The sequence below is a fragment of the Lepisma saccharinum genome, chromosome 4, assembly GCF_977018435.1.
Source record: "Lepisma saccharinum chromosome 4, izLepSacc3.1, whole genome shotgun sequence".
NCBI lineage: Eukaryota > Metazoa > Arthropoda > Insecta > Zygentoma > Lepismatidae > Lepisma > Lepisma saccharinum.
Window position 1 is genome coordinate 100,640,870 of NC_139232.1, and position 134,219 is coordinate 100,775,088.

The window sequence follows — 134,219 nt, forward strand, 5'->3', positions numbered from 1 at the left end:
CTATGCCATCGGCATTGTATATCAGCAAATTGATATGTTGAAGCAAATTATGTCTACTAAAAACAGCCATCAGATTGCATTTCCATCAGTATTTGTATTATGATTGGTATTATAGACATTCCCGAGGTTGCTTGGGAGATCTTTTGTAGTCCTCGGGATACATATTGCCATATCTTGGTAAAGTTCCATGTATTAGCCAGATCCAGGAGTATTTGCAGACCTTGGCCAGCTTGCCCAGTATTTGTTGTTGGTTGGTGACGTTGTCCCATTCGAGACTGTGGGTCAGCTCTGTAGGCATAAGATGTATAACGTGCTGCTTCAGTGGGCCTGATAGATGTTGAAGCTGGAGCTGAAGCTGTAGTGGTGGTTCTGACAGGTTGACTGGCAGTTATCATCGGAGGTTTTCTCTGTTGTTGATCTATTACAGTGAAGATCCGACAGCCTCTAAAGTTTGCGGAATGTTCTCCCCCACAGTTCGCACACGTGGGGGGAACATCCCTCTTCTTCTGACATTTATATGCTTCATGTGGTTTACCACATTTAACACAGCGTGGTATGGTAAAACATTGTTGCTGGGTGTGGCCTAGACGTTGGCATTTATGGCATTGTATGACTGTTGGGGGCAGATATTCTACGACCTCAATCCTATAGATGTTAATACTTTCCAAATCGTAGATCGTTGATGCTGTTGGTGATCTCTTGATAGTAATCAGGAATAGTGGTATGTTCTTCCTTCCGGGACCTTTTGGGTTACGCTGGCTCATTTGGTGAACAGTCATAACTTCAAATCCATACTCAATAAGCTCCGACATGATGAACTTAAAGTCCATTTTTCTACTACAAAGTGGATGTAAACAAAAGCACGTGTTCTAGAGAAAGCCAGTGCAGCCCTATTGGTGGATTCTGGCAGTAGTCCCTCCGCAGACCTTTTGCACCCTGATAGATAGTCCATTCAATGCCGTCTTGAAACTAGAGTAATACAGCATTGTATGCTGTTGAAAGCATTTACTAGCCTTATCCTTGCTTATGAATTCATAACCATTCTTTAGTAAAGCACCTACGGTGACATTCACTCATTTAAATTAACGAAATTCCCGCTACTTGTCCGTCACTCTGTGTTGTGCAGTGTTGCAAATTCGCAATATTAAGTAAAGTCTATAATCTTGAAACATCGGACTAGACAGAATCAGAAAACATGATTTAGACTGACAGTGACTGACATGGGAATCTCTAGATTACACACGTGTTGATGTATATACCACAAACACGCACACACTACTTTCAACTTCATGCGTTTTATCTAGAATGGTAAAATCAACACACTGCAAAAGATTGTAGCGAAACCTTTGAGAAAGCCAAAGTGCTTGGTGCAAATACAACCAGTGATGCTTAAAATCGTACGGAATGTTACTTTAGCATTTATTAAATGATTCACCTACGCTTCCTTTCCTTTACTTCCCACATAAAACATGCTCAGATTTCAGGAACCCGAATTCCCCCAGCTTGTCAAAGAAAAATGCCAGATGCATACACTGGCAACTGCTTCCAAGAAGGAATTTGTAGAGGGCGGGGACACAAGCTCTTGGCGTTACAGATGGGCAAACTGTGCCATTCAGTGTTGCTATCCGACCTTTATAGAAACATCGTTACAATTCGGTAATATTCCAAAGCTGTTATCGTATCTAATTGCTATATAGCCAACTTCGCAACTACAAAGTTTTATTAATGTTCCAACACGGGTGTACGTAATAAGCACTTCACATTTCTTGTATCTAATTCATAAGGGAAAAAATAACATAGTTGGAGACACTACTTCTCGTGGTCAAGAATCTTCCGAAACCCTGTTACCCTCAAGCACACAGCTATTTATAGCTTTCCTCCCCTCGACCCTGCAAAACCTGCCCTCCTCTCCGTTGCCGTGTGGTGGTTCTCTATCTCGAGATTTTGCTTAGTGTTTATAGGTTGTAAGTATCATTGAATGTTGATGTGGCTTCAACAGCAAGTGTTACAAAACATCTACATTTGAAACCTTGAACAAGTGGCGATACCAAAATTGCGGTGAATCCAGAGTATTGTGTTGAATCGTTGACCTCAACGCGGATGGCACATTTTAGCCGATTTTGGACTTGCAGCCGTCAGCAGGAAAGTGTTTTTTTTTTTTCATGGATATGAGTTTGTCTACGCTGGTTAAATTATTGCATGATTCATTTGGTTTATTTTACTTCGCATTTCTGCCCCTCTTGGCTAATCGCGAGGATGAGGATGAGTGATGATATGGTGAAATTGATGAAATAACACTCACAAAGAACATCCATGCCCAGGCCAAGATTCAAACTCGGGACTCCTGGCGTCGTAGCGCACAGTGATAACCACTCCGCTACAACGGCCAGCTGTGTGAATTCTTCTTACATGGTATATTACCATTGACGAGAACTGACATCGTTGGTAAGTGTTTACCTCTATTTCATTATATTTTCTTCATCTCTCGTATTTACAACAGTGTTCATTTTAAAAACTAATATTTGCACATTTTTAAAAGTCACTCTAGTTTCGAAACGTTGTGGAAAATACTAACACTCAAGCTAACACGTGCGCTGGGAGGGAGGGGCAAGTGCTAGCGAATAGAAAGTGGGCACTGTGCGCATTAATACAAATTTCGGTAACTTATTGGCCACACCTACTTCGTTTTAAACCTGGAAACAGAATAGTATCTAGATCTATAGTAAGATGTCGAATGACAACCCAAAGTGGTCGATTTTGACGATTCGGAGCTATGGCGAATCTTTGTCTGTTTGTTTGAAGATATGTTTTCAATTTGTTGAAATCATTTGATGAAGTACATTGGAAACGTATACTATCCATTGTGTAACGCACCCTTGGGTTAATCTTGGTAGTTTCGATAGTTTTCATGACAAAATTATGAGGTGCCGGTTGATGATAGACATAGATCAACGGCTCTCTGGCAGGTTTTGGTGTGGAAACGGAAGGTAATTCATTTTCAACCTCTGTTTGAATCTGCATATTTTCAGGTGGTAATTCCGGTTGGTCTGATGTGAACGCATCATATCTATTTGATGTTTCAATTATTGATGGTGGATCAGCAGTCGCAGTACTGGCCGGAACTTTCTTTCTTGGAGGTACGAGTTGATACCCATCGGGATCAACGGTCTTGGCTTGTGTGGATTGCATATAACGTTCTCTTCTATCTGTTGGCTTCATAAATAACTTTTCGGAAGATCTGGAATATACTCGTCGTGGTGGGCGCATTTTCCCTCCTTGCGATTTGGAGATGGCTCCCGTGTGAGCGGATACTCTTCTCTCTTCATTTACAACAGAATCTGATGTGTAACCGTACTCCGATGCAATGCCCTGAGGTTTCCGGTTATCGATATTGTGCATTTCAGAATCGCTAAGGCGTTCTGCATCAATCATTGGTTGCCTCGATAGCCTATCAGAGGGAGGAAGTGGGAACACGAATTGTCCCCCCTGAATGGTTGAGCTCGTTGTCCTATCGGATGATTGGGTTGTTGGACGTCTTCCATTATTTCCCTGGACGGGGTCAGGTAGGTTGAGGTTCTTCACTGACATCGCGCGGCGATCTCGACGTTCGATGATCTGGAGCTTCGTTGGGCACCGTGAGATTTCCACTCCAGGTCCCTTCGGCATCTTGTTGTCACTAGTCATTTACAGGTATCTTATTATACAATTTATTTACAATAATATAAGTTTTACAATCACCATATACAATAGTCCTCTGCATCTGTCGCAAGAGGTGGAATACATAAAGGAACAAAACAATACAACACATTGTGCCTTACGGCACCATTTCATCGGCGAGTTGGGTAATTACCCGACGTCGAGTCGAAGAGTCCGGAGCTTCCCGGATTTTCTCTAGTCCCTGGAGTAATCGTAGCAGTCCTGGGATCACGTCGGTTGCGCCAGTTGTTGGAGCAGATACAACAATGACGCTTGATGTGAAGCCGAAGGTGCAGCAGGGCGAGGGGCCTGTCGAGGTGCGTAGGACGACGGTCTCTCTGGCTTCCATCGGGTTTCTGATTGGTCGAGCTAGGTGCAGTTTTCGGACGATGTTCCCGGGCGGGTGTCTTCACGGGAACATCCTGTCGAATGGGCCATGGTGCAACTAGGCGTTTTTGGTTCGATTGGGTCCGACGTTTTTCTTTTACCTTCTTGAATAGGGAGCATCCCCTATAACTAGCATAATGTTGAAGGCTGCAATTAGCACACCTGGGTTGTGTGTCCAGGTCCTTCTCTGGGCAGTCAGCAAATCTGTGTGGCCCCGCACACTTTACGCAACGGCGTGTAGCGAAGCAATGCCTCTGACCGTGCCCGACTCGCTGGCACGCGTGGCACTGAAGAATCATAGAGGAGCGATATTTCTCCCCTTGTATCTGGTAGCTTTTAATACGTTCAAGTTTGTAGATCTGGTGCGATTCCGGAATGTTAGGCAGGACAACCATTATGAGGGGTAATGGCTGCCTGGTCGGAGTGGGTCCTTGTGACTCTGTAGTTGTGTTCTTCTGACGTCGGACTGTAGTATTTAATCGGTGGACACTATGGATTATAAATTCATATTTCTCTGTCAAAATTTCGTGGAGTGCATCTAGATCGACATTTATCGGGAGGTAACGTATAATTACCTTTAGTTTATCAGCTGCAGATGAGCCGTAAGCGAAGCCAATGTTTTTCTTCTTGAGGTAATCACATACAGTCGTGAAGGCCCCCTGGTCTAATGGAGTGACTCGGCAATTTCCTTTAGTGTATCGATAAAATACTCTTTTGCCAACAAGATCGCCTATCTTGATAGCCGTCTTGTTGGTTGTAGTGTCATATATCGTTATGCAGGATGGCCTGCGTGTCTTCGTTGGTGGTGAGGTAACTGGCTTGTTGCCTCGTGTCTGACTGCTAGGCTGCGACGCGGGATACTTGTCGCTGTCGTACTCGCTTATGGTAGATGCCTCATCATCTTCTTCCTTTCTAGGTCGTTTCTTGCGGATCCTCTTCTTTGGTTTCCCCTTGTCCATGGTCGGGGTTTCCGGGATCGGGCGTGTTTCCTCTCTACCTCTGCTGGGCTGAACGGACGAGGTTCTACGGCCTCGTGCCTGTCATTTCTGCAGTGCACGTACGTGGATTCGAAAGATGAGAATGTGTGAAATCCGGTTTTTTTTTTTTTTTTTTTTTTTTTTTTTTTTTTTTTTTTGATTTGACGTCAGGATTTGTGTATCCCAGCATATTGTTTATTTAACATTAACTGGAATCGACAATAATTTACAATACTGTTACAATAATTACTTTTCTTTACATCAATATATTACAAAAACTAACGCAACTGTCGCGTTAGTACAATTTACAATGTTCCCAGAAAATCCCCAAAATCTACTCACTACTACATATATATGAACATTCACAATCACAATCATTAAATTAACTTGATTGTCATTTCATTTATCTGGTTTATATAAACAGTCATGGACGGGGAAGTGAAACCCTCTCTACGCTGGGTTTTATCTGACCTATAGCTTGCACTAATGGGTCACATGGTACCTTACGGTGCCAAAGCATCGACTAACTGGGTAATCACCCGTCGTCGTGTCGACCGGTCCGGCGCTTCCCGGATTGTTTGTAGTCCCTGGAGGAGCTGTATCAGGCCTGGGAGTATGTCGGGCTGCGCCAGTTGACGGAGTAAATCCAACAAGGACGCATGATCTGGTGTCGAAGGAGCTGCTTGGCGAGAAGGCTGTCGAGCTGTGGGAGGGCGTCGGTCTCTCCTACTGGGTGCTGGCTTCTGATTAGTCTGACTGGTTGTAGTTCTGGGACGGTAATCTCTGGCTGGCGTCTTCACCGGTACGTCCTGTCGAATGGGTCGTGGTATGACCTGGCGTTTTGGGTCCGATTGGGCCCGTCGTTCTTTCTTTACGTTTTGAAACAGGGAGCACCCCCTGTAACTGGCGTAGTGAGATAATCCGCAATTTGCGCATCTTGGCAAGATAGCTTGGTCCTTGTTCGGGCAGTCGGAGAATTTATGTGGCCCCGCGCACTTCACGCAGCGAGGCGTAGCAAAACAGTGACGCTGGCCATGCCCGACCCTCTGGCAGGCATGGCATTGAAGAATCTGCTGGGAGTGGTATTTTTCCACTCTAATCGTGTAAGGTCCTAGATGATCAAGCTGGTATATTTGTTGTGACTTCTCAGTTCGAGGCAGTACAACCATTATCAAAGGTAGCGGGCGTCTGGTCGAAGCGGGTCCGTGGGAGCCCTGGACTGCAGTTGGTGTTGTCGTCTGACGTCGAATTGGGGCAGTTAGGCGACTGATACTGTGGATGGTGAATCCATATCGCCCTGTCAGGAAGGTTTGAATATCTTGTAGATTTACATCTATCGGAAGGAATCGGAAGATTACTTTAAGTTTGTCGGCAGCTGACGAGCCGTACGCGTGTCCAATGTTACTTTTCGTGAGGAATTCACGGATAGCTGTGAAGTCCTTTTCATCGCATGCCTGTACTCTACAGCAGCCTCTGCTGTAGATAAAACTAGCGTTAGGAGCAATATGGTCGTGAATGTCGAGTGATATCTTCTGAGTTGTCGTGTTGTAGATGGTTATGCATGGTGGCCTGCGAGTCTTCACTGGGTCACCGGTCGGCTGCGACTCTGGTCTGCTGTCATCGTCTGACTCGCTGGTGGTATCTGCATCCCCCTCTTTTTCTGGTCGGACTCTCTTCTTCCGTCTCCCCTTTTCCATGGCTGGGGTGGTCGGGATCGAGCAGTTTCCGTGCTACCACGGCGAAGGAAAACTTCCGAGGTGCTTCGCCTTCGGCATCTCGGTGAAGGATGTGTGTGGAAATCCGGTCTCGCTGCGCTGGGTTTTATACACGAGGTGGCGCATGGGCGGTGAAAATTCTAACTAAAAGTACGCGTTGCCAACTAATTTTTTTTATATATTGCAAACTCCGTACTGAGAATTATCGTGATTTAACATTGAGAAAACACTAGTGGAAAAATCACTAGAGGCACGTGCTACCATAACTAAAACTGTGTGCATCCAGACAATACAGTTAATAATGAGTCACGCAGGACTCTGCAATACTAAACAGTTTAAATGACAATAATTGATAACTTTTACAGAATACAGGGACCACGCAGGGTCAAATAATAAGTGAAGCTAATAACCTTAGAGGTGGATCCGTTAAGGTCTACAGAATACCTTTAAACTAAAAGCGCACGCCTCGCAGGGACATTCCGCTTAACTCTTAAAAAGAATATAGCGACCACGCAAGATCTAATAATAATTGAATGGCGACCACGCAGGGTCGTTACACGAGAAACTGCTACCACATGGATAGAGTGGGGCCTGACAACTGTGCATTAGTTGAAGCTTCTTGAACATTCGAGATTTAATTTTTAAGATTAACAAAAATAAGTATTTTGAGAAGTTAGCCAAGCATTTACTTTATAACTAGGAACATAGTCCTTCCTTGGATTACACAGGGCAACAATTTTTTTTGATGTGCTGTTGCATGAGATTTTTCAACTGTTTCTGAATACTTTTTCAATGCTGATTTCAAATCTGAAATTAGTTTTCTGCTGCATGCTCTAGTTTTCATGCAGTTTGGAATTTATGAATTTTCGCCAAAATGGAACACCCATTGTAACATACAGTATGGGTAGCTGGAGAAGTAGGCTTACATCTGCCCTAACAGTACACTAATGAGGCCAATTTATATTTATTGTTGAGTTTATAATACCTGATTTACTTTGCTTCAGATATGATCATGGCTTCGTCAAGTAGGCATCCATGCGTAAATATACCTGATGCATTCTGTTATGTATGTGGCTGCTACACACTTCTTCGTCAAAGGTGCAATATAACTTCATTTGTTCGGCGTGCCTATAAAGCCTATTTTGAAGTTCCCCTTGGTGACCAAGACAAGAAATGGGCTCCACATATGGTGTGTCATACTTGTGAGGAAATGCTTCGTGACTGGACAAAAGGAAAACGACGTGGTCTGCCTTTTGGAGTTCCCATGGTGTGGCGAGAACCCAAAGACCACATAACTGACTGTTATTTTTTCCTGGTAAACACAAATGGTGTCGGTAAGAAAAACAGGCATAAGATCTCCTATCCCAATATTCCCTCAGCAATTCGACCTTCTCCGCACTCTTCAGAACTCCCAGTTCCAGTTTTTTATGGTTTTGACTCATCTGAAGATGAAGGCAGTCAATATGATCAGCAAGAGCATGAGGGTAGTGATAACGAGATTCAAAATATGGTTGCAGACTCTGACGACTCTGATACTAAACAGCCATCATTATCAGCTGTTTAACCATATCAGAATTGAATGATTTAGTGTGTGACTTAGGGCTTTCCAAGAAAGCGGCTGAGGTATTAGCCTCCAGACTGCTGGAAAAGAACCTCCTTGGCCGTTCTGTAAAAGTTTCTTATTTTCGAAAGCGGGGCCAGATTTTTGTGCAATTTTTTTCAGAATACAAGCAGTTTGTTTATTGCAACGATATTCCAGGTCTTCTCAAACAATTAGTATAACTTCGTATTGTCCAACAGAATGGCGTTTATTTGTGGACAGCTCAAAGCGCAGTCTCAAGTGTGTTCTCTTGCACAATGGCAATGGATATGGAGCGGTGCCAATTGGTCATTCAGTACATTTGCGAGAATAACATATTGACATCAAAGTGATAATTAACTTACTCAGATATCATGAGCACAACTGGATCGTTTCCGTGAACTTGAAAATGGTGAACTTTCTCCTGGGTCAACAGAGAGGCTTCACGAAATTTCCATGCTATCTCTGCATGTGGGACAGTCGTGCTCGGGAGAAACACTGGGTACAGAAGGAGTGGCCCATCCGTCAAACTCTAGAAGCAGGCATGCCCAATATTGTGAATGATCCAATTGTCAGTAGAGAAAATTGTTTTCCTCCCACTCCACATCAAGCTCGGCTTGATGAAACAGTTCGTGAAGGCGTTAAATCCCGATGGTGATTGTTTTCAACACATAGTTTCTGCTTTTCCTACTTTGTCCTTTGAGAAGATCAAAGCTGGTGTGTTCGATGGACCTAACATTCGTGCCCTTGTACGTGATGAAGTATTTGTCAGGAAGATGAACAACAGGGAGAAGGCAGCATGGCTGTCTTTTGTGGCAGTTATTGAAAACTTTCTTGGTAACAAAAAGGCAGATAACTATGAGTTTCTTGTTAGCAGAATACTGTTGGTATTTCGTGATCTTTGGTGCAACATGAGCGTGAAGCTCCATTTCCTGAATAGTTACCTTGATCAATTCCCCAACAACCTAGGTGCTATTTGTGATGAACAGGGTGAGCGCTTCCATCCATTACCTTCTCAATATGAAAGCCTGATGGCTTGCTCCGGTCACGTGACTAAACGTCATCAACTGGAGGCGAGATAGCTGCCATGTTTGATTTGCTTCTTCGGAATCAATGTTGGACCTTTTAGTGAATATAGAATTGTAATGCAAATTTAAGAACTGTATTCGAGTTTACATGACGTGTAAATATGCTTAAATGTGGAAGAGGTATGGTGTACAAGTCTTGTGTACTCAATTGCAGAGGCAATTACAATGAAAAAGGTAAGAGTAACATTCACATTTCTTCAAGAAGTTGTTAAAAATGAGAAATTTTTAGGGCAATTCCATGTGATTCAGTCACTACGAAAATATGCAAGTAACAAATGTATTATACTAAAAAATAAATAATAATAATAGTTCATGATGTAAACATTTCATGTGTCCGAAATAGGCATCAAATATACTCGTAAATGTGGACAACATGTCAACATTTTTTTTAGAATTATCAAATAATTTACCCTGAATTACAAACGTTGGTTAATATTACGTCTACCAAAGCAATTTGTTAGTGTAAATTTTATGCAAGCATTCGATAAATTATTCATATTATTTACACAAATTTTCAGTTTCAAAATGTGCTTAATGAAAGAAAGCTATACAACGGGGCAAAGTTGATGCATGTGTACATTTATTCTTATTTTATCCCGCTTTATGCTTCTTTATGCTAATCGGAGGCTAATGGAAGATATGCAGTGTTGCCAAGTTGGTCCTTTTGGGGCCAGAACTGGCCCTTTTGAGTACGTACTCAGCCCCAAAATTCAGAAAAAGCCCCAAGGGGCTTTTTAGCCCTACAGATAGAAATCTTGCTACAAATCTAGCCCTTTCAGTAATGAAATGCTTTTTGGTATTTTAGTAAACTGCAAAGAAGAATTCACTTAACCGACCGTCCTCTGCACCTGCAAGCTCGTCCTGCGACCCCTCCTGGGGAGCAGGTAGCAAGTGCACATTGTCACTTTTTCCCCTTGTTTCTGGTTTTGGTATGCTGTGTAGCCCGAGGTGAATTACGGATAACGTCGATTCCAGAAAATTCGAATCTTTGTTCAGTTGCATTGCATCTGGTCCTTGAAAGTTCACAGAAGTGCGGTGCGGAATCGACGAATCGTTCATAACAGTGAGGCTCGCCCAGAGACTAGTTCGTGCGTGCGGCCGTGTGTGTGTGTGTGTGTGTGAGTATACGTGTGCATGTATATATGAAGAAGGAATATGCCGAAAATGTGTAATGCTTTTGTGTAATCTACTGCACCACAATTTACGGGGGAAATAAATTATTTAAGTTAAGAAAATTTAATTTAGTTGAGCGTATGCCCCTCATCTTGACAGTTGAAGAGTTGTGGTTCTTGAGTTTCAGAAATTTTGCACCAAAACACCCAAGAATTAAGAACCAGATCTTTTTTTCAGTGCGCAGCCGCACCTTTGTAAATCTAGCCCCTTGGATGTGAATTTTAGCTCCATTTTGGGTGCGATTTAGCCCGTTTTTTTCTCGTGCTGTTGGCAACACTGAAGATATGTTGTACATTTAAATACAAAGGTGCGATGTGTAACAAGAACGTCGATGAAAAATTCGTGTGTAAAACTATCCAAGAATATATATATTACTTATGTTTCAAATACAAATGTTTTCACACAGAAAGCATTTTGTTACCTAGCTATGTTAATATGAACTACAAATGTATTAAATTTTTAAAACTGTTTCATATGAACTGCTTTTTATTTTTTGTCTTTGTGAAGCTTCAATGTTCGTAACTTTGATTATTAAATCAGTGTTAATGTTTATTGTTTCATAATTTATTAACATTTTTCACGATTTTTCTAACGGAATGTAAAAAACAGTGTAAGGAAATATTCCAAATGTTTATTTCCCAAGTGAACGTTAAAATGGAAATATTATTCTGCTTTTTTTCTCAATGAAACTCTTAAGTTATTGTCACAAATCTTACTAACTACAATGAAAAGATTCAATTTGTTTATTATCTTTAGTCCAATAAAGTCAATAGGATCGAAATTGCAATGTGACAAATTATTTACGTTTAGTCTTTATACACAGAAATGTAACATTGCCCTTGTACCAATTTCTTTCGCTTTTACTGCAAGAATATAGAAACTAAGGTTTTGTATTGAGATTGTATAGCTACACAGAATACCTGCATTATCTGGTTGATTAATTTTGGGTAAACTTAAAGACAATTTAATTGATTAGGTAACTTGGAAAGTTTACTATCAACCTAACATGTTTTTTATTTAATCAATTGATTTTACATACAAAAGTTCATACAAAAGCGGTTACGAGTTTTTCTGTAGCTGACCAATATTCCAGATAATATTTTTCAAAGATATACAATGTTTAAATATTTCCGACAGGAAGTTTCTAACGGTTTTCAACTCTTTCTTTGTGCTATGGTAGGAATTTTTGTGGTGGCCATAGTGACTTCCTGAATGAAAATTTTGGTGTAAATATTCAATATTATACATTTTTCTTCTAACTATATTCGTCGGGAGGGCAAATGTCAAAATTTAACTTCATAAGAGAAATAAATATACCTTAATTATCTACGGTAAAATTACGTCAAGGAGTTTACAGCGTTAAGACGATCGCCTCCAGATGATGACGTCTTGACTGAGCGCTGTGGTCTGAACCTCAAGATGGTCTTGTCTGTGGTCTTGTTCCATCGAGACCTCATGACGATGGAACAGAGATATCAAGGGTGATGGAATAAACATATATTGGCAGACTACTGCAGGAGCATCAAACGAGATTGCTCTGAAGACATCCACAAACGCCATAGCTACAAGCGAAAATTCCTGCCTGATTAGAACAAATTTGAACTTTGCCTCATAATAGATGTTACATGTTAATCTACAGTGACAAACATTAGTTCATAGTTATATTTGATTATAATAGAAAAATGTTCAAAATTCGACTATTAGAAATACTGGTTGTACACCACAAAAGTGATTTTGTACACTTACATGTTTTTGTGAATACATCTTTGCAAATACAATTCGCGATTAAAATTAACCGATATGCCATCTGGTGGGATTTTCAGGAAGTACTCTAAGTAGGATACGTTGTGTTGAAGTCGTTTAAAGCATGGGGAATATGCGAGAGACTAAGGTCTACTGTTCAGGTCTTTTTTTGCTCTAAATAGTTTTATGGGCCAGAACAAATTAAAAGTTTTCATGTGTTTCCACCCCATGGAATCAACAAAATGAAATTTGTAAATAAATCAGGGAAAACGTAATTGACAGAAGATTGGTATGGGGGATATAACATTGTAATCTGGCAAGGAAATTACGAAGAATGCACGAGTCTGATTACTTTATTTTTCGAGAGATAAATATATATTACCATGAAAGTAAAGTTCTAAATTGTACTTTATAATTAAAGCTTTTTTTCGAAAAATCATGAAGCGTCTTACCCAATGTGTCCATGTATTACGTATGTGTGAAATTTGAAACAGGTGCAAGTCGATTAAGAGAGAAGATGAAAATAGTTTGAGAATGAATTAATGTCAAATGTAACCAGAAAAAAAAGTGGACATGCTAATGTTAGTGTGGACATGTTAGTGTTTCATTTAGTACGATGTCCTTTTTCAGTGAGTATAGCCTGGTGGTGAAATCGTGAATATTATTATTAAACCAGCCTTTCTCTTTAGAGAAAGAACTGCAATGATATGTTCTCAATTTTCTCCTGTCCCAGCTTTTCAAGTACAGGTCAATTTCAATTCCTTTATTTTCAAATAATTTCCGAGAACCCCAGTTACAACATGTACATGACGTGCAGATGATACAGCACTGCTTTGGACAACCAGTGCGTATACATAGTTTCGTCTGCATTTTCCGTGTTATTTTTGCCTATCATAATTAAATGCTTCGTTCTCATTACAGCTTCTCTTTTGTTAGAGTACCTGGAATTCACATCGCATTCGCAATATTTAAAAATAATGGGTAATTTAAACGTTTTCTACCATACCAGTCGTGACAACACGCTGCTATTTTGTACTACTGCTGAATGTAAACAAAGATTTATCCTACTTAGAGCGGCCATATTGGAAGCGACACTAGCGCTCAGGTGGTAATTTTAATCGCGAAATAATTTTACGACAGGGTGGCCATAAGTTCCACAGACATACCATATCATCATGCGTGAGGCGTCAAAATTTCGCAAAAAAGGAAAATGTTGAATTACAAAAAATCTGTAGCTTACAGGGAAAAACAACTTCAGATTTGAATTCAGCACACTCAAATTAGATAAGAACAAGTGCTGGTATCAATGCAACAAAAATTTTGTTGCCCAGTGTTATTAACAGATTCCTTATTAATCATTATTCTTAGAAAATAAGTCTTATTGGTAGGTGTGTGCGGGACAGAATTTTCTGGGTCGGCACGGGAAACTTTTTAAATCCCGATTTTCGAGACGGAAAATGTTCGAAATTTCCGAAGCTCCGAAAATCTCGAATTCTACATGTCATTTTCACTTTAAGTGATTGTTTTTGCATTTATGGAATAAAAACTAACAATTTCCGATAAGTACCAGAAATTTACCATGCAGAAAACCTAGAGAATTAACGACTTTTAGAATGACCTTTCGGTATTTCCCGACTCCTATAGATCCCGAAAAGTCCGGAAGTCATATCCCGAAGGTGGGATCGGGACGGGAAATTTTTATCCCGTTCCCGGCCCCTACTTTTCGGGTCCCGCACACCCCTACTTATTGGCTTATGTTTTAAATGTTTTATTTGTTTAAAACATGTTTTATTCTGTTCTTGTTTAAAACATTAAAAACATGTTTAAAACAAAAAAAAGTTTTTTTGTTGTTTTTTCGAAAAAAAAAACAACAAATTTTACCAACCCTGAGAATAATACCATATATGTAATACTGTACTTTTATTTTTATAGTTGTTATTAATAACTGACATTTTTTTACGTGATAACATACTTTTCCTCGTGGCTAGTAAATATTGTTATCTATTTTATACATGCACATTTATCGAGTAGAACGGTTATTTATTACAAAAAGTATTTTATATTCTGATTCATGTCTTGCAACGTCTAGGGTTTTCTTCAAATGTCAAAACAAAAAGAACGAAAATACGAGGAGGGAATATCGGATAGTGCATAGTGTGTCATGCGCTTATCCACTTAATACATTTTTTAAAATAATATGGTGAGTTTTTCCGATTCCAACTCTCGCAGTTGTATTACACATAATCGCAAGTCGCAACAAGAAAATACTTAAAAAAGCGTAGTGTAAAAATCTATTGTTTTGTATTATAGACCAATGGTAGCTAGGGACGACCAAAATTAAGTGAAGTTTAGTGCTCTTTGTGCATAAACATACTACATTTAGCCCGTCTGAACCATGTCTGAACTATCCTTCCGTTGCGCTTTGATATATTAATTCTTAGGTTCAGGAGAATGTAATTTTCGGAATCTTCTGACTTGCTACATAATCTTCAAGATTTGCCAAACTCGTTTTTGTTATCGATTTAGACGAGAAATTCTTATCTTCGTTGAAAATATCGTTTGAATAGCCATCCTATCGCGCTCTAATGTAAAGCTTAGGGCAACGAGACGACGAACGAAATTCTTTAGGGACACAACAGGGGTGACGCCTCTGGCGGAAAAGTTTGGCAATGAACAGTGGTAAAAGAGCTGCTCTTTGTTATCAGCAACACACTCGAATGTGTAGAAAATATTCTGTGAACTGAACTTGACGGAAATTTGGATATTTTAGTGAATAAACTGTGCTGTATTTGATGTGTGTTTTGTGTGGTAGTGAATTCTGTTGAAACGTATGATCTCGTTTTTAGAAATTCGAAAATATGCTGCACGACTAAAAGAATTAACAAATACTTCTAATCTGGTAAGTGTTTATTGAAATAGAAAGTTAAAGTATGTCAATTGCATGGAGTTCGAGCTACGCCCTAATGTTGGCGGCCAAACCCACTAACAAGTGAATACAAGATTTTGGAACTAAAATTGAAATTCATAAAACAACTATACGTGTGGAAAATAATTTTATTGAGGCGTAGAAAATTGCATTAATTCTCACAAACAATGTAAAATAGAGGACTTGTTTCAAGAAATTTATTCATTAAGGGGAGATCATTCATGAGTAACATTTGAACACTAAAGTGAAATTTTAATACAAATTGAGGAGAAATTAACAATATTATTTGTTAAGTTGCATATATTATGTCCTTGACTTTAAATGGTCGTAGTAACTTGGTCATTGCAGAAAGTCCTCCGTTTGTATTCTTTTACATTCTAGCTTCTTGCCTTGTGTAGGGATTACAGTGCATTAAGTTTGTAATGGTCGGATTGATCATTACTGGTTTTGGGTAACAGTTTCATACATCGCAGACAGATTTCTTCAATTTTACACAAGAAACTACGGAACGAGTTTTAATACCAGACCACTCTCCAATTTCTATGAAATTTCGCCTACTCGCTAATTGCTAACTCTGCGTTCAAGGAAGTGGCGAGGGTGTAAGCAATAGGTGCGCAATTTTGTTCATTTAGAGTTTTGTTAATTTGGTCTATGCAAGATACACATGGAAACGCTATGTAAATATGTATATATAATAATAACGTAAAATAAACCAATATAATCCTACTAGAAATGTTATGAATTGCTGAATTAACTCAAAGAACTACAGTACTGTTAATTTTTAAACCAAATGTTTAGGGACTAAAAAATTTAAATGCTATGTGAACCCCCCCCCCCCCTTTTTGTAATTCTGGTGAAAATATATAGTCTGCTACCTTGGCACCCAGGGTGAGGTGGAAGTTGAGATTGAAACGATAATACAAGGGTAGTAATCCAAAGGGCCTCAATTAAACAAGGGACAGGGGGGGGGGGGACTTTTCACAGGTTGTGATGTTCATGAACTAGATATACATTTGTAATTGATATGCACAAAGCAGTATGATTAGGGTAACATTATAGTATAAGGGAAACGGATTTCTTCAAATTTACAGGAGAAAGTACGGTATAATTTAACAATACAGGAAATTTATCCAATTTGTTTGATATTTGGGATACTTACTAATTTGGGCCTCGTAATCACGAATCTGCACTTAAAATTTGGCGCTCACGTATAAATTTGGCGCTTATTTGGGGGCAGGTGAATCAGGCCAATTTCTAATATGTCTTTAACAGGGATTCTATAGAGAAAGCCGGGGTGCTGGAGTGGAGGCGGGGCCGGGTTAGCGGTTGGGGGCGGTAGGTCAATTACCCCAGAGGCGGAGCCCGGAATCGGTGGGAAATTTGGAAATCGAGGGTGTAGAAATAACAACTTAATTTAGATTATTTTGCTATTTCCACTTGTGAGCGCCAAATTTTGACTGCAGATTCGTGATTAGGGGGCCAAAATTAGTGAGTATGCCGAATTTCAAACAAAATGGAGAAATTCCTGGTATTGTAAAATCGCTTCGAAAGTACGTACGGAAATCATTTTCTGTAGCGTTGTGGAAGTTCGTGAATGTAGTTTTGATCCATTTTAATTGCGAAAACATGTCGTTTTCTGCGAAAATCTCTGTCCGACACGCTGTTTCTGCTGCCACCATTTGCTTTCTGCACGAGAATACAATGTTCCGTGTGTTAAGATGACGCAACCCCATAGTCAGTGTTTCAGCCTCGCCGTGTTTTCACTAGAACATGACTTGTCGAGTATTTTTAATTTTTTTTTAACTATGCTTGCCTAACTTAACCTAACCTTACGGAAAATGGTTTTTGGGTCTAACGTCAATGGTTTTCGGAGCTAACGTCAATGGTTTGTGGGGCTAACATCAATGGTTTGTGGGGCTAACATCAATGGTTTGCGACGTATTAGCATAATTTTAAATCCGGGCACGAAAGTAGGTATTTTCCGGTGCACGAGGTTGCAACACTGCCTAAATCGACAAAACACTCTCACAACGCACCCTGAACCAGTACGCTATCACCCGCCATAGTGTGTTACAGAATTGAAATAACAAGTAACAGTAAGTACTCGTAAATGTAAGAAATAGACATTATCTTACAGCGCAGAAGGAATAACTTGGCAGTGGCATCATCTCCCACCTTCCCCTCTCCTTCCAGAAGCGAAGGCTCATTCGCTAAAGCGGACGACAAGGTGACGTTCAAACCAATCGTAATCATTCCGAGATGGATGATGCAGGCGTGCAAACCCCCACAATGGTACATTAGTCTTTCGAAACAAACCGCAGCTACGAGCGAGTGATTTCCAGGCTATTTTGTTTCTTTGTTAGTGAGGTTTATTTTGCTGGTTTTGTCATTGTTGTACAAATGAGCACTGGCGTAAAGAAAGGTAAGCCCTTGCACAGCAATGCAAGATAAATAGTTTTCAAAGTATATAAGTACTTTGATTGCGATGAAAACAAAACCACAGCTGTTCACAGAATGTCTGTGGCGACAGGTGTCAGTGAAAGATATGTGTGGAGAATTTTGAAGGACAAAGACAAATGTGTTACGAGTGCGAGCGTGATACCCTTTTCAACACTGGGCAAAAACCGACCGAACACCCAGCAACGTGTCACAAATCTGGATTATTTTGATGAAGCAGTCGTGCTCCGAACAATCCATGATTTATAGACGAAAGGCATTGTTGTCACCGTACATAAACTGACGAAGAGAATATTAATTTTAAGGGTTTGCGTTGGTCGTTGCGTATGATCAAAAGAAGATTAGGGTTCAGATTTAAAAAACACAGCGTAAGCTACTCCTTGAACGAAACAAAATCGTTGCATTGCGGCAACCATTTTTGCGTTAAGTTAAAGAACTGCGCAGAGAGCAACCCCAACGGTCTTTCATTTACATGGATGAAAGTTTCGTGAACACACACCACACTGTCCCCAAAGTTTGTCTGGATTCCAAAGATTCTGAGGGGAGGGGGGTTAAGTGCCAACAGGAAAGGGTCCCAGGTTTATTATTGTGCATGCCGGTGGTGAAAGTGGATTTGTGGAGGGGGTGAAGTTAGTTTTCCTTTCAAAAACAACTACTGAGAACTATAATGGGGAGATGAACACTAACAATTTTATGTTGTGGTTCAAAGAACAGCTTTCCCAATCAGCCCCAAATTCTGTTATTGTGTGTGACAATGCTCCATACCACAACAAGTTAATGGAAAATATTCCAACATCAAACAGCAGGATGGATGAAATGAAGTCGTGGCTGTCATCTCACAATATTCCACATGCAGAAGGTTTGCTGAAAGCCAAATTATATGAAATAATTAAAATAAACATCTAGCAGTGCTAACATTAAATTGAAGATTGGTAGTTTGCACCGCGATCTTTAATCCTCGTACTCTTACTTGTGCCATGATTTCCTTCATAGTAGTTGGTAACGCTGATTTAGCAGAGAGTGACGTCTCTGCCAGGTTATTCCTTCCCGGCTGTAGTTAGAAATGCATTATTTCACCTTAGGAAATGTTCCGCATTCCAAAATAGTACGTTAGCAATGTAAAAAGTGTGAAATATATGATTTATAGGTGTTTCCCTTATACTCTAATAGTACCATGATTAGATATAAGTATAACAAACAGTCTTGTTTCACCTACATCATATGTAGTGGTAACGTCGTGTTGTATTCAAGGGGTCCCGGGTTTGAGACCTGGGATAGGGGGGAGCTGAAGCACCCAAAAAAAATGACCTTGTAACCCCCCCCCCCCCCCCCCGATTTTTATAGTATGGTAGATGCATTTCGACTGAAAATAAGAAGAACTAGAAGTTACCTTTCTTAATATTTTCCATTTGGCCAATCATGTATCGCCAAACTTGACATGATACCATTCTGCTTGCCTGGTAGGTGGATTATTCAAGGGCTGTGAGATTGTTATTTGGTTGGAGATTCAAACGGTGACAAAGAATATGCACATTTTCAGCTAAATGTGTATAATTGCTAGGAATAAAATGAATTTTTGGTACTAGTTTACTATCCTTTGGACAGATTTCTTCATTTCTACAGAAAACTACTTACCATAATAAGTTCCTGTAGTATTGTCTAACATCGGGAAGGTGTTTTGTGTGATGTGGGAATGTTTCATAGCGGAAATTCAACCATTGACGCATAGCCCCACAAACCATTCATACATAGCCCCACAAAATATTTCTGGTAAGGTTAGGTTAGATAGGGTCACGTATAGGTTACAATAGTTAAGAATTGGTTTTGAAATAAATATGCGTAGCCCCACACACCATTCTCGCATAGCCCCATGAACCATTGACACATAGCCCGACGAACCATTGACACATAGCCCCACAAACCATTTGCGGAAACGTACGTTCTTCAGTTACAAATCACACTTTGATAAAAAAAACGTGAATACATGCAAAGCAGATAGGTAAGTACAAATGTCAAAAATTGACAAAACGAAGAATGTATAGGTGTCCGAAGGATAGTAAACATTTACCTGGAAAGGTTCCAGACATTCACAAACAAGAACACCACTCCGGTTTATTATAAGTTCTGTATTAAGTGGAGTCTCCCTTATCGCACAACACTAGAGCAGTCTTGCGTTCTGACGTCAGATGTGGAATGCCCACATTGTTCGGATTCCACTATAAGCTGTGGATCTCATCACGATTCGCCTCTGTGCATGTTGTGGAAGTAAATAGAAATCCAACCAACTAAATGCTGCAATAGGGTGCAAAAATCAGCATGCTTGGGCCTACCAGTTAATTAATTATCATTTGTGATGTTAAAAAATAATTTCTGCAGTACTGTCACAAGAAGCCCATTTTGATTCCAGGATGTGAAAACAAAAGAGCTGCATGTGAAGATGATATTAAAGATAGGATCCATTTTTCCAGTTCTTGGACCACCTAATTTAAGGAAAGTGATGTGTTAATTGGAGTTAGCCATTTCAGCTCAGAAAGTGTCGAAAAGCTACAATCTTTCGCCGCCCACTACTGTTGTGATATGGACAGTTTAGAGTCTGATTTAAAGCTGATGCCTAAAGTTACGGCACGTTACGAGGCAGAAAGGAAACTAAATAAGAATCCTTCAGCTGCTGCTTGCAATGGTTGAAACGTTCTAAATTGCTTTTCACATTTTAAGTTTTGTTTATTGCAATGTGCATATCCCATCAACAGCTAAATGTGAAGGAACATTTCTCTAGTTTGTGGCAAATCAAGTGTTATCTTTGTGATCGGATTGGCAACTAGAATTCGAGTGCTCTATCTATTCTCTCAAATGTAAGTTATTTAGCAAAATAGTCCTGGACACTATTTTTATGCGATGGAAACATTTTCGACCCCCCCCTACCTTGATCCAAAAGTTAGGTCCCAAGTTACGCTGCCTATATTAACCCCCCGAGAATTGAAAAGGAAATCTGTAGCCCCCCCCCCCCCCAAGTTGGAGCTGATAACCGGTGGAGGCACATGGTGGTTTGGATCCCAGTTTAAATTGTAGGTCCAGTTCCGATTATCCTTTCTGTGCATAAAGTGAACTTAAGCAGCTATGATTTAGGCCAGTTCTTGTAGACTTACAGAATTTAAGCAGACTGGCGGGAGAATTGAACCTTCTGTACTATGGTACATTGGGCAGTATTCGGTTGTTCAAACAGAAGCTCACATTATTTCACTATATTTCCTTGCACACAACAAACAAAATTGGCCATGAACATGGCTGCTTAAGAAATGACTGGCTGAAAAAATACACTTACTAATTAAATTGTTTTTCTTTAATTATCCCATAATCGTCCCAACTTCAAATTCAGTTATGCTATAGTGTAACCTTGTGTTAACAATATATTTCAGTTCCAAGGAAATCACAGATATGCATCTTCAAAAGTTCAAGGTCCAAACGTCAAAGTGGATGACTTTGAAAAGATTTTATTCTAAATATAGTGATGTGATACTGTTGGTAAGCTTATTGCATGTCCTTTCAAACAAGACTACAACCAGCTATCTACGTCAATTAGGGTAAGAGCAATTATCCATGAAAGTCTCGGGTGCAGACAAAAAATCGACAATTTTTTATTTTTGAGCCCCCAAAACTCCATAACTACGCCACACAGGAAGCTACAATTTCTCAGGTTTTCATATCTTTGTGAAGACTACCAAATAGTAGAGTTTCAGAAAAATCCGAGATGGTCGGGTCAGAGATGACACTTTTTTTGTTGATTTGAAATGGTATGTCCTGCATGATATGAAAAATGGGCGTTACTGTATATAAAATGCTCTTTTCTCATTTAAAAGATATATCAATGTTATAAAGGGGGGGGGGCATGTGGGGTACTCATTACCCCAAGGTTGTGTTAGAACTGTCAACATTACTAAACCAAATTAAGGAAAAAATCACCTGAAATGACTAAATTTAAAGTAAAGTAAAGTGCTCCCCTGTGCTTTGCACCATACCATGAAGGCGTATAGGGGATGTGGCGTTAGGGCCCTACACTTTCCTGATCTCGGCAGAGCTGGAGGTGATGTGATCAGCACCACTCCCCTGGCTGCCTTTACCCCCCAGAGTTTCCTCCAGGCACCCACTTTATACGACGCTGAGTGGGTGCCAGAGCTGCTTGAACAGGTTGAAAAAGTTTTGGTTCTTCCCTGCCAGGGATCGGACCCGGCTCTCTCACATGGTGGCAGATGCCCTAACAACTGAGCTACCGCGGCTGCACCTCAAATTACTACATACAGTAAAAAAGTTTTTGGGGCACTGTATGTCCTGAGGGACCTTCCAATAACACAAATATAAAGGAATATGTTTTTCATCAGTTGTGGTTACTCTCTGTATTTTAAGACTGGACATTTATATTTTCTTTTCGTCACAAGTGTATACTCATTCTTATGTAACATCTTTAAATATATTCAAAACCTTCTCTGCACAGCATAGTACTGTATTCCACCTTTTTAAATATATGTGTTTCAGCCACTTTACAGTTGAGAAACACAAATTTGCAAATTGTATGTGTGAATAACAAATTATTGTTTATTATTATTTATTAAATCATAATGTAAAATAGTAGTGCAAGAAAATTTGTGGTAGTATGTTTGAAAATATTTATTTTCTTTACAGATGGAGAAATGACAGTGGTAATCTGAGTAAGAGTATTAGCATGTCTCGGGCTGATAAAACTAAGTCTGGGAGTTTCGTAAGTATTCATCTCAAACTTTTTTAAATAAGCTGTTCAATTTTAGGGGTAGAATATTTGCATACAAAATGAATTACTTGTTATATATAATTGTTATTGATCCCATTTGAAGCATGACTATTTCTTTGGTGTCAGTTTTTGATTGCTGGTGATTTTGTGCTTGTAGTTTAGGCCAGTTAGATTTTTTCATTCTTAGTAGTTTAGTTAGTTAGGTTTAGTGCATCCGCACTTTCTTTCCTCTCCTATACATACATACATACATACAGGGCTTGGACAAAATAATATGAACACCCATCTAATATGGTGTGGGACCACCTTTGGCTTTGAGAACAGCCTCAATCCTCCTGGGAATGGATGCATACAAATCCTGGATGGTAGTCAGTGGGATGCTATACCATTCCTCAACAAGAAACTGCTCCAATTCCTTGAGATTGGCTGGCGGAGGGAAATGCACCCATTCCCTGGTTTCCAATACTGACCACAATGGCTCGATAATATACAAATCAGGTGACTGTGCATGCCACGGAAGATGTGCAAGTCCGTCATCGTGCTCATCAAGCCAATCTTGGACACCAGCAGTATGAATGGGGGCAGTATCATCCTGGAAGATTGTAACCTAAAATGCCTTCATACACCTTGGCAGTTACCCTTCCTTTCAGTGACAATAGGACCCAGTGAATGCCATGAAATGACCGCCCACACCATTACACTACCGCCACCATGCTTCACTGTTGGCACCAGACAGTCTGGATTGTATGCTTCGGCCGGTGTTCACCATACGTAAACACATCCACTGGTGGGGTGGGGAATAGTGTGAAGGTTGATTCGTCGGACCACAAAACATGTTCCCATTGGTCGGTAGTCCAGGTTTTGGCAATAGCGGCTCTGCCATGGATATTCTGCTAATGCAGTTCTCGGTGCACTGTTTTCATTGACACTGCATTCTCGACACACATATTCAGCTCAGCAGTCAGTTTGGTTGTGGTGGTCTTCCTCTGGAAGCCAACAATCCTCCTTAATGCTCTCCTGTCTCTGTCAGTTTAGTCTGCCACTATTCTGTTTCGCAGACGTCGTTTTCCCCTGCGCTTTGTATGCTGTCATGACGGTAGGTACAGTAGCTCGCGATACTTCAACTTACTTTGCGACTGTTGTTATGGATGCACCAACTAATCGGGCACCAAAAATTTGCCCTCGTTGGAAGTCTGTAAGTTCAGACATAATGGTAGTGCAACACAACACGAAGCCGTTCACAGGCTTACTGGTGGCTCATACCTCTAGCAGAGGGATCATAGGACACGGAGGAAACAAAAGACGCGTGCCAGTGCAGTCAGCACATAACTTCGAAAATGGGGCTCATCTAATCGGGTGTTCATATTATTTTGTCCAACCACTGTATGTAGTGCTTCTCAACATGAAGAAGGTCCTCTCCGATGGCATAGTGTATCATTGTGTTCGATACCTGGTGGAGGCACATAGTATTTTAATTTCACTTTTAACTGTAGGTCCAGTATCTATTAGACTATTTGCGCATAAATGCAATTAAAACAAAACTCAAGCTTAACATGAAGAAAATTTCAAACTTCTGCAACCTCCTTTTCATAAGTAATTTTTTAAAAAATTAATTATCCCCAAAAATACTTAGAATATCTAAAAACAGTAGAATTGTGTTATCCAAGTTTAATACTTTGCTATGCCTCCTTGTATACTTTGTGAGAATTATCCAGCATGTAATGTAATGTATAATTATTATCCAATTGAGCCATTGCTTTCATATTTGCACAAAAAAATACTCTATTCAGAATTTCACTGAACTCTGTTCATGAGAACCTTTGATGGCCTAAAGGCCTCCCCGATGGCACAGTGGTAGTGTCGTCGCCTTGTATTCAAGGGGTCCCGGTTTCTATACCCGGTGGAGGTGGAGGCACATAGTGGTTCGGATCCCACTTTAAACTGTAGGTCCAATCCCTTACTGTGCATAAAGTGGACTTAAAACACCAAATCAATCAATCAAAACTTTGATGGCCTAAGACCTGCCAAGCAGCTTTCTAGATTGTATTCTACTGCTATTGCTTTCATTTACACAGGTATCCAGTGCTGAGTAAATTTCAAAATGTTGAGGAGCTCAGCCAGGTATCAACTCTGAAAGTAATGCAAAAGTGGTCATAACCTCTTTATTAACTGATGTAGATCGTTCAAATTGCACACGTTGAGCGACTCTTCCTCTATACAAACCAGCTACTCAACATAGTCTCCATTTAAAGCGATGAATTTGCTCCATCATTGAACCCAACTTTAGAATCCTCTTTGAAAAAAGTCTGGTGTGCACTGTCCGACATGCACAGAAGGCTGCAGAATGCGTACGGAGATGACACCATTGACAAGAGCAATGTGCACAGGTGGATGATGAAGTTTGCAGAAAGGGAAACCAGCATTGAAAACAAACCACACAGTGGGAGATCATCAACTGCGACCACTGACACGAATCGTCAGCGAGTGGGTGAGTTGATTGCGCATCATTTTCCACGATTTCCTGGAATGCGACCGTATCATCAACAGCGAGCGGTTCATTGAGACACTCCATAAGCTTAGAGAAGCCATTAGGAGGAAGAGACTGCACAAGAATCTCAAAGCGATCCACATTCACCATGACAATGCGCGACCACACATCTCTTCGGCAACAAATCAGGTGATCGGCAAAATGGGCTGGTCCGTGGTCCCCCATACACCGTACAGCCAGATCTGGCACCCTCAGACTTCTACTTGTTTGGTCCCATGAAGGACAGTCTTAGGGGAAAACGATTTGATGACAAAGACGAGGTGAAAGTGGCTGTGAAGAAGTGAATGTCGGACAGTGCACACCGGACTTTTTTCAAAGAGGATTCAACGATGGTGCAAATGCATCCCTTTAAATGGAGACTATGTTGAGTAGCTGGTTTGTATAAAGGAAGAGTCACTCCAACTACATGTGCAATTTGAACGATCTACATCAGTTAATAAAGAGGTTATGACCACTTTTGCATTACTTTCTGTACAACCCACGTATTTAAATTTTTTTCAGAATTTGTTATTCTTGGTTATAGTAATGACATTAATTATTAAGTCTTTAATTCTAGTATTTTTTCATTTGTACGTAATCACTCATGAGTCTTAAGATAAAATAAAGCACTTTTGATGATCGTTTCATGATTTTACCACCAAAATTTCAAGTTTGAACCCCAGCTTGGACATGTTTCTTTGTCAGTTCATCATTCTTTCCTTATTTTCATCTAATCATTGCTCATCCTCTTTTGATGATTGGTCAAGGAAAACAGATGCTCTTAACAAAAATGTAGTACAAGATAAGATAAGGATTAGCAATGTGATAGCGGCAGATTAGAGTAAAAGTGACAGCGGTAGTGACAAAAAAATATTTGTTTTTATTTAGAAGGTGACAGGGGTGTGGTGCTGATTGCATCACCTCCGGTATTGCCAATTGACAGTATGTGAGTGGGACAATGAGAAAGCATGCAGATTCAAAAGAAAAATGCCAGAAAACTTGTGTTTTTTTCTCACTGTTCCCAAAAATTATTTTATGTAAACAAAGAATGTTTTTTACTGCACAAAAACATCAGATTCCAGATATTAAAAATTAGTCAAAGCAGTAATTTGAACCTCTCCATAGTTATTTTCAGTTAATGCTTTAACTCCGTCCTAACATGTTACAAAAAAAAGTTGAGGGTTTTCACTTGCTTACGAGGGTCACTATTTATATTTTGAGCCTAACTATGAAAAAACAGGAATTTGGCATTGAAAACTGCTTTATTGTTTTTCGAAGTATTCTCCATTATGGTCAATACACTTTTGAATTCGTTCGAACCATTTGTCAAAGCAGTTTTTCCAATCTTCTTGAGACACCTCCATAATATGGTTTTTGAACGCATCAACGGCGTCTTCCGCGGACGAAAATCGTTGTCCACGCAATTTATTCTTGACATTCGGGAACAAGAAGAAGTCATTGGGTGCCAAATCAGGAGTGTACGGCGGATGACCCATCAATTCTTTTTTTTGACTGTTCATAAAGTCGGTTGTTAGACGAGATGTGTGACAGCTGGCATTGTCTTGATGAAGAATGATCCGACGGCGTTTGTTTGTTTTCCGTATTTGACCGAAGACCTCTGGCAAACAAATTGTTGTGTACCATTCAGAGTTGACCGTTCTACGTTCCTCTAAAGGCACAGTTGCCACATGACCAGTTTTCCCGAAAAAACAGGCGACCATTTGTTTCGATGTGCTTCGAGCGCGAACAACTTTTGTTGGATTGGGTTCATCTTGAAACACCCATACGGTCGACTGCTGTTTACGTTCCGTCTCATATGCATATATCCATGATTCATCACCTGTTACAATCTTATATACGTCTTTTGAAGCACCACGATTGTAGAGTGCCACACACGTAAATTTGCCGTTGCGTAGAAACGTATTTTCGTTTCGTCTCCCTCTCTCTTAGCATCACGTGTTCTACCCTGCTCGAAAACCTTCGCTATTGTTGCCATATTGTCATTCCATTCCTGGACACACTCGCGCAAACTTCATTGAAAACAATTGAACAGCGCTCCAGCTCGCGGTTCCCACCGGTCAGCAGGGACGGCAATGTGGCAATATAGCACGGCGTAGTCGTTGCTTCTTTTATGCAGTGCATGTTCATTGGCTAGCTAGTAACTAGTGTTGCCAACTGTAATAATGAAGCACTATTTCTGTCACGGAAGGGGAAAGCAGGTAAAGTGGCGGTGAGTTTTGTTGGATTGGAAGCACCATATTTTTATTTTATACTAAGTATTTGACCGGTTTGACGTTGTGTGCGTGTATTGCGTGTGTTTATGTAAAAGTGTGTGTTTGCTAATGAACGTTAAATTCCATAATGCCTCCAGTTCTGTCGAAGTTGAAATCAAAAACCTTGCATAGCCAAGCTCGGGAAATTCTAAGCAACGTGCACGAGTTCATGAAGGAGGAAGCCAGTCATGGTGTTAGCATCCCAATAAAGCATTTTGGCAAGAGAGCAGCGAACAGCAGCAACAAATTGTTCATATTTCATAATTTTGGAATTATTCAAAATAAATAAATTATGTGGCTCCAACATCATTTCAACTCTGGCTCCGGCACGTGTTCTTGTAGAAATTGCATAGAGGAGGCTGTCATTTTTGCTGCTTAATGCGATACATATTGTTTTCTGTGTTAAAATTGCCATGCTTTGATGGGTGACCAAGTTCATAGCAGGGCCGGCGGAAGGGGAGGGCGAACCGTCCCATCGCCCAGAGCGGCAAAATTTGAAGAGAAGAAAAAAATAAGCCTATTGAAAACTGTGATCGAGCGAGATATTCTTTTGCGCTGAATAGTATTGAAATAGCATAAGAAGTCTCATTATTTATTTTATATTTTGATGTTTTAGTTAGGAATATATTGATTTTCAATTTTCCGTTGCTGCGTAATGACCGGGGGGGTCGAAATAGAGCGGCATCTGCCGCCACCTCCCATGGAGGCAAAATGACTAGCGCCGGCCCTGGTTCATAACAAAAGAAAAAGCCGCGCAGCTTATCGTCTAGTGGCAGTATATGTACTTGTTATTGTTGTGGAAGCCGGCATCCTTTGTAAATGTACAACAAAGGCAACCGACTGTCGCCGATCTCAGAGAGGAAATAATAATACTGCTTGAGGAGGAGTGTTATGGTGCAATTGTAGCGGTTTAACACGTTGGCATGTTATTATCTGCCGTTGCAGTTCCATACCAGTGTATACGGGTTTTGGGAGTGAAAAGTTAGAACGCCACCAGTGCATTAATGCAATGAAAAATAATATATATATTTTTTTATTTTGTTTGAAATCACTCAAATAAGGAATCGTATGAAGAAGTCTTCTTTGCAGCATTTTTGGTAATTTTACTTATGTGTTAGTTCATATTTTGCGAATTTTTAGTCCATATGTATGTAGCTACATACATAGTCACTTGTTAGTACATATTAATCCTAGTCCTGGTATAATGCATGACGTTTAAAACTCAACGTTAGATAGACCTGAATTCTCTAATTTTATTGTTGTACGTAACAGCTGTGCATCGGCGCACCGCAGCGATTTTTCTATCTGCTCCATTAGCAACACTGCTTCTTTAGTTCTGTCGCGCATTGCACGGCAGAATTATCTGCGCTGGACTCTATTTATTGAGCATTTGTTTGCACCAAGTGTCGCGAGCGTCTTTTTGAGTTTTTGTCAAATTGTGTGGGATCCAACGAAAACATATCTTTCTCACAGCTAAATGATCATGTAATATTTTATATATGCTGGTGGAACTAATGCCTATGGTTGCCTCAATGTCACAGTATGTCACATGACGATCTTGCAGTATTAGGTTTTGCACAGCATCAATGTTTTCTTGAACAACAACTGATTTTGGACGACCTTCGCGAATCTCGTCGGTGAGCGAATGGCGGCCACGATTAAATTCGTTATACCAGCGTTTCACAGTGGCAAAGGATGGGGCTTCATCGCCAAATGTGGAAGTAAGTTGATCGATGCACTCTTGTCTTGATAATCCACGTCGAAAATCGTAAAAAATCATCATCGCACGAAAATGTTCACGAGTTAATTCCATTTTATTGTCGCACAATCTCCAAGGCAACATAAACAACACAAATCAAGCTATTGACAAAACATTTGAAGTACGTTATGGTCAATAATGCCAGTCGATTCCGTGCAAACGTCAAATCGCGCCTAACTTCAATCAGTGTTGCCAAGGCTCAAAATATAAATAGTGGCGCTCGTATGAATAAAAGTTGTGCTAATACGTAGATAATACATGTTAATGGTGCTTCAATTAAAAAGTACTGATATTACACAACACAAAACCTTTTCTTAGTTTATTATAACTGTCACCAGAGAGCGATAATTGTTATATTTTTGGCTGTTAAAGAACACTAGCTGCATGAATTTTTGTGATACAACAAACATTTACAAGAGTTATGTACATATGTATGCAGGGTGGGTCGAAAGTGTAAAACCACCCCCTATAAAAGACAAATGAGCGGATACACACCGACCCAAAACATATGGGTGAGGGAGAAAATCATCTTGGAGTCAACTTTATTTTCTTCATTGGAAAGGTAGTCATGAAACATGAAAATGGGCTAGAATTTGTGATAAACTTCAATATCGTGCAGTGATCTATTCTTTGTGAATGAAGGTTTAATGCCAACCAAAATTCATTCCAAGTTCATAAAAGTTTATTCTTCAACAATTACAAAATGTGCTGCTGAATTTAAACATGGCCATACCAGTCTTGAAGATGATCCATTTGAAGGATATCCAAAATGTGCAACAGCAGCAGAAGTGGTAGAACAAGTACATCATATGCAGAGGCGTGGCATGCATGTAACCGCTGGTACCTCTGGTAACAGTTAAAAATGAGAAAAACAGAAAGATGTTTTAAGTACTAAAAATGTTTAAAATATCTTCGAGATTTATAGTCTTCCATGGACAGCTCGGGTCTGATTGTTTCCGCTGAACGGAGGGGGTTACGTGGCAGGGCGAGACTCTCGATAGAAGGCACTGACCCCAAACACGAGGGGTAGGAAATAACAAAGGCAGTTTGCCTATATTAAGGGGCCCTTGTTACCAGGGACGTGGAAATCCATCCCCTGCGCTTAGCGTCTTCTGCTGCATTACATCACTGAAGACTCGAGCGGTAGGCCATGTACTTGCATCTAGAAACAGGAGTTTACGCACCACAGATATAATTATCCTTTCTTTTCCATTGCTTTTCTGCCTTCTCAATTAAAACCTGACATCTGAAGAAATTCATGATAGACTCAACACATGTGTTGTTGTTGTTGTGTGTGGAGACATGTTGCACAGTGGTTCGGATCCCACTTTAACCTCTGGGGCCCAATCCTATCTGTGTGTAAAGTGAACTTAAAACAATGATTCAATTCTGTTGTGTGTGTTTTAATACCTCTTCCCTATATCTTTTGAAAAAGCTGGGCGCAACAATGAGATAAATGGTGATTCGAAGAAAATCACAATGAAACATCCACATCAGAGAGACAATAATCGCGGTCATATAATTTTCCTTACCCAGATGGGCAAGGGTGAAGCGGAACTTCTAGCTCGCATGTAGATTTGTATTTGTTACTTTAGTGTACGCCAGCTGAAAAAAAAAAACTGCCAGTAGATGAGATGTTTATGGTATAACTGTAACAATAATTCTTAGGAATTATTTTCCCTGCGGAGAAACGATAAAATAAAACGGACTGGAGAGCGGGAAAAATCATTCTGAGAAAATCACCTTTCTCGCAAATATAACCAACCACCAATTGATGTAAAATAATATAGAGATATTTCAAGCTCAGCGGATATTTTGTAGATTACAATTTCTTGATGAATAAAATTAGTGACTTGCTCAAAATCTCGAACTTGAAAATTTTATTCGCTTAGCGGAGAATAGTTTTACTGTGGATGTGTTGTGTTCTATAATTTGTATTAATTGTAATCGAAAAACCTTGAATTACAAGCCAGCGTATTAGAAACCATGAACACAGAATAAAATTCCTTTTCGAGAAATTGAAATTGGATCACGTTTCGTTGAATTACATTGAGTTGTGTGTGTTGTACGAGGGTGTATATTTTGAGCCTAACAATGAAAAAACAGGAATTTGGCATTGAAAACTGCTTTATTGTTTTTCGAAGTATTCTCCTTTATGGTCAATACACTTTTGAATTCGTTCGAACCATTTGTCAAAGCAGTTTTTCCAATCTTCTTGAGACACCTCCATAATATGGTTTTTGAACGCATCAACGGCGTCTTCCGCGGACGAAAATCGTTTTCCACGCAATTTATTCTTGACATTCGGGAACAAGAAGAAGTCATTGGGTGCCAAATCAGGACTGTACGGCGGATGACCCATCATTTCGATTTTTTGACTGTTCATAAAGTCGGTTGTTAGACGAGATGTGTGACAGCTGGCATTGTCTTGATGAAGAATGATCCGACGGCGTTTGTTTGTTTTCCGTATTTGACGGAAGACCTCTGGCAAACAAATTGTTGTGTACCATTCAGAGTTGACCGTTCTACGTTCCTCTATAGGCACAGTTGCCACATGACCAGTTTTCCCGAAAAAACAGGCGACCATTTGTTTCGATGTGCTTCGAGCGCGAACAACTTTTGTTGGATTGGGTTCATCTTGAAACACCCATACAGTCGACTGCTGTTTACGTTCCGGCTCATATGCATATATCCATGATTCGTCACCTGTTACAATCTTACATACGTCTTTTGAAGCACCACGATTGTATTTATTGAGCATTTGTTTGCACCAATTGACGCGAGCGTCTTTTTGAGTTTTTATCAAATTATGTGGGATCCAACGAGAACATACCTTTCTCACAGCTAAATGATCATGTAATATTTTATATATGCTGGTGGAACTAATGCCTATGGTTGCCTCAATGTCACAGTATGTCACATGACGATCTTGCAGTATTAGGTTTTGCACAGCATCAATGTTTTCTTGAACAACAACTGATTTTGGACGACCTTCGCGAATCTCGTCGGTGAGCGAATGGCGGCCACGATTAAATTCGTTATAAATGCGTTTCACAGTGGCAAAGGATGGGGCTTCATCGCCAAATGTGGAAGTAAGTTGATCGATGCACTCTTGTCTTGATAATCCACGTCGAAAATCGTAAAAAAATCATCGCACGAAAATGTTCACGAGTTAATTCCATTTTATTGTTGTCGCACAATCTCCAAGGCAACATAAACAACACAAATCAAGCTATTGACAAAACATTTGAAGTACGTTATGGTCAATAATGCCAGACGATTCCGTGCAAACGTCACATCGTGCCTAACTTCAATCAGTGTTGCCAAGGCTCAAAATATAAATAGTGACCCTCGTAAGCCCTATAATAATAATAATAACCGAATTAGCAAAGGTGGTTGTTCTATTGACCGGTAACACTTCCACTAAAACTATGCCATGCCACTGATTTTATGGTGTTAGTTGACCAACAACTTCAAGTGGGTGACATTGTTGAGGCTATAGTTATTCAGAAAGAATGAGTAGGATATATTTTGCATTAAAAATCACATATGAAAAAGCTTTGCACAAAATAGGTGCACTGGTTAACAGCAGATTAAAAATGCATTTGTATGAAAATCTCTGAGCAGTGTTTGGAGCACCAACCCTACCGACTAGACTACCATGTCTCCATTTTCTGAGGAGAGGGGACCATATTTGCTTGAATTCATTTGTGCCTTTTTCATGAATAACCTAATGATAGTTCATCCTTATGGTCGCGATTAGCCAAAAATGGGACAAACCAACGTTACATAACAGAAATGAATTATGATTAATGGAAATAGGAGGGAACAAAAGGAATGAAATATCTATGCTCTGCTGATAACTGTAACCCAGAAAATTCTAACGTCTGATTCTGAATCTACTAAACTCACTCGGCTTCCCACGCGACATGCTGTATGAGGTCAAGGTTTCTTGACCTCATATTTTGATGGGGCACATAACCTTTGTGCTGACGCGCCACAATGAAGTATATTACTAGGTGCAACCCCCATGTTGATGGAATATAAGAAACAGTACTGTATAGTTTCATCTCGCATGGAGGCGTTTAGAAATAGACAATAGCTGGAACAAGCTGAATTAAAAGACAGATGGTTGCGAGGAGAACGGCGATCTTGCAGCACCGTGGAACGAGTCCTTTTTTGCAGTTGGTAGCTTATCCTCGACAGGCAGCTGGCAGTCAACCCACATCTGACGTCATTCCTATCTCTATGTGACATGTGCTTTCCTCCCAAAGATTTGTTAGCATTCTGGAGAGCGGGTGGACTCCACCGTGCCCTTGCGCCGTTTGCTTTATGTAGGAGTTGGACTAGTCATCTGGAGCGTGGTCGGCCTTCACACCCTTTCGGCGTATCTCCAGTCGTTCCTTTCCAAAGAAAACAGATTTACTGTTCCCGCTCTAAATTTATAGCGCTTCACATTTGATCTTATCAAGTGTTTATATCTCGCTCTCTTTTGTAGTGGAATGACCTATATTTGGTTGAAGCACACTGGATGCTGCTCCAAATAGTCTTCTTTCTAACGATGCTTTGGCAGCGGTTGACAATATTATTTTAGGGGTGTGCGGGGCGGAATTTTTTGGCTCGGGTCGGGGAAGTGAAAAATCACGACATTGGGACGTGGAATTTTCGGCATTTTGCGACGAAATGGAGAAATTTTCGGGACGGAAAATGTTCAGTATATCACAACACGGAATTAAAGGAATTCTATCACCATTTCTCCTTGATGTGGTTTTTTACGCATTTCTGGAGCAAAAACTACCATTTACAAAACATTTCCGACACTTGTAGGGCAGAAAGCCTCGAAATGCCCAGAATTTTCGGGATCCACAAAAATCCTTTCTCGAGGTCGTGATCGGGACGGGAATTTGTTTTTCCCGATCCTAATACCGACATTCCGGGATCCCGCACATCTTTTACCGGCCTTCGTGGTGTAATGGTTAGCGTAACGCGCTGAGACCATGGGGCTGGGTTCGAACCGTGGTTAAAACATGGATGGTTTCATGGTGTATTATCCTGTCTTGTTCGTTAATGCATTTTAGGAGCTTCGTTGACTGAGAGCGTTTAGATTTAGTCGGCTCAAAGCTTCTGGACTCAGAGTCCCGTTGACGGAATGACCTTTGGTTTTATTTGTTATATCATCCAATCATAACCATAATCGCCGGGATTAACCAAAATGTTGGCAAAGCTACATGAAATGTTTATAATACAATGGATACACGAAATACAATATTTTTTATGGAGAATTTATAATTTTCATTCGTCGTTTTTATATTGTGTGTTGATATTGACATGAGAGTTATATTTATAACCTCAGACACTTGTGAGTGAAAGTTTAGTTTAATTGGTTGATTGATAGATTGATTGTAATTCGTTTTTCTGTCTCATTTGGCTAATCGCGAAGATGAGGATGAATGATTATATGATGCAATTGATGAAGGGACACTCGGAAAGAACCACCATGCCGGGATTCGAACCCGGCACTCCTAGAATACTAGCGTGCTGTGCTAACCACTCCGTCATTAAGGTCAGCGAAGTTTTAATTTCGGCAATGATCATATTGACCAACTGGGCTGAAAACTTATACATATCATTTATTTAAAAATACATGTTTCGTATGAGCTCTCTCTCTCACTGTGGTAACATTCTATTCTCTGTCCGTTGTAGGAACGAAACCAACGTAAACAAGTACACGTGGTTTGTGAGAAATCCTATTGGTTGTTCGGATGATAGCTATGCAGGAATGTTGCGCGTAGAAATATATAGTGCATGTGATAAAAGCCATACCACTCAACGTAACTCCCATATTGCAACTGTACAGCTACGGCCAGTATATTGATGCGCAAATCCACCAGAACTAACACGCAGGAAAGGAACAATTTCCCAGAAGTCACGTGCTTTTGTTTACATTAACTTCGTTCTTTCGGTGGATGGATATTAGTTAGGCGTGCAGGAAAATAATGATTAAAACTGTCATGTGTAGATGGTGCTTTCATTCTAACACGTTACATATTTTCAATCGTGTACTTGAAGATTGTATCCTTCAGGTATTTGTTTACGCTTGTGGACTCGAAATACGAAGTTTATGATTACTGCTCTCTTATCGATGGCATTTTAAACTGTGAACAATTGTGAGTTATGAAACGTTCGCTTTATGTCCACTTTTATACGGAACTGCACGTGGAGTGGGATCCATAAATATTACCAGGCAAATTGCCCATTTATGTTCGCATTCTTTTGTTTTACGCAATGTAAGGTTCAGGAATTGAAACATAACGCCAACGCAGCAGTTGATAATAATGTGCACCAGTATTACATGGCCGTCGGTAGAGGGAGTCAAACTCCCTGGAAATTGTCATCGTTCAAGTTACAGAAAATAATAAAGCTTCATTTTCGTTGTTCTTAATAATGGAAATAAAGCTGTTAGTTAGTTGTAGTATTCGAACAGAATAACCAAAGTAAAAACTGCGTTCGACAGAAACAAATTTTAGTGTAAAATGCAGCAACCCGGTTATTTTTTCATATTCTACCACTCAATTCAAAGAATAAATGATTCCACAGTTTTCAAATTAAAAAAAAAATGGGAGAGGTTAAACAACAACTTTATGACTAAATGTTCCCCACACTTTTAAAGCTTCTTTAACGAGGTACGTGAAAGTTCAGAACAAAATGGAATGTCTATGCATTTCAGTATACTAAATGTATGAAATGTAAAAAATAATGGAAAATATTTGTGCTGGGTAATAAGTCATGTAGTGGATGCAGTAGAAATCTCTCCCCAATGTTATAATTCGGAATAAAATGGATTTTTTTTATTTATTTAGAATAGTTTATTTCTTATAATTATCATTGTTATTATTTCTACTATTCAAGTTTTATCTATGGCATGACCTCCTTACAAAATTTTCTGGTGACGCCTATGCAACATTGCTACAATTGCAATTCTCAAAATACGTAGGACGTAAGAAAAATTAACTAAGGTGGCGATGGACAATTTAGTTCGTTATATTTATACATCGCACTGTACGGCTTAAAATGGGATACGATTCTCTGAAATGTGTTACCGTAGGAAATCATCGACTTATCGTCGTCCTGCGTTACATGTAGCAGAAGTAAGCATTTTTTATAGAGATAACAAGATATTAGCACGTGTGTTCGTATTTGTTGGCAAGACTCGAGATAACATTGCTCTAATATTAAATATGATGACGTTTGGCATCTTATAAATTATAGGATCGAGTATTATTGGATAACGCATTGACTTGCAAGTTAAATCCGCGAAGATTTTATTGTGAATCATTGCTCACGCATGGAGTTACTGAGAGGCAGTTAAAGTCAGCTAGTTAACAATTTCTAGTACTGCACGGTTTTATTGAAATAATTGTGTTTACGAACTTGGAAAGTGTGGCATCGGATAGGAAGAAACTCAAAATGCTAGTCAGAAGTGTAGAAATATCTCTCGCTTCAGCGTGGGTGTTCCTTTGTGAGTGTTCGCACATGAACTTCATATCATCATGATTCATTCTTATGGTCGGTCGCCCTTAGCTAAGTGGCAAAAAAGCGATGTAGTATAAAGAAGATACATAAAATTCTGTACATTTCCCCCATGTTTTCTGCATTTAAATTGTTTAAGCTTGAGCGTTAACATACATGTGGGCAGTTATCCCAAAAAATTCTTTCACCATGTTATGTGCCCTACTATTTCTGTCACTCATCGCTTTTTGGTATTCTGAACTCTCGAGTAACATAAACATAACAAACACCGAAAGTGTGATTGTGAATTTCGAAAAGGTAAAGGGTATGTCATGAAGGCATAAGGGGAGATGTAGAGATCAAGTAATTCTCACTACGCTTCGGCCCCCTTTACCCCCCTCCCCAGGCTTGCTCTCAGGTACCCGTTTGCTTCAGGCAGGGTGAAACCCCAGAGCCGCTCAGGGACATTGCTGAACAAATTCCCGCCATTAATAATTCAATCATGGTCCCCCGTGTGGCAGTCAGCCGTTCTGTAAGCAAAATAACTTGCGCAGAACCTCATGTCGTCTGCATCGTACTCGCGCAAGGACGGGAAGGGTAGTGCAGCAGGTTTCTATATGGCTCGAGTTGAACGGGCGGAGGAGATGATGTGCGAAGGCTTTTGGACGGAGGTTCGTGTGTTTGTGGTCGTTCTGTACCGGACCAACGCATTTCTGTGAATGTCAAAATACATTTTTCTTTGAAGATGTGACGCCGACACTAAAGGACCCTGAGATGGGCACCAAGATAAGGCAGATATCATTTTCGTATTATGTTGAGTTGTTTCCTTCCACATTTTCATAACCTACTGCAATTGTCGGGAGTCCATAAGAAATGCCAAAATGAAACAAGAAATAGAAAAATATTTTATATTTGGCATTAACAAACATCCTTGCATGTCATGATGGCCCAACCTTTTATAGATTGTTCAACTGCAAGAATTTAGAGCTTGATTGAAATTCAGAAACCAATTCACTTTTACTCCCGACGGTACTTCATTTTGTCAATCGAATATGGACGCGTTGTGGCTAGAGATAAACCCAGAATTGCAGTATGTTGTGTCAAGGTTTAAAATAAAATAATAATTCAGTTAACTGTGCTATCCAGAAAATTAGCTTATTGGCAGCATTGATGCATTAAGGCGTGAGAAATACACCTGTGACTGTCAGGCTCAATGCCATAGTTATTTTTGTACTACAACAGTGTGATTATTCCATCACTCCAAATAACCTCTTGACTAAAATGTAGGATAAAGTTAGACATGCAGAGAGAACCGGGTAGGAAATAAAATGTGCAAAAAAGACAACGCATAAATCTACATTATCAATAGTTGATAATTTTAGGCTTCGCCTCTGTAGTTTGGTAATGAATTGTGCACGCCATGTTGCTTTGCCAAATATATTTTTAAGGAGGTGTTAGGTAGTGAGACACTGCGAAATCAGCCAGTTCGAAAATTTTAATGATTACGTGACGATTCTTGAAAATTCACACGCTTTAAATTTACAAATGATTGAAAAGTTTGTCGGTTTTGGCGTTCATGGACATTACAAGTTAATGTTGGAAGACTTAAATTTTGGTATAAGCACACTGCACGTTTCCTCAATGTCAACAGTGGCGTAGCAGCGGCCTGCAATGTGGTCGGTGGCGAGGGTTAGGGACTCCTTCCCTCTATCGTAGTCTATTATATCATGGAAAATTCGAAATTAGAAAAAAAGAGGTGTTGTGTTGTGTACCAACAATGGTACAGTTTTATCCAGAAAATGTTCCATTCTCAGAGGCTTGTCCTGAGTAAAGATAAACCAAGGCTTACGTTTACGGTCGGTGATCTTTGAAGACATACAAAAAAGAACAATAACATAACAATCGGAATTAACTCAATTTTATTCCATTTCCAGATCCAAGTGCCAAAAAGGCGGTAAAGTTGGCGTCCGCTGTGACATATGAAATGGCCAGACCACGAAAATCGTGGAAATCGGGACCTAACAACATCGTGAGATCTCTTAATGAAATCTGTTTACATAATTGTAGTTATAGTTCTTAGGCCAAGTTATGTCAGGTCGTTAGTTCTTTCTTTCCCAATTTTACGTAATTTCATATATAAATCGTTTCTCCTCCGTCATACCTTGCGGCCCTTTGGTTGTTCCTTTGCAGACGGAGGCCCGGAGCTTGCAACCTCCCCCTTCCCCCCTTTGAATCCAAGCTTCTAATGACCCTGTTCTCGATATGCTCTACAACTTCGCGTTCGTTCCCTTGATTTTGTGTAGTTACATTCTTGCCCGAAACTAGGATAGATACATTTTTACTTTTCCAGTTTTCGTTTCATATTGACATTTCTGTCGAGAAGGTTCGGCATTTACGGCAGTGCTCTCAAGTAGAAATTCCTTGCTGGAGGGATGCTTTTTCGAGTTTAGGATAGGTGGGGTGGGAGAATGCTTGTGCGTATCAGTTTCCTCCCACAAATATTCATTCTCATCGTCACGATTAGCCGTAGGTAGCACAAAAGCGACGCAAAGTAAAAATGCAGATGCTTCTATATTTCCCCATGCTTTACGTGCGGGAAGGTGGCTGCGGGCTCTGATTGTGAAGAATTTTCTTTTCCTGATTGTGCAATTTGCATCAAATCTTTTTCGCAGCTTTCGTAGTAAATGTATCACTGGCTGAAAATGGAGGAAGTAGAGAAAGAGATTTGCAGAATATCCTGAAGAGAAAGAGGTTTGTGACAGTTGTTCGTCTCCACTCTGCGGCTCAAGCGGAAAAATCTCATGATGCAAGTTGCAGAAGAACATGTTGTTTTCCTTGTGGTTTTGTTCATGAAGATGGTCCAAGGTGTTGCAACCGTTTCAGTTTTTTTTTTTTTTTTTTTTTTAATCAGCACATTTTCCCAGATATAAAGTAATATTTTCAGAGTAAGAGAACACAACGCGCCACGTGTTACTTTACTTTTCTTTGTGAACGAACAAATTACAAGTTCCTTAACTCTCAAAAAGTAATGTGTCACCAGTCACTTTCTAAAAGCTATTCTCGGGTGAGGTACATAGTGGTTCGGATCCTACTTAAAACTTTAGATCCCGCCTCGATTAACGTATCTTACCATGAATGGACTTGAAAGAACAGAAACAAAATAACTTTAATTAATATTCAGTTTCCAAATATAAGTAGAGTAGGCGGGCCGGTTGGCAAACCGAAAATGAGGCTCGGTGAGGCTCGCCTTAATGGATTTCTCTCGTAAGGCGAGCCTCATTTTCTTGCAGTGTTGCCAACACCTTACTCGAAAAAATCACCGAGGTTTTTTTTTGGGTCTAACCTAACCTAAAGCAAGGAGCTGGCAACACTGCTTGAGGCTTGCCTTGCAGCGTTGCCAACATCTTACTCGATAAAATCACCAAGGTTTTTATTTTGGTCTAACCTAACCTAAAGCAAGGAGCTGGCAATACTGCTTGAGGTTTGTCTTGCAGTATTGCCAACATCTTACTCGAAAAGTCACCAAGGTTTTTATTTTGGTCTAACCTAAAGCAAGGAGCTGACAACACTGCTTGAGGCCTTACAGTGCATAAAGCAATTTGCCAACCTACTGGTATTTTTGCCATAGCTTTTTACAAAAAAGAGAGAGGAGAGAGAGAGAGAGGGAAGAGTTAAACAACCGACAATGCTGCCAACACCTACCTACAGCTTTTTTTACTTGGCAAGGGTTTAGCCAATTTAGCAAGGAGTGCCGGCAACAAATATATACTGCCGTAAAAGAGAGAGAGATGGATGGATGGATGGCAACACAGTATGTGTGTGCGTGTGTGTATAATATGTAGCATTATTAACTAGAGTGTGTTGGCAACCCATCTGCAACTAAAAAAAAAAAGATAGAGATACCAACATTGCTGTAAGATAAAGAAAGAGAGACCTATTGCGACTTTTGTAAACCTCTCTCGGGGGAAACACGATGTGCTATACACACGTGCGCGCTGGTGCTTTTTATTATTTTTCGTATTGTGAGGCAAACAAACAAATAAATAATTGTTGTTTTTTTAGGATGCCTGGCCCCTAACCTCGCCAGGGTGCGTGGTGCCCAACCCAAAAAGGTTCTAACGGCTGCGGCTCTAGATAACCGCACCTCTGTAGAGTTTCACGTGTTTTTTTTTTTGTATGGTAGTGGTGGTGCTGGCAATAGTGGGTGGGTTAATTGTTGTTGTAGTATTTTGGTTATTTGGCAGAGTGCTGCTGGTAACTGGAGGAGTTAGCGTGGGAACTTAAGCGATGGCGTCTGATTGTCTCCTCCGCTATTGTTCCCACCGGAAGGTCTGCTCCGCCCAGTTCCGGTCGGTCTTTGTACGGGTGCCCAGCGGCGGTATTGTGTTGGTTCCACCGCTGGGCACGCCAGTGAAGCGGTGGCGTCTGATTGTCTCCTCTGCTATTGTTCCCACCGGAAGGTCTGCTCCGCCCAGTTCCGGTCGGTCTTTGTGCGGGTGACCTCAGCGGTATTGTGTTGGTTCCGCTGCCGGGCACGCCAGTGAAGCGGTGGCGTCTGATTGTCTCCTCTGCTATTGTTCCCACCGGAAGGTCTGCTCCGCCCAGTTCCGGTCGGTCTTTGTGCGGGTGACCTCAGCGGTATTGTGTTGGTTCCGCCGCTAGGCACGCCAGTGACGCAGAAAGCTCCAAAAGCTGCGATCCAAATCATGATGGACGGGTGTGTTGTTTTTTTTTGTTATTATTTATCGTCAAAGGCCATGCACACGTAACTCGAACCAACCTTAGAATTTTAGCTACCGACAGGTATAAGTTTCTATTAGAAACCCCGCGCTCATCAGTTGCAGTCGAGTATTGCTACTGGGTAGCCGCATAAAAGTGTATGCTATACCAAGTGTAATATCAAGTGTAATAGAAACCGAATTAGTTTGGTCTGTCAGGTGAGTACCATATCAGCATAAGTTATATGCACACAAGTTGCTTGACCAGCTATAAAACTAAAATTTACGCAATTATACTACTGTTTTGTGTGTGTTAAATTGCTAGCAGCTTTTTGTAGGTAAGTTTTGTTTTTTGTTATTTTTTTGCATGTGTGTGTGTTAATAATAATTGCGAGCGGCGTTAGTGAACAGAAAGTGTTGTTTTGATTAAACAACGAAATTACGCTAAACAAAAAAAATATGAGTATATATAACATGTGCTTGAAAAAAACTATTCTTCATCGCAAATAACATAAAAGCGAGGTAACAATCGGAGGGAGAGGGGGCAATGATTATGATCATGTTAGTTTACTTATAGTGGATAGTATTGATGCGTGTACACTGGGTTGGATTTGTTTTTTAAGTCTATTTTATGCATAGTAAGGCTAATCGAAACTGGGTCTACAGTGGGATCCGAACCACTTCCACTGGGTATCGAACTTGGAGTTTACAATTATACAAGTGTACAGGGGAAACTTTATTTTTTTTGAATTTGTTGATACTCTCGATTGGATTTTGTTGTTTTAAGTCTATTTTATGCATAGTAAGGCTAATCGAAACTAGGCCTACAGCGGGATCCGAACCACCTCTGCCGGGTATCGAACTTGGAGTTTAAAATTATACAAGTGTACAGGGGAAACTTTATTTTTTTTGAATTTGTTGATACTCTGGATTGGATTTTGTTGTTTTTAAGTCTATTTTATGCACGTATGGTTAATCGGGACTGGACCTACAGTTTCAAGAACCACTTATACCTCCACCGGGTAACGAACTCTTGATTACAAGACAACAACGTTATCGCTGCGCCATCGCAGAAGCTGGTGGAAGTACTGATTGATTTGATGTTTTAAGTCCACTTTATGCACAGTAAGGCTAATCGGGACTGGACCTACAGTTTCAAGAACCACTTGTGCGGGTATCGAACCTTTAATTACAAGGCTATTGCTGCGCCATCGCAGAGGCTAGTGGAAGTACTGATTGATTTGATGTTTTAAGTCTATTTTATGCACAGTAAGGCTAATCGGGACTGGACCTACAGTTTCAAGAACCATTTGTGCGGGGTCGCTGCGCCATCGCAAAGGCTAGTGGAAGTACATAGTTATTCGAATCTTATTTATTTAAAATATTTAGTTTTTTTTATGCACGCTTATTGATTTTTAAACCTAAAGTTAAATAAAATCCGGCAATTATATCCAAATATACTTATGGCTACAACGAGCATTCGCAAAAAAAAATGGCTTGAGATTTTTTTTGCTACGTAAACAAAATAGTCGACATGCCAAATATGAACAGGCTATATAGATTTGAGAGATGGATAGAAAAAAAAATTAATTAAAATTTAATTTCATGATTGCAACACGGAACTTAATGATTGATTGATTGATTGATTTAGTTTATTTTAACTTCGCGTTTTGTGCCTCTTGGCTAATTTGCGAAGATGGGGATGAGTGATGAAATTAATAAAAATGGATATTCACAAACAACCATACCCGACCGGGATTTGAACCCGGGACCCTTGGCGTCGTAGTGCGATGTGCTAACCACTCGGCCACAGGGTTGGGCAAGTACTGGTATATACATAGACCAAAGTTACATGGTTCTAGGCCCCATAGGAGTCGAGAAAATCAATGTCTTGGAAAATGTCTTAAGACAAATATCTTAATCTTTAAGAAAGTCGACTTCCGGTATCTCAAGATGTTACTTCCGGTCTGTCAAGAAAATTTTCTTAAGACAAAAATCTTAAGACGTTTTCCAAGACATTAATTTTCTCGGCTCCTAATTGAACTAGGATGATGATTTTAGGTTTGTTGGATAGGATTCGACGAAAACTATTCGACTAGCAAATAAAATTGATTCCACCCCCTCAAGTTTTGGAAATACAGACAATTTTTTTATTTTTTGAGAAACTTGATTTGCCGGCTTAGTTTTTACTCTAATTCGAAAATTTTAATGATATTTGATAAAAAATTGAAGGTACTCTGCAACCTATTGGAAACATAATGATTAGTGCTTACTGTTTTTGAGTTATTTTAAATTAAAATTTCAAGATGTAATTTCTAAGTTGTTTTGTAACTCGTAAAGTATGGGTCGTAGAAAACCTATTCTTGTTTTATCTGCTATTGCCTGACAAATACTATAAACACAAATAAATTTTTTTAAAAAAATGGAGATCGAAAATAATTTTGTTTTCTGAAAATAAAAAATGTGTGTATGGGAAAAAAATACGATTGTGTAATTTTTTTATGATGTATGTTTGCATGTAAAAAATAAGTATACCTGAAAATTTTAGAATTTCAAAATAGCTATATATATATATTTGCTATTATATCAGCCAAAACAAAAGAATATAAACAAGTACATTTTCATAGTTTCACACCTCTATTAAATTGGTAGAAAAATATATTAGTGGGCAATAAAATCTGAAGAAGATTTGTGTCTAGCAAAAATAAGCTAAATAGAATTACACATGCATACAATATTTATTGTGTTTTTTTTTCTATCTACAATCATATTTTTCTTATATATTTTTTTTATTTTTTTATAGAGTTGATTAAAGCACATATTTGAGGAAGGCAACACCACCCATATATAAATAAACATACCCCCGAAAAAATGCGCTCCATGAAAAGTTGCCCTGTGTGCAAAAAAACTATATCAAGCAAAAATTTTGCAAGACATTGTCGCACCTGCGTGCCAGGCAAGCATTTGGCTGCCACCGAACTGTGTTCCGGATGCAATAAACACATTACAATTGCGTATGTCAAGAAGCATAAGCTTATTTGTCTAAGCAAAAATACATCTGGGTCCCAGCCTTCAACCTCCACCAAGAGGAAAACAGAAACAGCCTCCATCAATGCACCACCCGCTAAACGCGTCAAGCCTGCGATAAAAGCGAACCAGTCTGCTTTCCAGCGTTTATTAGAGAACTTTCCCCTTACTTCGGAGGACTCATGCGACGTGCGTAGCTTTTTGGAGAACGTGCAAGCCCAAATTATTTCCATCCTCGGCGATACGCTTGCAACGCACTCCACCAAATTCTACGCATCGCTTCGTTGCTGGTACAAGAAGCCGTCTGATGAAATTTACAGCTTCTGCCACAACACCAAGGCGAAGACGTTGCATCTGGCGGATGTCGACAACCTCGAGGACATCTACAAGAAGTTTGTCGAGGAGCTGCTGGCAAAGCAAGAAGAACATGAATCTAAGGGCTCGGGGGGTTCGCTGTGTGGGAAGCCTCACGAACTGCGCGTCAAACTTTCCAAGTTTGTGCCTCTTTCCGCCTCCAGCTACGTCCCCTTACCATCTGTCATCGCGGCAAAGATGGCCGTCCTGAACATTCAGAACAGTGACGCCAAGTGCTTCGTTTGGTCGGTGCTTGCAGCGTTGCACCCTGTTCACTGGAAAAAACAACCACGCCGAGTTAACCACTACCTACCCTACGAGCCAGAGCTGGAAGATGCCATTGCTGGGATTGACTACCCGGTGGAGGTCTCGGATATTCGCAAATTCGAGGCCCGTACACACAACCCTCGGTTGGCCATCAACGTTTATGGCCTCACTGACGAAAATGTGGTGTACCCCATCCGGGTGAGCGACGTAGACGACGATGGTGTGCAGGAAATTCATCTTCTGCTCATCAAGGACGAGACCCATCACCATTACACCCTCATCCGTTCCCTCTCTCGGCTTGTTTCGAGCCAAACAAGCAAACACGAACACCACAAAGAAGTTTGTCGCAGGTGCTTGTCTATTTTTGATAATCGAGAACAGCAGGATTATCAACGCATCAGAGGTCCCAACATCGCTGCCGAGAAGCTTGCTAACCACAAGCTCTACTGCAATGCCAACGAACCGGGGGTGGCAGACTTGCCCGAACCTGGCACCGTGGAGCGTTTCCACATGCACGGTGCCACGGTGGAGCACCCCGCTATCATCATCGCGGATTTCGAGGCCTTCCTCAAACCCCTGTCCACTTGCGACCCCGATCCCGAAGTTTCCTCCACCACCCCTTACCAACTCCACGAGGCATCCAGTTTCGCATACGTTGTGGTGCGTCGGGACCAGCACATCGCCCCCGAGCCCTACGTGTACCGTGGTCCCGACGCAGCCAAACACTTCCTCGAGAGGATGGTTGTGGAAGCCAACGAGATAGGGAAGGTGCTGTTGACCCCCAAGCCTATGCTCCCACTGTCCCCCGACGATCAACGTAGACACGATGAGGCCATCGCTTGCCCTGTCTGCGTTGAGGAGTACACCGCCAACAACTATAAAGTCCGTCACCACGATCACTTTAACGGTAGGTACGTTGGTCCTTGGTGCAACGATTGCAACTGTATGGCCCGGGACCCACGCTTCATCCCTGTGTTTTTTCACAACGGCTCGGGGTACGACTTTCACCACCTGATCAAGCATCTTGGGTACGACAACATGCAAATCAACGTTCTCGCCGAAAACGAGGAGCGTTACATCAGTGTGAGCAAATGGGTTCGAATCCCGGGAGCAGACTCTACCGTCGAGCTTCGCTTCCTCGACTCCCTGAGGTTCCTCCCGGCCAGCCTCGATGCCCTTGCAGGGAAGCTGAGCAACGAACAAATGCTTATTACCTCTGCAAATTTTCCAAACTTGGACGCCGGTCTCTTCAGGCGTAAGGGGGTCTACCCCTACGAATACGTCACCGACTCTACCAAGTTTGCGGAGACGTCGCTACCTCCCCAGGCGAAGTTCTACAGTCAGCTACGAGGCTCGAACATCACCGACGAAGAATATCATCACGCCCAGTCCATGTGGCGCGAGCTAGGTTGTCGAACTCTCGGAGACTACCACGACGCCTACCTCAGACTTGATGTGACGCTCCTCGCCGACGTGTTCCAGACGTTCCGGGCGACCGCAATGAACATCTACCACCTGGATCCCGCCTACTTCTATAGTCTCCCCGGACTGGCGTGGTCAGCCATGTTTCTGGTGACAAAAATCAAGCTGGAGCTTTTTTCGGACGTAGACATGGTGCTGTTTGTGGAACGTGCCGTGCGGGGTGGAATGGTCCAGGTGTCGCAACGGCACGCGCGCGCCAACAACCATCACATGGCTACTGGCTACGACTCCACCCAACCGTCGAGCTACATCATGCACACGGATGTGAATAACTTGTACGGGCACTCCATGATGCAGCCACTCCCCTTTAGAGGGTTCGAGTGGGCCAATCCTACCAAATTCGACATCGAAAGCTTCGACGATTCGGAATGCGGATTTTTCGCCGAGGTGGACCTTGAGTTCTCCGAGAAGCTGCAGGATTTGTTCTGCGATCTTCCCCCTGCACCCGAGTTCAAGTGTCCGCCCGATTCCAACCAGACGAAGCTCGTCATGGATTTCGAACCCAAGAAGAATTACGTCCTGCACTACCAGAATCTCCGGTGGTTGATGCAGCGAGGGGTCACAGTCCACGCAGTTCACCGCATCCTCAAGTTCGAGCATTCTCCGTGGTTGCGCCCATACATCGAGCTCAACACCGAACATCGTACAGCAGCCACGTCCGAGTTTGATAAGGATTTCTTCAAGCTCATGAATAATGCGGTGTTTGGCAAGACCATGGAGAATGTACGGAATCGCGTGGACATAAAATTGGTGACGAGGAAAGAGCGATGTCGTCAGCTTGTCGCGAGTCCATTGTTCAAGTCTCGAACAATCTATAACGAGCAGCTGGCTCTGATTCACATGAAGCAAGGTGTGGTGAAACTCACCAAGCCCATCTACGTTGGAGCCACGGTTCTGGATCTGAGCAAGCTCCACATGTTCGAGACATACTACGACATATTACGTCCACACTACGGCCACAACATCTCGCTTCTCTACACGGACACGGACAGCTTGGTGTACCACGTTCGCTCAGCCGACACATACAGGGATATAGCCACAGTTCCATCTTTGGTTAACCTCTTCGACACCTCGGGCTATCCCCAGCCGAACCAGTACGGTATCCTGGCCTGCAACAAAAAGGTGCCTGGCAAACTCAAAGATGAGAAGGACGGAGACGTGATTCTTGAGTTTGCAGGTCTTCCCGCCAAGGCCTATACCATCAAAGCCGAGGGCAGCGTTACCAAGAAGGCCAAGGGTGTCGGCAGACAGGTGGTTCAGGAGCATCTCACATTCGAGGACTTCGTCGATTGCCTCAAGACCAGGTCGTCGGTTCTAAGAGCAGAACAGCGCATCCAGAGCGTCGACCATGTGTTGACCACCAACAAGGTGAGGAAGATTGCCCTGGATCCCAACGACGACAAGAGGTGCGTTCTTCAATGTGGAATCCACACACTGCCGTGGGGGCACTATCGCTTAGCAGAAAGCAAAACCTGCAACATATGCCCATCTTCAACAGAAGATTCATAAAAAAAAAAACAACAAAAAAAAAAATACTGACTGTTATTACAAAAAAACTTTGACTGTATTCTTAAATAACCAGCATACCTATGAATCTCTTTGGTTTCCGAAAACAAACCAACATGGAGACTGTACACCGCGCGACGACAGATCATGAATTTCTACCTTCCATGTTAACTAAACTCAATGGTCTACTGATTGTTCACCTTAACAGCATTTGGAGAAAATTGGATGACGATGTGGGCAAGATGTTTTACGTCTTCAACAACAATTTACATTTCTACGAAATTCCGATCGATGGAAAACTTCAAATCATCGCGAATCCGGAAAACGTAGGCGAAATCAAAATATCTACCGGCAAGAACATTTTTCGAATCAAGCACGACAAGATGCTTTCTAACATTACGTACGATGTTTCTGCAGGAGATTGTTTATATGTGGAACTCCTAGAAGATTACGACAAACTTGTTCCTCTCTTCGTAGAATTACGAATCGTCTATCCTATTATAAATAACCGTTAACCAAAATGCCTAACGATATTTTCGGCAACACTAAGCGTGTAGACCACGCAGAAGAGATTCTCATGTTGGACGTCCGAATTAAAAAGTTGAGGAGCGATTTGATCGCTTTGCAGGAGACCTTAAACAAAAGTTTAGAGTCGGAGATCGCTACGCTCCAAACGCAATGTCTTGACCCCATTCTGAAAATCGATTCCGAACTGAAAACGCTCATAAAAAATTATGTCGACGTACCTTCTTACGACAACGTTCAAAATATACAGTTAAGCGTGGATAAGCTTCAAAATGATTTGCTCAAATTGCAGCAATTTCAATCGAAAAATGAAGATTTGGAAAAATTGAAACTCGAAATCGAAGAACGAACTTCGGCAATCGAAAAGAATTTCTCTGAACTTCAAACCGTCGTGAAGGATATTGATGTAGAACGCTTGCATGTTGTTGTTTCCAAATTACAAGAAGAATTCGCCGGCACGTTGGAAGAAATTAAATCCAAGTTACAGACTTTGGAAGATACCATGACGAACCTACCATCGTCAGACGAACTGCAGGTCATCGGCAAAAGCGTCGCGAACATAAAAATTCAATTGGAGGCTTATCAAGATTTCGAACACATTCAAACCACCATCGCTACGCTTCAGGCGTCTCTGGAGTTGATCAACGAAGAAATTAAAAATATTCACGCTGAAGCAAGTGCGTTGACGAGCATACAAGACACGTTGAGCACGGTTCAGCAGAAGATCGAATATTTAGAAAATTTGAACGTCGAATCGAACCTTGCTCATTTTCATCACGTACTGGACAACATACAGGGTGACTTGGAATCGTTACGGACGAGCGTACCTTCGAGCGAAGATTTGGAAAAATTGAAAACGGCTGTGACGGCACTATCCGATTCGAGCGACGTCAAAAGTTCATTGAGCGATCTCGAGAGTAGGGTGGCCAATCTCCCCACCTCAAAAGAATTACACGCTTTGAAAAGGAGCATATCACGTATGCTGAAACGACTAGAAACGGAAACGGCGAACGTGGAACAGATTCGAGACGAACTTGCTTCGCTGGTGTCGACGCTGCCCACTTCGCAGAGCGTCGCCGACCTTCACACGCAGTTTACCGAGATGCGAAGCATCGTGAACGATCTTACCGAGAAAAGTTCGAAATTGAATCAAGTCGAGAACCTTCAGAGTATCGTCGTCAACATCAGAGATCAAGTTGGAGTGCTGGAATCCACGCAGGAATCGACGCTGGCCTCTTTCGGTGCCAAATTACAAGAACTCAACGAAAACTTCAAGCAGTTGAACGTGGAAGTGAAAATCAAACCGTCATTTTCTACAGTAACGGATACCATCGTCGAACATTTGTTGCCCGTACAAAATACACTGGGACAGCTACACAGCAACCTCGTTAGCGTCGATACTAAATTCGCTAAACTGCATTCTCTGCAAGCCATCGAAATCAACAGCGTACCCAATCAACAGAGAATCTCCACGTTCGTCGAAGGTAACAAACTGTACATGTTACATCCTTATCATCCGTACTACAAGTTTCTCCTCGATGGCACGATTCAGATAAATGAATTTTCGTACTGGTCTCACGGCAGAAAAGCTAGCGTTCCCACCATGACCTTGATATCGAATCGTGGTGTCCAGAAAGCAGGAAACATTCCTCTGGCACGTTGGAACGAAACGCGCAACATATATGAAATACACGAAGACGAATATCTTACCGTTTTTGACGTGAGTGCCGGCGATAAGCTGATCATTCAAAACACGAGCGAAGTGCCACCCTCTTTGAATCCCATCACGCTGGTGCTTCTCTTCAAACGTAATCTCTAAAAAATGTCTAGGCAAGCCATCGTCGAAGAATTGCATAAACCTGCACGCCGCAACTACAAACGTTTAGCTGTGGTAACCAAGGGAATCGATGACCTCTGGCAAAGTGACCTTGTGGAGATGAGTAGCGGCAATCTAAAAAATGTGCATAAATTGAACAAGGGCAACAAGTACCTCCTCACCGTCATAGACACATTTTCGAAATTCGCATGGGCTCTACCTTTGAAAGCCAAAACAGGGACATGCGTCACGGAAGCATTCAAATTAATTTTTCACGAAAGCGACAGACAACCTCGGTTTTTGCAAACAGACAAGGGGAAGGAATTTTACAATGCCGTATTCCAAAAGTTTATTCGGAAACACGACATTCGACATTATTCAACCTTCAGTCACATCAAAGCCAGCATCGTGGAAAGATTTAATCGAACCTTGAAAACACACATGTGGAAACGATTCACGCTTCGAGGAAATTACAAATGGGTCGACATACTGCCGGAACTCGTCGACACCTATAATGATACGGTACACAGAACAATAGGCATGAAGCCAGCTGATGTTACGAAATCTGACGAGCAGCGTTTAATTTCTACAGTTTACTGTCCAAAGTACACTCCCACGACTACCAAGAAATCAAAATTCAAAATTGGAGACCAGGTGAGGATCAGCAAATTCAAACGCACCTTCGAGAAGGGGTTCACAAAAAATTGGAGCACGGAACTTTTTACGGTGGTTCGAATTTTACCCGGAAACCGACACACGTATATAATAAAAGATAGTAGCGGCGAGATTTTGAAAGGAAGATTTTACGAAGAGGAACTCTCTAAAACAAAACATCCTGACACGTACCTCATCGAGAAAGTATTGCGTAGGAAAGGGGACAAACTGTTTGTCAAATGGCTGGGACTTCCGGAAAAGAGTTGGATCGACGCGAACGAAGTGATCTTGTGAGTACGTGGAACGTGGTGAAGCGTCTACCGGATTCGGAAAGTCAAACAAAAAAAAAAGAACGGCAGGTTGCTTCCCGACAGCATCCGCTGTCTGATCGTAGGTCCTTCGGGGTGTGGGAAAACAACACTGCTCGTGGACAATTTTCTCCTCGCACCGAATTGGTTAGATTGGAAGAACAGGCACCTCTACGTATTTTCGAAAAGTTTGGAGCAATCCAAATACCAGCAACTGATGAAACTGTACGATGGTCTGGACATTGCAACGTTCGCTTCGGAAATAAAACCACTCGACGATTGTCGTGAAAATTCAGTCGTTGTGTTCGACGATGTTATCCTGGAAAATCAAAATGAAATTCGCAATTTTTTCACGCAAGGTCGTCACAAAGGAATAGATTGCTTCTTCCTAGCTCAAACGTTTTCCAAAATTCCAAAACAGTTAGTACGCGACAACGCTAATTTCATATGTTTGTTTCGTCAAGATCACACCAACCTCAAGCACGCGTACGATGACTACGTAGGCGGAGACATGAACTACAATCAATTTTCGGAACGCTGCTGCTCCCACTGTTGGAACAGTGACGATTTCGGATTCGCGACGATCGACATGACGAGGAAACCCAACGACGGAAAATACAGAAACAAAACCAACAACTTTCTAAACGTTGCAACGTTGTGAGAAACGACGTGTATAAATAACGCTATGACGAAACGAAAAATCGAAGACGAAAATCTCAAGCTTCGCGATTACCTCGCGAAACGTTTCAAAGGTTGGAAATCCGAGAATCGCGGATTCTACGAAGAGAAGAAACGTCAAGATCAACCTGTGATCGACGCCATCAGCGATCTAGGTAAAGAAATTAAAGGCGTCACGGAACAAAATAAAAATTTGATCAACGAACTCGTACCACTTGCAGCTAAAAGTTACACCGTACCCACGCCTATTTCGAGCATTCCTTCGACGCCGTTCGAACTGAAGGACGTACCGGCACGACGTCGAGCCATAGGTAGCACGCCGTCGTCTTTGGATAAGATCGAGTTGGGACCTTTGGCACGAGACTACCTGAGCACGGGGAAATTCGACAAGGATGAAGTGTTCGGATTGTATCCGAGCATGGAGAGCAACGAAGGCGGTGGTGTGGTTTGGAAGATTGGAAAATCGAAGGTGAGCTTCGAAGGCAACGACATTAAAGTTAATTTAGGCGACAAGGATAGTTGGACCAGGTATCCCGGTACGGTGGGACTGTGGGAACTCGTTGCCAAAAAGCAGCCGAAAGATTACACCGACGAAGATTACCAGAGTTACAAGGAAATTTTGATCATGACGGATGCCTTATACCAAAACAACGACGCTACGCAGAATAGGGTCAAATCCAGCAGCGGCGAGAAGTACAGGAATCTCATCAAGCCGATATGGAACCAGGTGAAAACAGGCAGCGGCGTCAAACTCTACAACACCCTGCCCAAAGAGTTTGTGTGGGTGGACGACGTGCGCAAGCTCATAGACAGGTTGTTGGTTATTGCAGGAGAGGAGAATGCAGGCAATCGTAATTTCTACAACGAGAAGATAGGAATTGTGGACATGATCAGCACAAAACTTTCCAACTTCATCGTGAACGACGACAAGGGCATAGGTTACCTCATTAAAATTATCAACACGCTGCCTCCGAGATTCTGGAACGTGGCCGAAGGAAAAGGACTCGTGAACGACATCATCAACAAGTTACCTTTCGAGATGCATTTACCCGGCTACCAGTACTGCGGACCGGGTACCAAACTCGAGAAAAGATTGGAGAGAGAGGAGACAAGGGTGTGAATCCGTTGGACGCCGCATGCAAAGATCACGACATCGCCTACAACACCACTCGCACCGATCTGGATGCACGTCACGAAGCAGACAGAAAGTTAGAGCACGCAGCTTTCGAAAGATTCGTCAGCAGAGACGCATCGCTGGGAGAAAGAGTTGCAGCACTGGGCACCACCATCGCCATGAACACGAAACAAAAATTTGGATGGGGTGTGTAGAAATAAAAAAATTTCTCGAACCGTGAAAAAAATTTCTTCGGTATATAAATAACACTACGTAAAAAAAAAAAAAACTCCAGTTGTGTTTGTCATATAAAAAAATGAGTAAACAATCACTAGACGCCCAAGCATTAAAACAAATGCTAAATTCATCAGTCGAATATGTAAAAATTCAGGAATTGGAAGTGGACAAACCTTACACGATAACGTCCGGTTCAATTGTTTCTACCCAGTATGGTCCCAAGGCGCGTCTGTTGCTCAACGCACAATACAGTCTATTTTTACCAGATCGATACGCTAACATGTTATCCGACGAGAAGCTAGCTATTTTAATCGAGAACAAAACTCAAATCGTGTACAAGGGTACAAAGGAACTTCTTGGTAAGAAAACAAAGCACGTAATAGAATTTGTGTAACGGTTCTGCGCGGAGTATATTCTTGAAAAAAATTATACGGAACAAAAAAAATCTCAGAACATTTATATATAAATAACATACCGAAAAAAAATTACACAAAACAAAAAAATCTCAGAACATATATATAAATAACATACCGTGAAGATAACATATAGAGCATCAACATGAAGCCCAAAGGTGTCGTGTACCAGATACCATACTCCAATCTAAAAAATCTAGGTGCCCTCGATGGTTTACTCACCAAGAAACAACGCGAGAAGAAACGTTCTTGCTTGACGAAAGGACACGGAATGAAATTACTTCTCAGCACACCTCAATTGAGACGCTTGCAGCGTTCGCGGAAACAGCAAAAGATCGGAGGTTTCATATTCAGCATCCCAGCCATCCTGGCAGCTTTGGGGGCTGTTGGAAGTTTGGCCGGCGGTAGCGCCGCCATCGCGAAAACCGTCATCGACTCGAAGAAGAACAAGGCAGAATTGGAAGAACAGAAACGTCACAACCTGGCTATGGAGAAGAAGGGGAAAGGTATAACCAAAAAACAAAAAAGCAACCTCGATGCTTTGAAGAAATATAAAAAAAAGAAGAAGCCCTGTCCAACTTCGATATTGAATCTCTGATCGAACTGTTGGGAATAAAGAACTTCAGGGGTGTTTTCATGTCCGATTCTCTACCCTCTGCTGTGAAGAAAAAGGAGTATGGCGTGGTCAACCTGGACAGTTACAAAAATCCTGGTACACATTGGATATGCTACCTCAAAATTGACGATGACAAAGCATTTGTTTTCGATTCGTTCGGTGGCACACCACCTGCCAGGTTGGTGAAGTATCTCAGTGTTGCCAACCTCTACTACAATGACAAACGCATCCAGGGTTTCACCGATGTTAACTGCGGCCACCTATGCCTTTCCGTTCTCGCATACATGTCTAAAATAAATAACCCGTCGGTGGAACATTTTCAGAAAGCATTGTGGAATCTTAAACACGATGGGCGTGTTCCATCTCACGAGCGAATCTTCAATCTTGAAACTCACGCTGCACGACGACATCGTCTATCCTAAATCCGTAGCTCTGCGTGCATTCTACAGCATGTACCTCATACCTAACGTCACGCAGCACAACAACAAAATTAGTGTCGGAAGCGAACACATCGTCGTCACGCCAGGTCAATACAATCTTTCCACTTTGCAAGCTCAGTTACCCAAAGGCACGTATTTTTCTCAAAATTCGGTCACGCACAGAGTGGAAATCGTGTCGGCAACGGAGACCGTGGACCTGGGCACCATGGGAGAACTTTTAGGTTTCGAGAACGACACCAAACTCGAAGCTGGCATCAAACACACGGCAACCAACATTCCTAAATTTCTAGCCATAGAGACTCTGAACGTTCACTGCAACGTGGCGGAAGGCATGATCACGAAATCCTCGGACGGGGAGTTGCTGGGAAGTCACAAGCAGACTGGAATCATAGCCACGTTCAAACCCAGTTCCGAATTCATGGAACCGATCATCTACACACCCTCTTCGCCGATCTATTTTCCAGTATGCCGCAACCGCATAGACGACATAGAGTTGGTGGTGACAAACGAGAAAGGAGACGTGGTGGATTTCGCAGGTGCAACAACCACTGCCATCGTGGAGATCAACGTATAATAAATAACACGCATAGTGAAAATGGAGCAAATCGAAAGTTACGAATTGCAATCTTTCCCTCCCAACCGTCGCACGTTCGCCAATCTCAACGAAGCGAACAGGGAGATCGAATACGACGTGGACGTAGGCGACGGGTTCGTTCATCCTCACAGAGCGGACCTCTACCTTCAATTCGACGTGGTGAAGAAGGAAAGCGGAGACGCGTTTCCGCCCAATGCAAATTTGATACTCGTGGACAACTTCGTGCCTCACCTGTTCTCGCAGGTGGAGGTGAGGAAACACAACACCGTCATAGACAGAATAGACTATCCAGGCATCACGTCAACGGCAGTGGGAACTTTGAAATTATCCAAAACAGACGCAGCATACTACCAGGCGGGAGGATTCGAAGCGGGGACCAAAATATCGACTAGAAATCACACGGTGCTCTTTCCCATGCGTCTGCTGCCGGGATTCTTCTCGGACTACAAGGAGATCGTGTGGAAGGGAGGACTGCGCGTCACGTTTCGAAGAGCGGCCAACGACAACAACGCACTGATGCGATACACCAACTTGAACGCCGACGGCACGCCGATAGCCAACACATTACCCGAAGCGGCCAAGTGCGTCATCCGGAGCATGGAATTGAGAATGCCGATCGTGGAATACGAAACAAACTACGCCCTCAAGTACAAAGCAGAGATCTTGAAGAGTCCGCAGGTACCGATTCACTTTCACGGTTACCAGTGCGTGCAGAAGATGGCGTCGGGAAGTCACATGGAATTCGACGTGACAACACAGTTCAACAACATACAGTTCGACATGCCAGATTTCGTCGTAGTGCTCTTTCAGACCGGGCGCGATAAGAATCAGGAAAAAGATTCCAGCAAGTTCGACGACTGCAAGATCAAAAACGTTTATCTCAAGAACGGTAGAAACGAAGTGTTCCCGCGCGAGAATTACAACCTCGACATGACCAAAGATGATTACCTCAAACTTTACGAAGCTTACACCTCTTTCAAACGCGTGACCGAGGGAAGCATGGACATGTACTACACGCCCAGTGAATTCAAAACCCGCAGACCCATGTTCGTCATCAACACATCTAAGAGAAAGCAGGTGGTGGTCAACGATCGAACCAACATCAAGGTCGTCTGCGAGTTCCACGAAGCCTTGCCCGAGGACACCGTGTGCAGCGTCATCCTGATCGCAGAGAAGTCCTTCGTCCACGACGTGAAGAACGAGAGGGTCACAGAGCAGTTTTAACATATTTAACATCTTTTCTTGCACAAATAAGAAATTTTTTGTACTAGCACAATCAGTTACAATAACACAATACAAATTTCACTAGTTCAGATCAGTTACAAATATCAATTTCATCAGTTATCAGTTACAATATATTTTTTTGCACTATAGCACAAGAGACAAATCAGAAAATTTGCACAAAAAAAAATTTGTTGTTTTTTTTTTTTTACACGAGAAAATTAACAATAAAATTCTTTTTTTATCGTTTCAGATGCTGTCGAACATCAAAAACACATACACACACACTAGAAAAATAAGCATGCAACTTTATTTGTAACACACACACATACATTCTCCATCTTCATCAAAAAAATATTATAATAAACATAATTATTTTTATCTATATCTCACAATAAAACTCTATATCCAAAAATATTACAACATCAAAATAACACTAGAGTCGTTAGTACACGTTGCATGCATTACGGAGGTCCTCTGTAGGGTTTCATGGAAGTTTGGGGAAAAAACAAAAACACGTGAAACTCTACAGAGGTGCGGTTATCTAGAGCCGCAGCCGTTAGAACCTTTTTGGGTTGGGCACCACGCACCCTGGCGAGGTTAGGGGCCAGGCATCCTAAAAAAACAACAATTATTTATTTGTTTGTTTGCCTCACAATACGAAAAATAATAAAAAGCACCAGCGCGCACGTGTGTATAGCACATCGTGTTTCCCCCGAGAGAGGTTTACAAAAGTCGCAATAGGTCTCTCTTTCTTTATCTTACAGCAATGTTGGTATCTCTATCTTTTTTTTTTTAGTTGCAGATGGGTTGCCAACACACTCTAGTTAATAATGCTACATATTATACACACACGCACACACATACTGTGTTGCCATCCATCCATCCATCTCTCTCTTTTACGGCAGTATATATTTGTTGCCGGCACTCCTTGCTAAATTGGCTAAACCCTTGCCAAGTAAAAAAAAGCTGTAGGTAGGTGTTGGCAGCATTGTCGGTTGTTTAACTCTTCCCTCTCTCTCTCTCTCCTCTCTCTTTTTTTTTGTAAAAAGCTATGGCAAAAATACCAGTAGGTTGGCAAATTGCTTTATGCACTGTAAGGCCTCAAGCAGTGTTGTCAGCTCCTTGCTTTAGGTTAGACCAAAATAAAAACCTTGGTGACTTTTCGAGTAAGATGTTGGCAATACTGCAAGACAAACCTCAAGCAGTATTGCCAGCTCCTTGCTTTAGGTTAGGTTAGACCAAAATAAAAACCTTGGTGATTTTATCGAGTAAGATGTTGGCAACGCTGCAAGGCAAGCCTCAAGCAGTGTTGCCAGCTCCTTGCTTTAGGTTAGGTTAGACCCAAAAAAAAAAACCGGTGATTTTTTCGAGTAAGGTGTTGGCAACACTGCAAGAAAATGAGGCTCGCCTTACGAGAGAAATCCATTAAGGCGAGCCTCACCGAGCCTCATTTTCGGTTTGCCAACCGGCCCGCCTACTCTACTAATATATGTATTTTTCTTACTTTTACGTCACTTTTGTGTAACTTTCGCTAATCATGACATGAGGATGAATGATTTATTTAGTAGTTCTCGTATTCTGAGTCGCTTTCTGCCACTTTTGGCTAATTGTGAGAAAGACGAAGAATGATGGATGATGATCATCCTCCCATGTTTCCTAGGTTTTGTTTTGAGCCCACTTTATGCACAGATAAGCTAATCGAGACTGAATCCGGACATCTATGTGCCTCCGCGGAGTATTGAAGCTTCACTCGACCATCAAGCAATCGTGCAGCTCGACTAGATTTCGCGGATGGCGTCGGAGCCATTTTGCTTGTTGTTTCAACAGTCCCAAGTATTTTCAGTTGGGTTGAAATGTGGTGACTTTGTGGAACAGTCAAGACACGCGAATGTTCCACAATGTTCATCAGACCAATCACACAGTTTGAGCCTCTTGAACACGTGAATTGTAATACTGAAGCATTGGAACAGCCACCACGGACGTAATTTGTGGAGGAGGCAGAGTCGAAAAGTTTTCCACCCACAGATGAAACAAAAGGGAACACAATATTGTCCAGCAGCTCAGTGTAAACTTTATGTCTTTCAGAGATTTGGTAATAAGCATGCAGTGATTGAAAGTCCCCCCCCCCCCCCCCGTACATTTATTTTAACTGACCGTAGGAAATAAGACCGGCCCATATGTAGGGTGACCAGATATTTGTTGACCAAAAAGAGTATAATCTATAGGTTGAAGGTGCCATGCACAAAACATAAAAAGAAAACTAAAATAAGGGTGTCTATTTGTTATTGCTTCTATTATAGCCCCTATAAAATAGGCCTACACTCTACAGATTCAAATTACTTATGGTTCTAATGTAATTAGCTAATTACAAATACTTACTCACCAATGGCACCATCGTTCATACTTCTGGGATGATTTTGCTTTCTTGAGTATGTTTAAATCGTACTTTATTGCCAGTCCAAACTCTTCACAGGTCATGTCCACATTGAATTTCACTTTCATTACTTGTTCCAGTGTTGACATCAGGGGTGTACTTTTTTCCTCTCGCCAATAAGTTTTAATAACACTGAAGAGTCTTTCACAACCAACATTTGTACCAGGCAGAGTCAACAAGAATTTTATAAGAGGCACAATCACTTTTAAATTTGACCCAGCCTGTACTAAATCTTTGCACACTGACCTCCACCTCCACATCATTGATTCTTTTCTTTCCCCCCAATCTTCAAGATGTTTTTCAACGGCTTTTGAAATTGCACAGTAAGTTTCAAAATTTTCATTATTAGGGCTGAGCCGACACCGACACCGATGCCGATGTATCGGTATCGGAAAGTATCGGTTGGAATTCAACTACCGATACTTTCCTGCATTTTGGTTTTTCACGGGGTCCGCAAAAATCCTGCGCGACTTCTTGACAATCTAAGTATCCTGGAAATTATGCAAAATTAAAACTTCCTTTTTATTTTACACTAATTTTGCACGAAAAACTATATTATGTGACTACATAATATCTATTTTAATATTCTAAAGCAAATTTCTTGGTATGTTGTTGCATATAATTGGAGGAGAATATTTACACACCAATATTGATCAATATTTTGAACAAATTTTAATTGTTGCAATTTTCAAGTATCGGTGTCGGTGGGAATCGGTAAAAGTATCGGTATCGGTTCAAAGTTGTATCGGCTCAGCCCTAATTATTATCATTAAATTCCAATGAATTTGAAATATGTTTTGCTTGTTGATGGAATTTGAAAATGACACTTGAAATTGTTCATAGGAAATTCTTGAGTCAAGGAGTAAATACTTCAGTTTGTTGACATCTTGACGTTTTCCGTTCTGTGGATTTTAAGGCATTTTTACGCGTAAAATAATGAATGAAATTAAATAGCAAGGAAAAGAGTATATTTGGGGATTTTTGCAAATTGAAAAGAGTATAGAGTATATGAACCTCGAAAAGAGTATAATACTCTTAAAATGAGTATGTCTGGTCACCCTACCATGTGGTATATCACTTAGCGTAATTTGTTGACGAAGCGTAAGTTCTAGATTCGAATCTCGAGGAAGGCATGAATTATTTCCAAACTACCCTCCTTTTGATTTACTTCATCAGTAGCAGTGTTGGATGCGGGGGATGATGACCGCTTCTCCAGGTAGCAAAATTTACACAAAGCACCCCCTACCTCTCTCATTGCCTCCGCGTTAAACATTGGAGTGTCTTCCAGTTAGCCTCAAGGTTGGAGCAAACACCTCCCCACCTGACAATTTCCAGTTCGAGCATTGTTCAATAAGGTTCGTCATATTTATCCTGTCGCGGTCGTTTCGTTTTCCTAACGAACTCTTATATGTATGTAGCCATGTAATCGGGTGAAAATTGTGGCGACTTTATAATTATACGTTACATTTAGCGACCTGCAACCGTTCATTTTGAACCCCGATATTTGACCTAGTCTTGATCTCAAAGTAGTATTTCCAAACCAAGGCGATTGGAGGGAAAGGATCTGTCAACCGAGGACCCGTCCTTGGAAGCAGGTGAGATCACAGGCGATGATGTAGTTGAGAAAGAATCGTGTTGGGGAAAAAAACGAAGAGGCGTGATAGCGGTAGTCTGGAAAGTTCCTAAACTTGCCAAAGGAGCGTTGTAAGCGTTTGATCTTGACTACATTTTCAAGTCGTTCATGTTTGTTACGGCCGTGTAGCGAGTTGGAATTTTAAACACGAGATAGACGACTCGAGCAACGGGATGATCTCATTTGTGTGCATTCGCTGCACCGAGTGTTTTTACTTCCTGCAAGCACTAAGATAACTGTAGCAGCGTTGTAGCATTCAGTACCGTTGTGCTGGAATAAGCTGTGTTTGTTTAGTACACACGATTTTCGCTTCTTGCCTTTTGTCACCTACCATAAACACAGCGGCGTGTGCAGTATTTTTGTAAGGGAGAACATGCAAATTTTTTTTAGCATCCCTATATGTTGCCATTTTTTCCTGCATTTGACGTTCTTTTTTCTTTTTAGAAATACTCTAAACCCCAACCCCCGCTTGGGCACGTCGTTGTATAAACAGTTCTTTCTTGAAACGTGTTCGTATCAGGCAGTAGCTAGAAGTCTCACGGATTCCGAGAGAATCGTGTTGTTGTGTGTGTAGGGGGAAGGGGTAATCTCGACTGCTTTAAGTAAATAATATTTCCACTTTATGCACAGATATGCAAATCGGGACTGGACCTACAGTTTAAAGCGAGATGCAAATCACTATGTGCCTATACCAGGTATCGAACCTGGCACCCTTCGATTACAAGGCAACGGGGTTACCTCCACGTAATCGGGGAGTACACCACCTATCATACATATGGTTTTTCATTATTTTGATGACTTCCGTTTTATCACTTGACCCATTAACAGTTCTTCAGCATTCGGTTTTACTCGGTACACAGTGATGCATTAAACAATTAAGAACAGGTTCTGTAATATATATCTAATTACAAGGAATTTACAAGTGTTCAGAAAACTTGTTCTCAGTATTAAAATGAAAACCTAATATTTGTTGGGGATCAATCAACTTATTTGCAGTCGTCTGAAATGTTAGATCGCAGTAATGCGTTGCTCTGCGTCAGTGAATAGAGAAGTTTAAATGCATTGTGTATTCAGGTAAGAAAATGAAGGAATGCTTTGGAAAGAAATTATGAAAGATGGAAACAAATACAACTCCCCTGAGAGGAATTGGCACGTGTCTACCCACGAGCGAGCACGAGCCTCGCTCGTCACATTTTCCTGCTGTTTTGGTCAACTTGTAGAACTACAGAAACGGATATAGTTAAATAAATCCCCTAGGAAAAAAGTAGAAACTGTCAGTATAGTACCTTCCTTGCTTCTCCCAACAGATGGACGGGGAAATGTGTATGGTGTGACTACATTTTTGTGTTTCAGCAGTCCTCTCCCTTCCCACTCAAGAATTTTCTGTAGGAAAGCGAATTCTCGACTGACCATTACTGTAATTTCTACGTGGGTGTCCTTATGGGTTGATCCAGAATTTTTAATCGGGAAGGATAAAAGTTCGTATTTAGGGCGTGTGTAAGGTTACATTTAGAGCCAAAATAGATATAAATTGGGCCTTTGTGAAAAATTTTATGGGGTTGTGGAGCATAATTTGGGGGGGCAGTTGTGAGGTATAAATAAATCAGGTGTCCTAACCAGAATTGGCAACATCCAAGGGATATGTGGTGTGACATGCCTGACCTTAAACGTTGTCCACTACTTTCATGTAAGGTGAAACTAGGTAAAGATTGCACCCAATTCAGAGAAAGTTTTTAAGAACTCGAAATGCAGTTTATTTTTTGCAAGCATGTTTGTATGTATATATGCTCCCTGGTTCGTTTTTCACTTCACTTTATTATACAGAAAGGTTAACCAGGATTGAGCTTCCAATCTAAAGTGGACTCCGATTCCGAACTACTTACCTTCTTCTGGAATTGATCAGGGAACCTTTGATTACTGCGTTAGCCACTTTCCAGTCGGGAAGCTTTAACCTATTTTGTTGTACTGTATTCCTGTGGTTTGCTATTTTCAGAAGGTGATTGCATTGGTACACGGTCTTGATGGTAGAGCGCGTTGTGTGGTTCGTTTCTACCGAGGGTTCTGGGTTCGAATTCTGGCCTTGCCCTAGATGTGCCTTTGCAAGTCCGTCAATATCATCCATCCTCATCGTCGCGAAGCTAGACGAGGAAGAAAAACTACGCACAATCAGGAAAATACAAAAAAATATCGCGCTTCTCAAGTTTCATTTTTGCGACATATCTAACCGGTCAAGGATATTGCACACGTGGTTAAGGAAATTTTCAACGACTCGTAACTGCATGAAATACAGGTGTACGGAGTTCAAGACGTCAATTATTGTATCGGGTGATGAATTACTAATTTTGATGACGTTGTGCGTAATTTCCAGCGGGATATTTGTCTACCGAATCTTATGCATGCAATTGGCATGGGAACACGATTCTTCGTCTACGAGTACGTTCACGCATTCTCGAATCTTGTGTGTTGACGTGTCGTGTCGTTTAAGAAACTCGACAGCGTGGTTGCCGGCTGAAAGACATTTCTGTCTCTTATCTGCGTAAAATGCAACCGGTAATATTTGAACGCCTTGCATAATATCAAAACCGAAAGAATATTTTCCTCCCAAGTTTTGTATCACGTATTTACGCTCGCATACTTTCTCAAGAAAAAGATGTGTAATCTCCAATTGCCACGCTACTATTTTTAACTGCGTGGTAAAAGAAAAAAGCCTATTCTTTGCTATCATGAATCGACAGCTTCGCAGAGCACAGAGATCTTAACGTGCAGTGTGCAGCAGTCACATTATAGTGCTCGTGCGTATCGAAGCGTAAATAACTACTCTCTTTGTTTATGCGTTCTTCTTATTCTTTCTCCCTTTCTTTCATGTGCTGACACGTTAGCGCCTCTGCTGCCATTGCTTATTTCTGAACTGAAAGTTAGTCGTAAATCGGGGCTTTGTCGTTTTGACTAATTTGTATGTGTACGGGGCCTGGGCGTGATGCATGGAACCTACTACAACAAAATATTTCAAGTGAATTCAAGAAGGTGCTACATCAACGTGTTTTCAGTGACGGCCTCAGAGTGAAGGGGTGGGGTATAGGCGGGCGCCCCCCAGCAAGCAAGAAAGAAAATCGATGGCCCAAAATGATTTTTTGTGTGGTATATTAAATGTGACTGCCCTATTAGAAAAAAATTCCACCTCCCTGTACCTCCCCACTCATTTCTTTTTTTCCGGTGGCGTCACCGTGTCTGCGAGGGCGGCTTAAGGGTTGGGTGACCGGGACCACTGACCGGGGGTGTCCTCGAGTAGCATCAAAACCTTAATTTTGATTACATAAACGTGGGTAATTTGTTCTAAAAAAGGTTGTTACAAACCAGATATTTCATATTGGAAACAATAACGTGAGATGGAAAGAAGGAGTTTTGGAAAAAAAAATAGATGGCCGCACAAGGCGAAGGAATATAAATAAATTGTTGGAGAATAAATATCGATTTATTGAGAGTAAAGTATGATAGAAAGATGCAAGAGAGATGAAAGCGATGTATAAAAAACAGATAATAGATGGAAAGGAAAATAGAAGTGTTTTTCTTTTAATCATTCAACAAGTTTTAGCCTTTAGTCAATTAATAGGGACGCATAAAGAAGTACTCAACAAGGTAATAAATTAGGGACTCCAGAAGCGCAGCTCAATATAGCCGTTGTCTTTATTAAGACCATCCCTCCAAGGAGGAAATTTTCAGATTTACTGCTGCATAACACAATACATACATTACAAAATCATGTAGCAATTTAAGCTAAGAGATTACTGTTATTTTGATATCATTATGTAGGTATTAAATAAATGCATACCTACAATAAACATATTTTTTAACAGTAATACTTAAAGTATTTATAAATAAGGCTATTATTTATAAAACTGTAAATATGTAACATGGTCAAGGTTTTTATTGGGAGTGGTACCCCCCTGGAATATATATGTAGAAATCTAAAGTTAGATAGTTTACACATATAATTTAATTTCTATTTAATTTGGTTATTTTATGTCACTTTTCTACCTCTGGGGTTCATGTGAATGATGATGAGTGTGGACCGATGAAATGGGGATGGGATATACACAATGATACATCCATGTCTGAGTCTGACCAGTATTCGAACCTGAGACCTGTGCCTCCGTAGCACATTATGCCGATTAATCCGCCACAGAGGCTGACATCATTTCATTTCAGATAATTATTTTTTGTTAATCGTTATAAAATGCTGGTACAGGTTGTTGCAGGAACACTATTGCTTCAAAGTTAAGTGATGTTTTTGTGGGGTAAATGCCTTTCTGTCCCTCCTCCCCTTGAAAAAGCCTGCAGATGCTTGTGAATGGGAAGATTATTAAACTTGATTTTTCTTGTAGCAGCAGCCTCACACATTATTCAATTGCATTAGAGCTATACTGTAGGGTAATCATATTATTATAAGGCTAGTGTTTACAATAGTGAAATACTGTAATTCTGCAGTTGTTATAAGCTTGAATTATATTTTTTTGTTATAAAAGTTTTTAGATTACTAGATTATAATTGTATGTTGGGGTTATGAAGTCAGTATTGATGAAGACTATAGTAATTTTCGGTTTGAGATAATTTTGTAGGGTTTCAAGTCTAAATGCAACGATCTTGCAAACCAGAGCAGCAATTTATTTTCCAGGCAACATTTCACACGTCTAGAAGATTTAGCAAGATTGTAGTTGTATTTATCCATACAATTCTTTTTTTTTTCTTTCAGCTGGATACATGGTTCGGAAGAAAAGGTGGAAAGGGGATGGGGGCCCAGCTCCCTCGTCCCCATTCGGAATCTGATTTTAATGAAGTGGAGGAACAGGAATCATTTATTGAACACCTTAATGATGAACAGATCAACATTGAATTTGAGAAGATGCTGGTATGTATAATGTCGATGAAGCTAATAATTATTCAACATATAACTTCAAATTGTTATGCAGATGTTCATTAATGTGTTCACTTAAGTGTGAAAATGTATTATTCACGATAATAGAAATCTACACACGTACACACAGGGTTGCGTAGCTGACACACTGGTGTAAGCACAAGTCACATTTTCTTTGCTTGCTGCATTTGATTTTAAATCATGCATTGAACATTATAGACCGACATGAAACTCTTGTCGTATTACAGCTGAAACTTCCTGAAATCCTTAGGCAAAAATTCAACATTTCCCCACTTCTGATGCTTACACTCATATGTAAGGACGTGAATTTTTCATTTTATTTTTCCCTAAATTTCGGTATTATTTTTTACTACAATTCAGTGTTATTTTTTTGCAGTTTAGGGCAAAATTCGGTGTTATTAATTTAAAATCTGTATTATTTTTACGTGCATTTTACTGTTCCTTCTGTGCATAAGATTTTCTCATTGCTTTAATTCTGGAAAATTGAGGCAAATTTTAATTTTAATTACAAAGAGAATGAAATTTAAGTCTTACCTTTGTGCGAAATGATCAAATTTCATGCATTTGGTAAACTATTTCATCGCATCGGCCACTAAATATGAAATGTTTATTGAAGGATATCATCCAATCTTTTGAACACAATCATATTTCCAACTTTTCACTGTCACAGAATAAAATTTTCAAAAATTGTTTTCTTAAATTTACATTTCAGTTTACAATAACTTTTATGGTTTTCCACATATCGCAGTAAAATGTTCTCAGTATTCACTCACAACATTTCCTATACAAAACGCACTTCTAAATTGAAAGATTGGACTTTTTCCATTCATTCCAATGGAATGATCGCTCTATCAAAGGCAGTGGCGTGCCAGGATTTTTGACAAGGGTTGGGGGTTATGTATATTTTTGTTAGTAGTCAGCCCTCATTTTGCCATCTTTGCCTGCCTTTGATGTTCTTTTTTTAGTAATACTGGGCCAATTAGGGGGTTATGACTGAATTGGGCATGAACTTAACAAAGGCTTCCACAGTTCAAATTGTGATGTACTCCTTGTCTTTCCTTCTCCTTTTAGGCTTCTCGAAGCCTTCGACGACAAAGTTGCTGGTTTCTTTTGCTCGCTTTGCTTTTCTTATCTTTGTGTATCTCACTTTCATTGTGTTTAATCTCGGAATCCTTCCGCTCCCATGCTATTTTGCAATTGCAGTGATTACAAAATGATGTAGTTCCATCTGAAGCATAAAGTCCTTTAGAAGCAAACTCCCGTGCACGACCAAATGCATTTACTGCTGGAAATTCAAGACGACACACAAACCATGCACCCTCAGAGAACAGTGATTCTTTATGTTCCTGGCTCTATTTCCCTATCAATGTCAAAAACTCCCCCTCCGATCTCAAAATACCGTTTTGTGTGCATACATATACCCGCACCCCTAACCTACTCCCCCACCCCCTGCAACACAAGTGTTTCTCCCTGAAAATTTTCTCGTTCCTACAAAACTTCCCTTCTGGGAAGATCCCAACAGCAAATTCTATTTCAGGATGAGGTCAAAGCACTGTCAGTCATATTTATGCCAAACTGCAATAAATGAAGCGTGACAATCTCTTTTGAATCTACACCAGCTACCCTAGAAATGACAGAACTCTTTAGGCAACTATTTTTGAACATAAGAAGTGTTATCCCCAGTTTATATTGCATATTTTGCAGCTTTTTTTTTTTTTTTTTTTGCATAAAAGTGCAGAATTCGGTTTTATTCTAAAAAATGACATAATTTGCGTTATTTTGCTATTCCGAAACACCGAAAACAAACTTGCGTTTTTAATCTGCCCAAATACATTTTAAACACTGTAATTTGCTTTACTCAACTTTTCGGTGTTATCGTTAAAACAAAAACTTCACGTCCCTACCCACATGTCAGTTCAGTTACAATGGTGGCACGCAATGGTACACTATACTGTAACTGTTTTTCTGTAAGTGGGACTGTAAATCCGTATTTTTTTTTGCACTGTCCTATTTGACTTGTTAAGAACCTGTTTGTGTGCGTGTGTGTAAAATTTTCTATGCAGGCAAGGGTTTGTAAAAATAGTCCTTGAGAATGAAACATGCCTGTTCCAATATTATTATTATTATTATTATTATTATTATTTATATTTATTCTATGGCTTCATTGAGTGGAGTTGAAGGAGCTTGGGAAAGGGAGATATGACAAGGATACACAAAATAAATGAGAGTAAAAGGAAGAAAATGGGTAAACTAGAGGGGAGAGGGAGTAAAGTGATAGGTAGATAGATATACTTCCTCTCCCTATTGTGATGTTGTAGTTTATAAATTAAGTGTTGACTTGCATTAAAGATCATACAGAATTCAAATATTTCCTAGCAGTAAAGTGTTAAAATGAATTTTTTATCCTCAAATTATTACAGTTGCTATTGTCATGAGTATCAAAGAAAAATTATCGTAAGAATTCAGTTCTGTGTGACAATTAAGAAGTCTTTATGCCAAGGGCCGGACTGGGACTGCCAAGAAAACTGTGGCAATTTGCCTCAACAGGGTGCCAATTGTGAGCAGTTGGGGGTGAAAAGATGCCGAATGTGTGTTTTCAGAGGGGCACTGAGATGGTGCACCAGGAGTTTGCCCGGTGTGCCGGTCCGGCCCTGCCAATAAAGACTTTTTTAACATGATGGATGCAGTAAACATGGTTTAATATTACATACGTAAAATCACTTGTTTCTGTGTTGCGAATTGTATGTTTTTTTCCCCAATAAGTTTCCACTGCCTTCATTAACAGAGGAGATGCGGTAACCTTTAGTCCACAAAACACATAAGCAGCTCTATAAAATACACTTTACAATATGTCCAAACTTTTGACTCCCATCTCTTGAGTCATCATCAGGTTGAGAGGCAGAGAGCGAGAAGACGCAGTTACTCCACAAGTTTCCTTTATCAGTCCTGATAATGACTCTGAGATGGAGTCAAAAGCTTGGATAGAAGTGTGTTTTATTGTGCTTTATGTTGCGGACTAAAAATAGCGCAGTTCTAGTACGCTGTGGCACTATACTCTCTGCTGGTTTAAATTAGTACTAAGCAGCCCCAGATTGTGCAGTTGGGGGAAAAGCTTCACTCCCAGGTCTTTCTACTAGGCAAATGACAAATATAAAGGCATTCAAATATAAAAATCCTAGCTTGAATATAAGCACAGTAAAGACCATTTGAAGACCTATGGTAAGAAACATATAATGTGAAAACTGTGATTATAGCAGAACCCCTTTTTATGTTACTAATTTTCACACTTTAGTGCATTGTACAGTTAATCCTTATGGGTTCTGGTAGAGCAAAATGTCATGAAATTTTCTGGATATTACATTTTCTTGCATTTTAAGTTCTTTCACCTTTGTCCAATGAAAAATATAAAATCAAAGTTCACTGTGTATATAGTTTTTTTTTCGGGATTGCAGAAATTAGATTAATTGTGCCAAATCTGGTAATATAAAACTTGCACTAAAGGACAGATACAAGAACTTCCAAATAAAGGGAATTCTACCTCATCCAAATAGAGAACAGCAATTATTTAGCATACATTTTTTTGGTGAATATTGTACAGCTCACCGCTCAGGAGAAGATCCCTATAGTCTAAGTGACGTAGGGGCAGGCGACTCCACTATTTACGTTGGGGGAATGCACCCTGGGTCAGAAACAAGCACTTTGGTCTCGCTGTAAGCTGAAGGCTTGATTCACATCTACGCTCAAATCAGTGTTTGCGCACGGTCAGGAGGTATCCACATTAGCGGTCAAGGTATGATCATCGTCAATCTGGTGTTGATTTCTTGACAGAGTACACCGATTTTTTCTTTTCATTTTTTTTTAAAATTAAGAACCTGACGATTGTACTAACTACAATATTTTTAACGACGGAATTGGCTGTTACAGCACTGGCATTCGAAGAAAATGTCAAAGAAAAATAGGGAACATTTATTTGCACTTACAATGTGCAGAGCTACAAATGTCAACAATTGTAAACATTACTTTGTCGATCTAGGTTTGGCATGAAAATTTTTAGGCTGATTGATTCATATCGACATTGTTGATAATTTCTTTTATTCAGACGTTTCCGACACAACACGGCTAAATAATGTACAGGATAAGCAATACAAAAATATTCTGTACACTGAAAGGAAAAAACAGCAACCAATGAGAAATAAACAAATTCATAATTCAAAACGAATTGAATTCATGATGAAATGTATGTCAAATCATTGAGAGTCACATTACAGTGAAGTGGTGTTTTCCTAATCTTTCCAGGGGAAACAAGTTTTCTCATTGGTGGCTGATCATTCCGTTCAAGCGATTCTTTCTGAATCCTCTTGATTGTCGTCTCTGACAAACCTGTTGCTGTAGACGCACGCTTGGTGTTCTGCGTAATTGACAGATTTCTTTTCTTTAGATTCACAATCTCAGAATTTAATAACTTTGCTGATAATCTCACGCACTTCACTATGCACAGTAGCACATTTCCTCCTTACACCTGCCATAACTCTTAAAACACCACGAAAACCACGCAAAATCCCCCAAAAAATCACAATTAAACACCCACGCACAAACACTTACACAAAAACAATGACCGCAGCGGAAGACTTCCTGCTACCCCTAAAATATGCAAATAGACCGGTCTTCCCCTGTCTTACCCCTCATTTGGGGATCTTCTCGTGAGTGGTGAGCTGTACTTTCTTGTTTGCTCTTTTGTTTTGTTTCATTTCTGCAATAGCCGTGGTAGCTCAGTCATTAGGGCATTTGGCTACCATGCAAGAGACCCGGGTTCGATCCTCGGTGGGGGAGACCCGGAATTTTTTTCACCTCTTCAGCTCTGGCACCCACCCAGCATCTTGTAGAGTTGGTATCTGGAAGAAACTGGAGAGTAAAGGTGGCCCGTCGTGTGGTACTGATCACATCACCCCATCTGCGGCCATGCTCAAGAAAGTGTTGGACCCAAATTCCAAACCCCCTATACGCCTTCTTGGTGTGGTGCAAACCATGGGGAGCAGTTTATTTATTATTATTTTTATTTTTTTTTGCTAGTTAGTGAATTTAGTTCTCTATGAAAGACTGTCAAAATAAGTCAAAGAAGGAAGGAATTTGATTGCTTCCACATATTCAAACGTATCATTCAATTTTCATTTTTTTTTTTTTTTGTGTGATGTACAATGTAGATTTTGTTGTTAGCTGTAAATTCTGTGTTTTGAGACTAATAAAAACAATTGTGAAAGAGATTTGTAAATTTATGTGAATTAATGTTACCCTTTATTACAGGATGATATGAACTTGTCTGAAGAGAAGAAACAGCCTCTACGAGAACAGCCTATGTACAATAAGAAGAAAATGTTAAAAATGCATTACAAGGGAACAACACCAGTAAGTCTTTGTTGCAGTTTTTTCTCAAATTTTATATTAATAGGTAGAACTGGGGATATCAGTTTCAACATAACAATTAGCAATTTGAATGACCTGGGCCTGGGAGCACAGACTCCTTCAAAATTTCCATGTGCTGCTCCCAAACATATTAACCTAGCTATGTACCTATTATACAATGAGGCAGATGGATTGTATTATTCCAAATAATCATAATACAGAGGTCTTCTGCTATTTTCTTTACATTACTGTTACTTAAAATTTGAATTGCAGATTATCCATATAACCACAGCCATTTATGTTAAACATTAATGCAAAGATGTACTTTTTGGTTTTATTTTTTGCTCTTGATAAACACTTCCATGTATTTGTAAAATGCAAGCTCAAAAGGTATATATTTATATTAGTGTTTTTATAGAGATATTTTCCTCTTTGGGCAATGGAGTTGACTTCTACCCAAGATATGGTATTTCCTCGCTCTTTAAGTTGAGTTATATGGTTGATGTTTTAAAACTTTCATCTATTCTGATAATGCCAATGTAGATTGACTTTCCTTTATTTCTGAAACAGATTGTTATGGTAATTACAATTTTGTTGGAGTTTTTGATCAACGTTGTAGAAATATAATTTATAGAATTGTTAAAAGTGATGTTAAGAGTAAGAATTTCATTTTGTAAAGGCAAATGTAGTGTATGGAAAATGAGAAATACAGTAATTTAAATCCATTATAACATAGATTTGTTTTTATTTAGTAATGGCAAAGAAGAATTTCTCGTAAGCTGAGTAGTATCTTGAGCAGGGTTCGAAAAATCCCGGTTGCCAGGTCGCCGTGGCGACTAAAAATTTCAACCAGGCGACTGAGATCTTTTGCTGTAATTTTGCCATTTTTTTTTTAAGTTTTCATGTACGAAATTTGGAAGATTCTAAGTTCAAATGGCAGTACAGCATAAGTTAGCAAATGATTTTTTTATCAACGTTGTGAACATTCCATAGAATCAGTAACAATTCCTTACTCTTGGACCCCCAACCCTCAATTTCCTGCTTTTTCACTTGATTTAGTGATGTTTTGAATACGGTGATGCTCAACTTCTTATAGTATGCACAATTGCTAGTAGGTAGTTTCCTGGAGCCTGATTTTCAGATCTGGCACCTACCTCTGAAGAAGATTTTTCGAGCACTGATATTGAGTATGCTGTGGAGCCTCATGCTCATGTGTTTATATTATAAGCAGTTTTGCTAAACAATGTGTCATGTGTGGACTAAAACATGCAGCCTTGTTGGTGACTGAATGTAATGAGTTGTCTCATGATCTTGCCACAGAAGTTTTCAGGTACTCTCAGCCAGGGAACAAGTTTGTGTGTGTGTCCCTTTAACAATTTTATTTTTTCATGGTTGCAATTAGTCTAAAGATCCAGAAGAGCACGTTAAGAGAAAGAAACTATGTAACTACAAAACCACCTTATGGCCGTGTGCACGAACGAAGATCAAATTTTAAACTCGGATCGGGAAAGGATCACTGGAAAATTCCATTGCACGAAGACGGTTCAACACTTGATCGCGATCTAGGAACATCAACACGAGTTTATCTTCTGATCGGCCATTCACGACCGTTTTGGTGTCTGATCCTGGTTCACGATACTGACGCTTCGACTGCAGGCAGTTGTTTTTTAATATAAAAAGAGCGGAAAGTGATATCGATGATCTGTGGTGCAAAGTCGTAGTGTTTATAAATACTGTACTTTCTATCCCAGAACACAAAACACACATAAATGTCATATATTACGTGCAAGATAAATTAGAACACAGCAATGTTACGATATTGCTACATGGTGTTGGAAATATGATTGTATAAATTTACGAAAATACACGTTACTGGCTATTTACACGACACGACAATATAAATCTATAAGAATTAAGAAATGAAAAATTCAAATACTTACCACAGTACAGTAATAATAGAAATAATAATAATAATATATCTTTATTTGAGCGGGCGAGGTTCAGCGTACCGCTGTTCTCTCAAAATCGAATGCATTTCGTAAGGCATTAAAGTCCCGTAGAAGAAGGTTCCATGCTTTCTCCTTCTCCTTTTGTGTTGTGCCGCTAGTTCTTTTCTAATATTATTATTTCTTTACACTCCACTACATCCTTGTATATATTGACAAGGTTGATTAGTATATCTCTCAGATTCAGAAAAGTTTGCAGCCCGAATTATTTTCTTCTCCTACATGTTGATACTTTAACACATCACATTACTCTATGGGGTTCTTGATTGTCATTTGTTATAGCCAACCAATCAGGGATAGCCTTACAAATTAATCTCGGATCAGTTGAACGGAATCTCCTGAACGTCGTTTTTTGTTGGTGCAATGCAAATCTTTAAACCAAGTTCATTTAGAGTGGATTAAAATTGATCTCGTTCATCTGAACTTCGAAATAATCGGCGTTGGTGCACGCGGCCATTATTCACAATATTTCTTTTTATGTAGTTATTTATTTAGAGATATGTAGTTTAGTTTTCTTGTTAAGTTACATTTTCAGTTGTAATATGTTCTATCATAACCAGCGTATTGTTTTGAGTGTTTTGTTTGTTATTCATTAAATTGCTCTAAATGTTATCTATAATTTTTTGCTTTTTATTAGTATATGAGGGATTCAGAGCACAAGTGATATAACTCCAAGACAGTTTTGAGAAAAATGCGCATTTAGATAACTTAGTATTATGTTTAGCTGTTGGAGCACGTACATAGTGGTGCCTCTGTGAGCGAGAATTTGAAACTTAGGAGATATTTACTTCTGCACTGAAATGTTGATACTTCACAATTCTAAGTTATACATGTAACTCGATTTCCAAGAAAAGTGGAGTTACGCCACGTGTGCTCTAAACCCCTCATATTTTAAGAGCAGTTCTAGAGCCTTGATGTTCATAGTAGCAAGCACACAAATGCCAGTTTCAGTACCATGAAGTTTTAACAGCATTAACAATAGCAAATTATATGAATTCCTCACTTTGACAGGAAAGGGAAAAGATTTTTTAAAAAATCCTTGATTTTAAATTTTTAATTGAAATTTGAAAGTAAAATAATTACATATTTGGAGTTCCACTTTCATTTTTTCCCCATTTTTGGAATAGTTTCATATTTTTTGCCAACTATAGTATTTTTGGAATTTTTTGTAGAGTATAATTTTTTCTTCTTGTATTTTTGTGTGCACAGGAAAACCGAAACAAATTTGACAAGCCAGCAGACTATATCCAGTACTTATCCACACCTGATCTCAGTTTCAACAAAACGCATGCCTGTCTTGAATCTTTACGAATAGCACTCACCAACAATCCTCTCAGTTGGGTCCAAGAATTTGGGACAAAAGGCTTGAAGCAACTACTGGGAATGCTCAATGAACGCATTAGAGGGTAAGAATATTTGTAACTTACTTTGACAAACAATGCAATATGTTGAACATATGCCACAGACTCCTGCTCCATCTATCACCCTTACATGTGTTCACCTTTATAATGCTGGTGGAAAGTTGGTGAAATGTCAGTTTTTATTAACTGTTTCGTATACATGTGTGCTGTGTCTTTTTACCCTGCTGGTTATTTACAGGTAAGACAAATATGCTGGCTCATTAAAATTAATTTTGATGGGGTTTCATTTGATAGAAATTTGTTATCTTAATTACGTATCTTTTGCTGTGGGAATTTTGTAGTTGTCTGACTTTTTAGCTAGTGTATTGGGGTAACCTCTGTACTGGAGTGTTTTACATAACAAGCTACAAAACTAGGGAGCTTAGATTTGAATCTTGGGTAAGGCATGGATGTGTCATTGTGCAGTGTTCCTTTTTTATTTTTTATTTTCTATTCATTCATGCTCATTGTCCCAATACAGCTAGAGAAGTAGAAAGATGATGTAATATGACAAAGCTCGTAGTCTTTGGTTAAAACAGTCTAAATTTTTAGGATTGAAATTATGCACAATCAGAAGTTTCCATGTGTAAACTCTATGCTGTGATTACATAACATATATTTTAATATTTTGTTGTAATTCTTGAATATTTTAAAGCAAGACTTGTAAATTGATGCTTATAATTGGAATACTTGCCCACTAATATTAATCAATATTTTGAACAATTTTAATTGTTACAATTTTCAAGCATCAGTGTCTATCACATAGGGTATCAGCATCAGTATGGTATCAGCTCAGCCCCAGTCCATATTGTAGTGTGATGTCGGGAATGGCACGGGATCAAGTCACGCCGGGACGTAGCTCAGTTAAATAAGTTAGGTTTTTTTAGTTTGGGTCTCGCTGAACCACCTCTACCCTGAACGATGAGGATGCAGGATGTTGGGAGCCTAAGTCGTTGAACGCTACTCACCCCCTTGCTTGTTGTTCTGGCCCTCGACGTCGGCGACGATCAGACGAAGACAGGTGCCCGCTGGAGAGATTGTTGGCGGCAATAAGAGGCGGCAGGCAATTTGGCAGCTAAATTTGATGGAGCACTGATTCTCCAGACTTCTTCTCGTTCTGCTTGCTCGTTACCGCTTCGTAATGTCGCAATCTCTTTACTGGCAGATGTCGTAGTCTCGTCAATTGAGTTGCTGATAATGTGAGAGATTGATTGATTATCTCCAGGGGTTTTTTATACCTGGAAATTTTGCCGTGACGTGGTGGACTTTGCACCTCCAACTGTTCACCTAGGGTATCCCTAGGTGCAGGTGGAAAGTTACAGTGGAGGTGCACTCACCGCTGGCGAGGGCCGTTGCCTTGCTGACTGTGCAGAGCCGAGTGGAAAATTCTCGTTGCTCGGCTCTGCATCCAGTGGAATTTGGGGTGAATGAGCGTTCAACTGGCGAGCTTCAGGACGATGTTTTAGTAGAAGTGATATTTCTCCTTTCATGCCCCCAATTCCTTCATCAATATATTTATTGTTATAAGCAAATAATTAAGATAAATATTCCTTTTTCCAGGGATAAGCATGACCGAATCCAGTATGAATGTATACGTTGCCTGAAAGCTATTATGAATAACACAGTTGGCTTGAAGCAGATGTTTGACCAGAAGGAAGCTTTCACAATACTTGCTAGGCATCTGGATCCCTCCAGACCTAATGTTATGTTAGAGGCTGTGAAACTCTTGGCTGCAGTGTGCCTTATTCCTCCTGATGGCCACGAGAGGGCTCTGGAAGCAATCACCATGAATGGAGAATTCAAAGGACAGGAGAGGTTTCTACCTATTGTGCGTGCATGCGAAACAAAGCACAATGATCAGTTGAAGGTGCGTGTTTTTAATATTTTCATGGAAAGTGAAAGTATCATGATTCATTAAACATAATGTTTGGCAAAGTCTTATTAATGGGGCATGGTAAATTTCCACTCATAAATTTCACGAGTTCATAATTTTAAATTTTTATTACCTATTTGTCCATTGTATGTGTAAAATCATGAGCTACAGTAATAATTATGCTTGCATTTATTTAGCTTATACATGAATTTTGCCATGTATTACAATTTTTTGTGAATTTGTACCCTTCTATGAGTCTTTACTGCCATTCCATTGTGAAATTTGTCATATGTTTCTGTGAAATTTTGTGAGTAAGGAAGGAAGGAACAAAATGAACATTGCAAATAAATGGATTGAAGTAATGCAGAGATATGTACAAAATCGGAGTATACACATATTGCAGATAATTGATGAACAATGGAAGTTTCTTGACAAATGGAAAATTATGAGCTTGTGTACGGTGTGCAGTTTTCGAAATTCTTGCATGATGTTCAATACAATTGTCAATGTTGGATGAAGTTATAGTTTTCCTATCTATTGAGCACCCAGAAAGATTATGTATCTGTGATATGATCTTTTATGTTTTCCAAAACTGCACAGGATATAGTAAATTCCAAAGAACGATAAGCATCTGCTAATAGACATACAAATGTTTATGTTGTGTCCCTTACTGCAGTGGTTCCCAAAAGTGTGTGCCACAGCACCCTGGGGCACCGTGGGTGGCTTACAGGTGTGCTGCGAAATGTTCTATTTTCACTGAAATGACACTTATTCCAATGTGTGTGCTTATTTTGTACTTTGTTTGTGTAAAATATTTATTTTAACTTAAGGCAAGCAACCTAAACACACTAACAGAGCGTTGCAAGTGTTAGATAGGTCTACATTCTGACTTGGGAGGCGCGGAGAAATCTTGAAACACTAAGGGAGCCGTGAAATGAAAAAAGTTTGCGAACCCTTGCCTTACTGGATTAACCAACCATCTGTTAGATGTTATCATTTTGTAATTTTTATACTGGTTTGAACATGTTCGTTAATGTTATTTGATACCAAAAGTTAAAATTACAGTATCAGACAATATATCTAGTGTAAATTCTTTTTTGAGTAGTTTCATTTATCCTACCGCCATTTTAAGATCTGTGTCTATGATGCACAAGAGACTTTTCAGTTGAAATATTTACTTCATCATCATTTGAAACTTGCTGGCTGAGTTAACTGGTTAACTTTAGATCTCACTGCCAAAGTTCCCAGGTTTGAATTTCAACCTGGGCGTGGGTGTTATTTGTGAATGTTCCTCCAGTTTCATCTAATCATCACTCATCCTCTTCTTAGCAATTAGTCAAGAGTTGCAGAAAGGCAACACTTAATAACGAAAATACAAATGCATAATTTGCAACAATTATTCTACCTTTTGTGTAGACTATCAAACAGTTCTTACTCTGGGGAAAAATATATATATATATGTTCCTTATGAACCAAATACATGTATTTGTATCTGTAGTTAAATGTCTGATGAAATGGAATGTTTATTAGTAACCGATTCTAATTCTTTGTACACTGATTCATTACTCAGTCTGTCAACAGATATAAATGTGTTTATTTATTTGTGGTTAATTTTTACTTTCAGATTGCTTGTTTGCAGTTGATAAATGCAATAGTATCTACACCTGATGACTTAGATTTTAGAATACATTTGAGGAATGAAGTGATGAGAGTTGGACTAATTGATAGTCTGGATGTAAGTATTTTTTCTGTGTATAAAATGTACATGCAATTTAGAATGAGCTAGAAACAGTTTGTATGCATTGTTTTTAGAGATATCAGCTATCTATTCCTTCACTTCCATAAATAATACATTTCAATACTTAAAATTCTCTGTAATACGTTACAAATATTTTCTAGTCTTTTTTCTTTTTTTTTTTACTAAATTAAGCTGCTAATAATAATTTTGTTCTGGAGAAATAAGTAATTTCCATTCAATATTTATTCAAGCCTAGGGTAATGTCTTATTATAATAAAGTTTATATTTATCACCACTTAAAGTCACTATTGTAACATTACTCTTGACATTGGTCAGAACAGAATTTGTGTGTGCAGGTATGTTTTTCTACCTTTACATGTTTTAACCTGAAACATCTTTCTAAGAAGTCCTAACATCCGTAGGTAGATTTGAAAATTAGGAAAACTGAAATAAGGTACATTGACACACACCTTTGATCTAGAATGGGTCTTCAGATTTTGGTATGCTACTCTTGTTTCACCAAAGTCGAACTTCTTGTATATTCAATGCTGAATAATAATATGTTTTTAATTCTAATACATTATGTACTAAGGGTTTTTAAATTCAGTACATAACATGTTAAAATTACAAGCACCTAGTTATCTCCATTCATAAGTGACATTTGGAGATTCATTACCTTACAGATCAACATTTCTCACTATTCAGCTCTCAGCTTCAAAGTTCTCTTCTCTATGGTTTGAAAGTGTTTAGAATGCTCTGGTTGATGACATTTTGTCTGCTATATCGCTCAGGAATTTCATAGAACAAGTTATATTATTTTTATTGCAAAGTAGAAGTTGTGCGTTATCACATATGTCCAATCAACAACAAAGTATTAATCTTTGGAGCTTTCCAAGCTGCGAATGATGAAGAGGTTTTTTCCGGATATCAACCAGGCTTCCCAGGTTTCGAGAGCTTAACACCAATCCTTGAAGACGAGAGTGACGTTAGCTCTCGTAATCTCAGAAGCCTATCCGGAAATCACTTGGTTGGGATTCCAAAAAAAGCTCATCAAAGTATAATCTGTATTTTGCGACCACCTACACGATACAACAAATATATCAACATCTTTACATGCTCTATTAGTCATAAGATGGAATATATGTGTGTGTGTGTCACTCAGTTTTTGTTATTTTTCATTTATGTTTGTTAATTCATTCCTAAATCATTTACTGGACTCTTTCCTTTAACTGTTCATAATTAGGTAGTAGAGCAGCATAATGCTGTACCTCACTCTGTAGTAAATTAAAAAAACTTTTTGATTCTATTAAGCCTTCTATTGTATAATACACTTCTCTATCCCTGGAAGTTCATCACAATGTGCTGTGACTTATGCCGAGGTTGTACTTTCTTCTGTTCTTTTAAAGTGGATAGTTAGAGTTCCTCATATTTTTTTTACATGTTATGTGCAATTCAGGAAACATATGCTGGATATTGGTTAGTAAATTATATGTGCATAAAGTAAACAAATTTATTTTTTATAGGCACTAGAGGAGGATGCCAATGAAGATCTTAGTGTACAAATTAAAGTATTTACAGACCACAAAGAGGACGATTATGGTGAATTTATTCAGAGGTTTGATAATGTCAGATTGGATTTTGATGACATAACTGAATGCTTTGAGGTGCTGAAAAATATGGTTCTGGATACTTCAGCGGAACCATATTTGTTATCAATTCTTCAGCATCTGCTGTTCATACGAGACGACTGTGCAGTGAGGTGTGTATGCATTTATTAACTATATGTAAATGTTTTTGAAATGATATCTAAATGGAATAGAGGTAGTTTTTATAATAAAACAAATAATATTCTTTCTTGTAACCGCATTCACTTAATTGCACTTGTGGTTCTTGAGAAAGATGTGTGCAAGTTGAATTGTAACTTTGAGCAAATATGTTTCTTATTAATATTATTTGTTCCTGTATAAATGTTGTTTGGTGGAAAATCTAAGATTTAAGTAGTTCCTGTAAATCCGAACTTTGTGTTTTTTTTTCTGCATAATTTTTAGTTCAACAAATACCCTTTTGAATATATAAATCTTCTATTCATCAGAGGCATCCCATAATAATTGTAATTTATGATTTATTTTGTCAAGATTAAAGGAAATTTAAGTGCCATTAACATCTTTATGAAAATATAGTGAAAACCAACTTATCAATAGACACAAAGTCCATATCAGGATCTTGTTCCATTATCATCAGAAAACCGAGTCCCACTTTGGTAGTGAGCATTGTATACATTACAATTATGATAATTTTCATAAAATTATCATGTATATTAACTGGAAGAATTCAACATATTCATAAACAGTAAAAATGACTTCCATATTTTCTTGCAGGCCAGCATATTATAAGTTAATAGAGGAATGTGTATCTCAAGTAGTACTTCACAAGAGTGGTTGTGATCCTGACTTCCGAGCTACAAAAAGGTTCCAAATAGATGTTGAGCCATTAATTGAGAGCTTAATAGGTAAGCATTAACATGATTATTCTCTTAAATAAATACGGAGAAATTAGTACTCACTTTTATCCGCGAAGCTGTTTTTTCTTCTTTTTCGATTAATTTCAGTGGCCACTGCCACCATCCTCGTTGGAACTTGCTGCGCTGTTGCTTGGCGTGCGTCTTTTGTTCGTAGTTCTCTGGTTGCCGTTAGGTGCGCTGTGCGTCTTGGTACGTCGTCTGCTATTTCCGGGCGATAACTGCTGCAGTAGTGGAATCCAAGTATGGTGCGCTTGCCCGCTATCGATGTTTAGTTCGTGCGGGAAGTGCATTATGGCGTGCGTTTCCTTGATTTTGGTGTCTATGAGCGTGTGGGCAGTGTGTTTGACTCGAACCTTTTGAATTTTATGGCTATTGTATTTGATATGTCTAGCAAGACCGGTAGTGGGTTGGGCTTTTTTCGCATCTGCTAGGTGCTGTTGGATTCTTTCATTGACAGATCTGATGGACCTGCCGATGTAATGAGCCTTGCACTCACACTCAGCATCATATACACCTGGGTTGTCAAGGGGGGAGAGGAAGTACCGTTTGTGCTTGTTCAGTTTGTCAGTTATTTTGGAGTTGGGTTTGTGCGCTACTTTGATGCCAAATGGGAGAAGGGCTTTGGCTATGCGGTTGGAAGTGGTGGGATGGTAGGGGAAGGCAAACCATTTATATTGGTCGCTGGGGGTTGGTTGTGGCTGGGTTGCTTGTGGATGGGTTGATTGTGGTAGGTTAGGGTGTCTGACCTGTATTTCCGCCTTACTGCACCAAGTGGAGAGTTGTGATTCAGTGTAGCCATGCTTCAGGGCTATTTCTGTGATGGTGGCTATCTCCTCTCGTAGATCCTCTTCTTTGCCACAGTAGGAGAAGGCTCTTCGATAAAAGTTTAGCCACACATTGGCTTTTTGCTTAGGGGGATGGCTAGAGAGAGCATGTATGTACTGGTTGCCTGCATCCGGTTTTCTGTAGACGGTGGTTGTGAATTTGTTAAGTGCACGGCTGATGGTGATGTCCAGGAAGTTGATTTTACCAAGTTTTTCATGCTCTACGGTGAAGTTGAGCCTGGGGTGGATGCTATTTAGTTTGTTCACTAGGAGGTTGAGTTCTTCTGCCTTTTTATATACAACTATTGTGTCGTCCGCGTACCTTCCATATCGGATGTGTTGTAGTTCTGGAGTGTGGAGTATCTCTTTTTCAGCCAGGTGCATGACGATGTTGGCTAAAGGAGCTGATAGCGGGTTGCCCATCGCAAGGCCCTCGGATTGGTTGTAGAATTTATCTTCAAACTGAAAGTAATTGTGTTTTAGACAAACTTCCAATAGTCTGGTTATCTCCTGAACCTCTAGGGCCGGGATTCTGTTAGTTGTCAGCCATCTTTCCACCGAACGCAGTGCTAGGTCTATGGGGATTGAACTGTACATGTCTACTATATCAATGCTGGCTACTTTTGCACTGTCAGCTTGCACTATTGAAGTTACCAGATTTTTAGCATCGGCACTGTTGCGGAACACGTATGTAAGTTTGTGGTTGAAAAGAGATATTTTGTTTTTTAGCCAGTTTGTTAGGTGAACTGTGGGGTAATTGAAGCCAGCTATTATAAGTCGCATGGGGATTCCAGGTTTATGAGTTTTAGGAATGCCATAGGCAATGGCAGGTGAAGGGTGGGGATTGAGGAGGAATTTGTGGTCTTGTTCACTAAGTATGGCACTAGATTTCACTGCATTTTTCACAATTCTATTGTACCTGTCTGTGGGGTCTTTTTTGATGACACTGTACGAGTCACTGTTCAGTTTGTCTATCACTTTCGTGGAGTAATCACCTTTGTGCATGATTACGAACTGGTTTGTTTTGTCAGACTTTAAACACCAAACATCATTAAATTCTCCGTATTTATATACTACCGCGTCTCTCTTTTCCCAATCATGAATTATTCTCTTCTATTGTAGTCTTGTGAAGAGTTGGGGCATATTGTCATAATCTGTTTGTTAATGCTGTTCACCCATTTCAGCAGAATATGTGAAATACCTTACAGTATTTTATGTTTTATTCTGATTGGCAAGATATAGTTGCATGTAAGGTTAGGAAATTTTGCTTTGTCTTTCCATGTGTTATATTGATATATTTTTAAACAGTTTCTAAAATTTTCTTACCACCTGTTATGTTATATCACCTAGTTAGTGTGAATTATAAATATTGCTAAGTAATTTTCAAGCATGTGATAATTCAAGGAAAATCTCTCTTATCCATGGTTAAAGTAAAGAGCTTCACTAGTAAAAGGAATATGAAAGTATATCAATTTTCATGTGAGCCACAGTGGTTCAGTAAGTTGGTCATCTGACTGATAAACGGGAGACTTGGGTTTGATTCCGAGGTGGGAATTTTTCAGACAATATCCCTACAAGGAGGACTTTGGGTCCAGTCACCATGTAACCAATGGGTACTTGAAGGGTAAAGGCATCCAAAGTGTGGTGCTGATCACATCACCTCCACTGTGGCCAAGATCAAGAATGTGTGGAGCCCTACATTCACACCTTCTGTGTGCTTTCATGGCACAGTGCAATGTACAAGGAATGCCTTTATTTTTTTAAGAAATTAAATTTCCATATTCATTTTAAAAACTAGTTCACTTTCTCTGCAAAACTGCAAAAAAGGGGTCAATTGTCTGTACTCATAAATTGCAAAACAAATCATTTTCTTTTTTTGCATGAGAAAGGAATTTTGCATATTCTATGACATCTGGACAGAAACGCTTAACAACAAATTATTGTATTTATTTCACACTAAGAACTATTTTTTTACCTTATAACTCAATAAGAGAAACTAATCCTCTTATTAATTTTAACAAGTACTGTGTGTATTTAATCATTCTCTGAATGTTAGTGACAATGGTTCTGCATTAGCATGCACTGTTAGTTGGATGTTATCCATTGTCTAGTGCTTTTAATGATACTTATTCTGACACTATGTTTCACAAGATCACCTCTTCTAGGTGAACATATTTCATTTTGTGTCAGTTCAGTGGTGGGGTTAGGTGAACCTGCAACAGGCCTGTGTTTGTGTCCTTATTGTAGAATTTAAAAATGTTAACTGTAAGCTTATTATTACTTTTTCAAACATGGTATTATTGTGATGCAACTTGTTTCATAAAGAAATTAGTGTGTAAATTGTCAAAAAATTATTAAGAGTTTCTTAGACATGCAAGCAATTATGAAGAACGTATTGTATTGACTTGCAAGGTTGGTTGCTTTCAAAACTAATATGGCTTATATTTTCTTTGATTCCCAGAAAAGTCCAGGGCTGATGAGGACAGGAAAGCTGAAGATTTAACTAAAAAGATGGAGGAAGCATTGGCCCTTAGGCAAGAAGCTGAAGCAAGGTTGGCACATGCAGAACAGAGAATTCATGAATTGGAGGATCAAGTCATAAAATGTGGTGGAAAGGTTTGCATCATATTCTGCTGCTATTGTATAGCCTATCATTAAAGAAACTATTATTTTGTGCCACATGTTTTCATCAGACTAAAAACAAGATGAAACACACAATTTCAGCTGTCTTTCTTCAGGGATGGGAGAAAAGGAAGTCGTCAAAGGGTTAAATATAAGGCATAACAACTTTTTTTTTTATGTTCTTATGTTTCTGATCAACCATTTGTTGCAGCTGCCTTGGAATGACATCATCTTCAACCATCATCGGGATCATCTGCATCTGATGTCCTACATATGTTCCCACATGATAATTGGTTCTTGGCTTTGGTGTCTTCTTCGTTTGCTCAATATACACATTAGTGTACTGCATGGGACCACTTTCACTCACTCGTAGTCAAATCTTCCACCCTCGAGTGCTATGTGCTATGTTCGATCATATGCAATGGAATATTATTTTAATGTGACAATAATTGTAGACACATAAATGTAAAATATCCACCTTGGTAATTTCAGCCCACAATCTTCTATTTCATTTTCATATATCACTGTATTGGTAAGATAGACTAAACTACATTTTAACATTGAGATAATGACTATGTTCACTTAAGTTTAAATTTCACTGCGTCTTTCACTTCACAATCCATATTTTAGGACCCACCGCCACAGAAAAATTATGGTTATACGTGTTCTACTGGGCTTTGAGCGTATACCACTCATTTTGCCTGTTTGCGCATTGTTCGCTCAAGCGAAGAAGCACTCGATTCTGTACGCTATGTAGGGTCATCCATGCAAACTATTTGTCACTCGAACCAAATGCTCTCCCTGCAGCACTCTCATACATATGAATGTAACTGCATTTAATTAGATGAAATCCTGCTTCTTCCAGTTTGGTGACATGGTATGTGTGTATGAAAGATTATAATAGAAACATACAAACATCCAAGTATTTTGTGTGGCATATGTTATATTCTGTGTTTGTAAACCTGTTATGAAAGCATACCCATCTTTTACTTTCACAATCTTCTCTTTTATGCTTGAGTTTGTTCATTTGTGATAACATTTATCTTATTTGTTCCTTTTCATGTCTACACTTTCTTCAGTACTTTGTCCTTTTAATACATTTACTCCATAAAAATATTTTTTTATTGCATTCAATCATGTAAGGTTGTGTGAAAAATTATTTTACTAGTGGTTGCTTTCCTGTGAACTGTGATTATATGTATTGTTTCATCAGGTGATATGCAAATCTAAACAATTAATACCTCTGTCTGTTAAATTTTTGAATGTGCTTTTTCAAATTAAGTTAAGTTAGGTAAAAATGATGGATGTGGATTTCCCATTGCTAGTTCAATGTTTTTTTTTCTTTTAATGATAATAAGCTAAACTTGTACAGAAATATTTGATGTTACAGTCATATTATTAATAGTATTGGATAAGGTGTAAAACATTTTTTGAATTGTGTTTCCCTTAGAACGGTTGTTTTTAATTAATAGCTTAATTGTAATTTTTGTAGTCATTATTGCTCTACATATGGTATTAAAATATTTTTAATTTAAAAAATTATAATCACTTGAGTCAAGAGATTGTTATTTATTGGACTAAACCATGACATAATAATTGCAAGCTTAGACAAAGGTTTTTAAGAGAAAATATTAGAATTTTGAATGTTTGAAAACTCACTACATTGACTGTTTCAAGGAACTTCTCTAGCTGTAAGGATTTTTAAAAGCCAAATAATAATTGCTTTTTACTACTTTATGCAGATTACATCTCCATTGCATGGTTCTTCAATGATGCCCCCTCCACCACCCATGCCAGGTGGATCAGCACCTCCTCCACCACCAATGCCAGGGATGGGTGGCATGCCACCACCACCTGCCCCTCCTCCCTTTCCCGGAAGTGGCATCTGTCCTCCACCACCTCCTTTCCCAGGTGGAGGTGGACCTCCTCCCCCACCTCCACCCCCTGGCATGCCAGGAGCTCCCCCTCCCCCTCCCTTCCCAGGTGGTCCTCGGCCTCCAGCTCCACCAGGTTTCCCCGGCATGCCGCCACCTCCCCAGCCAGATGTACTTCCATACGGACTGAAGCCTAAGCAAAAGTGGAACGTAGATGCCCCTTTGAAGAGAGCTAACTGGAAAATGGTAAGATTTCTTTTAAATGATGTGTTTCTCAAATACAACGAGTAGGGCCCAGTTAATTATGTAATCACGTTTTTTTTCTTTTCTGTTAACATTTTTCTAGAACAGTGAAATGTTGGTGTTTCATGTCAATTGGTGCATTTTGAAGTACATATATTTATTTCCATATTTAATACATTTAATACACATATTTCCTGATATTTTCATAATGTATGTGACATCACAGATTCCTTCCATTTTGGAGAAAACCCCAGGGCGCAATACAATTTTAGCTACAGTATTAACAGGGTGTAAAGTGGAGGCAATACAAAGCTCTGTTATGCCGTAACAGAAGAGGTTTCATGTTTGAACATTTGAAACATGCTTGTTGTTTCTTAGTGGTAAGGGCATTGTGTATTGGAAAAGTGCCAGGAAATATTTGGAATACAAGCTTTCCAGACATGATTGAACCATCATGCCAAATTTCATCCAGATTGAAAGCTACGCTCAGGAGGCCCTGGTTGTATTGATAGGGAATGACCCACTTTGCATGTTTGGCTAATTGCAAGGATGAGGATGAATGATGATTAGATAAAAAAAATTGACACCCATTTGCAGGCCAAGACTCAATCCCATATCCATCATTGGAGACAGATAATCAGAAGTCTATTGGTGTCAGCCAGTATGAATATATCAGTACATTGGTTTGTTGTCAAAATTGCCTGTAATTATGCTAATGTGATATTTTTACAAATAGCCTGTAATTTAGTGTAAAATTCTACCATTTTGACAATTTTCTTAACAAATGCAAAGGTATAAACCATATATGGCTGTTTTGTAGAGAAAATGTCAAAAGTATATGCCATTTGTTTTTGTTTTTTCCGAAGGACAACATTAGCACACGTATTAATCAGGAGGGAGGGCTCCTGTGTGAAAAATTTGCAGTTTTATATTTTGTTGATAGAATCTCACTATCGCAAAATTTTTCTATCAGTACATCCATTGCCAATGCTGATAAAGTACTATAGACTATTTACAGATATATCACAAAAATATTGTGAATTTTGCTGATAAACCAATGCACTGATATGCCTCTTATCGACTGACACCGATCGAGTACTGACTAATTTGTCATATTCCTGATACATATATATTGCATATGAGTAGATGATACAGAATTCACCAAATATTTGCCATAATTTATTGAAAAATGTAGTGAAAATTGTACTTCTGCTAGATATTGATTAATTATGGAGGAGTGATGAAAAATTCAGAGGGGTCTAAGTTTTGGAAATTGTGGTAAAGGCAGAAATTTGCTTGGTAGGTCATTTAGCAGAATGATAGCTCAATAACTTGTATTATGTTATAAAATGAACCATCTAGAACTACTAAACTATTCTAAAAAACTACCTCATTTTAAATGTTTGCCTCCTTAAACCTGATCTCTACATTATTGGCGATGATAAATTTTATGAAAATATCTTTAAAGAAATGTTGATTCTGCCGTACAAATTAGAATAAAAATGAACAGGATTGAAGTTCTTGGCAGAAAACATTGCTAATTAAATTCAATTTCTTCTCCCTTCCAGATTATACCACAGAAGTTATCTGAAAAGTCATTCTGGGTTGGTGTCAATGAAGAAAAATTGGCATCGCCAGACATTTTGGGTGGCCTGACTCTGAAGTTTTCTTCAAAACCTGCAGTGAAAAAAATAGACGACTCAGTGGATAGAGGTTCCTCCAAGAAGGTCAAAGACTTGAAAGTGCTGGACTCGAAAGCTGCACAAAATATTTCGATTTTACTGGGTGGCTCACTGAAGCACATGACTTATGAAGATGTAAAAAAATGTATATTTAGGTGTGATGATTCATTATTATTGGACAATGTGTTGCAACAATTGATCTTGTACTTACCACCCCCGGATCAATTAAAAAAGCTTGAACAGTACAAAAACCAATACAACGAATTGACGGAAGCAGAGCAGTTTGCAGTTACTGTAAGTGTGTTCAGTGTCCTGAGGGTTTATAATGGTTTTTCAAAGTATGTCAGAAAGCTTGTGCTTTGTTATAGTGGAAATAAAAATTCTTGTGTGCCATATGCAGTGGTCCAGTGGGACATCTGGGTTTGGTTTCCAAGTTGAGCCATCTTGGGTATTTTAGAAATTTTTTCAACTATGTCCCTGCATGAAGCAGCTGTGGGACTCTCTCTGAGTGCAGCATGTTGATGATCGCATCACCTTCAGTATTGCTGAGATGGAGAATGTGTGGAATCCTGCATCCACACTAGCTATGTGCCTTCATGGCATGGTGCAATGCTCAGTGGAGCTTTACAAGTTGCCCTTATATGACTTTGAAGCTTCTCTGTCAACAAATGATTAAATTCTCTGGGTCACAACCAGGTGAACCAAGGAGAAGGTTCTAAAAGCTTCAGATCTTATCCTAAACTGATGTGCTCATTAACAAGAGAGACACTCATACCTATGTGCTACATTTGCTTGTTGAACTATGCATACGTGTGATTTTTCTTACAATCCATACTACTGAATGATTAGGGAGCTTTCAGACTGAAGCGATAGACAACAAGCTGCATGGGGGATTCACACTGAAGGGACAAGCAACAAGGGTTCCTTCAGTCTATTAGATAGCATTCACTCGCATGTGCGACGAACAGACCGAGGTGAGAAAATGGCCCAGTCCGAGCAACACGTGTAGCTTGTTGTGTCAGCCACATATGAAAAGTTGCATTTATTTCTGAATGCTCGTTTCCAAGTGATACCCGTCATGTCACTTGTTACCTGTCACTTTGGTCTGAAATTCCCTGACCTTTGGTGAGTGAACACAGTCTGTTGATCCAGTACTGAAGGGTTCCCACTCACCTGGAAAATATATTTTCTTTTTAACTTGCTAGTAGTTGGCCATTTTAAAATCTTCTTCTTGATGGGAGTAACTGTGTGCAAAAATGTTTTCATAGTTTACTTTCGTTCATTTATTTTTAACATTGTTGAAAAAAATATATTTTCTTGAATAGAAAGTGCAGTTTAACATTTAAAACATACGTAGTTATTGCCATGTTAAAGCACCCGAGAATGGTCTGAAATTTCATTTGAACATTGCATGAAAACCTGGAAAAGTCAGAATATTTTTTTTGTCAAAATAAGGTAGTATCCTGTATTGTGAAGACAATTTGGGAGCTAATTGAATACGAGCAAGTCATAGGGGTTAATCATGCGTGACGATATTTGTGTGCAATTTGTAATGCAGGGCAGGGTTCCGTGGGATATTTTCCGACCCATGTATACATTCGTTATGCAGGATAATCATTATTCCAGACCCCACTGTATGTATAAGTATTGTCCCTACCATGATAATTTCATTGGAAGGTGATATCTTAGACAATAACTCTATCAAGGAGGCAAAGAAAGAATAATTACAAAAGGTAATGTGTTGAATTGCATTGTGCCAAAATGCTATCTAATTCAGTACTAAATCCAATTTTGTTGTGCAATTAATGAAAATGTAATTCAGTATTTTACATCATCAATGTCCTTTTTAATCTAATATTTACTTGATTTTTTCAGCTGACAGAGGTTAAAAGGCTCTTACCAAGGTTGAAGTCTATGAGTTTCAAGATTCATTATCATGAAATGGTGCAGGATATTAAACCAGTAAGTTAATTTTCATGTTTGTGTGCAATTAGTCTGCTTGGTTTAGCATTTGTCTTGCATCAACAAAATTACTATTAAATTAATATTGCTAGAACGTACATTTTAATTGAAGAAAAGAATGGTGTACGTTTATGTTACTAAAAATCCTAGCATATGGGTTCATAAACATGTAGTTTTTCCCATATTCTAATTGGTAAAGAATATGAAATGATATTAAAATGTAGGGATGGACCGATATGAAATTTTGGCCGATACCGATAAAGTACTGATATAAAATTTACCAATACCGATAACCGATATTCTACCGATCTGATATATAATTAAAAATGATCCTTGAAGAACCTGAAAGGTTCATTGACCTCCTTAATAAATGTGTTTCAAGGTGAATGCGGTGCAAAAGAAATTGCATATTTAAACATTTACTTTTTTAGAAAGTAAGGAATGGAGATTTTCTATTAAAATTACAACAAAATGGCAGAATTTTTGCACTAAGTTATCAGATATTTATTGATATATTGGATCGGTAATTTTACCGATACACCGATATGCCTATATTGGCCGATACCGATAGAGTACCGATTAATCGGTCCCATCCCTATTAAAATGTAATTTTACTATAATGAAATAGTTATGTGAGTTGTACTCCAAAGATATCAAGATCTCCAGCCATCTAAATTGTTTCAGAAGTAATTAGAAAAAACTTTATCAGTATTAGCTGATAAAGAAATATCATATATCAGCCTACACATTCACTATTTATACAGGCAGTACAGATGCAACAGATTGATTGCTACTGTTATGAATGTTGGGTGATGTAGGCATACTGGCGTAACAATTTTACCTTTATCTGATTCAGTGTATAATTTATGAATGTGTAACACTGTATATTGGATCAGTGTAACATTTTTATATAGTAGTTGTCAGAAAATTCATTTTGACATGCAGTTTGTGATGAGTTTAAAGTTAAATGTAATATTTTGTTCCCTTGTAGGACATTGTAGCGGGGACTGCAGCCTGTGAAGAAATCAAGAAAAGTAAAAAATTTGCAAAAATTTTGGAACTCATACTTTTGGTGGGGAACTACATGAATAGTGGCTCTAGGAATGGTCAGGCATTTGGCTTTGAGATTAGCTTTCTTCCAAAAGTAAGTTTTGTTTTGTAGTTCTTGCTTCCACACTGCTGCTTACGTATTGAGTGTGTGCGTGAGTGTGTTAGAAATAGAAAACATTTTATATAAGTACATGTAATAGGATTTGCATTAACATTTAACTTGTTTTAGTGTTCAGACAATTTAGTAGTGTTAATAAACGCTCACATAATTACTCATAAAGAATAGTTACAAATAACATATGTCTATGTTTTTTTGTGAAGGTTTTAGTTTTGTCTTTGTTTTTACATATGTGTGAACAAAGGATTCTATATATGTATTCATCCGATGCCAGGGGTCCCGGGTTCGCATCCTGGCCTGGGCATGGATGTTTGTGAGTGTGTATTCATCAATTTCATCACTCATCCCTATCTTCGCAAATTAGCCAAAAGTGGCACAAAAGGCGAAGTAAAATAAAGCAAATCAATCAATCAATATGTGTATATTATCATCTCCTTCGTTGCTTGATTACACCAGAAGTTTCAGGTGTGATAGTCCTGGCCTGACCATGATGATCCTTTGAGAATGTTCCTTCATAAATTTTCTCTGGTCAGCATAAATTTTCATCATTGTGCTTAGCCAGAAATGATAGAAATCAACAAAAAATAAAATAAGAATCAAAGTATATTCACCACTGAAAATCATGTCAATGTCATGTCCGGATTTCTATATACAAGGTAACCAAAAAAGTTCTTGCCATTCTAGAGCAGTGATAAACAAAGAGCAATACAGTGGACGGTACATACCTTTAGGTTTCGAAGTAATCACTATCAGCATCCAACACCTCTTGCCAATGTTCCTGCAGCTGCACAATACCCTGGTGATAAAACTCGGTGGGCTTGGATGCAAAGAAGTCTGTGAGTGCATTCCGCAGGTCTCCCTCATTTGCGAAGGATCTCCCACGGAGGTGGTTGTCGAGGGAATGAAACAGGTGGTAATCTGTTGGTGCAAGGTCCGGTGAATATGGTGGATGACACAGTGTCTCCCAGCCAAGTTGCTGAAGGGTCTCCCGGGTCCTCTTTGCCACATGTGGCTTGGCATTGTCGTGCAGGAACAGCACACCCTTGCGATTCACCAATGTGGCTCCTTCTGTCGCAATGCACGGTGCACCCTTTGCAACTGCTGAGAGTAGAGGTCAGCAGTGATGGTCTGGCCAGGTGGAAGGAGCTCATAATGCACCACTTGCCGACAATTCCACCATAACCTTTCGTGGGTGCAGAGGTGGTCTTGAGGTGTGAGGAATAGGTTCATGTGGTGACAACCAATGTCTGGTACACTTGGGAGTGTCATAGAGGACCCACTTTACGTCACCAGTGAGCAAGCGATCAAATATGGGTGTGTTCAGGTGCCGAGTGAGCAAGGACAAACAGGCTGTCACTCGTTGTTCCTTGTTGCCTGCCGACAATGTGTGGGGTACCCACTTGCTTCACTTGTATGACTTCCCTATCCCATGCAGGTGCAGTCTGACTGTTTCAGCGGAAACATGGAGCCTTTCTGCAAGTTCATCACACGTTAGACCACTGTCCTCCACGATGGCTGCTTTCAGAGCCTCGTCATCCAACACATGTGGTTGTCCGCTGCAAGGTTCATCCGAAAGGCTCACATCTCCCGAACAGAATTTCTGGAACCAATGCCTGGCAGTGCTTTCGTTCACGGCATTGTCCCCAAATGCCTGGCAAATGCGGCGACTTGATGCTGCAGCTGACAGGCCCACTTTAAAGTCATACAAAAAGAAAAAACACGCGAACAAGCTGCTTCGATACATCCATTTCTCTTCAACACTGGACGAGCTATGACTGCTGTGTGTGCGCAACGTGCCTGTATTACTGACAGGCAGGCACGTGCGTTATTTCGTTTCCTCTCTGTAAGTGCATGATTAATGGGACATCAAAAACGGCAAGAACTTTTTTGGTTACCTTGTATTTAGTGGCTAGACAGGGTATCAATATTGTGCTTGCATTTTCCCAAAGTCAACTTCTATGGGTAAATTTTAATGGAAATTTCATGACACAAGACACATTAAAGCTCCCATGTTGCTTCTTGAACATCATGTTCTCAGATCTATTAAAGTTGGAGTTCAATCCTCTTCCCCTTTCCACCCCGAAGGTCTTGGAAACTTGACTGTAATTGAAGACATTCACATTCCAGCTTTTGTGGAAGTGTTGAACATTATACTGTTGTGAATTTGGAAATGCTTGCTTCAATCTTGGAAATGTGTGTGTGGACAGAAAATTGTGACAATTCCTATTGTAGATTGCAGTACCTTCAAAGATTGCAGTATATTCAAAGTTTCTATTCATTCATCTGGTAGTCTGCTGGTCCCATTTTCTTTTTCCGAGTCTTTGTTATCTGGAGTCATTCCTCCTGTATTAGTTTTTGTTACAGTCCTGTGCGAATTAATCGGAACAAGATATTTTTATGCATGATAGAGTCTCAAACTTAACTATGGTTTCATGATGATGAATCTATGACAAATCGTGTAATACAAATTATATAACAGAAAGAAGAACATATTAGCTATTAAGAAATATTACGAATATGTAATTTATTGTTTCTGAATAGTGTAATTGATGAATTAGGGTATAAGTACAAAAAAATACATAACGTGTGTAGTTATTGTCGTATTTCAATTAATTCGCACGGGACTGTAGACCTCATTTCTGATTGGCCTACTTTATTTGAAATATTTTCTCAACGTTCATACATTTATTAGTGGACGAATTCACACACATGTACAGTCCCGTGCGAATTAATTGAAACACGACAATAACTACACACGTTATGTATATTTTTTGTACTTATACCCTAATTCATCAATTACACTATTCAGGAACAATAAATTACATATTCGTAATATTTCTTAATAGCTAATATGTTCTTCTTTCTGTTATATAATTTGTATTACACGATTTGTCATAGATTCATCATCATGAAACCATAGTAAAGTTTGAGACTCTATCATGCATAAAAATATCTTGTTCCGATTAATTTGCACAGGACTGTACAACAGCTGGTAAGAGTAAACCAAGTGTTTTGTGTTGTTTATTGAAATCATAATCATATGTAATACATTTGTTCATAAATATTGTTGAGAATATGGCTAAAGGAACTGTGTGCAAGCAATATGTTGGATATGGTACTACTACATGTTCTTACCGTAATACTATTATTTTTTAGCTAAGTAAAGCATTGCATAGAATAATAAATAATTTTTTGTGCTTTCAGATAGAATATTGTGTCTTAGATTTGTTTCTCAAGGTTTGTGAATACCGTGGAACCCCTATTTTATATTCTCAGATTTTACATTTTTCTGCATTATACATTCAATCCTCATGGACCCAATAGAGCACACTGCTATAAAATTTTCATGTAATTTTTTTTTCCATCTTGGTCCCTTGGGCAATGTAAAGTCGAGGTTCCACCTGTAACAAAAAAAGTCGATGTTCTACTTGGTGTATTTTTATAGTGAACTTAAACGTATTATATTATTGTCAGTTTGTGATTTTAAGTGTTACTAATGATGTTGTTACTGTCGTCTGCATATTTAATACATCTTCTCTACAGATAGTCTCTGAGATTAAAATGTAACCCTGTCTCACAGGGATAGCATCGTTGTTGGTGTTGAGTGGAAGTCTGTCATTTTAGGTAACTATTGTATTTTTGTTCCCATTGTGAGGTACCTGTCTGCCTCTTCATTTTTTCCATAATTGTGCTGTATTTTAATGATTTGAATTGTTGCATTCGATGCTGACGCAATTGAATTACCCATATTTATTGTAGTTCCATGGATTGATGATGTACCTTGTCAACTTACATTAACATGAAGTCAAGTCTTCAAATAATACCTAATGATGCAATTGTGTGTTTATAATAATGCTCTCTATTGTTTTTAGTGCCTTGAATGATGCAAGAAGTATGTTTTTGTCCTGTGTGTGTCTTAACTTGTCCTGGCTTGCTTTCTAATAAGTGTCAGGAAGTAGTAACATTATTATAAAATCCTCACTTCCTCTTCACCCCCAACCAATTCCCTTATCAAAATTTTATCATTCATATGATAAAATTTATATGTGTAGATAAGTTTTGCATTGCGAGTAAAATAGTTCATAAGTTTTTATTTTATCTCGATAGGAAATTATTTCCAAAATCCAACTTTTTGAAACATGACTATAAAATATCTTGTATATTTCTTGTGCACCCTGCACCTTGATGTGTATATCAATTTGCCCATGCAAAACATGTTTTTTAATGATTTGTAATCATAGGAATATTTTGTGTTGTAAAGTCAGAAACAACTTGCCTTTTTTTTGTAATTCTACATTTTGATCCCTAGCAATAAAATGAATTCTCTTCATTGAAGAAACATATTTTTTGTGTGTGTGTCCAGTGTATGGAAATGATTACAGTAAATTTTGGGTGTTATATGACACACACACACACACTCACTCACTCACTCACTCACTCACTCACTCACTCACTCACTCACTCACTCACTCACTCACTCACTCTCTCTCTCTCTCTCTCTCTCTCTCTCTCTCTCTCACTCTCTCTCTCTCTCTCACTCACTCACTCACACTCTCTCTCTCTCACACTCACACACTCTCTCTCTCTCTCTCTCTCTCTCTCTCTCTCTCTCACTCACTCACTCTTACTCACTCACTCTTACTCAATATCTTGCGAATGTTTGACTAGTAAGAAGTGAAGTTGTAGCGCACATTTTTTTTTTTTAACTTGAACCACAAAATTATATATCAGGCAGTGAGTGTAATGTTTGAAAAATTAAAATGACATTGACCATTGCTATGAACTGGCAGGTATATTTTGTGTCCACCATTCTTGTTGCATATTTTTTAAAATACTTTTTAGGATGGTGTGATTGCAGTCAAAAGTAAGGTACAGAAATCTTTCACTTTTGTGTTGATAAATAAGTCAACATGTGGATCAATGATAGAATATAATTTTATGGTTAGAATGTGAATGTGATCTATTGTTAATTATAATTTTTTTTTCAGCTGAGCAGTACAAAAGATGTAGAAAATAAAACAACCCTTCTCCATTACTTAGCTGAAGTAGTTGAAAAGAAATTTCCGGAGTTGCTCACGTTTTTTGAAGAGTTGATACATGTGGACAAAGCAGCTCGCGTATCTGTGGAAATGATTCAAAAGACTCTTCGCCAAATGGACTCCAACATACGGAATTTAGAAACGGATCTAAACAATGCTAAAGTCCCACTGAATGAGGATGACAAATTTGCTGAAGTAATGGGTGTATCCTTTCTGTAGCTCTGTCTTAATGTTGTAATGTGTACACTAGTTTATTTTTAATTGTTGTTCAATTCTTGTAATCAAGGGGATCTCGGGTTTGATACCAGTGTAGAGATATAGTGGTTCAGATCCCACATTAAAGTGTAGGTCCAGTCCCGAATAGCATATCTACGCCTAAAGTGGACTTGAAACAGAAACCAAAAACCTCTTTGTGGAATTTGCGGAAACAAACATTGGATTAATTGTGTTTTAGGAAATGTTTCTTTAATTCATTCATTTTTTTTTTTTTTCCAAGTAAGGTCTGTCCAAGAGAGCATGAAACTTTATTGGTTCACTGTCTCTACTGGTGAACATTTTAGTTGTAAGGATGAAACTGAATATGTTAACTTCTTGAAGAAGTACTTCAAGTTACACAGAATATTGACATCTCTTATGGAAGTATTGCCATTTTTCTTTGAAGGTGAGGCCACATTTTCTTTACATATGAGGAGTACATACACCACTACCTCGCTTACAACAGGAAATTTACATTCCTCCCCCCCCCCCTGACCCTTCATATGAGATCTTCATAGAAATAAAAGTGATTTTGATGATAGTGATTTTTCTGGAGTTAAACATCCTTGGCTAAAAAGTACATTTAAAGAACCCAACCAATATTTCCTTCTGTTTCCTTTTATGTAATGTCTTATTAACTGAAGTGGGATTGCGCATGTTGGAGGTATCAAGAGGTCCTGGGTTTGGTACCCTGTGGAGGCATAAAGTGTTTTGGATATCACTTTAAACTGTAGGTCCAGTCCCGATTATAGCCTTTTTCTGCATAAAATGGACTTGAAGACAAACTCAAATATATTGGATGTTTGATTAATTAACACAGTAATTGTCACACTGGCAATGTGGATCAGCTCAATATAAAGTGATGTTGTTATGTGATGTTAAAATGGGAATAAAATATAGTGGAGTTGTAATGTGGTCAAGATGGATCCCATTTTAACAGAGCAGACTTTAAACTTGCGGATACTTTACCTTTAGCCACCCGAGCCTCTTTCGCATGTAACCCCCTTACCGCCCAAGGCGATTTTCAGCAAAATGCAGAGTTTTATAAAAATGAGTAGATCGGATGCTAATTGCCGTAGACAGACAAATGATATATCGTTTTACTTGGAATAAACCATAGATTTGAACTATATAAGATTTATGCACATTCGGCGTATATAGGGAGGGGAGGGGGGGAGGATACTGAAAATTCCAAAATTTTTGAAGAAAATATGGGGTTTCGCCCCCGGCCCCCCTACTCTGACAAAAAGTACAAGACATTGTAACAATACACATGGAAATAATCGCTGGAGTGTTAGGAACAAGAAAATAGTTGCACTATTATCATGTGATCAATAGAACACGACTTGTACCCCCAAAACGACATGTCTGTACACCACTGAGCCATTCAGCAAAATGTGCAGTTACCTTGAAACGACTGTAGGTCCGAAGCTAATTGCCTAGACAGACGAATCAAGTACCTTTATACGCGGAATGAACCATAGGTTAGGACTACATACAATTTATGCACATTAAGTGTATATATGGATGGGGGGGAGGAGAAGGAAAGGAAAATTCCAAAATTTCTCAAGAAAATTGCCCTTCTTCCCTCCGCCCCTGGACAACAAAGTACAGGACATTGTCAAAATACACATGGAAAGTTTGCTGGCATGTCTGGAACAATAAAATAATTGCACTGTTATCATACGAGCAATAGAACATGACTTGTAGCCCTCCCCCCTCCCCAAACGACATGTCTGTGCGCCACTGACTGAAACCTCGGATTGCAGAGTTACCTTGAAACACTTGTATATTGGAGGCTAATTGCCCTAGACGGATGAATCAAGTACCGTTATACGCGGAATGAACCATAGGTTCGGACTACATACAATTTATGCACATTGAGTGTATATATGGATGGGAGGAGGGGAGGAACCTGAAAATTCCAAAATTTTTGAAGAAAAATGCCCCTTCCCCATCCGCCCCTGGACAACAAAAGTACAGGACATTGTCAAAATACACATGGAAATGATCGCTGTCATGTCTGGAACAAGATAATAATTGCACTATTATCATACAAGCAATAGAACACGACTTGTACTCCCCAAACAACATGTCTATGCGCCACTGACTCGGTTTCAAAGGAGGCTGCCATTTTCCTGCCACCCCCTTTTTATGGAAGAACAAGACATGCAAGAGTCTTTACGATGCAGAATATGTGTTAACAATAATGTAAAAGATGAAAATCGCAAATCCAGCCAAAAATAGCGACATTATAACGTAAAAACTACGAGCATGCTAGAGGATCTCTATCGAGACTCTCGGGATGCAAAAGGTAAATGCTGAGGGCAGTGAAATTGAAAATTTGCAACTTGGGGTTGCACGTTTGGTCCTTATCCACATAGGAAATACTGAATTGTCAGACTGAACTCTTGAAGGGATTTGAAATCCTTCGTTTGGTTGGCTTGGCGTTGATCTTTGTATATTGTCTGCCAACTCGTGTATTTCCTACGTACACATGTTCTTGCTGCAGGGTTTGGAATTACTGTATTAAGAGAATTATTCTGATCATAATGAAATTTCTTTAACATAATAAGTCCTTTGCCAAGGAAGCAAGACAGCAATGTGATGTACTGCAGAGCATGTTTAAGAAGCTGGAAACTTTGTATTCTGATTTGGCAGAATACTATGCATTTGATAAACAGAAGTATACACTTGAAGAGTTTTTTGGGGACATCAAAAGCTTCAAGGATTCTTTTGTGGTGAGTGGTGCAATTATAATATGTAATTGATAATTGTTGCTATAATTCTTGATTGTAGTTTGCTCCAGTTAATTCTTGTTCTGATAATTAAATGAAATCCTAACTTCAGTTGTTAATGTAATGAAAACTGTTGATACTTGTGTAATTTTTTTTTGGCTGATGATCCCATGGGCAGATGTTATGGTAATGCAACAGTTATTGTAGAATAGTAAATACCATGGATGAACTGATACACAAATTGAACCATTCTTGAATGCTCGCATAACCACTGTAGGTAATTGGAAAATGTTAGAGAGATGTGTAGAAAAGGGTCAGCCAAACTTTTATGTTTTAGCATGGTCTTCTTTTTTCCAACTTTTAAAACTCAGTTTCTAGATTTTTAATGTTTAAATTCCTGGGACCCTATAATGAATTAGCCAGAAGTCGGTCTGAAACACTGAACTGAAGCAGAAGTATCCACTTGTAAAACTATATATATCGGTAAACAATACACTCCAATTTTAAACATAATTTAGCAGAGTTTTGCTTCAAAATATTCAAGAATTACATCAGAACAGCAAAATACCTGTTACGAATAGCAAAACATAGTTTTCACACAATACTGGTGCAAAATAAATGGAAACTTCGAATTTTGTATAATTTCTAGGTTAATTACACTGCAAAAGTATTGCACAGCATTTTTGTGGACCATGCAAAAGACCAAAATGCCAGAAAAGTATTGGCCAGTATCAGTAAATAAAATCCAACAGATATTTTCCAATACTAATACCACTGTAATTGTAAATGCTACACAAAGAATATAAATAGTTCATTAATCAGGTGGCTGCAGAGGATTTTGCCTTAGAAGAAATTGACATTTACAAAATCAATATACGAGGGTCATCCAGAAAGTAACTTCAGTTTGGGTATAAAAGAAACACCAAGACATTGTGAGAGTTTATTATATACAACTGAAAGAGACAACTCGAAGCTATTTTTCTACATAAGCACCGTTTCTGTCGAGACACTTATCATATCGGCAAACAAGGTTTACAATACCCACGTCAAAGAAATCTGCTGCCTGTGCATTCAGCCATGCAGTAACACTGTCATTGAGCTCCTGGTCATTGTTTAAGCACTGTGCCCCTAGCCACTTCTTCATTTGTGAAAAGAAGTCAAATCTAGGCTTTAAGGAGGGTGGTCAAAGAGGCAGGCGAGCATTCATGAACGAGAACAATGCCAGAACTCAACATGCCATGTCGCCTGTTTTGAATTGCTCATCGCAATTTCTTCAAGGTTTCACAATACACTTGGGCGTTGATTGTTGTGCCTCATTCCAGGAACTCCACCAACAGTATCCCTTTTCTGTCCAAAAACACAGTTGTTCAATGACAGTGTTACTGCATGCCTGAATGCGCAGGTGGCAGATTAATTAAACATGGGTATTGTAAACCTTGTTCGCCGATATGATAAGTGTCTCAACAGAAATGGTGCTTATGTAGAAAAATAGCTTAGAGTTGTCTCTTTCAGTTGTATATAATAAAAAGTCTCACAATGTCCTGGTGTTTCTTTTATATCCAAACGGAAGTTACTTTCCGAATGTATTGAGTTATACTTTTGTATTCATTAAAATAATAACTAAATTGTAGAATTTTGCAGACTTAGATTGGCAGAATTATCAGTAATTGTACCAACTGATACACCAATATATATATATGCTGATTATTATCGATTAATCTGCTCCATCCGTAGCAAATACTGTAGTTTTGGAATATGAAGAAATTTTGGCATGAATATCCTGGTGAGGGTCAAATAAATCAGTTCATATGTTCTTCTCTTATTTTAGAAAGCATATAAGGATAACGTGAAACTGCGAGAGACTGAAGAGAAAGTGAGGCGAGCGAAGGAAGCACGTGAAAAGGCGGAAGTAGAGCGTGCCGAAAGAATGGCCAGAAAGAGAGCACTGGTTGACATGAATGCAGGTGGCGACCAGGAGGGTGTGATGGACAGTTTGATGGAAGCTCTTCAGACGGGATCTGCTTTTACTAGAGAACAGAGGAGAAAGAGGGCTCCACGTGTTGCAGGAGGTTAGTCATGTCTGTACGTTAATGATAATGGTTCTTAATTATCATACAAATACATTCCATCTTACTTCACTGTTCCAGTAGATCTAGATTCAGTTGCCCCAAAGGTGAAGGGTGGGAATAGGACACAGAGCTCATGTACACATGAACTTGAATCAGGTAAATATCACAGTAGAATTTTCTGAATTTGCACATTACTCAGACATGTATACTCACCAAGTAAATATAAAGATCTGTGCTTATAATGTGGAGCTTCTAACATGCTAACATGGAAGATTAACAATCAATTTATTTTGTAAGCACCAGGTGTAAACTCTATTGCCTTTTTTGATACATTAGTATTACATGCTGTGGAAGCTCCACATTATACACTCACATGCTAATGTTTATATAATTGCAATGATTAATTTTTTAAATTTAATTTTAATCTTAACATAATCACGTAACTTAAGAGCCTTAGTTTTGAACATCTTTAGGATTAAAGTTACACGAAAATGAATCATATCAATGTATTTCTTTTGAAATTCTAGCCATTTTCACATGTTGCATATCCACGTTTCCATTTAAGAAAATGGCCATATTGGTCACGTACCCCATGCAGTTTCCTCTCTTTCCTGTATCATGTATCAGTATGTTTTATTCATGTTTCACCATCCATGGTTGTTTTAAATCAGTGTTTCCTTCCTCATGGACCACCATCTATTTATTGTGGAGTAAGATACCTTGTTATTAAATTATTATTATTATTATTATTATACAATTAACATATAGAGTGGAACTTGAATTTTACGTTTCTCAGGGGACCAAGCTGAACAAACTTAAAATCCAGGAATGTAAAATCAGGGTTTCGCTGTATATGCATTTATTTTGCAGTAACTTATTTTGTTAATTTTTTTTCTAGCTGAAAGGAGAGCTCAATTAAATCGCAGTAGATCAAGATCTGGACTTGTTGGAAGTTCGTTATCAAATCGAGAGTTACGAAGGTTTGTATGAAAAGAAAGTGTGGACATAGTTGTTTTTATAATGCACCTAGAACAAAGAAATTACTATGATGTACATAATAAGGACATGGATCATCTAATTCTTTCTTGTTCTGAATCTGCTAGTTCTTTGCTATGCATAGAGTTTTGTTTATATTCTCAGAATTTTAGTTCGGTTTTTTTATTATTATTATTTGTTCATAAGAACATATAGCGGAATTGTATACCTTTTGCTTTAGGGTACAGGCTATTTATATTATGAAAAGAAACATTAAATCAATAACTGTTGGTAATTGCTATACCTTGTGTGATATTTGAAAATTTTCCACTGAGGATATTCCAGTTATTAATCTTGAAGCTTTTTCAAATCAGAGGTGGGGATGTTGCCCTTCACCCCCTTCAGATGCCACCTGGGATATACCAGTGTGTGACATGAGATATTCACACTCTGTCAATTGACAAATTCACGTGTAAAACATTTATTTAATACATCTCTCTCGTCATTTCAGTAAAAAACAGTTGCTTTTATTATTTTTTATTTTCCAGTGAACTGATGGCTGCATAGTTCTCCACATCTTTTCACCTGTACTTTACGTAAGTGATCGCTGCTGATAGAGTCATTCCAACATGAAAGCTCCAAAATAGTGATTGTTTTCTTTCTTCAGTCAACACACTTAATATAGAATGTTTATTTTAGATAATGTAATTTTCTACTTCACATCTGTATGGTGGTGCAGCATCATAGCAGATTTGCATTCCCACAAGTGATAACCATCTACCTGGAATCCAGTGCCTTATGATGAAATGTGCTCATCGAAACAATGAAACTTAATGATTGTACAAAATAATATGTATATAATAGTTTGGTTTGTAAATGAACTGAATTGAGTAAACTTTACAAATCTTTTCTCCAGTGTTTTATTGTGATATCTTTAAATTACTGAAATTTATTCCACTGCCAAAATTGGAACTTCACAATTAACTTTTGAGTTGCAGAAAAAAGTGTGTTTCAAATAATCACACAACCCTAGCTTTGATTACTTGTAACATGAAAACTGAAAACTTGAAAACTGGCACAGATATTTTTTTTTACTCCTCCTCTTCCTCCGTCAATTGAGGTATTTTTAAATACTGTACATTCGTTTTGACTCCTGGCCAAGATAGCACGTGACTGCAGAACGATGAGTCGTTTTCTACCCCTGACATCTCACTTATTTTACGCACATATCTTTAGCATGCAGAAAGTTGTATTTATATTGCGTCTCATACCCTTAGGTATGTGGGATCTTTTGGGAATGTAGCTCACTAATCATCATTCATCCTTGATGGTAAAGCACTCTCTGCTCGTGGTGAGCTTGATGGTAAGGCGCTAGAGGTACTAAATTTACACACTTGAATGGCAACACATGACACTTGAGTTTCACACCCCTAAAGATTGGATCAGCATGGGTAATGTAAGGATATACCTGTCTCTGTACTGCAACTGAAGATCTGCCGTGAGAGGTTATGCCTGTGACTGTACGTAGAGTCTGACTTGCGACTAGCGTTAACACGCTCTCCCTAGAACCTCCTCCTCTCTCTCTCTTCAATCGTAACTTGCTCCTCAATAACTGAATTAGAACTGACCCCGAACTCTCTGCCCCCCAGACATTTATTGCAATTCAATTTAATAAACAAATGCACAGTCAGGCCTGTAGCCTCTTCCTGGATTTCGTCTGTTTACAGCTGATGACCAGGAAGAGCTTCAGTGCTGTCTGACACTGCATTCCTGTGATGTTTCTGAATATTTCCTGATTGGAAAACGATGGTTGAATGACTGGAAGTTGGAGTTCGTTCTCCATAATAATTAAAAGATACTACGGATCGTTACGATGTCCCTCTCCGGAAAAGAATTCCCTTTTGAATTCGTCTTTATGTCTGATCCAATCTTATAGGGATACCATTTATTATAAAAATAAGAAACGAAAACAAAAATAAAGTGCCGAAAACAAGAAAATAATAAAGTAAAAACCATGAACCTATCCAAAGTGAATATCCTATAAACCCACTGACCCACAAAAACATATAACACAATCCATTATTTCTGCTGAATAAGTGAGTGGATCATCGTGAAATAACATAACGCATGCAGGCCGTCAAAACACACTCATTTAATACGTCACGTCAGAGCGTGACCAGCCTCTTGCGACACAAGACGTATTTGTCTACACGAGACAGTCATTGCACCGTTTGAAGGTAAGAGACTCGAAATTACATAATAAATTTGCGTTAACATTAAATTATAGATACTAATAGCCTTCCTTCACCGTAAATAATGTGGAGCACTGAATAAGAAATAAATCGAAGCACTTGTATAAATACATAATTCGTTGCACCTGTGTTGCTAGTAATTTTTGGTTACTAGGGTCAACACGTATGCCGAAATTGCGAACTGAGTTTATCGCACATAAATATAATCGTAGCATGTATCACTATAGTTTTCCTGTATTATTATTATCGATGGATCACCGTCTTTATTTTTATATTAACAATATATACTTACTTATTCAACTCTGTCCTTTGATATGAAATATGTACACACTCATATATAACATATGAATTAATAATTCACGTAAAAATAATATTTAAGCATCGCAATTGTTACACCTTTTGTCCATGCATATCAATGTTGTCTTTATTCTTCTATTAAAATTGTTCGTTGATAATTCCATAAACATGCATTGAACACACGCTGAGAGTGAAAAGTCCAACATCTTTGACCTCGATGTCGTTCACCTAAGGTACGATGAACAAATGAATCGTAACATTGTCCATTTAGGATAATCATCCTTTATTCCAGACACGATGTTCAGCTCAGATTGACTGGGGGGGGGGGGGGTCCTTGATCCCTTGTAGAGTAAAGCTGGAACATGTTTCAGCATTCTCGCTCCCAAGCTGGCGAATGCTGTCAGGATGCTGGACGTGCTGCTAGTGGTTCCCGGTTCGACATTTTCCTTTCGGGTTTGGGAATGCCAAATTGTTTCCCTTGCGGCTGACACTGGCTGTTCTCTGGCCGACAGCTGATAAATTTCGAATTTGAGACAGGTTTAAGGTAAAGGTAATGTTAGCGTAGATTTAAGATAGGGTAATTTTTCCGGGAAAGGATTATTTTGATCCAATCTTTTTGGTACAACACTCAAGAATAATATTTTGCCACTCATGATTTAAAAATGCCATTATCAATTGAAATATACTTAAACTAGTAATAAACTCTTATATTATACCCATTAAAATAAATATGACAAACGCTAATTCCTAGTGGAAAAATATAAAAAGAAATATGATGAGAATAGCTTCGTGAAAGCTACCACGGTTATTCCAGAATCTAGAAAGAAAATAGGATAGTGCCTATAAAGCAATCGGAATTTTAATTTATTTTTGTCCCCGTAAAGTACCAATGATATATGTCGTGATTCGATTAATTGAGTTTAATTTATTATTGCTTGTTATGAGTTACTATTTGAGGTGTGAGTTACTATTTGACAACGTTCTAACAATCTGGCAACCTGCTACAGTCTAAAGAATTTAGCCGTCATCATTTCTGCTTACGATAATTTTCCTGCTTCAAGTCTACATGTCTTCCTTGACCGGGGTTTTGCTGGCTGGCTACCTGATTCCCATAACGGGAGAGGTGCGGAGGGGAAATTCTTACGTTAGCAAAATTCTTCGTCCGGTCGTAGATTCGAGCGTGCAAGATATGTAAAGCCGTGTAACTGAACTCTGGCCTCTGCTGTGTTTCTCGGATGCCGTTGAAATGTACCCTTTGCGTCAATAATGTATTGCATGCATGTACATCAATGCCTAAGTCCTTAACATGCTTCTGCGTTTAACTGTACAATGACAATGAGGAAATAGATTCGTTTGCGTATGTACGCCCAGTTTGTTTATCAATTACTTCTAAAATACATGACGATTTGCTGTGAAATACTGGTCGCTAGTAACTTTGCTTGAATGTATTGCTTCTTGTACTTTACTTTTTATGAGAAAACCAGTCTTGTGCATTTAAAATAAAAATACCATATTACTATACGGACATATGAAAACGTATTTAAAGCTAAACGAATAATGTTATTTTTCGCCTTGCGCTTATTTTCCCTACTGGTTACATTTACTTGTAGAAGCCTGTTTAATCTTTGCTGTGTAAAAAATTCTTATTTTTGTCTCTTATGTTACTCATAGTGTGCAAGTGGTCGTTGAAAATGTACTTAAATACAAAATTACACGGGAAACGATGCTTATTTAAAGTCGACCATCCCAAAAATAAAATAATTAATCTATAAATATGCGATAATTGCCTTATATTATGCTGACATCACTAAAAATGAAGAATCTATCATTCTCTCTATCCATTCTAACATATGCTTAGCATATTATTGTAGCAAAGCTTAAAACTAAAACCGTTGTGGTTTAACCATAATCATTCTGCGATGGCAGAATGGATTTCCAGGATTTTGGTCTAGATCCAATATCCGAAGGAAAATACTTGTTATTGGGGCGCAAAAAATATCTTGACGTCGACGTCTACATATTTCATATAAAATAAATATTCTCAATAACTTGCGCTTAATACAAAACTTTGCTAATATAAATGTTTACCTTCTTCTGAAGTATAACTAAAATGTTAGTGATGTAACTACTAAGCTAGTATAAATTATACCGCTTAAACAAAATATTATCGCATATTAAGAAATTTGAATAAATTAATAGAGACTAATGCCTTTAAAAAAACTTACTTTGTGCACACTTGAGTCGTGTAGGACCTATTTAACATTAATAAATGCCGTAACTTGGAGCAAAAATTGCAATATTTATATTTTAAGATTTAAAACAATCTACATTTTAAAGTTTTTAACGTTCGAAGCTACAACGTGCTAAGGATAAATATTCAACTGTCAAACAAAACATTGTTTCGGACAGAGAAAAAAAATATATAAATATATACTAACAAAAAAAAATCTCGTTAATATGTGAGAAACGTCCACGCCGTGTGATGCTCTCCTAATCGTCTTCTAGTTATTCAAAATAAGTTGGCTGAGCCTAACTTTGCTTAAAGCATATAAGTATATGTATATATGTGTACGGACTCATTCTCGTCACTGCTGCTTACCTGTGTACGGACATCTCTCGTCACTGCAGCCTATTTATACATCTATTACTTCTCAACTAGAACTTTTAATTAATCAGGCGGTTTATATCCTAAATCACGGTACGAACATTGTACAGCGTGTCGAGGAATATAATTGGCGTTTCATTTCTTTACATATTAACATGGATTAAAATTTTCAGGCAATGTATGCGTAGGCTAAGGTAACATAAGGCAAGTGACTATCTCGTATAAACTTGACTATCTCCTTAATCTAAGCTCCCTTCATGAGGTGCTAGGAGACTTCAGTCATTAAGAATATAAATGAGTGGTCCTCGGGGCCTTATTCGTTCCCAAAACTATATATGTATAAAAAATGTAATATCCTCGTTGCAATAATCTTAGCAGTTATAGTTCAAGCATTCTAAATCATTTACAAGTTACGGTCAGTTTTATACAAAATTTAAATTAAACTTTTAAGGAATTTCAATTAATAATAATAACAAAAACAAAATATTGACTCAAACAAGCATACTCTCTGCCATGACTCGTTAAACTGCACCATAGTGCCACTGAGTCAGAGTCAACATACTCTAATTTATTTTCCTCGTTCATAATATAACTTCAATATTCATTTTTAATCCACGTTTTTAATTAATTAATATGTTAAGGGTAAGCCTAATCACAATCTGAGCAAAATGCACAGGAACGTTAGATGTATTAAAAAAAAATGTTTAAAATTACTGTAGCTTACGGCATTATTTTAACCCTCATAAACAACGCTGTGATAATTTTCGTATCCAAGATCATGATTAAAAAAAAATCCTACCTTTTACGTTCTAAAACCACTGTAAATGCAAAAAACCATCGAATCTAAATGCCTTTTCTTCTAAAATTCTGGGAATGGTAAAATTTTTCCCAGGGTGGGAATTCTGTCGTGGCCAGGGTACAGGATTCGCGAACGAACCACAGCGCTACCAGGAGCGGATTGATAGGGAAACGTCCACGAACGTCCCTGGGCCGACCGCATTTTTGGCAAAATGTGGCTGCCTAAAACCCGAGATCGAACCTTCCGCCACGCGGAATGCCGGACGCTCCTGATACCAAATCGCCAGCCCGACGTGGGTAACCGCGCCGGAGCTAGGGCGCAGGTTCCTCCGCATTTTTACATTTTGCTGATGACCGACGCTGACTTGAGGTCGATAAGTTTCATCTGATTCATCCTCGAGTTAGAACTCGACATCTATCATTGTTTACTGCAGTAGGTTTCCCCGCTGGTACTTAATACTTCATATAAATCCGCGCGCAACTTTCCAGATTCCGTGTTTCAAAATGCATACTTTTGATGGTAAAAGAAAACTGATAAAACCTTGATTCTGATAATTCTTAGGTGTGGTTTCACTTTTCATGCCCTAAAATTGAAATTTTCATAAGTGAAATCCTGCGTCTATCACCACGTAATCACCAATTTTCATCTCATTTCCGCAAAAATGGATGAAAGCCCTAAGCATCTCCATCCACGTCTCATACCCTTAGGTATGTGGGATCTTTTGGGAATGTAGCTCACTAATCATCATTCATCCTTGATGGTAAAGCACTCTCTGCTCGTGGTGAGCTTGATGGTAAGGCGCTAGAGGTACTAAATTTACACACTTGAATGGCAACACATGACACTTGAGTTTCACACCCCTAAAGATTGGATCAGCATGGGTAATGTAAGGATATACCTGTCTCTGTACTGCAACTGAAGATCTGCCGTGAGAGGTTATGCCTGTGACTGTACGTAGAGTCTGACTTGCGACTAGCGTTAACACGCTCTCCCTAGAACCTCCTCCTCTCTCTCTCTTCAATCGTAACTTGCTCCTCAATAACTGAATTAGAACTGACCCCGAACTCTCTGCCCCCCAGACATTTATTGCAATTCAATTTAATAAACAAATGCACAGTCAGGCCTGTAGCCTCTTCCTGGATTTTGTCTGTTTACAGCTGATGACCAGGAAGAGCTTCAGTGCTGTCTGACACTGCATTCCTGTGATGTTTCTGAATATTTCCTGATTGGAAAACGATGTTTGAATGACTGGAAGTTGGAGTTCGTTCTCCATAATAATTAAAAGATACTACGGATCGTTACGATTGCATCACGAGTTCTAACCTGTTATAAGAGTTATTCAAAGTGATGGCCAACTCCATTCACACATTCCCGGAATATTTTGATAAGACATATTTGTTCTGTTTGCAAGTTCTTTTCTTTCCATTGTAAACCCGGCAGGATGCATGCTGGTTAAAAAATATCAAGAAGAAAATTGCTTCTTAAGTCCGGATTGCAATTGTTTCAAAGCATATATTCAGTGATTAACTTTGATTAAGTTTGACCATATTTATTTCATTACTCAAAGAAAGAGTTGAAAAAATTAGAATCCTTATGGATTAAACACTATATGCAAGTTGTCAGTGCAGTTACAGTGTTGTTGTTCTTGACCATTCTGTTCAAGAAAATGCGTTGCAGGCGAAATTGTTGCTCGCTTATCAATAAAGTTTTGTTTGTTTTAGCATGGAGGTGTATTTTTTCTGTTTAATTTAAGTACAAAAAATTTTATGTTTGACACTTTAGTAAAAATCGAATCATGTTGAGACGTTTGTAGGCAATTTATTATTTGTGGGGACCCCTAAAATTATTCTATAGAAACAATCCCAACACTATAGATGAACTGAAAGACAATATAAGAACAGGACTTACAAAAATTATGGAACAGGAACTTTTGCGTGTCAATCAGAATTTGATCAAAATATGCTGGAAATATGTGAATGTAATTGGCCATCACTTTGAACAACTCTTATAACACAGGTTAGTACTCACTATGCAATATAAATATAATTTTCTGCATGCTAAAATTATGTGCGTAAAAAATAAGAGGGGAGTCACTGTACTTTTTGGCTTGCAGTATACTCAATTCATGAAATTCCATAAATTAGTTAATGGCTCAAGTCTGAAGGAATACTGTTTGCACATGTATGAAACACATATCCAAGTAACATGACCATACAACCACATCATAAATCATATTGAGGCTTCATAGTGCAAAAAGGTGAAAATGTACCTTATGGCCTTTGTTTTAGTAATAGTAATAATTCCTTTATTTAGTGGGCAAGGTTCACCCGTAGGCTGCTCTACCACCAATCAAAGTGAGAGTTGCACAATTTTTTAAACATTCTGCATAACTTGCAGATTTGAATGAAACAAAACGTGTTTTGTGTGTGTTTCAAAAGTCCACAAATGTATCCCTGGCTTTTCAAGGCCAGCCTAAGGAGTACACTTGCAATGGCAATATTAAGAAATTGCAAGGATAACTGAAAATTTGTTGTCTCAATTTATTTCACAGGGCATGGAGATCTCCCCTGATTGGGCCAATTTCATTGGTTGGGAATCTCATACATTTGTAAATCTAGCTCATATATGTAGAGTCCATTGCTTGATACTTTGCCTCTTGAAGATAAGAAACAGGTAGGCAGACACATTTGCATCACAGTGTTTGAACAGGACCCCCCTAGCAAATGACTGCTGTGCCACACCACACATTCTACCAAGTGGCACTGGATGCTGTCCATTACTTGCTGTACTATATTACCAGGGACAGTTTCCAATGCCAAATGATATAATGTGTGGTTACTTATATAGCTTAGGCATCACCAGCTTTCTTATGATAACCTGAGTGACCAATAATGAGAAAGTAGGCTCTGTTGCAACACACCACTGTAGCATCATACTGTTGAAACCAGACAGAGTACATGTGTATGTTGAGCAGCCTTAATCGAGGAAGAAAGAAGTCTTGAAGCTTCATAAGGTAATGTTTACTCTGTTAAGCAAGCATGATGTGTGTGAACACTGGCAGTGATTAAAACCCTTGAAGAATATCTATTTATAAGCTTTGCACATTTTGGATACCATTCAGGAGAATGTTGCACGAGAACCGCTACCAACACCTTTATAAACTCCAGGGTTAACCAATTTAAGCCTCAAGGTTTGTGTGCATGTAAACCATTTTGCTGACCACACATAATTTTCCTCAGAATCCACACACACTGATTATGCCAGATTAGGCTCTCATCAGGTTTTGTGGTTCTGTGAACCAGCCAAATATGCATTACTCAACTGATGTAATCCCATAGGAACTGCATGTTACAGTGTGGTTCTACTTTTTTCAGGATGACAAGGGCAATGTTGCCACTATCAACAGGTAGTTGCAGTGGCTCTAAATGAACTAAACCATCTCGTACTGTGAGCATCTGACATCTTTCAATAATGACCCAAGTTGAATTGTCACCTGAATATGTGCATATAGCAACTAGACAGTTGTTATTCTTGAAAGTTGCCATAAACACTGTCATGTGCGAAGGTAGACAACAAATTATCTAAGATCTCACCTGTCGAACAGTAGTGTTTTGTGAAATGAAGTATTATAGATGATAAAACAAACAATGATCAATTTGAATAATAGTGTTTCACCCTTTGGCTGAGCAGATTTTCCTCCTCATGTTTAGATTTAGTTCTTATTACAGTTGGGGAGGGTCAGACAAAAAGGATTGTAACAATTAGGGATGGGACCGATTAATCGGTACTCTATCGGGTATCAGCCGATATAGGCATATCGGTAAAATTACCGATTATTTTACCGATCCGATATATCGATAAATATCTTATAATTTAGTGCAAAATTCTGCCATTTTGTTGTAATTTTTATGGATAATCTCCATGCCCTACTTTCTGAAAAAGTAAATGTCTAAATATTCAACTTCTTTTGCATTGCAATCAGCTCGAAACACACATTTATTACGGAGATCAATGAAAATTTCAGGGTCTTCAAGGACTATCGGATTAGTAGAATATCGGTTATCGGTATCGGTAAATTTTATATCGGTACTGTATTGGCCAAAATTTCACATCGGCCCATCCCTAGTAACAATGCAAGTTTTTGACTAGCAGCATTAACTAAACTTGAGAAAGACTGTTTCACCACCCCTTAAAAAAAATAGCTGTAAATATTGTATGCACAGGGTCATTGAAAATGAAATTAATAACTAAACATTTATTGTAATAGAAGTTCAGAATTATTTAAATGAAAATAGATATCAAATTAAATCTTCATATCAGAGAATTTATACAATGACAATTACACATTATCGTCGTCCTCTGTGGCCATGTGGTCTAAGGCACTGTCCTTTGGACTCCAATTGTGGGACTGCCTGGGTTCTCAGCCTGTGTATAGGACCGGTGGCAACCCACCATCGTGAGGAAATTGGGGACCTATGAGTGAGTAGCGTAACCCAGTCTTGGAAATTCTCCTGACGGCTGGGGGTTCGATGTGCTGACCCCACTACTGGTTGAAGATCTCCACACCTCTAGGTAGGATGGTTGGAGGTAGACTGGCAGTCGGGAGATAGGCCTAGACCCTTCAAGGGCTGTTGAGCCACGGGTTATAATTACGTACACATTATCGATGTGTGCTCCATGTGCAACCATACACACATGAAGATGACAATTATCTTTCATCCATCATGAAAGATAATGCAATAATAACCCTTCGTTGGTCGTGCGAGAAAAGATATGTGGATGGTCGCGCACAGTCTCGGAGACTGGGTTTTTAAAATATGCCAAATTAATGGTATAAAGCTCCAAATCCTCAATTATTATGATTAGGTATTTTATTTCAACAATTGAGATTCTATAAAACTATAAAGAAAAAGTGCTCCCCTGTGCTTATGAAAATTGAAATTCTATAAAATTGTAAAAAGGTACTCTTCGTTAATCGGGCATGGGATGGCATATCGGATTTTCAGTGAAAACTGGGTACACCTATAGCCGCGCATGGACTCGAACACCCTCCCTAGCAGCTCGAATATCTTACTAACACTGAAAACAAAATCGTGGGGTAAAGGAGGAAGGTTAGAAACTCTGCTAGACAGAGGGAGGGTGTTGACAATACAATATTTGATAAATAACGACATTAAAATCACACGCCCGGAACAAGATACCGTGTGCTACCAACGCAGGGTTAATGATGATGATAAATTCTGTATTTCCGTTGACCCATGTCCATGGGTATGGAAAACGTTATACAATGCTAAAATTACAAAATGAGAAAAATTACAATTAAAAAAATGCAAGACAAAACTACAAATAATCATCTGGGTTATACAGCTATACGATATACGTATGTCTGTTAAGTAGTTACATTATTTATAAAAAAACAGATCACAATGCTAAATTTGTAAAAAAAAAAAAAGAAAAATACAATATAATGTGTCATCTGCGTATGTTAAACTTTGTGTGTTTGTAACTGAAAGGATACACAGAAACAGCTATAAAGATTTCAACCCTTCAGCAATCTTCAATGATCACAAGGCTGTGAGAGCCCCTGCAATCTTGTACACATTTGCAATACTTGGTTCTTTATATTTGATTCGTACACATAGGTACGTCTGCAGGGTGTGAAACTCCAACCTTATCGAAAATTTTCCCCTCATCTCAAATATACCTTACTAGGTGTAAGTGTGTATCCCCCATCATTTTCTACAGGTTTCCACACTGGCATTGAAGTCAGTATGATAATGTGTGGCTAGCTTTACTGAGGGATGCGCAGATCAGGCTGGCGCGTCAGGATAACTTCACGATCATTTAAGTATAGATGTATGTATCTGCATATGTGAACTCAGAATTTTTTTTAATGGTCAACTTCCGCCAAAAAACACTTTCGTGAATTTATGAACAGGAATGTGGAGTAAAATAATTGTCCTATTTTCTTTAGAAAAATAAAGCCACGGGGTTCTCACTCCCCCTCCCTTCGATACACCTATGTACATAATACATTCCCTTTTAAAATTTCGAGATGAAGCAATAGGCATTAAAATTTGGTGAGGGATATGATGATAAATGAGTTTCTGATTGTACCCAGTAACCCTCCTGCTCCTTCAAACATGGCAAATGCCAAATTTCCGATGACGCGAGGTTAATTTATCCATGTCACAGGAATGAAAAGCTGTACGACAATGAGGGCACCAGCCTGAAATAAGTGGGGGGTCAAATTCTTGGGGGGGGGGGGCTAACATACCAGCTAAAAGGTATTTACGTAAAACTTTTCTACTGTATATTTTAACCAGTGACATATTTTACAGTTAGATCCAAAGATAAGTCACTTCATTTTGTACAATCACACACAAAAGTACTTTTAGGCACGGATCTTTCATGTCAAGTAAAATGCAATAATTCTATTGTTGTCTCTTCCAAAGCCATTTTTGAGTTTAATAATATCGCAGACTTACTAATTACTATTCATAAAAACAGTACAAAATATGCCATAAAAGCTACGGATATACGTATACTAAATATAAACATACTATTTCTATGTACAGAGTTTGAGTTTTTTTGTTGTTTTTTTGCTGAAATGAAGAAATGCGATAAGATACTATTTTCATGAGCAGCTACAACCTTATTAAAATCCAAAGATTTTGCAAGCTCTTTCTCAAAGAGAGAATAGATGGAGCACTCAACCTCTCGTTACCAATTCGATTACGAAGATAACACCTGATTTGCTGCAAAGAGCCGAGCCGTTGATGGGGGTATGCACATTTCAATAACACAAAGCTTGTAAAGTTTGTAAAAGGCCGTTTTTAATGTTTCAACCATTGCAAGGAGGTGCTCAAGAGTCTTTATTTTTAGTTCCTTTCTACCTCATAGTGTACCATAACTCTAAATTGTCCAAATCAGAACAAAAGGGAGCAGCAAAAGATTGTAGCTTTTTGTGCTTCAGAAAAGTGGCACTGAACATTTTGATTAGTGTAAATAACTGCTGAAGATTATAATTTTATTTCAGAATATATTATGCATAAATACTGATCCGAATTGGATCAAAGATTGATTCTACTGCACGGATACCAGTATGACGGTACTGCAGAAATTGCTTTCTAACCTCACAAATGATAATTAATGAAGATGTAGTACTAAGACTGCGAGCAATAAAATTGGCCAAGCATGATGATTTTATCACTGTATTGCAATTATTAGTTGATTGGATTTGTATTAAGGTTCACATTATGCACAGAGAGCTGCAGTATGCTTCAGTTTCTAATGAAATGTTACCTCCACTGGGGATGGAACCCGAGACACCTTGATATCAAGTTTATCGCTAGACTATCTGGGCTGGGAGCCCAATTTTATTGTTAGCATTTAAGAATCAGGTAGTTTGTGTACTCTTTGATTCTTTATCATCATATTTGTCCCTCTCGAACATTTGCAGCGATAAGAATAGATATAATGACGAAACCAATGAGAGAACATTGCTAACACTCATGCAATTGTCGGTACTCCAATGAGGAACTAACAAACAGAAAAGAAACATAACGCTTCTTTAGATTTTGAACGTCGTCCTACTTATTCCTAAAATGCATTTGTCACACCTGCTAGACCTATTCAGAAACTGTATATGCCAACAATCAAAGAACAATCTCACATTCACTGAATACATTCACCTACCAGGCAGTCACCAGATTTTGTATCAAGTTTGGCGACTCGATTGGCCAATTACTTAGTATCAAATAAATGATCAGTGGCCACTGTTATTCAGGCATATCTGCAGCTGTTCTCCCCCTATTTAATGGCACATTGTGATTCGGATCCCACTTTAAACTGTAGGTCCAGTCCCGATTAGCCTTACTGTGTATAAAGTGGACTTAAAACCTCAACTCAACCAACCAACCCTATAGAACAAATTAGAATGTATGTGTTCCAGGCCCGTAGCTAGGCAGGGGCCAGGGGGGGCTGAGCCCCCCCTGGCATTGTCGTCAGCCCCCTGGTATTAGGTAAAACTATTGCATAATGTGTTTGCCGTGACAAGTGAAAATGTAGAGTGTGGATATTATTTGCTCATAACTTGATAGAATGATAAATTCACAGTACATGAAGAGCAGCTATCACATTTGTTCATCTTGTTTATAAACCGAAGTTTAAGTAACGGGAAGTTTTTAGAAGGTTCTCCAAATTTCTTCCACAGGGGATCTATGCACCTTCGCTCCCCCTCTTTCGGCTTTCCCTTGTAGCAGGTCCTTTCCATCTGCATCAAAGGTCATCGGCTCTCAAGTTTTGCGAAGGGAAGTTTTATTGCCCGGTCGGGGGTGGAATATAAGGGCTTGCCCATGCCCTGTCGGGGAAAAACATTGACAAAGACACTTAGTAGAGTTCTTCATTCGTGTAAAGAAGGTTTCGCGTTTGCGCGGGTGTTATTGTGTTTCGTATCTTCGTAAAACTAATTCGTGTGATAGTGAGTGTTTTTAGTGACGAATAATATAACCATGTTTTGTCCTTGGTGTGTAGTGTTGTGATATTTTAACGATTCCCCAGCACCATGGATAAATTTATAATTCGTAAAAAAACATCTGAATCTTTGACCACGGCGACCACCGTACCTACTCTTTCCCCATCTACGGCTGCCTCCAATCAAGAAGAGGATTTCTTGCCTACAGAAGTAAAGGACATTTCCAAACCAGGTGAGGAAATTAAACAGCTAAAACTCAAACATTACCCCCGAAATGCTGATGGACGGTGTTTTCAAAGTGACTGGTGTAAAAGGTTCAAATGGTTAGAGTATTCACAATTTTTAGATGCAGCATTCTGCTATGCTTGTAGACAATATCGGCCTTTCGGATGCAAAGAAGTGGCCTTTACATCTAAAGGTTTTAAGAACTGGAAGGCAGCTCTCGATAAAACCAAAGCAGGGCTAGTGAAACATGATGTGACACTTACACACATAGAAGCAATGTCAAGGTGGGCAGAAAAGCAAAACCGTTCGTTGGTGGGAAAATCTATTTCTACACTAGTCAATCAGAATGTTTTTGAAAAGAATCAATATTATATCAAGAGCATTTCTGAAGTTATTCAGTTCCTTGCAATAAACGAATTGCCTCTTAGGGGAACGTACCACTTAGAAGAACATGAGGAACAAAGCCTGTTTCGAAATCTTTTCGAGTTCACGCTTCGAAAAGATGAGAAACTGGCAGACTGTTTTAAGCAGGTGCCTAAAAACGCATCTTACTTGTCCCCTGAAATTCAAAATGACATTATTGAAATAATGGCTGACATCGTACGTGAAAACATTGTTAGTGACATTAACAGTGCAGATGTTCCTTTGTATACTTTGCTTGAAGACGGTACACGAGATAAAAACAACAGAGAAAACGTAGCCATAGGAATCTGCTATGTAAAGAATGGGACAGTCATGGAATCAATTCTGTGCATAGAAACACTGTCAGCTTTTGATGCAGAGTCTTTTGCAGATCTAACACTAAATATTTTTCAGAAATATGGTTTGGATAGTGCGAAATTGCTCAGCCAGTGTTTTGACGGGGCTTCAGTTATGAGTGGGAAGAAAGGGGGTGTGCAAGCTTTAATCCAGCAACGGCTTGGGCGTCTAATTCCTTACGTTCATTGTTTTAACCATCGGTTACATCTGGTAATTGTTAAATGTGTGGATGAAATTTCTCCAATTAAACACTTTTTCGAACAGAGTTCCATGTTGCACAATTTTCTAAAAAAGGGAAAAGTTGCCATGTTATACGAGGGGAGAAGTCTTTCGCGACTTTTAGAACAACGTTGGTCAGGACATTTAAAAATGACGAGAACAATATTTGAAAACTACAGAGATATAATTCATGTTTTGCAGTTGGTGAAAAATGGAAATTTTAACGGGGATGACGTAGCAGCAAGTGTTGGTTTGCTTGTAGTCATTAGCAAACCTCAGTTTCGGTTTTGCTTAGTGTTCATGAAAAAGATCCTTGAAATATTAAGCCCAGTTGATAAAATGCTTCAATCACGTAATGTTCATTTGGATGCTGGTAGAAAGATGATTGAAGCTGCCACAGAAACATTAAGGGGCATGCGTCTGGAAGATGTGTACGAAGGCATTCTGCAAGAAAGTAATGTACTGCTAGAAGAGGATGGAATTCATGACGAGATTGTTGAGCACCCCACAAGAAAGAGAAAACGAAATACACAGTTGCAAGACTTCGTTATCACTGACGTCCTAGGAGAGGAAAAGCTCACATCTCTCACACAAATATTCTACGAATGTTTAGATCTTGTGCTAACAGAAATAAATAGACGTTTTACCAATAACGACGACTTATTGGAGGCTATATCATCGGCTGAGTCCCTTCAATTTAGCAACATTGAATATTTATCAGCCTTTGGAATCACCATTCCGTCAAAAGAGGAACTAACTGTTGCCAATGCATATCTCAAGAAACTGGATTCCTCTGATACTTTTAAAGAACTGTACAAAACTAGAATGGCCTACAAAGACACTTATGCTCTACTTGCTGGCATAAGAACTTTTGCATGCAGTACAGCGTTGTGTGAATCCACTTTCTCTGTGTTAACCCGCATCAATAGCCCTCAGAGACTGTCAATGTGCAGCAAGCGCCTGGCAAATCTTGTTTTTCTGGCATTTGAGAAGAAACGAGCATCGAACATAAATATGTCGAGACTGCTTCACAGGTTTGTAAAATATGAACATTAAGTCCTGAACTCGAAGTGAGATTTTTATTTGCGCTACGCAAATGCTTCTTGTCCATATCGAAACAAAATAACTCTGTGCTTTTCAATAAATATGAAAGTTCAGTGCTCTTGCACAATTAATCTCAACTTTAAACAATTGTCTTGCCCTTGTACACTACAAAATCGAGCCAACACGTTGAGCTGCCACTTGATATGATATGAACCTCACGGCTCATATCCATGTGCCGTTAATTATTCTTGGTTATTTTATATTAGTTGGTTCTTATTACTCGATTGTTAATATTCCGTACTTGTAATCTTTTATATTTCATAATTTTTGATGATATGATTCATATTTTTATGTGACGTCACCAGTGGAAAATATGTCACTAATATATTTATTTTGTGAAAGAAAGCGTAATTTCCTTGTTATTCTATGTAATATTGCACCTTGTTTGTAATATATATCTTTTGTTTAATGTTTATTGTATTTTATGCTCTGTTATGAGTAGTTTAATGTATCTTCATGTTTGCAAGAGTGCACTATACGAATTTGTATTTCTAAAGATGTATAGATGTCAGTTTTGTTGATAGTATCTTTTTGTAGATAGTGAATGATTCATCTGTACTTTAATCTGTGTTCTCGAAAATAGTATAAAAGCGAGGATATCGCGTAAGAATCATCACACTTTCGCCACGGATCGTCGAAGCTTTTAAACTAAAAAAAAGAACTCCTCGGTGTTGTGCATACATCCTGGTATGGTAGTTCGGGGCGCAAGCTAGGCCTATGTGAACATAGGTACGCCGATAGCCATGCATTGATGCTATGCACAATACTGCAACCATTCTACGTTAAATAATAAAGCTAGCCTAAGGGTTAATTTGAAAATAAAAGGCTAAAGAGCAAATATTGGCTCAGTTATCATTGCATTTCTCTTGGTGTGGTAGTTCGGGGCGCAAGCTAGGTCTATGTAATCATAGGCTTGCCGATAGCCACGCATTGAGTTTATGCGTTTTAGTTGAGTCAATTCATCGACAAAGCGAAATCCTCGCCTTTGTCTCAAGTATAGTTGCATTATAATTGCAAGAAATAAAGAATAAAACCTTTCAGTTGATACATACTGCAGTAATGTGGTTTTATTTCTCTGTGCTGTGAATATTGTCTTTGCCTAACACTATCCCTGTACCTGAGAGGAGTCTGTGTACTTCACCGAGTCTCATCGTTCACCGCTGAGTATTATTAAGTTAATATTAATAGTAAAATAATACGACGCGTGAAGTAAATGTACCATAGAACGTATCAAGTGGCAGCTCAACGTGTTGGCTCGATTTTGTAGTGTACAAGGGCAAGACAATTGTTTAAAGTTGAGATTCATTGTGCAAGAGCACTAAACTTTCATATTTGTTGAAAAGCACAGAACTACTTCGTTTGAAATGGAAAGAAAACATTTGCGTAGCGCAAATAAAAGTCTTGCTTCAAGTTCAGAGCTTAATGTTCCCGATTGTTGTCGGAACATTGATAAAGATAAAACCACATTTGTGTGCAAGAAATGTACAAAGTTTCTACATTATGAATGTTGTGGCTTAGATGTTCGATCTGAAAGCCACGAAGTTACCGATTTCGTTTGTAAAGAATGTGAATCATTGTCTACAAATATTACATCTGATCCATTAAATATGTTTGAAGCTTTAAAAGCCATGATTGAAGGAATTAGCAAGCAGCAAGTTGAAAGTATGGAAACATTACAGGCTGATATTAGCAAACAGTCTGAAACATTGCAGGCTGACATTAAACAGCAGGCTGATTCCATTAATAACTTGAAGGCTGATATTAGCAAGCAGTCTGAAACATTGCAGGCTGACATTAAACAGCAGGCTGATTCCATTAATAACTTGAAGGCTGATATCTGCAAACAGTCTGAAGCACTGAAGGCTGATATCTGTAGACAATCTGACATATTAAAGGAAGATATCCTCAGACAATGTGCGTTGCTAAAGGATGATATCGGCAAGCAGCACGATGAATCTATAAAAGTATTAAGAGCTGAAATAGGCGAGATGGCCTGTGAGATTCAACAACTGAAGTCTGAGAACGAGGAAACTAGAGCGCGATTCTCTGAAGAAATCCGGCAGGCTAGAGAGATAGACTTTGATGACTTCCGTCGTAGCTTGGCAGCCGATGTAAATAAAGCCACAGAAAATGTTCGCACAGATGTGGAGGATATTAACTCGAGATTCACTGGAGAGTGCAATAGGATTATTGAAAAACAGCTGACAATAGAACAGATGTTGGCCGAGGCCGAGACTGACAAAATACAGTTCCGGGCTGAGGTCCAAGAAAATATTAGTCAGATTTCCGTCGTTGTGTCTCAAAGAAGCAAGGATGTTGAGGAAATAAAGACTCAGGTAGAACAACTTACGAATCAATTAGAGACTATGCACGTTTCCCGGCAAACGGAAACAGAAACTGGATCTCGAACAGCTGGTCACCCGTCTGCAGTTGTTGAGAGTGCAGTGTTGCCAACCATTAACATTGAACTAAATGAAGCGATGAACAGAACAGGTGGAGAGAGAGCTAGAAAAGACAAACAAGTATGTCACCCACGAGTTACTGCTGATTCAAGAGCTAATGAAGTGGCCTCTGCTGTTCCACCTACCTTTAGTCTTTCGGGCGATGATAGATGTTACAGAGAGCGTGAATCTCCCAGGGCACGGCATCGTCGTTATGAAGAAGGGGCAAAGAGGAAACGTCTAGCAAGGAAGAAAGATCGCAGTTCCTCCTCTTCCAGCACCAGCTCGGACTCTCAGTATCAAGCGAACATCAGGAAGCGAACACGAAGGCATGGAAATGTGAGAAGCGGGTCAGATGAGTCACCACCGCGAACTCAGCGATCAACGACGACAGGAACCCCAAGGATGGCAGACCTTAATTCCTTGTCCAAGTTCAAGGGAGACCTGGAAGCCCAGAATGCTGAACAGTATTTAAAAGAACTCAATATCAACTTTGATTTAATGCAAGTTCCATACGAATACCGATTGGAAATTATTCCTCGGTTATTCAAAGGCCAGGCTGAGCATTGGTTTCGAGCAAATCAGTTGGAGTTCAGGTCCTATTCCGATTTCTGCCGCCGTTTTCGCAAACAATATGCTTCTGAAGAGGCCAAAGAGAGGCAGCTGACGGCAGTGAGATCTCGTCGATATTCAAAGCAGTTTGGTATGAGTATGGAAGAATACGCATGGTCCATTTACTCAGCCTACCGCAATCTGTCTGCCCGTTATGTAGAACCAGAGATAGTGAATTTAATTATCTCTCAGCTTCCATATAGAGCCCGCAGCCTGAGTTTGGCTAACTCTCCTCGAACTGTACGACAGCTTGCTGATTTTTTGAAAAGATTCGAGGTGCTTGAAGAGCAGGACAGTTGGAAGCCTGTGTGGAATAGGGAAGGTGCAGGCCAGGGAAATGCTCCCAGACAAAATAGAATTGGAAACCAACAACCCAGAGTCAGACAAGTTATGCAGAACCAGAGGAATGGATATTCCAATTACAACAGACGACGTAATCCTCCTAGAAGGGATGGCAGGAACAACTACGCACGTGGGCCGCGTCGTTCCAGATCTGATCCAGAAGACCATTCCCGTGACTCTTCACGTAACGCCTCTGAACCCAGTAACTTCAGAGCGACGGCGCCTCCGTTTGAACCTTCTGCTTCACGTTTGACGAACGAGCAACGTCAAAGCGTCGACATAACAAGAGACTTTTGTTGGGCACCATCGACTAGTGCTAATCCGAGTGGTATGCAGTCGGATTTAGCCAGTCGCCCAACGTGAATTCTTCGTTCCCGATCACGGTTGGGCTAAAATCTTGGACTTCTCTGGGAACCGATGACAGCGTTATAAATAGTGAAGATAATCATCTTTTTGTTGTGCTGACTCTCAATGAAGGAGAACAAAGTTTAGATAGAGCACTACAACAGGCAGTTAGAAAGGAAAATTTACCCAGGGCTCCGTTAATTAAGGCAACTGTAACAGGCGTCGATTTTATTTGTGTTCTGGACACTGGCAGCGAATGTAATCTCATGAGCTACGCCATTTGGAAGAAGATTAAAGAGAAGCTGCCGTCATTGCAGTTACAAACATGTCCAGATGTTAGGCTGACTGATTTCACTGGGAGAAACAAAACTAGAGTTGTAGGATGTAGACAAGTATATCTGGAGATTGCTGGAAGAAATTTATTGGAGGACATGTTTGTCTTGAAGGGTCTCGAAGCTGACTTTATTTTGGGCTACCCATTCCTCAGGAAATATGAAGCAGGAATTGACCTACAGCGCGAGAAGTTATCCCTCACCGTAGACGGAGTTCCGGTAGAGCAGGACCTCGTGAATAATGGATCTTCGAAAGGGACGTATGTAAGAAATGTCCGTGAAGATTCCCATGTCGATCAGTGGACGGCTAGTCCTGACGACATTCTGCAGAAGGTCAATGCGAATGAGATTTTATGCGAAAGGGGTAGAAGCCAATTGAAAGAAGTCTTATTGAAGCATAGAGATGTATTTTCCGAGAGACCAGGTACTATTAAAAACTTCCAGTGTGAAATTGAACTCACCACCACAGAACCTGTGTATCGATCTCCATATCCCATACCTATAGCAAAAAGGAAACTCCTGGAGGAAGAATTAGAAAAGTGGAGACAATGGGGTGTTATAATGCCCTGTAATTCCCCTTACTTGAACCCTTTAATTGTAGTCGACAAGCCTGACGGTACAGTACGCCCATGCATTGACTTCAGAAATTTGAATAAAATTGTACGTGTTCCACGGAATTCAGTTGAGCCCATTTCGGATGCCTTACAAAAATTTAAAGGTGCTCGATATTTTACAAATCTGGATCTGGCTTCTGGATATTTACAGATCCCTGTAAAAACTGACTGCCAACCATGTACTGCCTTCTCCTATAAAGGACGTCAGTGGATGTTTGCTCGAATGCCTTTTGGTATCTCTAGTGCTGTGTCAATTTTCATAGCTGCCATGCATGCTGTATTTGGTCCTGAAACCGAAGAGTATCTAACTCAATATATGGATGACTTGCTGATTTTCGACAAAGAACTCTCCAAGCATCTCGAACATCTGGACGAAGTGTTGCAGCGACTCCAAGAAGTGGGGATGACTGTGAAGCTGCGAAAGTGTGAATTTGTCAAAAAGGAAATTACCTACTTGGGTCACATTGTTTCTGGAGATGCTATCAAAATCCAACCAGACAAAAATTCAGCCGTTAAGCTATTTCCTAAACCTAAAACAAGAAAGGATGTTCGGAAATTTCTTGGCCTCGCCAACTGGAGGCGGAAGTTCATTGAAGATTTTGCAGCTAAATCTGAACCGCTCACCAAGCTGTTAGGTAAAAATCAACGTTGGATTTGGGGAGACGAGGAAGAACAAAGTTTCCAGCTACTGAAGAATGAACTTGTAAGAGATGCTGAATTAGCACAGCCCGATTTTGAACAGGAATTCTGTATCCAATGCGATGCTTCTGGGAAAGGATTGAGTAGTATTCTTTTCCAAATGGATGGTGAAGAGAGAAAGGTCATTCAGTATGCAAGCCGAAAACTCAAGGAGAACGAACGCCATTACTCCATCCATGAGTTAGAATGTTTGGCCATAATCTTTGGAGTTGAGAAGTATGCTGTTTATTTGAAAGGTAGGCCCTTCACTATCTACAGTGATCATAAAGGGTTGGTATGGTTACAAGACGCCCGTAACTGGAACAGTCGGTTGACTCGCTGGTCTTTAAAACTCCAACAGTACCAGTATAAAATAGTATACGTCTCTGGTCGCCAAAACGATCTGGCGGATATTTTATCTCGATATCCTGCTAATGATATACCCCAGATTCATCCTGAAAATAGCCAGCAGACATTCAGAATAAACTACCTGTGGGCCGAAAGAGGAGAAATAGATGACGTCGACAAGTGGAGAGAGGCACAATCTGAAGATGAATTCTGCAAAAATTTACTCCAATCTCTAAATTCTCAGGAACCTAACCTCAGATTTCATCGTTCCTATCACATTCAAGAAGGAATTTTATTTAAGAGAGGATCAGACAATCAGTCCCTTTGGAAATTGTGTGTTCCGGTGGTAATGAAGCAACCTCTCTTGAAAGTAATTCATGATGAAGCTGGACATTTTGGAGTATCCAAGACATTGAAGCGACTTGCAGTACGATACTTCTGGAAAGGCATGAAGGATGACGTGATACAGTACATCCGAGATTGTGAAATTTGTGCCCAGAGTAAACCAGACAAATTGGGGATACTCAAAGAGACCCTTCATATCAGTCCCAAGCAACCTCATGAGATGCTTTCTCTGGACTTGATTGGGAAGCTTCCTCGGTCTAATGGATACCAGTACATCTTGAGCCTTATTGATGTGGGTACACGTTTTGTCTCCGCATATGCTTTACGGACTGCCAGCACCACAGAAATTATAAACACGCTTCAGAGAGGATATTTTGCTCACTATCCAAACGTTACGTTTACCCTGAGCGACAGAGGAGCTCAGTTTACCTCTAAGCAGTGGCACGAATTTACCAAAAAGCTTGGTATCCATCACGTTTGCACAACAGCTTACAATCCAAAGGGGAACATGGTAGAACGAGCAAATCAAGAGATAGTCAGATTACTTCGTTTATTTTGTTATCGAGAACATCAGACTTGGTCTCGATACATATCAAAAGTTGTTTGGTTAATTAATTATTCCATTTCTGAGACTACTGGATATTCACCTGCTGAACTATTCTTCAACCATCCCATACCCAGAGAGATCCTAACCCATTTCAATTGGCCCGAACGGGAAGAAGCCCAACCGGATTGGAAGTCCAAATTATTCTTAGCCCAAGTCAGGGAGAAGAAGAAGCTGTCGAAGAATTTAAAACAGAAGGGAAACGCCAAGACAGTGACAGTTGGAGACTTCGTGATGGTTAAAAACCATTCCTTAAGCTCCTCACTAGATAGGACCATTCAAAAGTTATTTATGTTGTGGATAGGACCTTATCTAGTGGACAAAGTGGAAAATAATGTTGTGACATTGCTAATTCCAAGGACTAAAGAATTATATGGTAAGGTTAACTTGGATAACCTAAAACTGGTGCGTTTTTCGGAGGATAAAAGGAAAGAGTTTGTACTTTAAAACTAAGTTTCCTCCAGGTAGATAACTTCCTTCCTGAAACTTAGTTTCCGAAAGGAAGGGGCAGATGATATGATTCATATTTTTATGTGACGTCACCAGTGGAAAATATGTCACTAATATATTTATTTTGTGAAAGAAAGCGTAATTTCCTTGTTATTCTATGTAATATTGCACCTTGTTTGTAATATATATCTTTTGTTTAATGTTTATTGTATTTTATGCTCTGTTATGAGTAGTTTAATGTATCTTCATGTTTGCAAGAGTGCACTATACGAATTTGTATTTCTAAAGATGTATAGATGTCAGTTTTGTTGATAGTATCTTTTTGTAGATAGTGAATGATTCATCTGTACTTTAATCTGTGTTCTCGAAAATAGTATAAAAGCGAGGATATCGCGTAAGAATCATCACACTTTCGCCACGGATCGTCGAAGCTTTTAAACTAAAAAAAAGAACTCCTCGGTGTTGTGCATACATCCTGGTATGGTAGTTCGGGGCGCAAGCTAGGCCTATGTGAACATAGGTACGCCGATAGCCATGCATTGATGCTATGCACAATACTGCAACCATTCTACGTTAAATAATAAAGCTAGCCTAAGGGTTAATTTGAAAATAAAAGGCTAAAGAGCAAATATTGGCTCAGTTATCATTGCATTTCTCTTGGTGTGGTAGTTCGGGGCGCAAGCTAGGTCTATGTAATCATAGGCTTGCCGATAGCCACGCATTGAGTTTATGCGTTTTAGTTGAGTCAATTCATCGACAAAGCGAAATCCTCGCCTTTGTCTCAAGTATAGTTGCATTATAATTGCAAGAAATAAAGAATAAAACCTTTCAGTTGATACATACTGCAGTAATGTGGTTTTATTTCTCTGTGCTGTGAATATTGTCTTTGCCTAACACTATCCCTGTACCTGAGAGGAGTCTGTGTACTTCACCGAGTCTCATCGTTCACCGCTGAGTATTATTAAGTTAATATTAATAGTAAAATAATACGACGCGTGAAGTAAATGTACCATAGAACGTATCAAACTGTTGCCAATGCATATCTCAAGAAACTGGATTCCTCTGATACTTTTAAAGAACTGTACAAAACTAGAATGGCCTACGAAGACACTTATGCTCTACTTGCTGGCATAAGAACTTTTGCATGCAGTACAGCGTTGTGTGAATCCACTTTCTCTGTGTTAACCCGCATCAATAGCCCTCAGAGACTGTCAATGTGCAGCAAGCGCCTGGCAAATCTTGTTTTTCTGGCATTTGAGAAGAAACGAGCATCGAACATAAATATGTCGAGACTGCTTCACAGGTTCAACAACATGAAGAATCGCCGACTCCAACTTTTTTAAGGCAGAGGTATGTACTGTAGTCACTATTATTGAATATTGTGCATTTTTCATATGCTAACTAACTAACTAACTAACTAACTCTCTAGCCTTCTTAAACCCGAAGGTTCATGGCTGCAGCAACACAGGCCTTCCATCTTTCCCTATCTTGAGCAAGTTCTACAGTATATACTCTTTTCCATCCCTACCGATTTCCTTTAAATCCATCTCAACGTTGTCCCTCCATCTTCGTCTTGGCCTTCCTACAGGTCTCTTACCATCAGGTTTCCCAACAAGAATCCTGTAAACTCCTCTTTCCTCTCCCATTCGTGCCACATGGCCTGCCCACCTAAGTCTTCTTGATTTAATCATTCTAATAATATCTGGACATGAATACAAATTATGTAGTTCTAAATTATGTAACCTTCTCCACTCACCTGTCTCCTCATCCCATTTAGGTCCAAAGATTTTCCTAAGGATCTTATTTTCAAATACTCTCAATTTATGTTCCTCTTTCAATGTAAGGGACCAAGTTTCACATCCATATAATACTACAGGCAAAATTACTGTTTTGTATATTTTAACTTTTAGTTTCTTAGATATTAAACGAGAAGACAAAAGTTTATGAAGAGAGAAGTAACATGCTTTTTTCATATGGGATACAAATATTTGTGTAATCAAAAGTGTATGAAGTGTTTAGTAAGGAATGAGGTCAGTAGCATTCAATTAACACTTCGAGAGATGACCGTGTTTTAGAAGATATTGAAAAAGAGGGTATTATTTGTATTATATTTCTATTTCTTTAATGCTTTATATTAACTTAATGACCCCCTGAACACACACAAAATAGCTCACCTTTATTTAATGTGAAACGTTTTTTTAAAAAGTCACCTGATAAACCGTGAGCCCCCCCTGATAAACCCTGAGCCCCCCCTAGCATGGCCGTATTTAGAGGGGGGGTTTCTAGGGTTCAACCCCCCCCCCGAAACTTCTGACATGTTGGATTAATGAATGTTCAGAAATCAAAATCTGTAACAAATTTTCAATTTTTTTTCGAAGCATCACAAAAATACAAGGAGACAATGTTGAAACGATCGAGCCAGAATTTTCATACATTTGGAATTCTGAAAGTTGAGTGAAACAGGTTTTATTCTCGGAATCGCATCCCACCGGCGACCCCTCTGCTGTCATCTATCCAGTGTTGTTCCTGCATCACAAGGAATATAGACTGAAGATTCCCTTATGATTGTCCCAAAATTCCCTTTCGAGCTTCTAAATTCCCCGTCCGATAAAGTCGAAAATAAATCCCCCTTGATAGGAGTTCAAACCTAGTACCTCCAGATTCGTAGCGCATTACGTTCGCTATTGAGGTTACAATCCATGCACCAGGCTAAGCTTTTAAAGAGAATAACTGGTTCCATACTTTTCAAAATTCCAAAAATTTAATTTTAAAGTCAAACAACAAAAACTTTATGACTAAAATTTCCATCTAACTTTTTAAAGTTTTTTCTTGAAGGTATCTAAAATTTAATGACGAAGTAAAATAATTGTGCATTTCAGTACACACTGTATGAAACGTAAAAAAAAAAAAAAAAGAAACTTATGCTGGATATTCACTCATCTGCTGGATTGAGTAAGCCCCTCAAGGATATAACAATAATATAATAATAATTATTATTAGTATTATTATTATGGAATAAAATTGTTTTATAATTATGAAATTTTAATTGTTATTGTACAATGATTATTATTATTTATATTATTAAAATTTCTGGCGACGCCCTGGGAACAATTATGAATGAACCCCCCCCGAAAATATTTCCTGCCTACGGCCATGCCCCCTAGAGATCAATTCTAGCTACGGGCCTGATGTGTTCCTTGATCTTTAACAATCCCAGGGTTGTTAATGGTCCAGGAATTGTAAATAAATTCATTTCCCATCCGGGAGAGAAAATCAACTAGTGTAAATGGGTTCTAGGCCTCAATTCGGTCCAGGAACTTTTTTTTCCGTATGAATATAAATCCTGTGCAGGAATTCCTTTTCTGGTTGATTTTAAATACTGTTCAGGAAGATTGTTTGCGGCTGAATTTAAATACGGTGCAGGAACCCTTTTTTGCGGTTGAATTTAATACGGTCCAGGAACCTTTTTAATGGTACAATGCACTACTTGGACCGAATTTATATTGTGCGAGAAAAATTGTTCCGGTCCTGCAACGGAACCAAATAAAACCCATTAGAATTTATGGGTTCCTGAAGCTTTGACAACCCTGGTGGAGGCTAAATGAAGAGAAATCACAAAATGAATGTAAAATTTTCAGCAAATGTAGAACAGTTTGCCGGGGCCACGTCAACGTATCGGGGGGCCAGTGCCTTCCCCCGTGCCCCTCCCTAACGACGTCCCTGATAAAACGTGTATACACATGCGGCGAATTTAAACATTTTAATGGGGTGCAAAAATGTGATTTTCCACACAAACTCCTCATATTTAAAGGAAGTGACGTTTCTGAGCAGCATTTTGTGTAGAATATTTTGAATTTTCTTCTGATGGTGTGATGAACACAAGGGGCATCGGCCTCCCTAAATCCACTCTGTTCAGGGCCGGCTCTACCGTACGTGCAACCCGTGCATTTGCACGGGGCGGCAAGCTCAAGGGGGCCGCAAAATGTATAAAAAATGGAAGCTGTATTATTTGAGGCAGTTTGGTCTTCTTGGTGTCAAATCCATTTGAATATGCAGTATAAAGCAGAAACGGACAAGAAAAGCAAAGAGTAACTGCGAAAGAAAGCGGTGCCGAAAGTTTATATTAGTTGTTCTCTTACAAAAAGCAGCTATTATTGTCTTGTCCGTTAAAATGGTAAGCAACGTCTACTGCAAGGTAGATAGAGATTAGGTAAAGCCATCCGAAGATTGCCGATCTTGCACGAACGCGTGACGTCACCGGAGAAGCAGTGAATTCGGCTGAAGCAGACTGCCCCTATCATTTATATGGGAGATTCAGAGAGCGAAAGTATATTATTACTTTTAGGAGGGGGAAAATAATAATTGTCATCCTCCAAGATGATATTGAGGCATCCTTTAAATGATTAGTAACATAATTGAAAACGCGCTACTTTTAAAAGGGGGCAAAGTACATGTGAACAAATGTATATGGAAAATCCATATTCCTGAAACTTTCTGACCGATGAGCTACAAAGAAAGTTACGTGTTCTCCTTTAGAATTTCGTCATTTTACAAATCGCAATATAATTTTAACAAAAACTTGGCATGCTAAAGAAGAAATAAAGAGTTTAAAAAAATAATTGATTAATAGACAGTTTATTTTAGTTCGCTTATCTGTCACATATGGCTAATCGCAAAGATGAAGATGCGTGATGATATGATGAAATTGAAGAAAGGAGAGTAGACCCATGCCCGGGCGGGGATTCGAACCTGGGGGCCCTTGGCATCGTAAAGCGTTGTGCTAACTACTTCGCCACGGAGGTCAGCATTACAAGGAAATAAACAGAAAATGGCATATATGTTTTAATATGCTAGAAACATTTGCGAGAAGATTATTGAAGTAACAAATAATTATTACAAGACGTTGTAATGAAAATTATTAATATATCTGAAATATAGAGAGTTGACCTTGCAGTCTCTAAATGTACTTTTAGAGTTACGCAAAACCTTTACTCAAAATTGCTAGTGTAAATTTATAAGCTATTAAAATTTAAAACTTATTCCTGTTCGAAAAAAGAAACTGCCAAGTCAAATTTATATTTCGTAGAAATACATATATTTTTCTTTCATGAGGCCAAGAGAGTATTTGGAGGGGACGGTGGCTTGGGAAGGCTATAGCCCCGGATCTCGATCTGCAAAGGGGCTTCCAGTGGGAAAACATTGCTATGAAATAGTCCAGAAGAAGGGACGAAATGATTTTTTTTAAATGGCTCAAGAATACAAAGATATAATTGGACATTTGACAAGCTTAGTCTAAAACTTACAACTGAAATCGTACGTGTGTGTGTGTGGGGGGGGGGGGGTGGCTACGTGAGGTAACACAGTGGAATATGATTCACAATACTAAAATTAAAATAAATATGTGGGAACAATAGAAATCAAAATATGTTGTAGCTAGTGACGGCGCAATAGTAAAGATGGAGGGGTAAATCATATTTTCCCGGGGCAATCATGTTTATTATTCTGTTACATACGACACAAAAATGCATATTTTGGCTAAAAGAGCATTCACTCATTTATTTATTTTTGTCGTTTTACTGGGGGCAGATAAGATAGAGAGAGATAAATTGTCGAACGAGAATAGGGGGGCGTTCCTGCTCCCCCTGTAGTGTGGTCACTGCCTATAGCTATGCTGGGGAAGAATGCACCAATTAATACGCTATTAAATAAAACAGATACTTTTAAAATTTTTAATCAAATTATTTGTGAACTATGATTTAAATTTAGAGAGAGCACATACTTGTTTAATTTAATTTGGATGAGTTAACTTCTGAAGCCTGCCATATCCGAGCCTTCTTCCGATGTAACTGCACTGCACTTTGAGCCCTAGCTGCTGCGTTCAGGTGGCGGAACGAGCAGAATACTAATTAAAACAAATATGTGACAAATATATATAAAAAAACAACGTGTTGAAGCTATTGACGGCGCCAAAGAAAAGACAGAAGAGAAACGTCGAGAGTGCAGTGATATTTTTCGGGAAGCAGTCACGTTTATTACACCCTTACATTTACATACAATATTAAAAAGTTCTGCTTTTAGATCTCGCACAATGCCTTTTTCACAAAAATGGGCAATCCGGCATTTTTTATATCAATCAAGCTGTGATATTTTAGATTTCTTCCGTTAGTTTTCTGATAATAGTTTTCACAGCTTTCCATAGCATTTAGGCATGATTTCAGTTGACAAGAACAAAATAATCTTATTTCAAAACATAGAGCAAAAATAAATCCAAAGCGCTTAAGTTAAAACTCCCTTACATTGGAAGCCTGGAGAGAACAAAACAGGGATTCCTTCGTAACACGATTTCTTGAAAACCATTTTACACATTTGAATCACCTTTGTGATAAATTGATTAGAAAGGATGAATCTTAACAGTGAAAGTTGTAACTTTTCCCCTGCTACTATATTTTAGAGGTGTCGGGAAAAATGCGCCCGGGAAAAGTGCGCTCTCGCAATAAAAGTGGGAAAAATGCGCCCTCCCAAGAGTAACCACAATGAAAAGTGGGAAAAATGCGCCCAGCACACAAGACCTTCACCAATATGATATATTGATTAAAACAACCTTTACGCAGCTTCCCCTCACACTTAGCACAGGCTTGGGACTGTCAGGAAAGAGATTTTTTTAAAGTACAGTAAAAATATTCTCTTTTCTGGCGTGTTTAGAAGCTGGAGATGATGTCCTTTGTCATATTTTTTTATTTTGATTTTACTTTTGTAATTTTTATTTAATATGTTGTAATTTTTATTTTCTTTGATTAAAGTTTTTATTTACATTTGTATTTCCATTTCTCCTCCGTTGACGATGTTTTACTCCATTTTTTGGATGTACGCCAGCCAGACTTCTCAGGCACTTGGTAAGGTCCTTGGGTGTGCTTGTTTTGTAAGTATGTAAAATTTTGCTAATCTGTTCATCCAAATGCTGGGCGCATTTTTCCCACTTTCTAATGTGGTTACTCTTGGGAGGGCGCATTTTTCCCACTTTTATTGCGAGAGCGCATTTTTCCCGGGCGCATTTTCCCCTGATTCATTTTAGAACATATTCGTTGTCAAATATCTCAATATTTGCATAAGGAACCAGCCTTTTCCGTGCCGAGTGTTTCGACGATGACGTCATGCATCCACGGAAAACTGCGCATACGATCTGCGCCGCCGAACGAGCACCCCCTGCGTCTACTGTGCGTGTATGGTGACAAGTTACAACCCCATCTATTGTTTGATCACGCGTCAGTCTGCCAGTCCTCCGCCCCCGACCCTGTTATCGAGCTTTGAGTTAAACTGACGTGTTGCATTCGGTAGTCAGAAATAGAGCTGCATTGTTCTTTGACGTCTTGATCGCGAAAGGTAGTGATGATAGGTATTGCCGAATCGCGCAAGACGCTGTGGACCGTGTTAAAAATGTAAATATAAATATTGGGTGAGGTCTTTCCCTGTCCCCCCCGGAACTTCCGGTTTAGGCCAGTCCCCATTGTTGCCATTGCAGATTCACCGGCATACGAAGTATGAAATAAACTGTTTTCATCAGTTGTGCGACGATAGTCAAGAAAGGTATTTGTTGAAGTTCTACTATGAAGGAGTGGACGTCTAGAATCCGTCGGATGATCAACTGCAGAGCAGATTATTAAAATATGACGTGTCTTTGTGGCCGCCAGTTGTATAGCATACTAAAAAGTCGTTTTCACGTTCAGAAGACACAACCGCGCTTATGGAGAAACCGTACAGTGTTGCCAATACAGCGCTAGCTCATGTCGCCGGGAAATGATGAGCTTTCTTCACAATGTAGGTGTTACATATTTTATATATATAATGATAATTATATGTAATTATTAATATTAATATTATACTGTGAACATTACAGTTCATTAGCATATCATTTTCCCATTAGATTTAATTTAATACACAGGCACATTTAATATTCATTCGCCTTTCTCTGTAATTATGTCATAGAATAACATTGAGATATGGTAATGAGTTATATATATATATATATATATATATATATATATATATATATATATAATTCATTATTGTCTATGAATTTATGTGTACGTTGGAAACTGAAAGGTGATCTTCATTTCAGTATTAATGTCGACAGTATGTAAACAAAACAACGTGTATTTGCGACAGCACTAATGTTGCTCACAACAGCAGCATTGGAAATAATTGTCAATTATTAAATTAAAGTAATTGCAATTCTATTATAACAAACTGAATGAAGTTAATATTTTTACTGAATGGAAATAAAATAACAACTCGAGAACTTGGTGGTGATTAGCCGGAATGCTGCGGTGAGTCAGCTCAAGATGGCCAGACAACGTACCCTTACTTCGCGCGCGGTTCGGGTTAAAAAGAAACTCCAAATGCATGGAAGTAATATTTCTGGGAACCTTTGAGTGGTTATA

At 39.1% G+C, this 134,219-nt stretch overlaps 2 protein-coding genes across 2 annotated transcripts; both read left to right on the plus strand.

The window, feature by feature from the left end:
* Positions 1-15,127: 15,127 nt before the first annotated feature.
* dia (diaphanous related formin 1) lies at positions 15,128-102,844 on the plus strand. Its single transcript, XM_083120956.1, has 19 exons — positions 15,128-15,257; positions 22,419-22,494; positions 65,363-65,518; positions 70,847-70,948; positions 74,161-74,357; positions 75,912-76,218; positions 77,849-77,959; positions 79,486-79,721; positions 80,341-80,471; positions 83,769-83,923; positions 85,672-86,049; positions 87,615-88,022; positions 89,604-89,690; positions 90,682-90,834; positions 95,847-96,101; positions 98,729-98,893; positions 100,719-100,959; positions 101,858-101,939; positions 102,483-102,844. The coding sequence occupies exons 2-19, from the start codon at positions 22,459-22,461 to the stop codon at positions 102,499-102,501; spliced, it is 3,219 nt and encodes a 1,072-aa protein (XP_082977082.1). The 5' UTR covers positions 15,128-15,257; positions 22,419-22,458; the 3' UTR covers positions 102,502-102,844.
* LOC145986461 (uncharacterized) lies at positions 41,438-59,065 on the plus strand. Its single transcript, XM_083120498.1, has 3 exons — positions 41,438-41,508; positions 44,093-44,967; positions 59,060-59,065. Exons 2-3 carry the CDS (start codon positions 44,161-44,163, stop codon positions 59,063-59,065), a joined length of 813 nt encoding a protein of 270 aa, XP_082976624.1. The 5' UTR covers positions 41,438-41,508; positions 44,093-44,160.
* Positions 102,845-134,219: the final 31,375 nt, after the last annotated feature.

Bases quoted from the DNA above. Each gene is read 5' to 3' on its own strand.
- dia (XM_083120956.1), top strand. From the start codon at position 22,459: ATGTCTCGGGCTGATAAAACTAAGTCTGGGAGTTTC. The intron at 83,924-85,671 runs GTTTGCATCATA...TACTTTATGCAG, and splicing joins TCATAAAATGTGGTGGAAAG to ATTACATCTCCATTGCATGG. The intron at 100,960-101,857 runs GTTAGTCATGTC...TTTTTTTTCTAG, and splicing joins GGCTCCACGTGTTGCAGGAG to CTGAAAGGAGAGCTCAATTA.
- LOC145986461 (XM_083120498.1), top strand. From the start codon at position 44,161: ATGCGCTCCATGAAAAGTTGCCCTGTGTGCAAAAAAACTATATCAAGC.